This window comes from Sorghum bicolor, chromosome 4, assembly GCF_000003195.3.
Source record: "Sorghum bicolor cultivar BTx623 chromosome 4, Sorghum_bicolor_NCBIv3, whole genome shotgun sequence".
Lineage (NCBI taxonomy): Eukaryota > Viridiplantae > Streptophyta > Magnoliopsida > Poales > Poaceae > Sorghum > Sorghum bicolor.
In genome coordinates this window covers 58,797,397-58,922,085 of record NC_012873.2, presented here as the reverse complement: position 1 = coordinate 58,922,085, position 124,689 = coordinate 58,797,397, and the positions used below count along the sequence as shown (strand labels likewise).

At 44.6% G+C, this 124,689-nt stretch overlaps 8 protein-coding genes and 1 long non-coding RNA gene across 13 annotated transcripts; 6 read left to right on the top strand and 3 right to left on the bottom strand.

Moving 5' to 3' along the window:
* On the top strand, positions 6,673-9,718 carry LOC110434839 (zinc finger BED domain-containing protein RICESLEEPER 1-like). The gene is made up of 3 exons (XM_021459587.1): positions 6,673-6,893; positions 7,381-9,351; positions 9,514-9,718. The coding sequence occupies exons 1-3, from the start codon at positions 6,673-6,675 to the stop codon at positions 9,716-9,718; spliced, it is 2,397 nt and encodes a 798-aa protein (XP_021315262.1).
* On the bottom strand, positions 15,414-18,912 carry LOC110434954 (auxin efflux carrier component 1a). Its single transcript, XM_021460044.1, has 6 exons — positions 17,431-18,912; positions 17,039-17,324; positions 16,807-16,892; positions 16,509-16,666; positions 16,136-16,212; positions 15,414-15,975 (listed from the first exon to the last, which is right to left on the bottom strand). The coding sequence occupies exons 1-6, from the start codon at positions 18,572-18,574 to the stop codon at positions 15,909-15,911; spliced, it is 1,818 nt and encodes a 605-aa protein (XP_021315719.1). The 5' UTR covers positions 18,575-18,912; the 3' UTR covers positions 15,414-15,908.
* LOC8068590 (serine/threonine-protein kinase EDR1) lies at positions 31,295-45,540 on the top strand. 2 transcript variants are annotated; one of them, XM_002454253.2, is made up of 13 exons: positions 31,298-32,174; positions 37,055-37,489; positions 37,774-37,877; positions 38,167-39,539; positions 39,690-39,730; positions 40,355-40,423; positions 40,865-40,965; positions 41,489-41,567; positions 41,670-41,768; positions 41,855-41,923; positions 44,625-44,674; positions 44,754-44,930; positions 45,013-45,540. In XM_002454253.2, the coding sequence occupies exons 1-13, from the start codon at positions 31,509-31,511 to the stop codon at positions 45,122-45,124; spliced, it is 3,375 nt and encodes a 1,124-aa protein (XP_002454298.1). In that variant the 5' UTR covers positions 31,298-31,508; the 3' UTR covers positions 45,125-45,540. The 2 variants fall into 2 exon arrangements, with proteins under 2 accessions (XP_021314202.1, XP_002454298.1); XM_021458527.1 differs by lacking the exon at positions 37,055-37,489 and having other exon boundaries at positions 31,295-32,174.
* On the top strand, positions 45,722-47,883 carry LOC8075718 (uncharacterized protein At5g39570). The gene is made up of 2 exons (XM_002454252.2): positions 45,722-47,390; positions 47,470-47,883. The coding sequence occupies exons 1-2, from the start codon at positions 46,887-46,889 to the stop codon at positions 47,608-47,610; spliced, it is 645 nt and encodes a 214-aa protein (XP_002454297.1). The 5' UTR covers positions 45,722-46,886; the 3' UTR covers positions 47,611-47,883.
* LOC8068589 (tyrosine--tRNA ligase 2, cytoplasmic) lies at positions 52,130-59,082 on the bottom strand. The gene is made up of 9 exons (XM_021459586.1): positions 59,045-59,082; positions 58,800-58,959; positions 58,216-58,496; positions 58,001-58,103; positions 56,991-57,102; positions 56,795-56,856; positions 55,981-56,126; positions 55,557-55,662; positions 52,130-52,156 (listed from the first exon to the last, which is right to left on the bottom strand). Exons 1-9 carry the CDS (start codon positions 59,080-59,082, stop codon positions 52,130-52,132), a joined length of 1,035 nt encoding a protein of 344 aa, XP_021315261.1.
* LOC110434838 (serine/threonine-protein phosphatase 7 long form homolog) lies at positions 63,732-65,850 on the top strand. Its single transcript, XM_021459585.1, has 6 exons — positions 63,732-64,205; positions 64,370-64,442; positions 64,523-64,689; positions 64,783-65,168; positions 65,252-65,556; positions 65,638-65,850. The coding sequence occupies exons 2-6, from the start codon at positions 64,371-64,373 to the stop codon at positions 65,848-65,850; spliced, it is 1,143 nt and encodes a 380-aa protein (XP_021315260.1). The 5' UTR covers positions 63,732-64,205; position 64,370.
* LOC110434376 lies at positions 66,164-66,798 on the top strand. Its single transcript, XR_002451810.1, has 3 exons — positions 66,164-66,242; positions 66,337-66,466; positions 66,565-66,798. It is a non-coding gene; the product is annotated as an uncharacterized LOC110434376 (long non-coding RNA).
* LOC110435122 lies at positions 68,377-69,498 on the bottom strand. Of its 2 annotated transcripts, XM_021460498.1 has the most exons (4): positions 69,415-69,498; positions 69,255-69,287; positions 68,941-69,133; positions 68,377-68,855 (listed from the first exon to the last, which is right to left on the bottom strand). In XM_021460498.1, the coding sequence occupies exons 2-4, from the start codon at positions 69,284-69,286 to the stop codon at positions 68,559-68,561; spliced, it is 522 nt and encodes a 173-aa protein (XP_021316173.1). In that variant the 5' UTR covers position 69,287; positions 69,415-69,498; the 3' UTR covers positions 68,377-68,558. The 2 variants fall into 2 exon arrangements, with proteins under 2 accessions (XP_021316173.1, XP_021316174.1); XM_021460499.1 differs by lacking the exon at positions 69,415-69,498 and having other exon boundaries at positions 68,377-68,825; positions 69,255-69,373.
* LOC8068588 (tyrosine--tRNA ligase 1, cytoplasmic) lies at positions 87,534-117,640 on the top strand. 3 transcript variants are annotated; one of them, XR_002452145.1, is made up of 12 exons: positions 87,534-88,301; positions 88,625-88,739; positions 88,828-88,987; positions 90,710-90,993; positions 91,116-91,212; positions 109,480-109,585; positions 109,690-109,772; positions 111,659-111,804; positions 114,729-114,834; positions 115,082-115,277; positions 116,333-116,392; positions 117,246-117,640. XR_002452145.1 is itself a non-coding variant. In XM_021458945.1 (11 exons), exons 2-11 carry the CDS (start codon positions 88,702-88,704, stop codon positions 117,273-117,275), a joined length of 1,110 nt encoding a protein of 369 aa, XP_021314620.1. In that variant the 5' UTR covers positions 87,534-88,301; positions 88,625-88,701; the 3' UTR covers positions 117,276-117,640. The 3 variants fall into 3 exon arrangements, 2 of the variants coding, with proteins under 2 accessions (XP_021314620.1, XP_002454296.2); XM_021458945.1 differs by lacking the exon at positions 115,082-115,277; XM_002454251.2 differs by lacking the exons at positions 109,480-109,585; positions 109,690-109,772; positions 115,082-115,277.

Genomic DNA, 124,689 nt, shown 5'->3' with positions numbered 1-124,689 from the left:
TTTTTTAGACACATGAGCATTAAATACACATTAAAAATAACTATTTACATAATTTGTATCTACTTAAGTCATGATTAGATACAAATGTGCAAGAACTAAACAAGGCCTAAGGCCAGTCTCAATGCATATTTCATGGGAGTGTCATGCACATTAAATAGGGTGCCACATAAGCAAAATTGTTGACTTGGCAGAGTCATTAAATGAAGGAGTTTCATCAGATGAGAGAAGAGTTTCATCCCCATAAAACTCTTATGGCTCGGTTACCTAATTTATAGTCTTTGTAACTGTGTCATGAAACTATGCATTGAGACTGGCCTGAGACTGATACGAGTTCAGCCAGGCATTACTCCGCGGCGTACGTGCGTGGCTCAGGCTATTCTCGTGGGTTCGTGCCCGCGTTCTCATGCATGGTCCCCTGCACGGCATGCTCGCTCGGTTCACCTCACTCATCAGGTCCCCTCCTGCACGCTCGCTCGCTCGCTGTTGCTGTCGACCGTGCGGTGGCACTGACCGGACCGCGCGACGGAGCACCTCGCATGGCGGTACGCCTGGAAGGAGGGGCTCGGCGCTCGCTTTCGCAGCATTAAATCCGCGTGGACGCATGCCGCGCCCGACGACGGCGACGCGGTGCGCACGGACAGCGGGCGGGACAGGCGCCCCGGGCCGGCGCGCCCACTTCCGTTCCGGAACGCGGAAGCCTTCATGGCGCCGGCTTCTACACGCACACGCTCGGTGCGGCGGCGTACAAATACGCTGTCGGGGACGACGGTGGATGCAGACGACTCGCTGGCACCGATCGTCTACCAGCCGGTGCCGGCTGCCGCATGGGGGTTTCCATCGTAACCTCATACGAGTACGTAGCTTAGCCTGCAAGAACCAACTGTTAGCCGGTTTGCTTAAGGACTAATAGCTCAAGTGTATTGATTGCGAGCGGCCGGACGGGTTTAGGGTTAGAGGCCATGGGCCAGCAGCAGGAAGCAGCCAGCGCTCGCGTCGTTGAGCCATCACGCGCGGGGCCGGGGGGGGGGGGGGGCATGGCGGGCGTTAATGCAGGGGCGCAAGTAGCGGCGACAAGAGGCTGGCATGGGAAGCGACGGGTCCTGTACCTGGGGATGGAGATCGGAGGTGAAACTGATGCGGCGTTACTGCAAGTACTCACATTCATGTGGTGTACAACACGAGTTGTACCTTCTGTGGTCAATGTATGCGCCTGTTCGCTTTCACCGTTGCTCTCGCCGCGTCGTGTCGTACTGTCGTGTGAGCCCGAGGGGAGCGAGCAACGGGCCCGGTGTACTGTGGACGTACAAATCGACGGAAAAAGACCTGGAGGAAATGTATACCGCTGGGAACAGATCTACCACTCGTCACCGTCCTGAGGCTATTTTGCATCCCAAAAATGTATTGCGAGATGGCAGTTTTTTTTTCTTACATCGCCAAGAACAAACACAAACACTGCCATCACCAGTCAGTCTGACTGCACGGTGAATTAATCGGTGACTTCGCGCGGCTGAATGCCAAATAGAGTACTCCTATCAAATGCAGTGACCAGAGGAGGACAGCATGACAAAAGTCCATGTGGGGCCACCACCCAGCACTGTTCGGTAGGCCGACGGCCCGAAGCTCCGGGCCCAGGCCCACGTGTCCCTCTCACGTTAGCCCGGGGCCCAGCACTAGGGGGGTCCAGGTCCATATCCCGGTCCAAGTGGACTTGCCCGCCCGTCCTTGTCACGCCCTCCTCCCTCTGCCAGAAGCCGAAACGGAGCAGCAGTAGTGGCATTCGCAAGGCAACGGCCCACGATCCGTGTCGCACAGGCGTTGGTTCCTCCAGCCTGTGTGTGGCGCCTCGCCGTGCGGCGCTCGCTCGCTGTGCTGCAGTGACGGTGGGCGCCACGACAGGGGGCCGGGAGGCAGGCATGTGCATGGGGGAGAGAGGGGCAGGGACCGCGGCCCACGGCAGCTGCTAGCGGCCTGTGCCTTGTCGTCCTGCGACGGCCGGACCCCGACTAACTGACGCCTGCCCGCCGCGACCGCGACGGCGAGACCATGGGGCGGGAGGAGACGACGGAACCGCGCGCGGGCCGCGCTGGAACTGGAACCAATGATCCGGATCGCAAGAGGCCCGGCCGGTGGCGTCCTGATGCCATTTGAAAAAGCATCTGTGTAACGCAATGCGACGACGCGACATTATAGGCTGGCGATGTTGCCGTGCAAACACCCGGATCGAATGATCGATCACGCGTTGCATAATTACTGGGGATCGGATAAACGTCAAGCACGTCTAGACGAACGATCTCGCACTGCTGGATATATACATGAACACAGCAGGTTAGGGGGGACGTTAGGCGACGCCTATTGCTAGAACGAAGTGTTTCAATGAAGATAAGAAGGCAGCAGGCGCACGTCTTTTTCGTCGTCTCTTGTTCACTCACGTCGTCCCCATCCCATGGCTCCACGACGACGACGATCATCCGGCTCCGGCAGGCCCCAGCGATCGGACATCTCAGAAGCCGCCATGCGTGGGGTGCCAGTTCGCTCACTGCTCGCCCACAGTTACGCCTGCCGGCCCCGTGGAAACTGACACGAGGAAACGGGCACGGCGGCATGGCACGGCGCCGAGCCGTGACCGTGACATGTCACTGTGCGCTCCCGCGTCCGTGTCAGGGCCGGCGCCATCATCGTTCAACGCACACCACGGCAGGCACATCCCGTCATCGGATCAGATGCCGGACCGGACCGGCCGGGCTAGCTAGCGCTAGGCCACCCCCACCCCTCGTCCTGGGATAGATAGACAGATGGATCGATGGATCAGGGACCGCGACGAACAGACTCCGCCGCGCGCTGCCGGTGCGTGACATGGCGTGGCACCGGCCGGCCGGCGGGGTTGGCGCGCGCGTCCTCTCGGTCCCCCGGGCCTCCGGCCTCCGCTGACGAGGACTAGCGTAGCGTGAGCCAGCGCAGGACGCGGCCCCGCGTGCCGGCGCCTTTGGTTCGGGCGGGGCACTGACCACCGAGGCCTTTCCGCGGAAAGGGAAGCCGGCCGGGGGCACGAACGCCGGAGGCGAGCCACGAGCCAAAGGAAGCGCGGGCATGTGCCGCCATGCTCGACGCCGGCCGCCGGGCGATCGATCGATCGATCGAGCAAAAGCCTCGTGCCAACTGAACCGCGGTGGCGGCCGTACGAGTACGAGCTGGTCCTTGCGCCCCTGGGGCCCCGGCATCGGCATGGCACGCGCGACGATCGACTTGGCAACTAGCTAGAGACGAGGGGTATAATAACTTACAGAATGGCTTAGTTTAGTAGCAAATATCTCTCATGTCGAACTGGTGGATGCATCAGATTATTTCAGATGGAGTTTAACCAGATCAGGTTTATTCTCTGTCCGGTCCCTGTATCTCCATCTTATAGATACAAATATACCTTTTCGTCATAGAAAGATCTGGAAGATAAAAGTACCTCTAAAAATAAAAATTTTTCTTTGGTTCCTGCAAAGGGGTGTCGTCCTTACCAAAGACAACCTAGCCAGAAAAAATTGGAAAGGGAGTCAGAAGTGTATCTGTTGTAATGGGAATGAATCTATTCAACATTTATTCCTAGACTGTCCCCTTGCCAAAATGATTTGGAGATTTATCTTTTATGCTACTAATCTGACTCAACCTAGATCAATCAGCCACATGTTTGGTAATTGGCTATCTAATCAGAATAAAAAGATTAGAAATTTGATTTGGGTAGGGGTGGCTGCTATGTTTTGGGCTATTTGGAGATGTCGTAATGATGTTGTTTTTAATAGAATAAAATCTAACTCTATTATACAGGTCATTTTCAGGGGAGCGTACTGGTTACGCTTTTGGGCCCAATTGCAGCATGAAGAGCAAGCCAAGGACGCGCTCTCGATGATGAGCAAGAAATTAGAAGTCATTGCGTTAGAGATATCCAATAAAGGATGGAAACATTTATATTGTTTGAAATAGCGTTCTGGTCGTTTTATAAGACTATGGCTTCCTCTTTTTCACTTGATCCAAGTTTCTGTAATTTTGAACTGTGCACATCCTCAGATGTAGAGGCCGAATTGTTATCCACTATTAAAAAAAAGCCAGAGACGAGGGGTGGCATGCACGGGTCCGTCTGCCACTCGGATTCGCCACGCCGTGCAGGGTTGCGTCCACTGGTTTTGTGACTCCCACGCATGCCAGCCGCGTGTAGCTGCTTCCTGCAGCGTTTTGTATGCGTAGTAGCACTAGCAGGTACGTACTCCTATACAGAAGGTCAGGGGTAGCGTCGATCGAGTAGCTGCCTGCTAGCATGCACGGACCGACCCATGGTCGATCGTCTTTCTCGCTGCGTCGCTTTCCTCCCTTTTCGCCATCGAGGATCGTTGCGGCCATGATGAGTGCGCTCACGGGCTACCCATCTCCCCTTGTTCCTCCTTCCAGGCACACCATCATGAGCCTCTGACAGCGGCATCTCCTTCTCGCTGGTTTTCCTTTCCCTGCCCGTGCAAGTCCCCTCCGAGGCTCCGATCCGTGGAGCCAGCAAGCACAATGGTCGCGTTCCCTTTTGTCCGATCACATCCCTTTACTCTCGTCGCCGGAATCGCTGGCATAGCCGGCTGGCTGGCATATGTTTGCAGGAGAACATGTACCCTGCACCCGACGACGCTGGGATGGGAGTCGTGGGATCGTCCTCTTCTTGTTGACTGTTCTTACTGTCTCTATAAAGCAAAAGTTCGTCCGATCGGTCCAATACCTTTGGCTTTTGGCCATTGGGACGACCCATCGAACGTGTCTATTTAATGGATCACCGAGCCTGATATCTTCAGCATCTGATAGGAGACAAGGCAACCTTGAAGTTTGAACGCCATGCATGAATCGTTCATGAGACACATGAATTAGGTCTTGTTTAGTTGGAGAAAAAAAGTTTTAGCTAGTATAGCACTTTCGTTTGTATTTAACAATTATTGTCCAATCATAGACTAACTAGGTTCATAAGATTCATCTCGTAAATTACAGGTAAACTATATAATTAGTTATTTTTATCTATATTTAATGTTTTATGCATACGTATAAAGATTCGATGTGACGGAAAATCTTTAAAAAATTTAGAAACTAAACAAAGCCTTATACTAGCAAATAGCGACAGCCTTTTTAGGGCCTATAAAGCTATAGCGTAGATAAGGCAGGTAGCAGTTTATAAGAAAAACTTCAAAATACATTTACTTGATTATAGAAACATGACAATGACAATCATGAATTTTGGTGATCACAAATTAGAGTATGTTTCGTAAACTCAAGTGTTCATTTCTTTTTCTAAAATATCAACTTCATAAGTAGATAATAACTAGATTGTCACCATTGTAGCTGAAATTAAAATAGCGGCACTATTTTAAGGCTACAGCAATTTAGCAGTGCTATAGTGCAATATAACAATTGCAGTTGACATAGCAGCAGAAATGATAGTAACTTAGCTCGAGCAGCTATATAAGGCTGCTATACCCCGCTATTCAAAACTATACTAAAAATTTTGAACAAAGTTTTTACAGTTGCATCGTAAAATGGAAGATATATACAGATATTGATGATGTGTTTGGACTCCTTCCTCATGCTCGCATCGTCTTGCCAAGCGATAAATTGAAATAAATAGTGTGCTAAGCTTATTTTTCTCACCTACCTCGTCATCCATGCAAGCAAGTTTTGCTACCCTGGGCAAGCCAATTTGGCAGGCGGCGAGGCGAGGGAACGAATCCACTGAGTGACCCAAACAATCTCTCCCGCTCCATGCCACTTCAACGTAATCACACAAGGGCATACGATTCACACTAATTGCATATTTGGACCGTCACTCATGCTCACCTTATCTCGCCGAGCAAGAAACTAAAATCTTTGGTTCCTTTTCTCGCCTTGCTGCTTAGGCCTTGTTTAGTTCCGAAATTATTTCGGATTCCGGTACTGTAGCACTTTCGTTTTTATTTGACAAATATTATCCAATTATGGACTAACTAGGCTTAAAAGATTTATCTCGTAATTTACAGTCAAACTGTGTGATTAGTTTTTGTTTTCGTCTATACTTAATGCTTTATGCATGTGCCGCAAGATTCGATGTGACAGGGAATCTTGAAAACTTTTTGGATTTCGGGGTGAACTAAACAAGGCCTTACTTGTGCAAGTTTTTTTTTTGTTAGCTTAGGCAGCCAAATCTAGCTCATAGCCTCACAGGCGTTGGCAACACTCTGCTTGTTAGGTGAGGCAAGGGAATCGAGTGAGTGAACCGCACAACTAGGGCTATAACAAGTTTGTTAAAATAATTCGATCCCTCAAACTTATTTTTATTTTAAAATAAAATGAGTTAATTTGTGATAGCTTCCAATTTTAACTCAGCTTGTTAAGCTCGGTGCTCAGTTAAAGAAGATTTCGAGTAATACAAGACATACCAATTTTGAAGACAACTCAAAAACAGGTCGAGTCGGCTCATTTTATCCACTCATACAAACTATTGTTCTACTTGATGCATAACCAGTTTCTGGTTAAGGAAAAGGAATGATAGATGAGCAATGCCAAGACGATCAAGCTAGCTACGTTCAGAGAGATGGCGGATGAGGATCAGAGGATGGCTCTATTTGCCATTTGCAAGATGCAAAGCCAGCAGTCCAGCACGTACGGTTACATGCATGCCGCGAGATGGCCGTATATATGGCCATGTGGCCCATGGGCCGGCGACACGGCCCACGGCACGGCCTTTTGGCACGGCCCACGGGCGGCACGGCACGGCAGGCCGCGTGCCCGTGCCGGCACGGCCCGGTGCCCCGTGTAGTGCATGGGCCGCCGGCTTGGCCCATGACACGGCACGGGCACGGCACGCCCAAAACGCCGGCACGGCGCCTCGCGCCCTCGCCCACGCGGCCAGTGGCCACGCCCAGCCGTATATAACCCCCCCACCCAGACGCGGCCACCCACACCCTAACCCTAATCCTCCCACCCTGCCGCCGTCTACTCTTCTTCGACTCTTCGTCTTCGCCTCCCTCCGATCCGATACGCCGCCGTCGGTCGCCTGCTCACCTTGAGCTCGCCGGACCAGCTTTGTTCCGGTGACCTCGCTCTTCTCCCTGACTCCCTCAGTCCCTCTCCTACCTCTCCTTTCACTAGTTCCCTTCCCTACTCCTCCGGTGTACCATGTGAGTCGTTGTCCTGTCTATTCTTCCGCCGCCGCTCACCGTCGGTCTAACGGTGCTCTCTCGTTCGTTCTCTCTCGTACGCTCCTCCGGTGTACCATGCTCGCTCTCCGGCACTGGGCTCCGGTGGCATAGGTCAGTAAACCCTAACCCTAACGCTAAACCCTAACCCTAACCCTCTGATCTGACCCCTTCCTATTCTTCTTTGCATTCACAGGTTGCCGTTGGTGGTGCCTGACGCTGCGTCGTCCTCCTCTGGAGGCGCCATGGCAAGGCCGCCAAAGCGCCCATGTTCACCGTCGAGGGACGGTGCTGGAGGTGCTGGTAGGGGGCGGATCCGGCCTCCCCTCAATCCATCGGGCTTGGTGACGAAGCCAGTTGGCGTGGATGTTCCACCACACCGTGCCGACGGCGACGAGCCGGAGCCCGAGGAGGAGCTGGAGATCGGGAACGACGACGACGTCCGCGAGGACACATCAGTGCTGTTCGGCATCGATATCGGTGACGGCCCGAACCCGATCGGTGTGGTGGACTTGGATCCGTCCGAGGATACTAATGGTAATGCTATCTCATCTGGTAAGCGCTCTGCTTGTTGGGAGGATTTTGTCCCTATCCTTGACGACAATGAGGTTCGAACTCACGCCATCTGTAAACGTTGTGGTAAAAAATTTGCTGCTAGAGCTTCGATTGGCACTGGATCCTTGAATAGGCACATGCTTGCTTGTAGGAAAAAACATGATAATGATCGTAAGGTCCAATCTAGGTTGTCTACGAATGCTGATGGGGTGCATAACTGGATTTATGATGCTTCTCGTGCTCGTGATGAACTGTGTTGGTTGATTGCTAGGCTTGATCTTCCATTAGGCATTGGTGAGACACAGGCCTTTGAAGATTACATTAAGCGTGCTCATAATCCTAGGTTCCAGAAGGTTTCTAGGCAGACCACTACTAGAGACATGTGGAAATTGTTTAATGAACAACGTGCTTTGCTTAAGAATTCTTTGATGCCTGCTTGTTCATCTGTTGCTTTAACATCTGATATCTGGTCTGGTAATGCTAAGGAGGATTATATTTCTGTTGTTGCTCATTATGTTGGTGCTGATTGGGAGTTGCATAAAAAAGTTATTGGGTTTAGGCTCATTGATGCAGCACATACTGTTGAGAACATAGCTGAAAAAATAGACAGTGTAGTTGAGGAGTTTGGTTTGATTGATAAGGTCTTTGTTGTGTCTCTTGATGATGCTTCAGCTAATACTAAGACTTTTGAAATCTTGGAACCTATCTTCTTTGGTTACATGGGATCATATCCTGCACCTACGAGGGATGATCCTCTCAAAGTCAAGTATTTGCTTGTGCATCAGCGTTGTGCATGCCATATTATTAATCTGATTGTTAAGTCTGGCTTAAAGAGGTTTGATCCCTATCTTGATGCTTTCAGAACTGCAATAAACTTTCTGAATTCCTCTAATACCAGAATTGCTTTGTTTAAGAATTACTGTAATGCTCAGGGTATTAGACCTAGAAAATTTGGCTTAGATATGGATGTTAGATGGAATTCTACCTATTTGATGCTTAAGCATTTGCTGCCATATAAAGATGTATTTTCTGTGTGGTGCAACTCTAATTATGGTGAAACATTGTTGACTCCCCTACACTGGTATGTGGCTGAGCAGATCATGAAGTTCCTGCAACTGTTTTATGATGCAACTGTTGTTCTGTCTGGTGTTTACTATCCCACTGCTCCACTTATGTTGCATCATTTGCTTGACTTTGCTGAGCATTTGCATAAAGCTGAACATGATGAGAATTTCAGAAGCATTGCAATTCCTATGAAAAATAAGTTCCTTAAATATTGGAAGACAATCCCTCTGTTGTATTCTTATGCATTCATTCTTGATCCTAGAGCTAAGATGAAAGGGTTCTTTAATGTGCTTGAATTACTTGCTCAATATACTGGTACCTCTTATAGTTATAGTCTATACTATGGTGATGTGAAAGCTCAACTAACCAGATTGTTTAGCAAGTATCAGGAGAAATTTGGTGAAGCTCCTCGGCCTGAGAGGCCTGCAATGCCTACTGCTCATTCAGGTAAAAGCAAGCAGGCATGGGGAAAGATCTATGGAGGTCCTGATGCATCATCTGGCCCCTCCTCTTCATCTACTCAATCTAGTTCTGGTGTTAATGAGCTGTTAGCATACTTGGACAGTGACCCTCTCAATGATTGGGGGGACTCATTTGACATACTGCTATGGTGGCGTGACCACAAGCTAACCTATCCTATCTTATCGATTATGGCTCGCGATATCATGTCTGTTCCTGTATCTACTGTGTCTTCGGAGTCCTGTTTCAGCTGTACAGCCAGGATACTCGAAGACCGACGGCGGCGCTTGTTGCCTGAGCATGTGGAGATGCTCACCTGCCTGAAGGACTGGGACCAAGGGGCCAGAAAAGAACAGCATGCACCTGAGGACAAGGGCCTAGAGGAGTTGTTCGACAGCTTATTCCTGGATGAAGGAGAAGGCAGCGGTGGTGCTGCTGCTGGAGCTGGCGGTTAGAAGAAGTGCACCTGTCACCTCTAGAGGTAGTCATCATCATCTACTTGCCTTGTTTACATTTACATCGATCAAGCAAGTTGACAAGTTTTATTTGCAGGTATTTTTGGAATGGCTGTTGATTGAGTCATAATGAACATGAGGAGACACTTTTGGATTGGCTGTTGATGCAAGTTCCCTATTGGCCTTTTGTAATAGGATAGAAGTCCTGCTTCCTCTTTGTGAACTCAATCTGCCAGTTGTCTTGCCACTGATGTTGGCTATTGTAAATTTGTAATAGGATAGAACAACTAAGACTTGTGATTGTTGTTGTTGAACTTTGACTTTGAGCTGGCTGTACTCTTTTCCTTTCTAGGGTTTCTCACAAGGGTGAGTTTTACCTAGAAAGGTTTTTAATGAGGCAGCATTGCACATCAGCTCATTTTGACATATATGTATCATTTTCTTATAATTCTGTTCTTTGTTGTGTCAAAATGAAAGTGAACACTTTTTTCAACTGACGGACCGTGGGCTGACACGGCACGGCGCAATTGGCCGTGGCCAATGGGCGGCACGGCACGGAAAAGCAGTCCATGTGCCGTGCCGTGGGCCGCAGGCCTGGCCCATAGCACGGGCAGGCACGGCCGCACGGTGCAGCACGACGTGCCGCGTGACGTGTCAGCACGGCACGGTGGCCAACTATAGATGGCCGGTCACGGACTCGCGGTGTCACCTGTGGACCGTGGTCACTGGCAACTTTTCGTACATAGGCAAAGCAGAGACCAAGCGTGTTCCTAAAACAGTGTAGCGAGGGCTTCTTGTCACTCTCTTGGGCCCCAGCTTCCAGGCCAGGAGTCTCCAAAAGTCAGTCGATGTTTTCTGGCGAACATCCCCTGTTATTTTCTTTTTTACTACAACTCTTTTTTGGGTTCATGACTAGAACTGCGCCTGTCACTTGTATATGCCAGGATCATCTTTAAATCCGATACAATACAATGCATTGCGTGTGAAGGTTTTCTGTTATTACTTACACCACGTGACTTTCATATTCCTCACTAGATTCTATCGGATCTCTATGTGTGGGGCATTTGGCATAGATTTCACCACGTGATTTTCATATTCTTCACCGACTCCAGATTTTTTTTTAAGAAAAAAGCTCTACTCTTATTTTTGGTAGCCAAATATTTCCAGCTCCACCAATTCTATATCCACCAAAACATAGATTTCAATCACAGATGCATGAATTTTGTAGAGTTCCTCAAGGATGCTTTGAAAATTTTGGTTCTGTAAAGTTGATAAAAATTAATTCTTCTTCTTTTTTACCCTTTTCACTTCTTTCAAGTGGGAAAACATGAGAGGAAGATCTCCCGCTGATGGATTGCGGCTAGCTAGGTGTTGGACTAGCCCAGCATAGTGAATCCAAATATACAGTGGAGCTGTCCAAAACAGTTTAGAGCTGCTCTATGGCAAATCTAGGTGGAGTAGGTGTTCTCGCTCTGATTTTTCGGAGCTGACCTAGACAGGCCCTTAGTGCTGCCAATTCATCTTATCTTACAATTATTGATCAACAGCATCAACAAAACATGCACAATATATTGCATACGAGATGCGTTAAAAGGAAATACAAATCCTAACAATTTTGACAATAATGAGAAATATTTTGGTCTTTAATTCCATAGGCTATAATCATTATCATTAACAGTAGTCATTAAATATACTCATACAAATTATTTTGTCATTATAAAAAATACATGAAGTTATTTTCTAATTTACATCTAAATTACCCATCTCTATCGATATAAAAGATAATTTAACGCAACCCTTAAATTTCCTAAATTGTCCACCTCTGTCATTATTGCTATTATTAATCATTGTCCTCAATGAAACATCCATGTTATTGCTTACAAGACATGTTAAAAGAAAATTAGATTCTAAAAAATTCTCACAATAATTACAAATATTTTATGTAGACTATAATCATCATGGCCAATAGTAGCCACTGAATATATTTTGTTCATAAAAAGTCACTAATGCTAATATTATGAAACAAATGAAGTAACCTCCTAATTTTGCATTTAAATGACCCACCTCTCACTATAAAAGATAATTAAAAATAACCCTTAATTTTACATCCAAATTATCCACCTTAATCATTATAAAAAATAATCTAAAATAACACCTCAGTTTATATCTAAACTACCAATCTCTCTTACTTGTAAACTTGTATCATTATTAACAACCTCTACCATTATGGAATATGGATATAATTTAAAATAACCCTTAAATTTGTATCTAAGCTATCCACTTATGTACCATTATGAAATATAGTTTAAAGAGACACCTTTAATATTTATCCATGAAATGATTGAGATGTCACCTAGAGGGCATCTACTAAGTGTTTATCTCTCTTATGTCACAAAGGGTCAGGAGACGCACTAATAGTAACCATTCCCCACTCTAAATTAGCTAGCGGGTCTTAAATCAAACACAAAGTTTGAACAAGAACACCAATATTGCAGATACCAACCAGCCATGCGTCTGCCTATGCGCATGTAACGTGACCATGGTAACGAAGGGCAAATCTCTGAATCAGATGTTTAATTGTTCTCTATAGTCTTTGTTAGAAAGTCTGTATACTGGAGCGAGAGAGTAGAAATACGTTCCAGCCCTAATATGGTACTGTATTATCACATCAGCTTATTACCCCCAAACAAATTTGAGTAGAATACATGGGAAACCATTATAATAAAAAATGAGGCGAATTTATAGTTGGAATCAATGTTCAGAGACAAAATGCGTAGAGCATGCAAGTGATTGCAGGTCATGACTGCAACTGCAGCCTAACCAGAGAAGAGATTACTGTATGCAGAAGATTAGCTAAAAGGAGTTGGGGAGCACAAGGACCCAACAAAGCACTTAATGCGACAGCAACCTAGCGGGGCCTGATTGTCGCTGGATATGCTCCACAGGTCCACATCAAATCCCACATTAGCGCATAATGCCCTGCACCGGAAATGACCCCACTAACTTTATTTTAAATTATTTGTCTATCCAAATTACTATTTACTTCCACCTAAAACCTAAATTTTTTCAAGATATCTCGTCACATCAAATCTTTAAATGTATGCATGGAGTATTAAATATAGACGAAATAAAAACTAATTGTATAGTTTGATCAAAATTTACGAGGCAAAACTTTTCAGCCTAGTTAGTCCATGGTTAGACAATAATTACCACAAATAAACAAAAATGTTATACAGAAAGTAAACACGGCCTAACTGCCTACTAGCAACGGGACTGTTATGGAGGAGGAATCCCACGCTATTTTTTTCCCCAAATATAATTCTAGCAAGGGACAGATCAAACGGTGGGGCAGGGGGCTCTAGCCTCCCCTACGGCTGACGGAGTCAGAGCATCTCTAATAGTCTTTCTAAATTTCACTCTTTAAATCATCATTTAAAGAGTCATTTGCATAAAAAATCGCTTTCTATATTTTTTTTACTTTCCAACAGTTTTTGCTAAATCTCATGCGCACTCTACAGAGTCATTCTCGTCTTCTATATTTGGTTAGTGAAAAACCCAGAATAGACAATGACTATATTTAGATGACCATTTAGAGAAGTTGTTAGAGAGTAGTTTTTTACTAAAATTGTTATTCTTAGCATTTAGAAAGAATATACAAAGTCTATTGGAGATGCTCTCATAGAGCCTTGGAAGCCCGTCCTAGAAATTTTTCTGGATATGTTTTTTCCAAGCTATTTTGAAAAGGAAGAAGATTAAAAATTAGGTACTAATAACTAAACTTTTTAATCACCCTTATTTGGTTCTAGTACTAAAGGCCATTAAAGTAGTTAACAAAGACTAAACTATCTCTAATGAATGGACAAATCAGGATGGAGGCCAACAATAACGAGGGGCAAGGTCTGTCCACTGGGCACTTTAGCTACTCGTGAGATACTAATGTGACTAAACTATAATCCGTTTCTAATAAGTTTATTTGACAATTTGGTAGCTAAAGTGACTAAAAGGGGGAAAACCAAACAAACTCTTATACAAAATCACTAAGCAAACTCCGACTTTTCTTTTGAAGAAATAGCCAAGAGTTCTGCACCTTCTCAATCAGTTAGTAATTAAGCACATGTGCAGCAAAGTAGGACTAGATTCGTTTTTAGACAATGAAAGTAGGATTAGAGTAGATTTTACTATAAATAAAGGCTCATGTTTATTGCGAGCGTCCGGCGTGGCGAAGGGACGATGGTGGAAGGAAGTGCATGCTACGACTACGAGGCAGATCATAGGCTTGGACGCTTGGTGACTTGCCACGGCCTACGAACAAGGTTTGGTGGAAATAGGGTTTGAGCTCATGACTCACGAGGACGACAGTCGTGATAGTAGCTCATCTCTCAAAACAGATATATAGTGTCTTAGTGTCTATATATTATAGAGATATATATAGAAGAATTTTTTCTTGTGTAAAGTGGGTAATGAAAAAGTACGGTCCTCGACTGATTGGAGAATGATGATATATATAGATTGTTTATTGAAGAAAGAGTATACCATACCTGACCTGTTTCTGTTTTTGCAAAATAAAGAAAAAAAAACTTGCCTGCTATAATAGATGTGGGACTATGGGAATATGTATGTCCATAATTTTCTAGAGCAGTAACGGAAGCCGTATGTACCTGCCCCAGTCAATAACACGTCCCGATTTAGGTCTTGTTTAGATGTGAAAATTGTTTGAATTTCGCTACTGTAGCACTTTTGTTTGATTGTGGCAAATCTTGTCCAAATATAAACTAATTAGAGTCAAAAGATTCGTCTTACGTACAGTTAAACTGTATAGTTAATTTTTATTTTTATTAAAACTTTTTGGTTTGGGGTGAACTAAACAAGGCCTTGGCTCAAAAAAAAAAAAAAACGCCACGATTACTTTCGGACTCACTCACTCACCAATTTCCAGTACGGTGGCATATGCACGTATATGTGCCTCCACTCGTTCCGATATTATAGGCCGCACACAACTCTACCCGACAAGACCTAGCTAATCAACAACCACATGGTAGTATTTTGTTGGTTTTGACATGCACTGCTCAGCTATATTTGGCGGTTTTTTGACATGCACTAGGCAGCTACTAACCTACTATTGCCGTACCGCGTACTGTATTTTGTTTAGTTTAGGCCACCGTGGAAATGTAAAAATGTTGTTGTACGCTTGTGCAAACGGAGACTAGACATGCACATGCACAATCTATTTCGGGGATTGTGTTGGATCCAGTTGAATCATTACCAATTATCGTCTCATGGTGGGTTTTATCGGTCCCACTGAATATTTTTAAATTCATAATAAAGAATTATCCAAATTTCATAAATAATTTAGCAGAGCTTTCTATGGTGTAATAAATCATAGATCCGAACTACCCAAATTTCATGGTGAGTATTTTTTTTATTCTTTTTATTTCTGTAAGTACCTAGTATGATTATGCATATATCCATCTAACAAGTGAGAAGTCATGAAAGACTTTTTAGGCCTTCTCATAATACTAAAGATTGTAGAAATCCTATAGAAATTTCATGGGAATCGGTCCATTTTTACAGAGCAGAAAACGGAAAAAAAATCTAGCGTTACAAAGGTTCCTCTAAGAAAATGCCCTCAGGAATCCAACGGTTGGAATGAGACAATGAGTCAATGCAAAATTGCAAAGTAGAGTTAGAGATTTAATTTTAGTCACACCAAAATCCACCCTAAATTTCAGCGATATATTGAGGTGAGCCCTTATCTCAAGCAAGATCCATCTCCTGTCAGAATGGCGTTGATTTTACATCGGTCAGCGCGGCCAACCAACAAAATTCCCTAATAAACCCGTTGAAATAGCCCAACCCATCCCGTGACCTGCTAAAACTGGATCTCCTGTTCCCTTCAAGCTTTGTACTTGCACCTGCTTTTGCTCCGTTTTGCCTCACCATTGTCGTCCCTAGCTACCGCGTATTGTCCACCTCCTCACCCTTTCCATCCACCCAATCCCCATACCTACTTCTAGACCAAAAAAAAAAAAAGAAGAGAGAAAAAAAAAACACGCCACTCATTTTGCAAGCGCCAAGCGATGTCGTAGCAGCTCTATCTCCTCCTCTGCCCCCCATGAACGGGATATGGCAGCAGTGGTGGTCTTTACAGCAATGCGGGGGGTGCCATCATCCACAGGTGACGGGTCGGTGATCACAGGCCGAGCAGGATGTAGTAGACGAGCGTGATTGGCAGGGCGATGAGCATGCCAAAAATGACTCTGCAAGCAAAAGCAGCGAGCAGGGAAAAAAAAAGGGTTAGCAACAGGCGCCTGTGTGTCAGCGGCGACTGGAGAGAATCTTTGAACAGATCTGTGTCTGTCCGTGCTGGTGTCGTGTTTTCCGACACGGAGGGGGGGGGGGGGGGGGGGGGGGACTTACGCCGTGCTGAGAATGTCAGGGTGCACGTTGTACTCCTTTGCGAAGACGAAGGGGACAATGCCCTGGGGCAGAGCTGCCTGCTCGTCGTTCCGCCGTTTTGCATTTGCAAAGGAAAAAAAACAAAAGTGAGCACACACAGAGAAAGAGTGAGAAAAAAAGGTAACTTTTGTGCTGTCCGCCGAGGGCAAAAAGGCCACGGCGGCGAGCGAGCACGAGGGGACCGGGAAAAGAAACAGCGCAACGATCATGCTTTGCTGTTGCTGGCCGCGGGGGCGGAGGCGGCCGGCAAGACTTTTCCCGCTGCGTGCGTATGTGTGATATCTATCTATCTATCTATCCGCTCTTCGCCTTTTCCTTGCCCCGCTCAATGTACCTGGACGATGGCGACGTGCAGAAGCGTCCCGCGGAGGCCCACGGCGAAGGACGCGGCCGCCATAACGGCCGGACCGGTCAGGAAGCGCACCGCCATGGCGAACGTCGCCACCTTGTTCCCGCACGCGATGATCCGCGGCTGCAGCGCCATGAACAGCCCTGCACGACACCGAGAACCGGTGATTCTCATTCATTCTACTGTTTGATCATAAGACCCAAAAAAAAAACAGAATGAAACCGATCGAGGTGTATGTAGGGTCTATCTAGGGAGGGAAGTTTAGGCCGCAGCTGGTACCGACCGAGACTGAACATGGCCATTCCGAGCCCCGCGTCCGACAGGATGGAGATGGATTGCAGGACGATGGCCGGCATCTGGAAGTTCCACCTGCAGGACACCAACAGATCCAACAGCGAAGCTATCAATTCGGCTGCCTCGCCAGATCACCCGCCGCCCGCTAGGACGACGCTACTCCGCCGGCCGAGTGCCGATGTGTGCATGCATGCCGCATCGGTTGGTAGTTGCGTACGGACCTGAAGCAGACGAGTGACCAGATGACGCCGATGAGGCTGGAGTAGGTGTTCGGGTTGCGGATGAGCTTGCGCCACACCATGATCAGGATGAGACGGGTCATCACGCTCGTCGGCGGCATCGCCGTCGGCGCGGCTACCGCGTTGGGGTCCCCGCCAGCAACCGCGGTCGCCGCCGCGGCCTTCTCGTCCCCTGCCTCCGCGTCCCTGTCCATCGCGCCCCTGTTCCCGAAGCTGAACTCGTCGCGCTCCACGTAGTCGTCCCTGTCCTTGGCTCCGCCGCCGTCCACTTGGATTGGAATTGGATAAAGAAACAAAGAAAGAAACGCGAGTCAGTCGAGTGAGTACAAATTATTAGCCCGAGAAACACTCGTCGCGGCGGGAAAGATTGCTACTTTTGCGGGGGGACTTGACGGCCGCCGCGGCGTCGTTGTAGTCCGGCGCGCCGCCGCCGAAGACGTCCGACACGGGCGACGCGCTGGAGCTCCAGACGAACATGTGGAGGTCCTCGCCCTTGGCCTGCCCGTTGGTGCCGGCCGCCTTCTTCTTGGGCGCCGCGGCCACCGCCGGGTTGGGCGCGGGGTAGTGTCCCGCCGCCGCCCCGGGAACGGGCGCCGCCGCATTCACCACGGGGAGCGGGTACTTGGCGGGCTTAGCCGCGTCGTCCTCGTAGTTGGACGGGCGCGGCGTGGCGCCCGTGCGGATGCCGAACGCGTCGGCCGCGCCGAAGTTGGAGCTGCGCCCCACCATGGAGTAGAAGTCGTTGTGGTTGAAGCTGGAGCCCCGTGGCGTCGGGTTCCGCGACGACTGCAGCGAGTAGATCTCGGCGTTGGTCAGGTTGCTGGGCCGCGGCGTGGTGCTTGAGAATCCCATGGACCGGCGCGAGTAGATGTCGGAGCGCGACGCGTTGGAGCGGCGCACGGTGACGTGTATCTTGCCGTCCTCCTTCACCTCGGCCTCCGTCTCGATGGCGTCCCTCCGGCCGTCGAGGGAGACGACGTCCGGGTCGACGACGATGGACGCGATGGCGCCCGCGTTGTCCGGGAACTGCTCGGTGATGAGCAAGCGCGCGCCGCGGTACTCGAACATGAAGAGCATGAGCGTGTACCAGATGATGCACTGGAGCACGACGATCTGCACCATGAGGCTCCCGGAGAAGTCGCCGTACATGCCCTTGAGCAGCGGGATGCCCATGACCAGTGTGTTGGGCAGCGTGGAGAGGGAGAAGAGCGTGATGGTCCACTCCAGGCTGCCCCGGCGGCTGAGGTGGCTCCACGCGGTGAGCATGGCCAGCACCATGAGCTTCTGCAGCGTGTCGGCGGCGATGAAGCGCAGGTTCATAGTGTAGGGGTTGTTGGTGGAGATGAAGTGGAAGGACAGCAGCGGCACGGCGAAGAGCGCGACGAAGCGGTTGATCCCGGAGCACTGGTCCGGCGAGAAGATGCGCCACCACCGCACCGACCCGTAGGCCAGGATCATCGCCACGTACAGCGGCACCACGGCCGTCATGACGTGGTAGAAGTCCGTCGCGGTAATCATCTTGGCCCTTCTTCCTCCTCCTCCTCCTTGAAGCTCTCACCTTCCTTCCAAGCGCAGCTCCGCTGGTGGTGAGCTGAGCTGAACGCCGCTCGCTACAGACCCTCCGGCGGCCGGCGCGCTACAACACTACTCCGAGCCTTAGCTTTACAGCTGAGCTTAGCTGAGAGAGGAGCTAGCAATTCACTCAGCTAGAGCGTGAGGAGGGACTGAGCGAGAAACAAGGAAGAGGAGGAGGTGCTCGCTGCTCGGCACGGTGGTGGGTGTGCGTGGGAGTGTGTTTTATTTAGCGGGCGAGGTGGCAGCGCGGCCCAAGCTTTTGTTTGGACCATCCCTTGTTTCCTTGCTTTTTTAAGAATCATGTAAACAAACAACGGTGCGCTGTGAGCGAGTGAAGGGCGATCCGGGTGGTTTGGTGCGTGTAGGGTACAGCGGAGAGAGCTTGCCGGAGTCTGCAGTGCGGAGGGGTGGCCGTATGCGTGCGCCGATCCCATTATATTTTATACGTACTCCCTCCATACCGTAAAAGCTGACGTTTAGACAGGATTGTGCTAACCAAGGAGTGATTAATTAGAAGGTAATCTTCCAACGTTGCCCTTATTAAATAACGTCGCGGGTATCCTATAATTAGGAAACATCCGTAGCTTTGTTGGTGTGTCGTGAGTAGTCTGAGGCAAGTGGGCAGGGTTCGATTCCTGTGGCCCCTAGTTTTTTTTCCTTCACTCACGATTTTGCATGGCCCTGTCAATTTTGCATGGCACTGCACTGAGGGCGGCAGCGTGTTGCCGCGTTTTTTTTTTGGCTTTTGCCCGCTTTTTTCTGAGTCAGTGGCCACGACGTTCTCCGACACCACATCCAAGTCCAGTGCGTCGATGGAGTCCATGGCCACGCCGGAAACGATGGAGTCTTGTGCCTTCGAGTCCATGGACACCATGGCCTTCGAGTCCAGCACGTGGATGGAGTTTGCCTCCGTGGAGTCCGTGGTCTCCAAGTCCAGAGCGCCAACAGAGTGCTGCGCCTTGACGGAGAGGAAGTCCATGGCCTTGAGCGAGCAGGAGAGCGTGGCGCGGCGAACCAGTGGTGCGAGCAGGAAGTAGGCGCGCGAGCGTGGCAGCGCGGCAAACTCTAGAAGCGATGGCGGCGAGGGCGCGAGCAGGAAGGCAAGCGCGTGCCGGCGTGCGTGCTGCGGAGAGGAAGAGCCGAAGAGACGCGCGTGCTGCTTGATTACGCGGCAGCGATGAAGTGCTACGAGGCAGTGCCATTAATACGAGGTGAAGCTGCGCAGTCGCGAGCGCAACGGGCGGCAATAGGTAGGGGCATTCGCGTCCGTATTCCACTCCGCAGCCACTCGACGTCAACTTATACGAAAACGGATATTGAGCCCAAAACGACAACTTTTACGGTATGGAGGGAGTACGCTGGGGTAGCTTTGATCAGATACATGTACGTACGCTTCTGGGGCAGGACAAAAGATTCAGGACTTTGGTCGGCTGATAATGTATTGTACCACCCCATGCTGTGCTTTTAGTACCGCGTTACATGCGAGACTACTAAATTATAGCATACTGCGGTAGTAGTATCATATACTATACAACTATATATACATGCGCCTATGTACGTGCAGAAAGGCGTGGCAGTATATGTAGAATTAGGGCAGTATATTAGTAAACTGAAATCCTGCGTTATACGAGCTGACAATGGAGGTAGTCCCTGGCTCGGAGCCGGTTACTTTTCGTTACCAAGGTTGCTTTGCCAGTGTTCATGGAGCGTGAAAACTGGGATGCGCATATATTTCTTCTCTCTTTTTAGATGTGAGGTCCAGGAACGTTGCTTACTACTGTAGTATAGTACTGCGATTCAAAGGAACGGTGTTCGTCTGGGGAGCAGTTACTGTAGCACTCCCCAAAGTGAAAGCCTGGACGGAAAGGACTGTGCATGTTTGGTGGGTAAAGTTTTCTTTAACTTTGAGGGCATATGCCCTCACTCTCCTACTCATTGGATAAAAAAACTGTGTCCATGTTTGGTGGTCTCGATCCTGGAAAATGGATGGCGGCTGCCCGGACGGAATGGGGTAGGCATAAGTAGTGACGTGTCAGGCCCCGTCCGTCGCCTTCCTTCCTCCGCCAATTATCGTGCCATCCGTAACAGAATCCGGAAAAGTGCCGCCAGAAATTACCACAAATGTGCAGCAATCGTCCCGGGATTAGCTACAACGAACGAAACGAAGAATCTGCTGCTACGGGTAGGCAAAGGCTGCGCGCCGGCGTAGCTATGAATATTCCTGAAACGGCAGCTCTCAGTCACAGGTCGGTATCGCGATCCGTGATTATGAGCCGACCATATCTTTCATCCTCCTCTTTGCGCTACCGCTACCTGGCACGGATATATACAGCGCAGTGGATGGCAAGGTTGAAGTCAACCGAGGTCTTGTTTAGTTTCACAATATTTTGCAAAATCGACACTGTAGCTTTTTTGTTTGTATTTAACAAATATTGTCCAATCATGGACTAACTAGGCTCAAAAGATTCGTCCCGTCAATTTCGACCAAACTGTGCAATTAGTTTTTATTTTTGTCTATATTTAATACTTCATGCATGTGTCTAAAGATTCGATGTGATGGAGAATCTGAAAAATTTTGCAAAATTTTTTTGAACTAAACAAGGCCCGAAAGCTCAAGTGCGTCGAACTGAAACATGCCTAGCCTAGTACTGAGAATATTTCTGCTAGCGGCGGTGTGGCACTGGCAGTGAAGTGAAATGCTAAAATGACCACGAAAAGATGGTGCTCGGATAACATAAAAGCCTGAATTATTCTTAACATTAGGTACCCAGTACCAGTAGTAGATCCTAAGCGAGTTAGTACTGGTACTTATTTCATAATTTTATCATCGGAATGTCTGAGACGACCCACACCACACATGCCGACCTGCCGTTTCCAAGCTCGCAAACGCGAAATTCTTTACATCACACGGCGACCAAACCCCGATCGGGAGGAAGAAAACACGAGTCCAAAGCGACAAATTGCCCACAAACACTCCATTTCGGCGTCGGAATCCGCCCGTTGGACAGCGAGCAGCGCCGTATTTTAACAGCGCCAGCACTAGCTATAGCAGTAGCGCAGCGGATCGTAAAAAATGGCGGGGAACATGAGGATGGATGGGGAGTAGCGTGGATTAGAAAACGAGGGAGCGCGGAGCAGTTTTGTTTCCTGGCCTGCTGCCGGTTTATTGGCCCGGCCGCGCGTGCATCCATCCCCGCGCCATGATCTCTAGATCGCCTCCTGTACTCTCGCACACCAAGCGCACCTAAAGAAAAGCGATCGATTCCTCTTCTTTTCGGCGACGCTGGCTGGCTTTGCATAATGCAAGCATGAATAACGTTCTTTTTATGGCCATTGATTCCGAGTTGCAGATGACGAGAGGACTAGACTGGTACAGAGGCGTAGTACTGTATACGGTATACTCCTATATTGCCATGCTCAGTAGGGCAGGTAGCGTTTCATTTCTCGGTCCGGCTTTGACCACTTGATCGAATCACACACAAAAAAGTTGGGCCCTGTCCAACGCATGCATGGCTGACGGCTCACTTGTTAGTTGTTAGTAGTACAGTACACTTTACGTGGTTCGTCACTGGTCCAGTGGTTCATCAATTACCGATCCTAGCTTCTTAGAGTCTGTTTGCTGTTAAATCTGCTAACTATTCAGTAGTATTTTTTATAATAAATTAGCATATAATATTTTAGCTATATAACTTTTCTACCAAATACGTCTATGTCTGGGTTTAACGGTAGCACGCGAGAAAAAGGATGAGGAGCAAAATGGCGAAGTGTGCCCCTTAACATACCCACAAAAGCTGCTCCTGTGTCAGAAATTTTTATTCAGATACTGTCTATCTAATCTATAAAAATCTCAATTGTGCTACCTTTCACCCTGTCCCTTTGCTGTGCGGGCGAATAACTTTGGAGAAATTCCGCGGCCATGCCCCCACGGCCCACCACACCCGCTTACGTGCCGCTGCAAAAGATGTTTAAGCGTGCGTGTTATCATTTTTCAAGTATCTGTGAGGCTGTGACCCCTACTTACCCAGCTAATCCAAGCACGGCTCCTGTACTATGCTCGCCGGTGAATCGCTGTAAAGTGCCCTCTGACAGTATCGTTTGTTGCATGCTCCTCCCATATGTGAGCCACTATGCGATGGGATAAACAATTGAGAAAGAAAGTGGAGGCAAACCGCAATACTAGAATGCAGGGTTGTAGCTAGGGTGCCACCACTAGTAGCTAGGCTTGTGGCGGCACATCGCCACACCGATCCATGAAACGGGGGATTTGGCTGCCAAGGCAGGGCGAAATTCCTCCAAGATTAGCTCGCACCCTGGCCTGTTTCCCGGAACGAAATTGTGAAACTCGATTAGAATAAATCGATGGACGGAGCCTTCATGGGGGCCTGAGCGAGCTGGATTCTCTATTTTAGGTGGCTGAAGCGGAAAACCGTGGCCTGCGCATTCCTATCCTCTCGTGTCCGCGTCGTCGTGCTGTAGAAGATCCGAGTGGAATGGAGGCGTAGCCGAGTAGCCATATATGCCCGTAGATGATGATAGGGTGCTGTAGCACACTAGCACGAGGGAACGCCAGAACTGGAGCAAGCGACAAGCAAAGAGTCCGTCCACGATGGGGTCAACCGGGCACCGTTTCTGCGGCGAGGCCGCGAAGGGGAGGAGATCCACGGCGTCGGCTTCCCGCCAGACGCTGACCTCTCGAATCGATCAGAGCAGCTCACCGTGTCTCGCGACGACGGAGAGGGGATCCCGTGAGAGGCGTGTAGGCATCCGTGATCCGCCGAGGAGCGGAGGGAGGGCCATACCATACTACCGGACCACGCTGCGCCGGGAGGCCCAGGCACGGAATCGGCCCGAGCGAGCCCCAGGAAGGAAAACCGCGCGCTGGTCCATCCCATGGCAGGGAATCAATGCAGTGTCTGTGGTTCCCAACGGACTCGCATCACATGTGCCGCGCTCCTGAAATTCTGAGTACGTACCAGCGTCCACTCGCTCACCCAGACATCCCAGTACGTCGTGCGTGGCTCTTGGGTTTATCACGGGTTATTAGACCGGTCAAACCTCGTTCGGTTCGTCGCTAACCTAACCGGGGGACCAGCCTCTCGCGCCGGCCCAGCGCTGTACGGCGCCACGGGCACGAGTTCTCTGAACTGAACCGGGCTCCGGGACGTGCGATTCGTTTTGGCCCAGCAGTACGATGGCGTGGCTCTAAAGTCAAGCCGCGCACAGTGCCCTCGGCCAGCCTCGACGTCGCGCCGCTGCGGACCACACGGTCTCGGTGCTCATCGCGCGCCTGGACGGCTGGACCTCTCTCTCTCTGGTCCTGCTGCCGTCCTGGCGGGGGCGAAAAGAAAGGCGTCCGGCGGCACCAAAAGCGGCGCGTATGATTTGCCATTGCCAGCAATTGATCGATCGTCGGTCGGTGATCGCTGTTAGCGCGGCACATGTTGATAGAACGGAGCATATTTTCTTTTCATCAGGACGACAGGACCAGGCGACCGGCGAGCTTCTCCGCATCGGAACTCGATCTTCCGATCGTGTCCTTGCCTCCTTGGGCATCGCCGTTGCTCGCTATCCAGCCGCGCCCACTACTGTTGCTTATATAGTTCTATGATGCGTCACGGTCGTTCCTTCAGCCGCGCCACGGTCGTTTCTTCGCTGTATCACCTTTCACAACTCGCTTCGGTACATGACGCTCCAGAGACCACGAAAGACTGTGAGCCACGAAGGGTGCTGTGAGACTTGAGAGAGCAGTGAGAGCGAACTGTTGACTTGAGCTACCATACGACCATCTGACGAGTCCTTGCTCTTCGGTCAAGTCTTTTCAGAGATAATAAACGTTGCCGGGTGTTGTCGAAGAATTGCCTCTACTGGCTCCGCATGCACATACAGTATTTAGCAGACCCGTGCCGGTCGCTGCGAAGTACGAATCCTGCCAAATTGCCGAATTACTGCTTCTATGGTCTTGTTTAGGGCGTGTTTTAGTTTGTGAAGGTAAAAAATTCGTGACACGGTAGCACTTTTGTTTGTTTATGATAATTATTGTCTAATCATAAACTAATTAGATTCAAAAGATTCGTCTCATAAATTTCGACCAAACTATGCAATTAGTTTTTATTTTTGTCTATATTTAATACTCCATACATACGTCTAAAGATTCGATGTGACAAAAAATCTTAAATTTTTTTGCCTTTTGGGGTGGAAGTAAACAAGGCCTTAGGCCTTATTTAGTTCCCATAAAAAACCAACAACTTTTTAAGATTTTCTGTCACATCGAATCTTACGCCACATGCATAGAACATTAAATATAGATGAAAACAAAAAATAATTGCACAGTTTTGCCTATAAATTGTGAGACGAATCTTTTAAGCCTAGTTACTTCATGATTAGATAATGTTTATCAAATTAAAACGAAAATGCTACAGTACCGAAATAAAAAAAATCACCTCAAAAACCAAAAACATGTGATTTTGGATCTAGATGAGATCATTTAAATACGTTAATGAGTCAGACGTGTGATTTCGTAGTTTGGGGACCTAGAAGGAAACCACGTAATACTTTAAAGACCGGCCGTACAATTTACTCAATATTAAATATAGATAAAAAAATAACTAATTATATAGTTTACCCGTAATTTGCGAGACGAATTTTTTAAACCTACTTAATCTATGATTAGACAATAATATAAAATACAAACACAAGTGCTACAGTACCACAGATAAAAGATTTTCCAAACTAAACAAAGCCTTAGCTAGACTACCATGATGACCAGAAAAGCACAAAGGTGATTTTGGGAGGGGATGCTTTGTACGTACTGGTTTTGTATCAAAATGCGTCGCTAGTTGCCTCTCCCGGCCGAAGTTGAGCGAGCGTGCAGAAAACAACTTGCAAAGCCAACGGACCACAGTCCACAGCAGAGCAAGTTTGTGAAGTGACCACAGCAGAGCTCGTAAGTGTAGTCTGTCAAGTACTGATACAGTCAGGCAGGATGCCTGAATGTACGATGTGCCTGGCCTTGTTTAGTTTGCAATATTTTTTGGATTAGAGTACTATAACATTTTTATTTTTATTTGATAAACATTGTCAAATTATAGAGTAACTAGACTCAAATGATTCATCTCGTGATTTACAAATAAATTATACAATTAGTTTTTATGTTTATCTATATTTAATACTCAATGCATATGCCACAAGATTCGATGTGATGGAGAATCTTTAAAAGTTTTTTGGGTTTTTGGGTGAACTAAACAAAGTTTCCAAAAAATTTCATATTCCTCACCACATCGAATCTTACAGCGCATGCATAAAACATTAAATATAGATAAAAATAATAACTAATTGCACAGTTTATCTATAATTTACAAAACAAATCTTTTAAGTCTAGTTAGTCCATAATTAGATAATATTTATCAAATACAAACGAAAGTGCTACAATATTTATTTTGTAATTTTTTTAAAAAATTAAACAAGGCCTTAAACTCCGGCACTCGTTAAGGCAAAAACAAAAAAAATGAACGCCATGGCCAGCTGATGAGGAATGCAGGATAAGATCAGACGTCAGGTATGGAAAAATCACGCTAGTAGGTGATTACGTCCTGTCCAGGTTCTACCGTGCTAGTGATATGAACGTGTAGTCTTGAACACCTGATCTGTACATTTTCTTCTTCTTTGAGAGTAAACTGTACATTTTCTGATCCCTACAGAGCTGTGCAAAGATACAGACAGAGGCGACCCGGCAAAACAGTTAAACGTCACTTTGATAATACCGGACCGATCGGTTCAGTTCGTCCGTACTGTAATTTAAGTTTTACAGAAAACGGGTACCGATCAGTTTTTTTAAAAAATTAGTACCGAGCTAATTCGATATCGGTTTTTTCGATTCGGTTTTGGTATTTATCAAAATAACCAAATATATTAGAGCAACATATAACATCAGGTTCAATAACCAATTTCAATAAAATTTAGCATGAATTCATATAGAATAACAGTGTCAAAATCATACATATAAAAAGCCACAATATAATAGGAGTAGATTAATATAAATATGTAACATAATTGTCTATGATAGACCCATCAATAATATTACTTATTGCCAGTAGACATATTCGGTACTAGTTCAGTAGATACAGAACCAAATATACCTCGTTAAATTTGCTTCTTGAGAACTAGGTACCGAACATGGAACTAGTTTTTTTTGTTTCGGTAAATCGGTTCAGTTCTTAGTAAATTCGGTTTAGTTCTCGGTTTTTGGTATTTCGTGCTTTGGGTGAGTTAAACGGATCCTATTATCGTCTAGTAGCCCAACAAAACTAACACTTGTATACTTGTAAAAAAAGCTAACACTTCTATGAAGTAAACCTGACAATGGGTTGGAACCAGTTTTTTTATGGTTTGATTTTCTTGTTGGGCCAATTTAATTTGGGTGAAAACGGGCTGAGCAAGCTGGTGGACTGGTTCGGTTTGAGATATTGCTTAGAGTAGTTTAGTTTGGTTTGGTTTTAGACTTAGTGTTTCGGCATGCTAACGGGCTCAACCCATGGTTCCAACCCAACATCACACCACGGTCCAGCAGCAGCCAATTCATGTCTACTAGTATTCCTGTCGTATTACTAGATTTGTTTTTCTATAGGAAAATAGCCATAAAGAATAGCATGATGTCATGCTGATGTCAATAAGCTAATAAACCAGCGAACTACTTTTTCTACCCGCTAATAATATTTTGCTCTCACGATAAATCAGCGAACAGTATTTCCAGTCGTGGCTGTGAACAGGCTCGCAGTAGCGCGAGTCACGCTCACGCGTGTGTGCATGTCACTGCCACACCACCGCCGCCTCCTCGGCATGGCTCAGCGTGTTGGTGAACGGACGCTACATCGACACCGGCGACGAGCAGCCTGCTGCGTATAGCATTGTTGCACGGCCCCATGCCTGGTTTGGATTGACAAATGTATTTCAACGGATTCAACCCACAGATTTCACGTCTGATTTGATTTACTACGGGCTTATGAAAGTTATGGTGCGCTGGTTTGGTTTCTGGGAGGGGATGAGTGGATTGGGGTGGGCTAATTAAACAGCACATGCACATTTTGGTTTGGTGCGGATTTGGTGTGGATCCCAGCCCATGGCTGAAATCGTAAAAAAAAGCCCACAAAGATATGCAGGCCCATATTATGTACCAAAAGAATTTCTTGGATGCCGTTCCCCTCCCGCTCCTGTTTTCTTTGGCGCCCGTTTCTTCATGTGAAGCATGTTTTTTTTACACAGTAAAACGCAGGACGGCCATACGTGCATTTTTTCTTTTCAAACACGAAGGCACTATTTGTAAGTATGCAAATGAGTTCAAATTTCTAATAGTCATGCATTAGTCTGCTACAAATTAAGTCATTTTGTATGATTAAGTTAGACGCATGGGAAAAATTATTTTATAGATAGTTTAAAGTTGAACGGTTATGGCTAGAGATATGTGAGTTTTTTCTTTGCAACGCAAGGACGTATTGGCTGGTCCGCTACACAAGAGCGGAAGAGAAATAGAAAATTTACTTCCTTATCAAACTCGAAAACAGACATTCCAATTGCTAAACTTTTAAAACTACTCAAATATATCCCCACACTGGTTTAGAGTGTGGTTTCAAATACAACTTTGCCTTTTTTTAGTTAAGAAACAACGTCTTTAAACCAAAAAGAAATGTTTATAAGCTACTAATAATTTCTAGGAAAAAACATAGAGATAGATTGTGTACTAAAAATCCAAACAAAATATTTAAGCTTATGAAAAGATCTCTAAAAGTTTCAAAATATTAGATTCAAAATAAGAATAATATATATATATATATATATATATATATATATATATATATATATATAACATACAAAATTCTTAAACATTCTAATTGATGTCTAAACATATTTTTAAAACCTATATAAAATATGTGAATTGCAACCTTCTTTAATTGGGGAATGTTTTGGTGTTCTGCATTCATCTAGTTGCGTATCATGCTTTCTTGTTATGGGAAGTTTTTAAAGGGCTTTTAGATATCTAATGCTATTTAGCTGGTATCATAAATATTATTATTTTATTATATAAATTTGATCAAAGTTGATATAATTTAATTGTCTAAGAAAGTTAGAATAATTTTATAATTTAGGGTAAAGAGAATAAATATTAGGTTTTATTGGAGTTATAAAAGGGGGAAAAACAGACCACAACCTAGTGAAGTAAATCTTTGTTCCGGAATCCAGAGCGATACTCCTAGCCTCCTAGGCCTGTTGATCTGAATAAAAGCTCAGAAATGAGACAGTCCAAAGAGTAAGGCTAATAATATAGCTGACTTGAAGGCTAATAATATAGCTGACTTGAGTTCAGCCTAGTTAGCTCTCTACTTTTAATACATGGGTCTTGTTTAGTTCCGAAAAAATTTCGGATTTCACTACCGTAGCATTTTCGTTTTTATTTGACAAATATTGTCCAATCATGAATTAACTAGGATCAAAAGATTCGTCTCGCGATTTACAGACAAACTGTGTAATTAGTTTTTATTTTTGTCTATATTTAATGTTTCATGCATGTGCCGCAAGATTCGATGTGACGGGAAATCTTGAAAATTTTTTGGATTTCGGGGTGAACTAAACAAGGCCATGATCTATTTGTCTCTCTCACAGTTTCTTGGTTTTTGTGACCTTACGGTCTGTTTCTCCTCTCTCATCCCCTCTCTGTTATACCTAAGTACTCCCTCCATCCCAAATTGTAAGTTATTTTAAGAATCTTGGAGAGTCAAAACATCTCAAGTTTGACCAAAATTATAGAAAAAAATACAAAGTTTTATGGCATCAAATAGATATACTATAAAAATATAATTAATGAAGAATCTAATAATACTTAGTTGATATCATAAATGTTATTATCCTACCGTATAAATTTGGTCAAACTTTAGGTGCTTTGACTCTCCAAGATTCTTGAAATGAGTTACAATGTGGGATGAAGGGAGTAGTACTTAGCTAGCTCACAGTAGCCATGTTCTTGTCTATTTTTGGAACAGGAAAAGAACGAAAACTTAGGTACTCCCTCCGTCACCGAAAGCTTCAACTCTTATAATCCGTGTCAGTCAAACTTTTCTAACTTTGACCAACTTTATAGAGAAGAGTATCAATATCTATGACACAAAATAAGTATCTTACAAAAATATATTCTATAATAAATTTAATGGTATTAATTTGGTACTATAAATCTTAGCATTTTTTTCTATAAATTTGGTCAAAGTTGTAAAAATTTGACTTAGGACAACTCTAGAAATTGCAGGTTTCAGGGACGGAGGGAGTATTATTTTGTAACGTGGAAACAAGAACATTTCTATTTTCAAACTATAGACTTTATTGGAATGTGGAACACACGAATAAGAATGTAAGTCATGTTCTCGCTCCAGGCTGCTAGCCTACAATCTGTTATTATAGACTTCGTTCGTTTACTTTTTTTTTCTATTAATCAACAATATTTTTTCTCTTATAATAAATCAACGAAACAAATCCCGCCAGCAAACAGACTCATGTTGAACTGGCCACCTTGTGGGCCCGCCTTGTTTAGATGAAAAAAGTTTTTGAATTTTGCTACTGTAGTAATTTTGTTTGGTTTTGGTAAATATTGTCTAATCATAAACTAACTAGTGTTAAAAAATTCATCTCGCGATTTACAGAAAAATATGTAATTAGTTTTTATTTTAGTTTATATTTAATACTTCATACATGTGCCGTAAAATTCGATGTGATGAGAATTTTAAAATTTTTTGGATTTTTTTGAAACTAAACAAAGCCTTATCGCACGGTCCGCTGGCGAAGGGTATGCGTTCATCCTTTCACATGGGAAGTGGGGTCCAAGCGCCGCAGAGTTCTCGATCCCACATGACAGTGACTCCATATTACCGGGGGCGGACCTTCGTGGTCTGGCGTGTCAGAAGGGATGGGTTGATGGCACTATGATAAATGCACACTGTCCACTACTACTAGCAGTGCATGGCAAGTGGGCCGCCAGATCAGCGTGTCAGTGGGAGCAACATAAAGTTACCAAGCGGGGTCCACGCGGTAGTGTGAATGTCTCAATGGTGCGCGGGGCCCGCGGAGTGGTGCTCATCCGAGCATCCGACGTTGCTCGTCCCGTGGTCGTCCGACGGCCGCCGCCGCCACCACTTGCCGTGTGGTTCGGGCCCATATGTCATGGGATATTAGGCTGACGTGGGTGAACAAGGTGATCGTGATCCGCGTCCACGCGAGCTAGAGGCGGTGTGTGTAAGCGCGCTTTCTTTCTTTCTTTCTGCTAATCACTTTCTGTTGGGCGAGCAAAACGGTCATCTCACTATCGGCGCAAAAAACATACTAGCGCCGATGACATGCAGGCCCCTTGTTCTTTGTCCCCACATGTCACTCTATGGAAACGCTAAACCCGGATATTTGTGACAACGGAAACTCATGGTCCATGCCTATCCCGTGGTCTCCGAGACATGCTCACACCTTTCCTAATTAATTGCACACACTGTAGCAGACGTAATTTGGCAGCTAAACCAGCTTCATTTGGTAATTAACCGCAAGCTCGGATTTCGTTCTCTTTCGGGTAAAACCCTCGAATTCTCTTCGCCTAATCCTCCCCTGGTCGAGTCATCGCTAGCGAGCTAAGCCGGCAGGTGTAGGCTACTAGTCGCTTGCGATTAGCGATAACGACTAAACTAATGCGGTTTCGGCCACTCCGGGACGAGTCAATCGCTGCCAAAGGCTAATCAGAGACCGACCCTCCGCCTCAGTGGCCATGTCGGATCCACCCACCCACCACCAACGCCAGTAGTAGCAGGCGAGGCGATAGCTGCGACGGCGACCCCCCGGTTTCGGCGGCGGCGGCGGCATGAAGAACTTCCTCAGGAAGCTCCACATCGGCGAGGGCTCGGGCGACGGAGCATCATCGCCTCCCCCTCCGCCCTCTCGTGAAGGCGGTACCGGTACCGGTGGCGGTGCTGGTGGGGTTCATCATCATCAACCGCACCACGATCAAAGGCAACAGACCTCGGCGGTATCCAGTTGGCTCGACTCGGTGCCTACCAGGCCCCCGCCACCGATTCCTGTCGAAGCGGAGGTGCCGACGTCGTCGTCCTCGCCGTCGTCGGTCGGGATTGGGGCAGAGGATAGGAAAGTGAGGCAGTCCGGGGCAGTCGAGAGGCGGCGATCGCAGCAGGAGGAGAGGGAGCGGAGGAGGTCGCAAGAGGAAGAGACGTTGAGGGAGCTGAGGCGGTCGCGGGAGGAGGAGATGGGGCGGGAGCGGGAGCGGAGGCGGTCTCAGGAACAGGACGAGGTGGAGGAGAAGGTGATAAGAGAGTCGTCGGAAGCGGAGGAGAGGAAGCGGGAGAGGGAGAAGGAGGAAGACGACCTGGAGGCGTACCAGATTCAGCTGGTGCTGGAGATGAGCGCGCGGGACAATCCGGAGGAAATGGAGATTGAGGTCGCCAAGCAGCTTAGCCTGGGCTTCTGCCCTCCACAGAGATCCCCTGCCGAGGTCCTCGCAGTCCGATACTGGGTCAGTTTCCAATTCAGTACTTAGCATGTTCAATTCATTTTCCAACAGCAGTAATCCAACTGCAATTGCAAATTGTTATCGTGGAGCATATTGCATGACGTGCGAATGCTGAGGATTTCATATTTTTTTTCCATACCATTTGCTTGGTTGTACTACCAACTGGCTGCATTACAGTGTTCTATCATGTAATTTAGTTTAGTAAGAACGGAAATATAGAATGCATTTGTCTCTCGAGTTTAGAAAAAATTTCAGCTGCATGGATTATTTCATGGAGTTCCCACTGCATAAGTGTCCACTTATATATTTTAAATTTTGTTGTAAGCATGCTCATTAGTCATTACACTAGAAAGTGCTGCGCGACCTTGCCGTGCAGGCCTTAAGCGTATCTTTGCCATTCTTTTCATTCTTGGTGTCTCTCTGGCCGTCGTCTTCCTAAAGCCCTCCTCAAGTGTCAATAGGTTTATGTAATCTAGGCAAAAGTGGCTTTCGATTAGGCCAAAGCTTCCATTTGTTGCAACGAAGGAGATGTAATGTTGGGTGAGGCCTTGAGATCTTGCAAGTATACGTTGCCTCTTACAGAAGGATGACCAAATAGATCAGCCATAGAAGAAGCTATAGTGGCAACCATTTAATTTAACAGTATAACTCCAGGTCGACCAATGCAATTGAATAACCTTTCTTAAATACAAGCTTGCAGTTTTGGACAAATGTTCCATAACTAAAAAAAAATACTGTATTTTCTTATGTTTTTATATTTTAGAATGGGAGCTTGTATTATGAACTTTTCATAGCCAAATGGGAGGTTGTGGCTGCCCCTTTTTTTTTCATCGTATTGCTTAATTAGAAGTACTATGTAGCTATTTTAGTTAAAAGTATTCGTTTGAACCATAGCATTCTGAAAGAGTGCATGGCATGCGTTGAACCTGCAAACAGGAAGCAGATAATCAATTAAAATAATGGACTTCAAATCTGATATAGTTTGGAGGATGTGGGAAAATAGCTGCTCTAGGCTATAATTTACGGAAATGTTGCTTAAGAAACATTCGTATCGAAGTTGATAAATAAGTTTAGGCCTTTTCTGGACAATTAGTACAATTAGCTTATTGTTTAAATGGTCCTCTATCATGTTACATGATGCTGTAAACTAATGGCTTCTATGTGGTTTGATCAGATTGTTTCCTCCAGAAAAAAAATATATGTAAATAGAAGTGTTGTCATAATTCAGCCATCCAGAAAACATGACTGCTTGAGACCAGAAAGCAAAATTTGTATCTAGGGCACACTAAAATAAGATACTTTTCTTGAACGGACAAATCACCAGTTCTCAGAAAACTATTTTTTCTTTTCGTTTTTTTATTTAGGAAAAGATCTAACTACAGGAAGTTGGGTACAGACCAGACTGATGTTGATCACAATAAGGTAGACTTACCAAAATGTTTTGAAGCAAAACTAAATTATTTGGCACATCTTTGCTGCGCCCTACTAGATCGTCCAGTTATTGGAGTCCATCATAATAACGTTTATTCTACATAAAAAAAAAAATTCTGCACATTTGATACCCTAGGGTCAGAACTTGAAGCAAAAGGTTGAGAGGTCATCACTGATAAGCTATGTTCTGCTTGCTCTTCATTGTCAATAATAATAAACAACAGATCCCAAATGGAAATGTGCTGCAAATAAATACAAAACAAAAATATTTTTTATCATAAAAAATCATAGATTTAACAATAAATTGCATGATGGTGCGAAATAGCACACTAATAGAGATTATATTATAATTACCAAAGTAGCTAAACAGAGTAAGATGAAGGATTAGATTTTTCAAAGCAATTCCACTGTTTTTCTAGAACTACCCACTTGACAATCAAGGGTTAAAATGGCACACTTTGTGCAAACGGTGGAATTGCCATACTTGTATTGGAATTACTTATGATTTTGCTGACTGCAGTCAGAAATTTAGACTACCACTAAGCCAAGTTTCAATCTGAATGAGAAAGTAGGAAGATAGAAAAAGAACATTTCAGGCTCCTATACCTGTACCTTCATTGGCTTCTTGGAGGCACCTACAAATTCTATTATATACAAAAACATATGTAGGTGAAACCGTGAAAGTCAATGGAAATTTTGTGATTTACTTTTGTCGTCGATTTTAGCAGGGTAGTGTAGGAAGTCAATAACTCTCAATTCATTGTAAATACTACCTTTACTTCAACTTAATGAAACGACAGACACAAAACACCTGCCATATTCGCTCAAAAAAATGGATAGAAGTATTATGCCGTTCTCAGATAAAGAGTGCTGCATAGAAGTGCATAGTACAAGTGTTTTGAGCACTATATTTTACCCATACACAAGTTTGTTCAGTTTGGATAGTACCTGCGACACCTTCTTGGAGGTAACCTTTTATCTTACGTAATCCATGGTCTTTGCAGGTTTCTCAACCTCTATGAGATCTCCTGAGTTCGGACCACTAAACAATCTAATTGTTGGGTCTGCATGAAACATTTATTTATCAAGATTTACTTATCCAAACAACTAAAATGACAATGCTAGAGAACGTTTACATCAATATTTGGCCTCGTTCTAGAAATGAACAACCCAGTATGCAGATTAAAATAACAAAGAAAATGGTAGAAGTATAATATGATTGAAATGCAATCAAAATATTTTTTTAAAAAAAATTATAAATGATATACAACAGGTTAGGGGGTAATTATACATACAAAGAACTGATTTGTTTAATATACAGCAAGTAGGTGCATAACGAATTGCCTGATGCTCTGACATTTCAGTTTGAATAGTAGGGTCCTAAGAACTTACTGAATATATGAATAGTATAGTAACCAACAAAGAATTTTTTTATTTTGCATATGGAAACTAATCTGCACCTGGTTTCTAGCCATTTGTACAACAAACTGAACTGATGAAGGGATATTTAGCCCACTGATCTAACTGATATAACTAAATAGCTAAGTTGTTTACTTATCTGTTAATGGAAATGCAGATCAAGGAACTATAAAAGGTTTGGGAAATGCTATTTCGTGTATTGCTTCAAAGATCAGTAAGATGAAATCGCCCATTGATCAGACCACTAACATTAGGAACCATAAAATGTAAACACATTTGAGTTTGCAAAGGCCTAAGGGATGAATACAGACCTCTGATGCCATCCTTCTTTACTGTACCCCAAATTACCATAATTTTTTTATTCAGATTTGCACCAACCTAATAAGCTTGCAAAATGAGCGAGCTGCCAAGTTTTGGACATTGCACAGTATGATAGAAGACAAACATCTAAATTCACAGATTGATAACAAAAGGAGACGGAAACATGGCAACGACTGAACCTCGAAGGCTATATGCAAAAAAGATATTAAGAACAACTCATGCTTATGCCCAATCTGAGTACCTGAGGCTTTGTCAGTATCACTAAACATGAATAGTTCTATGCAAGAGGAACCTTCCACAGGAAGGCAAGTATAGAAATCATATGTCCTGAACTATCAACAAAGGATTCATTCTTTGTTTAATTTTTTTTGAAGCTTTAACCTTGGATCATCAGGAATCCTAGTTTAATTACAGATATATGGACTTTCAATCTTTAACCCATTACCTTGCGGCGCAGGAGCTCTATCTTATCATGGGCTTTACTGTTTTTCATGGCGCCACAGGCGGCCCAGTGCTCCGTTGGCTTGCTGAGCTGCACCGGTGGCCATCCGATTTTCCTGTGCCATTCCTTCACGGCGGCCCTGCTCTGTTTTTTTTCTATGGGTTGCAGTGGAGGTTCAGGTCCCATTGGATGGGTGTTGCCGCCACTTCTGTCGCCGGAGCCGTAAGGCCAATGCACCAGCGCTTGCCGCAATTGACGGCACACACAGCGAGGACGGACCTGTGGAGCCAGGCGGTGAGTGGCCAGTGTGGCAAACAGGACGAGGTGGAGCCAAAGCAGCGCATGTCTAGTGCAGTGGTCAGCATGGGCGGGGGCCCCAGCGGCCCCTGCTACCCTTGCGCGTTCGCCGTCGAGGCTCGCGCGGGGACATCGCGTCGCCTGAGGGTGGCCACCGTCGGCACGGCAGGTGGCAGCTACGGCGGACCCGCCCAGGGCCACTGCCAGGACCGTGCCGGGAGATGCGTCCGCGCCCACGGCAGGGGCCAGCCACCACGGGGGGCCATGTCGGGAGAGGGAGGGGGTACGGCCACGCTGATGTGCAGGGGCCGGGGGCGGCCACTGTCGGGGCCCTCCCGCGCCAGTGCAACACCGCGCGTACCGTGGGCGCGCGGGAGAGGAAGCCGGCGGAGGTGTCAATACTGGCCTCGCGGAGGCTACGATTTGCGAGTGCCCGTTTCTCCAGCTTAACGGGCGACGGATGGGTCTGCGCCCGACTCAACCCGCAATCGAACGGTCCAGAACACCTGATTGCTCGATCCGACGGCTCGCGGCTTAGTGGGCGACGTGGCACGATGGTTAGCCCACTTTTGGTGCAGGAATCGTATTTAGAGATATGTGGCTTCTCAACTATGATACAACATATCCTTTATTCTATCAGTAACAATAGGGATTCTTGTGGAGCAAAATCACTATTCTAGTTGCCTTTTTTCTGTAAATTGTTTTCTATTGTTGAATAGTACACCGTCGTTGTGTAAGGTTTGGTAAAAGTTGTGGTGATAGCTTTGGCAAAAGGGACTTCATCTTGACAGGAATGACATCTCTTCCATCTATGATGACTGATCAATCTTAATCTGTACTATAATGATGTCTGATATTCTGGGTGGCACTGATGTTTTGTGAAACCGACCGTATTCCCTAGTTAATTTTTGACTCACCATATATCTGATATGTATGGTACCTCATGGTATATTTTTTTGTTCATTATTGACAGAATTTTAACGCCCTTGGCTATGATGACAAAATATCAGATGGATTTTATGATCTGTTTTATGTTGGAAATGGGCCGGCATCAGTTACTATGCCCTCTTTTTCTGAACTACGAGCCCAGCCATTTTCACATAAAGTCGACTGGGAAGCTGTGTTGGTCCACAGAGGTGAAGACCCTGAGCTCATGAAACTTCAGCAGGAGGCCTTAATCATGAATCTTGAACTTCAGTCGAGAACTTCAGAATCTGTGGGCAATGCTTTGGTTAAGAGACTTGCAAATCTAGTTGCTAGACACATGGGTGGAGTGTTTGATCCTGAGAGCATGTTAGTGAAATACCAGAATATGCTTAGCAACTTAAGAAGTGGTACTGGAAGTGTAATTGTGCGACTTGGCCAGCTAAAAATTGGTCTAGCTCGTCATCGTGCACTGCTGTTTAAGGTCAGTAACTTTATAGACATGTTTAGGCTGACCTAACCTCCGATCTTGTAATTCTTGCACCAGCTGTGAACTTTATTTACCAACAATGAACATTGAGAATCATATTCTGTAATTTGTTGCATGCTGTCCTATATTTCAAATTGAATATGTAGTTCTCTACACACCAAATTTTCTTGTTGTTCTATAAACTCCCTGAACACATGGCATAACATTGCCAATGATGTCTGTTTAAATGGCAATCCATAAGTATGCTAACAATTAGTTCTCATCATGCTTGCATGTAGGTTTTGGCTGATGACCTTGATGTACCTTGCCGTCTGCTGAAAGGAAGGCAATACACTGGATCAGATGATGGAGCTTTGAACATTGTGAAATTTAAAGACGGAAGGTATATTGCACCCTTTGCATATGGGATCTTGTAGGATGGAACAATAAAGGGCAGACAGAGGAGGCTATGGCACCAGAAGGGAACGCAGACAGTCCTAGGTGCTGGTCTCGCACCTAGGGCAGTGACTTGTTCCCATTTGGTGCTGTCCCCGTCTCTCCTTATTGGAATTGGACAACATAGCACACTTTCATTATGTGTAGACCATCAAACTTGTTCATCCTAATGCTGTCACTAAGAAATGAGTTTCTGCATTAAATACAGTAACCACCTATACTTGCATGTTTTGCAGGGAGTTTATTGTTGATCTTGTAGCTGATCCCGGTACACTTATTCCTTCAGATGTTACTGTTTTATCCACAGAACTAGACAGAAATTTCGTCTCTGATAATCATCACTTTGGCCAAGATGATAGTACCAATCTATTGGGATCTTCTCTTAGTGGTGTATCGAGCTCAGGATATGGTTCTTTTGAGTATGAGTTACTTGACCGAAGATCCACTTCAAGCAATGTTGGTCCTTCTGATACTGATGGACCTACAACTAATCAGACAAGCAATCAACAAAGTGTGTTATCAAATTCATTCGAGAAACTATCAGTTAACACATTCACAAGTGAAAACAGGCCTGTCAGTAATGAATCTACAAATACAGACTACATTATTGTTGGAAAAAACAAAGAAAAATATACTGCGGCCATTGATTCTTCGTCAACTTCACCCTCTACGCCAGATATGGGGAGCACTCCAGCTGTCCGGAGAATGAAAGTGAAGGACATTTCAGAGTACATGATTAATGCTGCCAAGGAAAATCCACAATTAGTTCAGAAAATCCATGAGGTTTTACTTGAAAATGGTGTTATGGCACCACTTGACTTGTTTTCAGAAGATTCAATGGAAGAGCCAAAGGACCTCATCGTGTATGACACCACCCTGTTTCAAAGCAAGGATGAAATGAAAAGGAGGATGAACGAGCTTGGGTCAAGGGAATACACAGATCGTGGTCATGGTCCATTGTTGCCTCATCATCCTGGACATGAACTCCAACCAAAAGTTGCTCCTCACCGAGCACCTATGGAGTCACTTAAGCCTGTCGATGGTTTGGGCATTTACCATCCCCATGATATCAGAGATATAGCATCTCCATTTGTTTCTCAGTACGAACCTTCTGCACCTCCTCAGGAAGTTCCATCCCAACTTACAAAGCAATTGCCTGTCACAGCTGCTGCTGTTGCAACTGCTGCAGTGGTGGCATCCTCTATGGTTGCTGCTGCCACTAAATCTAACAATGACGTAAACTTTGATGTGCCTGTTGCTGCTGCAGCCACTGTCACCGCAGCTGCAGTTGTTGCGACAACTGCTGCTGTTAGCAAGCAATATGAGCTCTTGGAGCCTGGTAATCAGCTGCTTAGCTTACCAAGTACCTCTCAAGGAAATGAATCAGTTGAGAAAGCTGGAGATGACCTTTGGGACAAACACCACCTTGAAACTGATTATGGCCAGGATAATTCTCTGGACCAAGAAGTTCCTCAGGAAGCTGAACGGACCTCTGATAAATCAAATAAATCAAGTGGGACAGAGAGTGCGAAATCTGATCTTTTGGAAGATGTTGCAGAGTTTGAGATCCAGTGGGAAGAAATTGCTATTGGTGAACGGATTGGCCTTGGTAAAGTGGATTTATTATTTAATTATTTATGAAAATGATTTCCTAATCATACTACTATTTCATTGACTCTGGGAAATGATTTCTTTGATCCTTTTTCTTTAAAAACATATTTCCTGTTTTTTAAATTCAATTCAACCTGTTATATTCCAGGATCGTTTGGAGAAGTTTATAGAGGAGAATGGCATGGAACAGTAAGTTTTTCAGTCAAAAATTCCTTGCTTATCTTTTGAGTCAGCAACTTCTAAATGTGCTATGGAAAAAATATGAAGTAAAGCAAACCCTTTTGGTATACTGATCTAATGATGTGAAGAAATGTTAATTTAGATAATATCACAAACATTATCTGTGCCAACACTGAAATACCATACCTCTTTACTTGCCAATTTTACAGACATCTAGTAATGAGAAAAACCAGTTAATAAAAGGCAATGGTCCAATGAAATACTTCATAGTCATGGTGGCTTTTCTTCATTTATACCATGAAACGGTTAATCTTGTAATGAAAAGGAGAATATTTATTTGTAAACTTGAACTGCACCTACATTTTCTGTCTGCTGCTTTATGTTTTCCCTACAACTTTAGGTGACTTCATATATCTTAGTGACAGGCCTTAGCATCATTTGGACTAACAGGTTTTAGAAATCTTTTGGCGTCAGTAGTTCTTATTTTTGAAAAAAAACAAAGATCCATCCATTGTTGCATTCTGTCTTCTTTAGTTCTAGCTATTCCATTTGTTATTGTCACTGTATTTTTTTCTTTTGCTTTGTTCACTGCTACCAAGTTGTTTACAGAATCAAAATTTTGTTTGTCTATAGGAAGTTGCAGTCAAGAAGTTTTTGCAACAGGATATTTCGAGTGATGCTCTGGAAGAGTTTAGAACTGAGGTATACTCCTCTCTCTATGCCAAGCCATACACTGACATAAATGGACTGAAATACAGAAATTTGGCTTTGTTAATTGTGCATTCTTTGTATTTTCCTGCAACACTTGAAAATTACTGTAAAATTTGTTAGAAAACTTAGTGCTGCATTTTTTTCTTGAAAACACATGAGAACTGTGGCTTGTACCTGATAGATAAGTGGTATGAAATACACAATAGGTGGTTTGAAATACTCAATCCTTTCTGATGCGTCATTTTGACTACTGTTTCTTAATTGACATGCAAATTCTAGTTTTATGTATCAAGGTTTTAGTGATTATACCAGCAGCCCCAACAATCATTTCATAATTTGAAAACTTTACTCCCTTTCTTAGGGATTAGAGACAGTTCGAGTTCTTTCTAAGATGTTCTCGCACCACCTGATAATGCATTACTTCATGTCTAGGTGCGAATAATGAAGAGGTTGCGCCATCCTAATGTTGTTCTCTTCATGGGTGCCATCACTCGTGTGCCTAATCTTTCTATTGTAACTGAATTTCTTCCAAGGTGGGATTTCTTGATTTAGATTGTTTACTTCATATACTAGCATCTAGGCATCTAGCACAATGGTCACCACATAATTTACCTAGTGATTTAGAATGCAATGTGTCCCCAGCACAAGCTTTTGTCTAATATCTTCCATGTTGCACAAATTTTCTTGAATATCTAGGAATGACTAAGTTGCATGAATATAGGAAGATCCCTTTTACAGATAATGATTATATTTAAGAAATGTGCATTAAGTTAGTAGGAAGTGACATATTACCAAGTTTACCACATGTGGTGTTCATAGATTTAAGAAATATGAAAAGGTATGCTTGGGACAATGATATAAACAGTAGTATTCAACACATCACACATGCATGACGTGCATTTAGCTATGTAGGATCCACACACTCTTTTAAGCATAGTTCACACATACCCATTTGAATACCTCATTCAACTCTCCGTGCACGACATGTAGCTGCAGCTTCCGGCACTTGCTAAATATTTGTGTTATTTACTGAAAGTTGTGCTATTGGTATTGCAGAGGCAGTTTGTTCCGTTTGATTCACCGACCCAACAACCAGTTAGATGAAAGGAAGGGATTAAGAATGGCACTTGATGTGGTATTATTAATGAAAATTTTGAATATCTCTATTGCTAGATGCTGATGTATGGAGAAGTATATGTGAGATATTATCAGTAAACTTTCTTTCAATTGTCTCTAGGCTCGTGGTATGAATTATCTGCATAATTGCTCACCAGTTATAGTCCATAGAGATCTGAAATCCCCGAATCTACTGGTGGACAAGAATTGGGTTGTGAAGGTAACATACAAATTCCTTAATAACAGTGACATTTTGCATTTCTTGCACTCTATATCACTAGTTGCCACATAACTTTTTGTTATTAGGTTTGCGATTTTGGTTTGTCAAGAATGAAGAACAATACCTTCCTGTCATCAAGATCAACAGCTGGAACAGTAAGCTTGCATAACTTGCAATCGTATTGTTTTTTCTAAAATGCTTCTGCACTCTCCCAAAGAATATTTTGCATACTCCTAAAGCATTTGTGGATTGTGGTTTAACAGCAGGTGTAACCAAATTGCTTGAAGTGTGTCTAACTTTTTGTTTTTGGGAGAGTGTAGAGGCACTTGCATCACTATGATTATATTTTGTTCCAATGTTGAGTCCTGTAACCATATAAACCGTAAATTGTCTTCATTTGTTTGTTCTAAGAAAAATTTGCAAGAGTATGGTTTGTCTGTTGGCTGAGCTCTTATATATTTAGAGTTTACCTGCCAGTGAATACACTTTTCTGATGTGTAGTTAAATTAATACAATTGCATCAGGTATTAATAAACTTACTCCATCGTGCTCCTTGAATATGGAAAAGGAATGAAATATTTGAAGGTATAATTTTAACTGCCCTAGTACGGAAGGAAGATTGTTGATCATAGTTACAGGGTTTAGATGAATGGCAAAGGTCCGAAGTACATCCTCACTGCAGTTTATTAAAATTCTCCGTACAATCGTGTGTTACTTTCAATTTCTTGCGGAGATGCTATAGTCATCAAATATGCAAACAGTCCTTTTGGTAATCAAGTGAAGGAAAAATATTATTTATGGAATACACTGTGTTTGAAGAATGCTACTCAGCATGCAAAATACCACTTTATGCTTTAATCTGATTTCCTTTCCAGTTTCCTTTTTGGCCTAGGTGGTTGGACTTATTGTCATCCTATAAGTTGGTTGATTACACTGATAGCACCTAAGAACAACAATTGTTTATAAGGTAGGCCTAAATTACAATAAACCCCACTAGAAGGCCTCTGCAAGCTTTTATGGACTATGAGGCTGCATGGCCATGCACGTACACACAAGGGGTAGCAGAAGCAGTACGTGAGGGCTTCAAGGGAAACATACAATTTGGTAGTTTGAGTTGTTACCTACGGATAAATAATAAGCTAGATTTAAGGATGCCCCCCCCCCCCCCCCCCCCCCAGTCTACAAAGGCATCCTCTTGTGCTAGGATTTACTGCCTCCAATCCCAGATATAAGTCCATTGGGACTTGACTACTTGAGCACAGCACAGGAATCATTACTAGAGTTAAGATGGGTGCTTAGTGCATGACATTGATTAGCATCCATTTAAGTAGGGACATGGAAGAATGAATCAAAAAGGTGCATTGAAGTTATCATAGACTTGTGGTGCATAGGGAAGAAGATTCGATGGACTTTATTCGTAAGTCAACAACAGTAAGCTCCATAAATTGGACTGAGACCGAAAAGCCATCAGCATAGGGGCTTGCTGAATTGGCACCTAATTGATGCAAGTTGATCTCCCGTAGAATTGTCAAGAGAAGGACAATGGCTCAGGCTCTAAATAATTGGGATTGGGTGGCTGATGTAAGAGGGGTTCTTACAGTGCAAGTATTGGCTGAGTACCTTCAAATTTGGGACTTAGTAGAGGTCCTGGTCCTTCAGCAAGATATCCCAGATCAATACCGATTGAAACTCTCCTCTTCTGGTTCCTACAGCAGCAAGTTGGCCTATCAAGCTTTTTTTTCTTGGGGACTAACAAATTTGCCCCATGGAAAAGAATTTGGAAAAGTTGGGCTCCACTTAAATGCAAATTTTTCTTTTGGTTGGCCATCAATAATCAGTGTTGGACGGCTGAATGTCTTGCCAAACGTGGGATGCCTCACCCGCAGCTTAACATGTCTGCAGTGGCGCCACAAAATCTCTACAACCTGTTTCTCTCAATGGCGGGGCAGTGCTGTTAGAGGTCTCCTTAAGGAGATGTGCAAATTGCAAAGGCCTTAACTCTCTAATCATCCTTGTCACCTGGTTTGATTTGGAAACATAGGAATACCATTGTTTTGAAGATGCTAGACCAAATATTCATATTCTCTTTCTCACAGTGGCTAATGAAGGCAGCTTGTGTTGTTTGGCTGGCACCCTGGCCCTCCATGAGCTCCTCTTTAGGTTGCTAGGCCCCAACCCTTGAGGTTGGAGGTGGGCTGGTTGTGGTTGTAGTCGTGTTTATGTCCCTTAGCTTGGCATGTCTTTTGTAGTCTTGTGTGTGACACACAACTTTCCTGCGTTGTTCCAGAAAAATAACAGCGGTAAGCAAGAAATATACCAAGGTTCCTAGTATCTCTGCCCTTGTGGTGCGGTCATCATTCACTGCCCTGCCATGGTATCCTGCTTGGATTTAAAGCCATCTAAGGCCTTGTTTAGATCTGAAAAAATTTCGGATTTTGACACTGTAGCACTTTCGTTTTTATTTGACAAACATTGTCCAATCATAGAGTAACTAGGTTTAAAAGATTCATCTCATGATTTATAGATAAACTGTGTAGTTAGTTTTTGTTTTCGTCTATATTTAATGTTCCATGCATGTGCCGCAAGATTTGATGTGACGGAGAATCTTGAAAAGTTTTTGGTTTTCGGGGTGAACTAAACAAGGCCTAAATTATGTTCACAAGATAAACATTAGCTGTTTAGAAACTAGTGTGACTCTGGTGATAAGATTATTAGATTAAACAGTGCAAAATAGGGCTATCTTTTTAGGTTGACTTGTGCTAATCCATTCATATCATTTTAAATCTTTGTCACACTGGTTTGGTGCAAATGCTACCTTAGTCGCTAATTCTACTGAATACTTTGGCTGATGTGCAGGCGGAGTGGATGGCACCAGAAGTACTTCGTAATGAACCATCGGACGAAAAGTAAGTGGTTAAAGACTCGGTAAAAATAACCCTATCAGAGATTATTTTTTGCATGCTGAAATCTTGCATGGGCTGGCAGATGCGATGTTTTTAGCTACGGAGTCATATTATGGGAACTTTGTACACTACTACAGCCTTGGGAAGGAATGAATGCCATGCAAGTGGTCGGTGCAGTAGGATTTCAGAATCGTCGCCTTGACATCCCAGATAACATCGATCCTGCTATAGCAGAGATAATAGTGCAATGCTGGCATACGTTAGTAATCTTAACTTTCTTGACGCAATACAAAATATTGCACCGGTTTTGTTTGCTGAATTCACTTTGCTATATGCCCCAGGGACCCAAAGTTGCGGCCATCATTTGCAGATATCATGGCTAAACTAAAACCACTGTTGAAGAACTTGGCTAGTAATCTAGCCCCGAAGACAGAGAGTACAACAAACAGATGAGTGAGACAAGGAGATTGGCAACTGCACAACGTCCATAACTTGTAGGATTATTTCTGTACAGTAACAGCAAGCATGTGTTCAAAGATGAAAAAAGATGTGATGTTGGTCTGTTTGCTACTCTATCCAACTAGAGGCGCAACACTTCAGAGTGTCAACGGAACGGTAAGCTTAAGGCCGCTTGCCATTGGTCCACATTTGAAGATCAGTGCTGGTATACCCGTGAAAGAAGACGGAAGGCTGTGATCTATGCAAGGATGTGGAACGCTTGAACCAGGGACTGATATGGGTGGCAGAACAGGGGCCATCCCTCCTTTTTCTTTCGTTGTGCCTCACCAAACGGTGGCTATTTATGTGTAAATGTCAACAGATGTAACGTGCTGTCAACCTGAAAAGGGAAAGGGAAAGGTTGCTCAGCTTGTGCTGCGAGTTTGGACTCACCTCATGGCTGACGTGTTTCCACTTTGCTCGGCCTGTTCAAGTGGGCCGTAGTTCGTCGTTGCACACCATGTCTGGTGTTCCTCACTGACTGCTCACCAGCTGGAAGCACGGAACGCTGGACCTGGATGGTTCATGGCGCTCGCATCAAGTTGATCTCGATCTGCTGTACGACTGTAGCTCTTTTCCGATTTTGAGCGAGTGCTGTTGATTGATTCGGTCATTTGGAAGTACGGCAGGTCACGATGTGGGTGGTTCCTGGTCGGTCGTCGGAACGTATTTAGAGATGTGGCCTATGCTTCTCTTTTCTGACTGTATGCAGTATGCACCCCCTTCTATCCACAGTGAGGAAAAAAATCTCGGCCGCTTGGTTTGGTTGCCTTCGCGGCTTCCTGTCAAGATGGCAATGGGGAATTCCTCGTCGGGGATTGACCCACCATCTCCGTCCCCGCGGGGGGGAAATTTCCCCGTCCCCGTCCCCGCGAAGGCCATTGAGGAACATTTTTCTCCCATCCTCGTTCCCCGCGGGGAATTGGTCCCCGATGGGGATCCCCGTACCCGACACTAAACAAGATAAAGGCAATAGAACAATAAGCATGACTAAGACATGGTTATCAATTGTGATCTAAAGTTCATACACACATCATAATCATAACATACAACTAGTCACATTCTTAATTTCTCAATCATAGTTCCTCTGCATCCATATTCTATATATTTGTATTTATTAATTAACGGGGCGGGTACGCGGGTTTCGGGTACGGGGAAATAGAGAACATCCCCGAACCCGCCAGACCCGATGGGGAGAGAATTTTCACCATTAGTCTCTCCGTGGGGAGTAAATCTCTCACATCTCCGATCCCCAGTAGAGGAATTCCCTACGGGGAATCGGATTTCGGGTCCCCATTGCCATCTTGAGCTTCCTGTCCTCCACACTCGGCAGGAAAAACCGTGACGTCCATCCGGCTTCCTGTCCTCCACACTCGGCCGCTTGGTTTGGTTGCCTTCGCGGCTTCGCCTGTCACCATCCGTCGTGATTGAACAGTGGAGCCCGAGCGCGCACGCCCGCACGTCGATCGGCACCATGCAAGCGCGCGCTGCCAGCGCTCCCGCTCCCGCTCCCATCTGACCAATTCCCAGCCACGAAAACTCCGCAAACGTCGCACGCACGTACGCCGTCTCCGTGCCAAGCATGGACACCGCGCTAATTAACCCGAGATCGATCGGGCCCCAACCCGACCACGCACAGACACCACCTCCGCACGGGGATTAGCAGACGGCGCCGATCGACGGTGAGCAGGCAGCAGAATTAGCGGAGCGCGCGACGATGGCGGCGGCGGGCGTGTTCTGGGGAGGCGGGAGGGCGGACGAGGTGGCTGACTTCGACGAGTACGACCCCACCCCCTACGGCGGCGGCTACGACATCGCGCTCACCTTCGGTCGCCCGCTGCCGCCCTCCGAGGAGACATGCTACCCGATCTCCACCGCAACCTCCTCCGCCTCCTCGTACGACCGTCCCCAGCAGGCGCAGCACGGAGGCCGGAGGCCCGGCGGCGCCGAGGAGTCCCACGGGTCAGCTGCAGGGTACGGTGGAGGCGGCGGCGGCGGGTACGCGGTGTCCGGGCGGCCTCATCAGCCTCATAAGGAGGAGACCCACGGCTACGGGAGGAAGGGACACGACGACGATGACGAGCAGCAGGCGTACCGGAAGCCGAAGCCGGCGTACGGGGACGACCACGACCACGAGCAGCAGGCGTACCGGAAGCCGAAGCCGGCGTACGGAGACGACGACGACGACGACAGGAAGCCCGGCTACGGCCGGAAGAAGAAAGTGAGCGTAGGCCGATGGGCCTTAAAACTCGTAATCTGGGCCGTTTTATACGTGGGCCGTTTTAAACGTGAAATTACAGGGACACGACGACGAGTCGGATGACGACGACGACAAGAGAAAACCACGTTACAAGAAGAAGGACGACGACGACTCCGATGACGATGACAAGAAGAAGCGTTACGAGAAGAACAACCGCCGCCGCCACGACTACGATGATTGAGCCCTTCAGTCTCATATACATACACTAATCATGCGTTATCATCCCCTCGAGCTGCATCTCCCTTACGGTAGTAAATAAGCAAGGCTGGGATAGATTGAACATACAGTCTTGCTTTTCAAGTGACGCCTACTACTTTTTTTTTCTTGTTTTTGTTCTTCAGCTTTTTACTGCTCCGATAACCTGTATACTCGGTTACTTGTGACGACGATTGTTCTTTGAACAAAATAATACTGTTGATTTTCAGGTTCACAGTAAAAAAAACGTCATAAATGACATGCTGCAGCTGCACAGGTGCTGTTCTTCGATCATAGCTGCTATAGATCAACTTGCATTCTTCGCTAACATACATCAATTTTCCAATCCTAATTTCCTGTTCCTTTCGCTGAAATTTGCCTGATGCTGAAATATTATGAGAAAAAAATATTGTTTGAAAAATACTATTGAAGTAGTTTAATTTTATACCGAGGACAGCTACTGTGTGAACCTGAAGCTCCCCGTGGTAAGTCGTTGTACCGTATTGGCAATGCTGCCTAGTTACGTAGAGACGGTACGGGGAATTTAAGTTGCTCATCCTAGCTTGTTTTGAGCTGGAAAGCATTGGGTGGGCGTGGTTTTTCGTTTGGCCGATAAGCAATGACAGAAAGCACTGCCAACTATTTAGTAGTGTTTTTATCTCACAACAACCAAACAGACAGTACTTAGGGCACTCACAATGCAAAACTCTATCACAGAGTCCAAGACAATTAACTACATATTATTTATGGTATTTTGCTGATGTGGCAGCATATTTATTGAAGAAAGAGGTAGAAAAAATAAGACTCCAAGTCTTATTTAGACTCCAAGTCCACATTGTTCGAGGTAATAAATAACTTTAGACTCTATGATAGAGTCTGCATTGTGAGTGCCCTTAGAGCTAGCTGTGCCCGCCACGGTGCTCATTTACAAGTGGAAAGAGAGAGGATACAGAGTAGGAGAGCGCAAGCCGAATCGGAGCCGCATATGATGAGCAGTGCTGACTGCCGATGGCCACCATGCAATGTCCAGCGCGTGACGTCGCCATCAGGGTATCATACGACAATGCTCTGCGGCGCGCCGCCGGCCTATACTCCATGCATGCCTCGGACCGCACCCGCGCGCGGGCGCGGTCGTGCTCGCAATGTGGCAGAGGGCACAATGTGCATGCAGAGTATGGTGATCAGATGTGAGCTGAGGACACTTGAGGTTGTTTGCTTCTACGTATGCGCCTTTTGTGAGCATGCCCTGAGGGCGAAGGCACATACATGCGCATAAGAGAAAGCGAGGGATTATATAACTTTAGAAGAGAAGAGAACCTTTAATTTAGCAGTAAAGTTTTTTCTGCCCTAAAGGGGACATGCTCTCACTCTCTCATCCATTGGATTTACATTGAAAAGCGTGAGCAGTCCGGTCTAAAAACTATGGGATGATTTTATTCAATGTCTTCTCTCTCTCTCTCCTATCATATCATTCATCTATCATGCTTTTTATATCTCAGTTCTTGTGTAGACAGTTTCTTGTATAAGAAACTATTTTCTTCTCACTTTTCCTTCAAATGGCACATCATCATTTTGTTTAGTTGGTATCCTAATTAGTGCCAATAGAAACCACCTTGTTTCTGGGTTGGAACTCCCCCCTGCATGCACCCCTAATGTGTGAGGAAATGTATGTAACCCATCCCGCGTATGTCGTGAAGCTTGATATGCATGGGAAACAAAGGGTACACTTTGTTATTCACATCAGTATTACATTGCATTAGAGGTTGTGCATCATAGTCTTAATTCAATCTAAACAAAGGCAATGCAATTTTTGTTTGGTTTGTCTTGATAGAGAGTTGTATAGTGTGGTGTAGGCTAGCTTTGCTTTGAGGATAGTAATAGCTTACATATGAGCCCTAACCAAATAGGGAAGACCTACCCTACCGAAGCCTAGCCTGGATAAGGCCTTGTTTGGATACCCGAAGCTCACTTGTAAAAGATGGATTATTACAAGCTAGATTATAGAAGTTAAGTTAGCGGTTATTTGGATCAATAGGTTACATAAGTTGGGGTATATAACTTTTAGAGTAAAATTATCATAATGTGTGCCCCTGAGTTTGTGGATGGAGGCCTTAAAAACCGCCATTCATATTCTCAACAGAGTTCCAAGCAAGTCTGTACTTAAAACACCGTATGAGTTGTGGACCGGTAGGAAACCCTCAGTCAACCATCTGTGTGTCTGGGGGAGCCCTACTGAAGCAAAAGTATTTAACCCAAACATAGGAAAGCTAGACCCCAAAACAGTAAGTTGTCATTTTATTGGCTATCCAGAAAAGTTGAAAGGTTATCGTTTCTACTGCCCTGGTAGACATACCAAGTTTGTGGAAACGAGACACGCCAGTTTTCTAGAAGATCAGATGATCAGGGGGAGCAAGGCAGCGCCAGAAATTACCCTTGAAGAGAAGCGGGTGTTCATGCCCATTCCCATGGTGCAAGAACCCTACTTCACGATACCTGTTGTTGTTGGATCTACACCAGTAGTGACAACACCTGCTTGCTTTTTCGCCTATGGCTAATTCGGAACCTGTCCTTCAGGAGCCGAATGAACCCATAGTCGAAGAACAGCAGTCTCAACAAGAGCAACCTCAAGGAGAAATGCCAGTAGCAGAAACTTCTGGCAGACCTCAAAGAGCGAGAAAGTCTCCTATTCCAGATGACTATATAGTCTATGAATGCGAAGAAGTTCAGATGGAGGATGAACCCACTTCATTTGAAGAAGCCATGAGGAGCACTGAAGCATCTAAGTGGCAAGAAGCCATGAAAGATGAATTAAAGTCTATGAGTACCAATAAAGTTTGGGACCTAGAGGAAATTCCTGAAGGAGCCAAAACAGTAGGCTACAAATGGGTCTACAAGGTGAAACGTGACTCCAAAGGGAACATAGAAAGGTACAAAGCAAGACTGGTAGCCAAGGGTTTTACTTAGGGAGAAGGGATAGATTATAATGAAACATTCTCTCCCGTCTCGAGCAAGGACTCTTTTAGAATCATAATGGCCCTAGTGGCACATTTTGATCTAGAATTGCATCAAATGGATGTAAAAACTGCATTCCTCAATGGGGATCTTGAAGAAAGAGTGTACATGGCACAACCAAAAGGTTTTGTTGTGACAGACAAAGAAAGAATGGGTTGTCGCCTAAAGAAATCCATTTATGGATTGAAGCAAGCATCCAGACAGTGGTATTTGAAGTTTGATAAGACAATTAGAAAGTTTGGGTTTAAAGAGAACGTTGAGGACAATTGAGTATATGCAAAGTTTAAGAATGGGAAATACATTTTCCTAGTACTGTATGTAGATGACATTCTACTAGCCAGTAGTGATGTCACTCTGCAGCAGGAAACCAAGAGATTTTTGTCCTCAAATTTTGATATGAAAGATTTAGGTGAAGCTTCTTTTGTTTTGGGCGTAAAGATTCACCGAGATAGAAGTCGAGGGGTATTTTGATTATCCCAAGAGGCATATATAGAGAAAATATTGAAGAAATTCAATATGCATAAGTGTAGACCTTCACCTGCTCCCTATAGTAAAAGGTGACAAGTATGGGGAACATCAATGTCCCAAGAGCAAGTTCGAGCGCGATCGCATCCAAGCCGTTCCATATGCTTCAGCTATCGGAAGCTTACAGTATGCCCAAGTGTGCACACGCCAAGACCTGGCTTTTGTGACCGGGCTGCTTGGCAGATATCAAAGAAATCTAGGTATGGAACACTGAAATCTAGTAAAGAGAGTCTTAAGATACTTGAGCACGAAGTTGATCTCATCAAAGACAGAACTGCTCCCGCGCCTGACGGGAACCATTCCCGCTCCCGCTACGCTCCTACATTCCAAACGAACCGTCAGCACCATGGGCGGTTTGCCTGCGAGCACTTCCCATGGCATCCGTACGGATGTATAAATGTGAATGTTTACATCACAGATCAATGAAATAACTTGGTTCATTGCCATTCTCGTTTCCATTACATTCCAACGCAAAAACAGAATTTGATTCTAAAGTGGATCTAACGGATAAGAATTATGATGGGTAGGAGAGATAAGGGTGATGGACTATTCTCAATTTGTTCGCTCATAGATTATTTACAGTATAGATATAGATAGATAAGACAACACTACTACACATAATTATCCACTACAGAAAAAATGAGTCATAGACCCCATGGTTCAGCTGATAACTATTTATACCAGTGGTTACTAAAACCGCTAATACCACTAAACAAAATGTAGCTTTTTAGCTTCTAATAAAAGAGGCTCCCGCAAAATGTCTTGGCCCGCAATAAAACCTTCATGCATGCGGTTACACAAATATTAGTGCAATGTTACAAAATAAAATTAGTAGACAGTATTTTTTTATCAGGTACAATTAGTAGACTGTTACACAGCTTTGCACTGGCTTTAGAAGACAGCCCCGAAACGTGCGCAACCAGAAGATGGCGACGTGCCACACTAACCAGCAGCTCTTATGTGCAACATTAAATAGTCTCACGTTTGTCCTGAACCTGCAGATAACAATCAGAAGATCAACAGCTCATCCACACGAAATTATACGAGTGCAGGCTCAAACAGAACAAAATATTTTTATGTATCGGTCATCATCTACTGATTGTAGATCACATGCTGTTTTTAGCAACATATACACAGTGCATGTTCCAAAACAGATGGTCTAGCAACATTTGTGTGACCAAATGGTTTCAGCATCATACATGCCACATCTGTTCCAGCAGCATCTGCGTGACTAAATAGGATAGCACTAGATTCGGCGTCATATATGTGATGTGCTTTCTTTGGCCATACAGAAAAACATGAAGCACACAAGTGATGAACTGAAATATGATGCACTGAAAAATTATGCAAGCTAGTCACCATCTCTGATTCAAAAGAAATAATAATATGAGTTAGTACACAGTTTAGTATCTTGTCTACATTGAGATACACACATCCTGCAATTCAGTAACCGTTTGCTTCGATTAATATCAGAAATTCATGTCTACCATGACACTGCATCTCTTGGAAACCTAATCCAGTGCAAGAAATTTTGTTGTATGTTTCTAGAGCATGAGTCTATGGCAGGGAGATCAGCACCATGTCACAGGCTGCTCATTCTCCTTAGCTGCAGCTGCAGCCTCCGGAGACAGAACTTGGAGTTCTGCTCCCATCAGTGCTGAACAGCAGTGGACATTATCATGTTGGATGAGGCAGCACCACCAGGAACAGCACGTTGGATGGGACAGCATGACACTGGACGCCGATTGATCCACCCAGTCCAAGGGAGAATGCAAGGTCGAACTGCTGCCCATCAGTTGATTTTTGGGTCCAACCAATGAGACATGATCCAATGAACATGGTCTTATGGATTGTATTAACACAATGGGAAAAACCACTACCCATTCTTATAAGGAAAAAGTTCAAATTACTCCCTCCAAGTTTATGCAATGTCCAGATAACCCCCAAAATAACCCCCTAAACTAACTTTTGGTTTGATTTAGCCACCTCAATTATTCCAATTGGTCCAATTTACCGCCTAAGAAGATTTGTCCTTTCATTCTCCACATACAAGTTGAAGTTTTATCTCAAAATTTGAGGTGATAGAGGACATCATGATTTATATTTTAAAAAATAGTACATTATCATTTTCTCATCATTATTTTCATACGATTTTGTATTTCTAGTGTCTATTTTTATTTAATGTCATAACAGGTCAACATACTAACGAAAATTTTTTATGTATTTTCCTAGTATAAATCAAGATGTTCATTATCACCTAACAAAATTTAAACTCAATGTATTTTCATTATCAAGATGTATTTTCCTAGTATAAACTTGAGGAGAGTAATTTGGACTTTTTCCAAATAGTTTTCAACAAAATTGATAAAATACAGATGCATAACTAAAAATTCAGGTGTTTTATCCTTCTGAGCACGCATCTGAATTTTTTTGTTTTGCATTGTCTCAAACATAGTTCTTACGGCGTAAAGGCGAGGCACGGCGATGGGGGGGCGCCTGGACGCCTAGGCGCCCGCCTTGCCCGCCTAGGCGCCCATTCTGCAAGGCGATGGGGGGGGCGCCTGGACGCCTAGGCGTCGCCTAGGCGACGCCTTGAGAACTATGGTCTCAAATGACAAGTTTGGACTTAACATAGGACCACAAGAGAACCTCCTAATGCAGTTTTTCAAGATTATAAAAACTTTCTATGTATGATCTCTAAGAATATTTGAAGTTTCCAACAATTTACTAGTTTTCACAACCATGAAATTTGAGGAGATTGTTTTACTGAAGACTGGGAAGATGCCCTCTGAACATGAGTAGCCCTTAGTTACCTTCTAGACCATGGTCCCCTATTTTCATGTACCAGTGATAGTGTCCTCCACCAGGTGATCTAGGAAAGGACTGGTTCAACCAGTCAGCACTAGGGGGAGTTATCCAGTAACCAATAAGTCATATTTGGTCTCTTAACTGTTTCTCTGTGGTTTTATATACACCTTGAACGCTTTGGTGACCACAACTTTTTTATGTTAGGTTTATTTATGTTATTCAAGTCCAGTTCTGGACCCTTTTGGAATACAGTTACAGTACGAACAAGAAACTTAAAAGCAGTATCAGCATTGCATAGTGCAAGAATATTCTAGCATTACAAATATTACTCTGCTTTACCATCTAAATTTAAACTTGACTCATCAATAGTAACTTTTCAACCACCAATACAGATGTACATTATTGTTGAAACAAAATATACCTCGGCAGTGATAATTAAAGCCCTGGCTTCATTGTTGCTGCTGAAGTGATCATGGACCGGCTTGAAACAAGTGATAGATCATCAGAGTACGGTTATTGTGAGTAAAACAAAGAGTTCAATGCACAAGTGGTCCTGAACTTGTCAAGGGGTGCCACTAGGTCCACGAACTTTGAAACGCGGTTCTAGATCCCTAAACTTGTTAAGTGGTGCACCACAGTGGTCGGTATGGTCCAAAAAATGGACCTCGAGTGAACCATTTTATATGTTTACAGATGTACGGTGTACCATTTAACAAGTTTAGGGACCCAAAAGTATGTTTCCAAAGTCCGTGGACCTAATGGCACACCCCTTGACAAGTTCAGGGGCTGCTGATGCATTTAACTCTAAAAAAATAAAATAGCAGCTTGAAAGTAAAATCTGTTTTTAGACTTTTGATTACCTACCATACACCTCAAAAGAAAACATATATACCTACATTGCTAGTCCAACAATCCAAATTTGGATTTCCATGTGTCAGCTTTCACAATAAAGTAGCTTTAAGCAAAATCCACCATTGATTTAGTTTCCAGAATTAACATTCAACACTAGATCAAGTAGCAACCTATCACAACATATACATATATCCTACTCCTAAGTTGATTGGAACATACCAGCGAAAACCAATGGATGCTATTGTATATATTAACGCATGCCCTGAATAGCTCTTGTAGACAGAGTTAGATTTTATATTGAGAACATGTATTGTGTGCTGTGTAAAGGCATAATTATAGAAAACAAAAGGGAAAGAAGTCCACTTTACAAACTTGAAATCATGTTTGAGCTCATAACGCCCTAAACTGTTTTTTCTTTTTCTTTTTTGTCTACTTAAACCCTGGGCTTGTAATTTCATATCGCTTCACTCCCTAAAGGCCTAAACCAATTTGGCATAGTGCTGATGGCATAGACAGTGTACTGCCACATCAGTTCACGGTGTTACGTAAATATACATGATAACTGGATGGATAAAGTGGACTTTCTCCAAATAAAAACACCAGCAGCATGAAATGACTTCATCGTTTGTCAACTTTGTTTGGTCAAAAATCATTTTTTATGTTTTATATTCACAGATCTCCACTGATTATCCCAACATGTGAGACTGATACAAAATAATCCTTCAAAAAGTTTACCTGCAAAATCTTGTTCAATGCCCTCCCAAAAGCTAGTTTTACATTTGCAGAATCAATCACACCATTTTCATAACTGAAAATAAGTTCTTCCATACTTGAAAATGTCCTGTATGAAGAAAACAAACATGGAATATAACATATTTGTCACAAGATTGCTGAACAGTGAGTTTGACGGTACAAAAAAAAAGTGTGGCAATATTGAGTGCATATTCTTGTCTAATGCTGAATCATATAACTCTTTATAAGATATTTGTCACAAGATTGCTGAACAGTGAGTTTGACAGTACAAAAAAAAAGTGTGGCAATATTGAGTGCATATTCTTGTCTAATGCTGAATCATATACGACATTGCTGAATTACAAAATTAAACTTTCACAGGAAACAGAAAAGAAGCTTTTGGTTAATCCTAGAGTGAGAGACTTACTTGCTTCCACCATCCCCTTCCTTCAGAACTACCTCAAATGTTCCAAACCAAGGGAGGATTACATATCTGATATACTCCAAACAAGGGTTGACTGATGCTACATTCAGAGGGCAGAAAACTCTCCTCATTTTAAAACTTAAAGTATCCTGCAACCAAAAAAATTCAAATGAAAGAGAAGTCAAATATCACCTCTAAAACTACAAAATTTGAAGGTCTACTATTGGATGCATCTCTATGTTCATTTACAGTGATAAGAATCTATATGATAGAATAGGTCGAGTTTGAAATGGAAGGATAGAATATCCTGTGGCTTGAACTCAAATCCCCAAAATATGTCACCAATCCTGCATCAGTTCTCATAGGAAAAATAAGGTTGTTAATATCGTTGTTTCATACATTCAATAATTTTATGGTAAAATGGTTTCCATGTAGAGCATAGTGAATAAAAAATGCAAGATGATTGCTAAAAGGTAACTAGTCTATAAGACAGCACAAACAGTGAAGTAAAACACACAAAGGTAGCTAGTTGTAACATTCTTTTTCACAAATATATTTTATGTGCAATTTGCCATCCCCTCTTTCAGTTAGACTATGCAAACTACATGGATAACTAAATCTTGTACAAACTTAGAAAGTACTAAAATTCTCATTTCGTCAGAGTTAAACAGTTCTAGTGCATTATAGCTGATAATAATCAGATGTTGCAAAGAACATGAGCATTCAGAATTCAGAAACATATCCTGAATGTTTAGCTTTCAAAAGAGATAGCATGAGAAGCCAACTATCTGCCATGTTGAGATAAGACACTACATACCACTTCATCTTCCATGAGTATATTCTGTGCCAAACCTCCCTTGTCATGCAACTCAGGGTATCCTATTAAACCAGGCAGCATGTCTGTATATCAAGTTAAGGATAAATTGTCTCTCTCTGATAGGATTGGTGCACAAGTATAAGCCAAATTGAGCGATAATAATATGGAACAGAACAAACGGTCTGAATCAAGATACTGTGGAACAAAATAGTTAGATTGTTTTCCCTATTTGCTCTCTTTGCATACAATTTAGCCAACTTGCCCACATCTCGATCATCAATACTTAAGAGCCACATATCCACCTGTAACTACAAAAATAACACATAATGCAAGGTCAAAATTGTACACATTTAGGCTTCTCACAAAACAAAACATATTTTTCAGGTCAAACATACTTTTCTTTAGTAATGTTTGAAAAATAGAACTCCAGATAAATTGACAAAACTATCTCAAAATGTATTTAAAAACTACAGTCTATTGATAATACCAAATCTTTATAGTTCTCAGATGCAATTCATTACATTTGTATAAATAATTTTACCAACTTGCCAGGACTGTTCGGAAATTTACTTTCCCTCTACAACATATCTGTCCACATTTCCATCAGCTACTCATTTTTAAAATCCCTGGTGCATCTCATTCTAAATAACTAATTATGAAAGCACTTGCCACATATCAACAAGAATAAAGTAGCACGCGGCACATGAGTCCTTTTACTTAAGGTAATAAAAACAGGCATGCTAGCCTTAGCCTTGCACCCCTTGTCTCACAGACGCGCTGGAGATAGAAGAGGAGCACAGAGCACACAAAAAACAAGCATAAATAAATGGTGCTTGCTGAACTAAGGCAACAGCCAGCCTCTCCTACTCCATATATTGAAGTCAAAGCAATGTGTATTATGTCACTACCAACTAAAAGGCCATACTAGCTACAATCTAGTGTTACTACATGCTACAGTCACGCATGGTGGAGCTACTACTTCTGTACTGCAATGACAAATAGAGTGGAGAGCAGCTGATTATCTAACAGGGTATATGGTTCCTATATATTCTGATTTCATAAGTTTTGAATCGTTAACCTTGTTAAAAGCACAGCAAAATATCCAATATTGAATAAGCTATGTGTAAATCACTAAAATTACAGGGAAGTACAACTATTATTTATGTATTATCATAATATATGAATGTGCTATAAAGAAACAACAACCTTCTGGCTTAATAAGGCAGCAACCTGTATGCAAGGGTAAAATATCTCAGCCACAGGAAAAATTTCTAGTTCATGCGGTTCCATGTCCATGTTCTTGCGACACCTGCACAGTAAACAATAATAAATTGACCTGCTTGATAAATAAAAAAAAATCCAACTGTTCAGTTCCAAATTGAAGTATTTGCAAATGAAGAAACCAAAAAAACAGGGACTACCTTGATAACTGATCCACATCATTTTTCCTGGAGACATCCAGTGCAAGTAGCCAATAATCAGCTGGATGGTGATTTAATTCATCTGATAACCACATAAACCCCACTTTACCAAGATCCATGCCAAGTGCTTTCCACAACTCAATATTGTAGCAACCGATGGCTCGTGCTCGATCTAGATTGTATGCAATCTTCTTGTTTCGGGCAAACAGATCGGCCATCAAAACTTTAACTGTGCAACCAGCTTTGACCATCTTATTGACATACATTGTCTTCATGATTCCCTGCATGACAACAAATTTACAAATTGTACCACAAATTCTGAGGTAGAAAATTGAACAGACAGAACAATAATAAGCAGTCTTACACTGAAATACCATGAAACTAATAGCATGAATAATGCATGAATGGAAGGTGCAGTGCCATATTACCGTAACTAACAAGTCCCCCTCCTAAAATATAACTATAGAAGAGTTTCAACACAATAGTTTATTTATGAAAGATATTGTAAAGCTGGCCAAAATGCCACTGCTAAATACTGCAAGTTCAATAAGAAAGAACAAGGGAACATAAACGATTTTGCATACCTCAGCTATTGTCATCTCGGAAGATGGTTCAAACCAAACATAACAAACAGGTGTTGCCTTTCCTTTCAGCAAGACCTGAATTTCAACTTCCTTTATGCATTCATCCCCTATGCTTGCCAGGACTGCAAACCTATCAACAGAATCCATCTTCATGCTATTGCTACGAATAAACATCAAATTCCCATAAAGTCAGAATAACTCTTGGAACAGCATCAATCAAGGGTTTGAAACAGGTATGTAGTTACCTATTAGCAACCATGCTGGAAGCAGACTGATCATCCATTATTGAAATTCTGTATTGCTGTCAGTTTGGTTCAAACAAAATAGTGTGCCTGAAAGAAACAGGTTTTGAGTAGTGAGATCAGTGCTTAGATTGCAAGTTGAAACATAATCACATTGCAGAACAATGCTTATAGCTTAATAAGACTGCGATTTGAATCAGGATAGCTAAAGCACCAGTGAATATAAGAGTCAAACCTGAAATAGAAAAAAGTATGGCATGGTATTTGGGCCCATCTGGATATGTGAATCGGCTACAATTCCCTTCAGAATCACTAGGAAGTAGAAACCCTGACTACAGTCAAAGACAGTACTGATTCTAGGTAGAAACGTTTCTAGTGGTTCTATCTTTCTTTTTACCAGAGATCAGAATCACCTCCTGGGTAGTTTCTCCTAATTCTGATTCTTGCGAAATAAATATACGCCCTAAATCTAGAGATATACACATGGGAGTAACTACTACCGGGAGTATAATCTAGAAATATTTCTAGTGGTCCACTTCAAATGAAACCAATTAAAATGGGTCGCTTTTGAATTGTTCTAAACCTAAAAATTAAACTATCTTTGTAAAATATTATCTATTTTTATGATTTTTTCATGTAGAGCAATGATTTTTGTCACCCTTCAAAAATCAGAATCTGACCAGCTAGCCAATCGATTTGGGGAAGTGATTCTGATTCACTAGAAAACACTAAATTCCAAACGTTTATGATAGAAATAGATTTAGGAGTGTGTAGTGTAGCAGATATATCAGCTTCATATACATAGGTAAGAAAAAAATGATTTCTTTCTTTTTACCAGTCGTGACCAGGGAACAGATGCAAGCAAAAACCCAACACTCATCCCTACACATATAATAATAATACAAAATTGTGACGATTTTACTTACGTTTTTTGCGAGATAAAGAGCGAGGAAGGCTGTAGTTTTAGGGCAGTCTATAAAGTCAAACCAAACTTTTCGGGAGCAGGAAAAATTCCCTTAAATATGTATCTTCCACGGAAAAGCAGCTAACCAACGAGTTCACAAAGAACTCCGACGGCAATCTCCGAGTCCTACAAGCAAGCCCTGACAATATTGCCCGCCCTGAAGCCGACATCCCTGAGTCCTAATCCTAAATAAATAGACAAAAAAAAGGTTAGATTTTTTAACTCATCATCATCAAAACGCATCGAACTCTCGGAACAAGGATTATATAGATTACTCATTACTCATACACCAACAAAAAGGAACTCGAGGAGAGAGAGAGCGCACGGCTGCGGGAGACGGAGAGGCCCAATTTTTTACAATTTGGTCCTTTTTTTGAAAAAAGTTCACAATTAGACCCCTGGAAAACTTAAGTGCAGAAATGGACCCAGGGCTCGGCGCCATGCATCATGGCGTCGAGGTATCACGTCTCGGCGCCATGGATCACGGCGCCGAGCTCCCTGGGCCAAGCCAGCGTGGATTTTGCGTGGCGGCTTGTGTGGCAAAAAAAAAAAAAAAAAAACCAGTCGGCGCCAGAGATCACGGCGCCGAGCTCGGCGCCACGGATCTCGGCGCCGAGCTCGGCGCCACAGATCTCGGCGCCGAGGTCCTTTCCAAAACGGCCGACCTCTTTCTCTCTGCTTCCTCTCTCCTCGCGCAGCGCTCTGCTCCTGCTCCCGCACAACTCGCCTCGCCGCGCGCCCCGCGCTGCTCCTCCTCCGCCGCGCGCCTCGCCGCGCGTGCCCCGGCCGGCCGCCCCGCGCAGCGCTGCGCGCCCCGCAGACCCCGCGCAGCTCGCCACGCCGCCCCGCGCACCGCGTGGCCCGCGGCGCCTCCTCAACCGCGGCGTGGCCGGCTCGTGCCGTGGTCCTGTGCGGCCGCCGGCGGGCGGACAGCCGGCGCCCACCCGAGGTAAATTTTTTTTTAATTTTCAGTTTGTAGTTGGCATTTTTTTATTATTTAGGTTGTTTTGTAATGTTTAATTTAGTTATCAGTTAATAATAATTTAGTTAGTTATTAGTTTTATTAGTTTTATAATTTAGTTATCACTAAATAATAATTTAGTTAGTTATTAGTTTTATTAGTGTTATAATTTAGTTAGGTATTTCATCTAGCAATTTTTTAGTTAGTAAAGTTTTGGTGTCAATTAAGTTAGATAGGTAGTACTTGTAATAAACGTAGTTACCAAAGATACTTAGGATATGTAATAATATTATGTATTTTCATGTCGTATGTTCTTATTAACATAGTTATGTAGTTAGCAAATTTAGTTATATAGTTGGGTAGGTAGATTATTATTAAAATAGATACACATATACATAATAATTCGTATGTGTACTATAGTTGTAGTTGTATTAGTTATATGCCTAGTAACATGGTTGTTTTGTGTATCAATTAGATGGACAATTTAGTAACCTTATATCATGGAGGAAGTGTGGAGAAAGATCAGTTTGGCAATGTTGATTTTGTTGGAATGGAAACGGTCCCTTTGATGTTTGATGAGCGGCCCTTGTTTTCTGAATTGATGGGTAGTGCTCGTGATGAGCTTAAATGTAATTCGAATGAAGAAGAAATCTTAGTTGAGGGGGTCATTCACCATGGCGGGTCAGGAACAATTTTTAGGCGGTTGGTCCCAATTGTATCCGAGGTTCAATGGGACAAATATGTCAAAACTGTCATGAAGAGTGAGTTTAAATGTTTGGATTTGGTTGTGCGCAACTTGTCCAAGGAGCCAGGCCCTCTAGTGGATTCTCCTCTTAATTGGCAACCACCCATTGGCCCTCTAGTGGACAATCCGGCACCCTCAGCTTCTCTGATACCCATTCAGAACGTGGGTGTGGAAGATGTGGTTGCCGTTCCTGATGCTCAATCCGGTCCCAATGAGGTTGGCTGCGTACATACCCCTATGACCCAGACAATTCCATGTAAGTGGCGTAGTTGCATTATTCATTTTGTTAGCATTCCTTCGTTCGATTTAGTTGTCTCAATTGTATGCATATTTGTGGTTTTGTTGTAGGTGACAATCCAAGTAATGATTGTTGTCATCCTGTGCCTCCAACATTTAATGTTGACGCAGCTTTTATAGCATCTAATAGTTTGGATGTTAATATTGAGGATGATGAGGAGCCCTATGGCACAGCTAGAGCTGTTGATTCCGATGATGACGGCCAGTTGCACCTTTAAGTGAACAAGAAATGGAGCTTATCAGACGTTTTTGTCCTGATCGTGATCCACTAGTTCACGAGTTTAGTGACCTCAGTCATTCTCAAAATGCTTATGCAGAGGGAAGAGATGATGAGCTGCTGGAGGCTCCTGAGCCTGGTGAGAGTGTGCAAATTCAGAAGGGCATGATCTTTAATGATTTGCCCAGCTTAAGAAGGTGGTTGCAACAATATTCTGTAATACGTAAAAGACCCTTCAAGGTGATGCACTCCCATGTTGAGCGCCGCTACACGGTTGTGTGTGAGATGTCAGATTGCAACTGGAGGGTCTGTGCTCGTAAACAGAAGGCCACCGGGAAGTTTAAGATCACAAAAATTGTAGGTCCACACACTTGTGCCCAGACTGACCTTCAACAGAAGCATCGACAGTTGACCTCTACACTTATTGCTAGTACGTTATGCACAACTTTAAAGGGTCAGCCCAACTTGAAGGTCAGAACAATTATGGACATGGCTCAGAAGATATTTAAATATGACATAAAGTATGGCAAAGCATGGAGGGCAAAGCAAAGGGCCTGGAAGATGATATATGGGGACTGGGAGGAGGGGTACGAGCAGCTGCCAGCAATGTTCAATGCAATGAAAGCAGCTAATCCAGGCATGCATTACGAGTACATTCCGAAGCCTAATGAATGGAGGAATGGGAGGCAGATATTCTTTCGTGCATTCTGGTGTTTTCCACAGTGTGTCCAGGCCTTTAGGCACTGCCGTCCAGTGTTATCAATTGATGGTACTTTTCTGCTTGGCAAGTACATGGGCACTCTTTTGGTAGCCATTTCCTGTGACGCTGACAACGCATTGGTTCCTTTGGCTTTTGCTTTGGTGGAGAGAGAGAACAAAGACAGCTGGGGTTGGTTCATGCGCCTTGTTCGTATACATGTCATTGGCCCACATAGGGAGGTTGGTGTCATATCTGATAGGCACCAGGGCATACTCAGTGCCGTACAGGAGCAGATTCCTGGTTATGCACCTTTGCACCATCGTTGGTGTACTAGACACCTTGCAGAGAATTTACTTCGGAAAGATGGTACGAAGGACAACTTTCCTCTATTCGAGGAGGTTGCTCGAATGCTTGAGGTGCCGTTTTTTGAGGAGAAGTTGGAGCAGTTAAAAACCGCAACAAATGCAGAAGGTAGGCAGTGGCTGCTAGGTTTGATGAGGGAACCTGAGAAATGGACAAGAGCCCATGATAATGGTGGATGGAGGTACGAGTTTCAGACTAGCAACATGGCAGAGTCATTTAACAGTGTGCTCAAGGGTATACGTGCCATGCCAGTCAATGCCATTGTATCTTTTACCTTTTATAGACTAGTGGCCTGGTTCAACGATAGACATGCTCAAGCATTGCAATTACAGAGTAATAATATGAAATGGGCACCTAGAGCTAAGAAGCACCTTGACAAGGCAAAGGAAAGGGCTAGAACACATGACATTGAGTGTTTTGACCATGCCACTGGCAAGTACCAGGTCACTGAAAGGGGTGGTACAACGTCAGATGGTGAGATCCGACCATCAAGGAGTTATATTGTTGTCCTGACTGATTTTTCATGTGGATGTGGGAGACCAAGACAGTACCACTCTCCTTGTTCTCACTATATTGCAGCAGCTAGGCATCGCAACTTTGACTACGAGACCAAGATACCATGGGAGTTGAGTGTTGATAGCCTTGTGCTAACTTGGTCGCCCCGTTTTGAGCCTTTCCTAGATGAGGGGCAGTGGCCAGAATACATTGGCCCAAGGTACATTGCAGATCCAGGTGCTCGCTGGAACAAACGTGGAACCAGAAAGCGTACGAGGCATAAGATGGTCATGGACCAGATTTCAGGTAGAACGAGGCGAGGGAGAGCAACCCCGTTTGTTACTGACCCCGAGCAAAATCAATGTGGCAAATGTGGTAGACTTGGACACAACTCGCGTACTTGCCATTGGCCGCTAAGTCAGGTGCACTTAATATTCTATGTACTTTAGTTGTTAAATACTTTCATATGCAACTTACTTTTTGGCAGACATACATGTTCTAGTGCTCCTTTGTTTAATATAATGACATTGTAATGTATTATTTTTTTCTGCTTAATTACTAACTAATGGATCAAATTTGTTTATAGGATGGAGCAGTTCCACCTCCTGGATCCATACTACGAGGTGAAGCACCGAGGACGACTCACTGCCGAGGGGGCGGTACTTACTTTGATCTTTGCTTTTCATTTATTATTAATTTGTGTACTTATGAATTAAATAACTTGATTGTATGGTTGCAGGAACTACCCCCGCTTCGACCTCGAACGCATGACAAGTTCGAGGAGATGCGGTATGACGACAGGTACACACCTCTGCTGCAGAGGGCTGGCCTAGATGTCATATCGTATCAGGTTCGTCGTGGGTTGCCTCCAATTAACCCCGCGGCGATCACAGCTTTGGTTGACAGGTGCACCATTTATCTATAGTAATCGTATGTTTTTTTGAACAAACTTTATCTATCTTTATGAAAACCCTAACAACAATGTTCTTTAAATTGTAGGTGGAGGCCAGAAACTCATAGTTTCCACCTACCTTGTGGAGAGATGACTGTTACACTCCAGGACACTCAGAAGATCCTGGGTTTGAGTGTTAGAGGTCGTCCAGTTATCGGACACTGCAGGCCCGATGGTTGGAGGGCCAGAGTTGAGGCCTTCCTTGGAAGACCACTTCCTCCGGAGGCACCGACGCAGCGCACCACTGGGGTACCAATTGCTTGGCTTAGGCAGAGCTTTGGTAATTGTCCGGCACATGCGGACCAGGAGACAGTTGCCTACTACTGTAGAGCTTGGATCTTGCACCTATTTGGGTGTGTTCTTTTCCCTGACGCGACAGGGGACACTGCATCGTGGATGTACCTCCCGTGCCTCACTGACTGGGACACCACAGGTACTTTTCCCTTACACAGTTATTATTAATTTGGTTTCTTATGTTCACGTATGCATTGATTAAATTGATTGCAACGGTTTCAGGTACTTACAGCTGGGCTTCGGGAGTGCTGGCTTACCTATACCGTAGCCTTTGTGAGGCGTGTCGTCGGACCGCAAGTAGTTCTTCCGTTGGTGGTTGTGTTTACCTACTGCAGCTTTGGATGTGGGCTCGTCTTCCAGTTGGACGGCCCATAGTTGACGCTCCTCGGGAATGGTTTGCAGTGGGCAACCCTCGTCACCGTCCGACGTTTGCCCATCTTTGGGACCAGGCGAAAGTCGCCTTCAGCAGGACTTCACGTGCGTACGTACAGTATGCCAATGAGCTCGACACGCTTAGGCCCTCCATGGTGAGTAAAATGCAGTAGTTCTTGTTTATTGTATGCTCGATAGTTTATCTAACTTGCCATATACATGTCTTATGTTTGCAGGTTAATTGGGAGCCGTACACGGCGAATGATGCGCTACATCTTGGAGTAAGCAGCATGTGTAGCGAGGATGAAGACTTGTACTTGATGATCTGCCCTCTGATTTGCTTCTATGCTGTTGAGTGGCACCTTCCAAATCGAGTAGCCCGCCAATTTGGCTTGTGCCAGCAATGGCCTGTCCCTCCATTTGATACTTCCGTGGAGCTGCACAAGTAAGTTATTTTGGTAATTTATTCCATGCATTTGATAGATATGTTGACTGCAATTTATTCAAAGTTCAATATTTATTCAAAGTTCAATACCTTAAATTCAGTGGACCCAAGCAGATTATGCGTACCTTGAATCATCTGAGGATGAGGACACTTCCTATGACCTAGCAGCACGACAAGGGACACTTATCGAGGCAGCACCTGTCTTGGACCGAGTGGTACATGTCCTTTCCACTATACAATTGTACGATTGTTGTCCTTTCCACTTTATAAATTGCACTTATATAAACTAATACGTGTCTTATCTTATAGGGCAACGTAATAAAGCAATCTGTACTTGACATCGAACGGTTTCCAAGAACAGGTGTGGACGAGCACACACTAAACAACTTTCTTGGAGTAAGTACTTGACATCGAATTTATCTAAGAACAAGTATTACGACCCTCATTTATCATATATCTAACAATATGAATTTTAATCTTTGCATAATAGAGACTAGCACGTAGGCTTAGGCGTGCTGCAGCTCGGTGCGGTTGCGGTACTAGTGCTGCGATGAATGTGCATGTGCCACAGGAACGACAATGCAACACACCTGTTGTGCATGGTACATCTTCTTTGGGAGGTATAATTTTATTAAATTTGTTGTTTATTTGAACTGAGCAATTTTCATGGTATGAGATAATGAATTAAGTGCACACATAATTTGAACAATGTTTATAGGATCTGGAGGACAGAGCTCGTCTCGGCCAACTATGGACACTTTTCAAAGCGATGATGATGAGGACGAAGAGGGGGTGGCCGAGGAGCGTGACTATGACGAGCTTGGGTTATCTCAGCTTCCTGATGCTCCTTCTACTCAGCCTACGCAGGTTGCAAGAAGGCGACGTCGTTCGCCTTCTAGGTACACTCCAGGCACCGATGCTCTTGGCCACAAGGGTAAGGGTAAGACTAGGAGGCAGTGAGGATGACTTCTGTGCTAACACCATGGTAGCAACTTACAATTTATGGCATAACTTCTGTTATTTTGCATGTATCGACACTGTGAACTTTGTGGACTATTTGTACTATATGAGACTGTATGGTCTCTGTGGACTATCTGAACTATCATTCCTGATGGCATACGTGCTAGTGTTGTGATATTTGGATGAATCAATGTTCCTATTGTACTGTGATGTCTATTTATAACTGTGGATGTACCAAAAACAGGGGAAACTCTTGCAAATTTTTTCCATGAATTATTCAATGTAGTGCACATATTCTGTGGTCCATTCCTATTGGTTTTGGCAGTGTAGGCTTTTCAGAAACAGTGAACCAATATGGCTTTTCATTGAATCATCACATCCGAAACAGTGAACGAATCTAAATAGACTTTTCAGTTTTCAACTAGCCTTTTCAGTAATCGAATCTAGGCTTTTCAAATGACAATCCAAATAGACTTTTCAGTTTTCAACTAGGCTTTTCATTAATCGAATCTAGGCTTTTCAGGTGCATTTATTATATACTACAACGGCTACCAACTATTGGGTTCCTATATATATACGCAGTGGTGAGAGCGTTGCTACTCACTTGAGATTGTTCAGTTCAAGTAAAAATGTCTGGAGGGTCGTCTAGAGGGAAGGGAAAGGGAAAGGCGGCGATGAAGGGTAATCCCTTTCTTTGGGAGGGTCCTCTTGGTCCTAAAGACTTTGAGGAAGCAATTTATGATAGGTTCCCCCTTGAGAGCAAACATGATTTTACTAAAGAGGCACCACTGAGGGCATATGATGACCGAAAAGAAGAGTGACCAAAATGTATGCATGGTGAGGATTGTTTGGTGCAGATGTACACAGAGGGGATAGATGGAGGGCGTCGTTTCTTCAAATGTCCACGAGCATGGGTAAGTCATATTACTAATTCAACCTTCAATAAGATACTCTCTTGTGCTAAAGCTACATACTTATTGCAGTCATCCTTGTCAAAAGAGAACTGTGGCTTCACCAGATGGGTCGATCCTAGACCTATTCATCCCCATGCAGAGTACATCTACTACCTGCAGGACCGTATCTTTGATTTAGAAACGGAAGTTAGCTGTGGTTACAATGACGACGAAGAGGGCGACAACAGCAATGGTACTGGCTCCCAAAACACAATATGCAATGATCCATACTGCACATGCCCTAATCACAAGAACAAGGGCCCTCCTTCACCACCACCCCCACCACCACCACCAACAACGGGAGGATACTATGGAGAAGGGGCAACACAGTTTGCTATGTGGCCACACTACTAGGTAGAACTGAACTAATTCACAGGCCACATCCATATGTTTGTTGTTTGGTTTAATCACCTAAGGCATGTTAGGGTTAGTCGAAAGAACTATGTACCTTTGTGTGGTATATGTTCTCACATGCCATTTCCTGTGCTTGTTAATTGCTTGAATTACCTAAGGCATGTTAGGTTTAGTCTCAGACCTCTGCACCCTTGTTTGGTGCATGTTTTGACATGCCATTCAATGTGATGTGTGCTACTAGTTATGCAATATACTAGTTCGTTAACTTCTATTTCAACTAATTATCCTCATTTCATTGCCTATGCAATACTCAAATAAAAATATTGTCTACTAATAATGAAACCAAATTAAAATTGTTAAAGTGCATTACATAACAACAAATTGAAAAGTCCAACACAAGACAATATTATCCATGAACCAAACAAAGAACAAGAAGGTAATGTAACTACTGAGTGCAACGAGGCCACTTTCCCTTCCTCTGGGCATCTGGATTCTCATCCATCGCTGCCTTCGCTCGGCGCACACGCTCAAGCTTCTTTTCCCTCTCCTCCCGAGCCGCAGCAACACGTCTTCTTTTCTCCTCTTCCTTGTGCTCCCGCTTTTGAGCCTCCTCTCTACGTCTCTTCTCTAATATCTCTGCACGCTCTGCATCCCACTCCTTTAGGCCTTGTAGAAGCCGCTTGTCGGACTCCTTAATCTCAGTGTCGATCCACTGCTCAAAATCACACAATGGTGGAGGGGTCTGCAACAAATATATTTGTTCAAAAAATTAAATCATGCTGCATAGGACACAAATTAATAAGTGCACAATAGAAAAAATAACTTACAATAAAGTTACTGCGGCGTTGTTTTGGCGTAGGCTCCCAGGCAAAATTCGAACACAACCAATACCTCTGCCGATAGGTTTCCTCGTCTTCCGAAATTTCTACCTTGCAAGGATCACCACAAAAGCACATAGGTACTGGAACACCGCTAGGAAGCGGCTTGTGGATGTACGGACTCCCGGTCGTCCGGCCATAGCTACAGTTCAAAGAATTCAATTCTAAGAAATCATAGCAAATAACGATTGAACCGAAAACTACAATTTACCAAATGATAAATAATAACGAATGAAATTTATCGAAACATGTCGAAAGGTTACCTTGGTTTGCTACTTTTTCCACGACGTGGCATTCTACGATTGCATAAGAAAAATATTAATCATCCATTCAAAAAACTATAAATGGTTTATCTAAGTCTACAACATACGTGTAATATAGGTCATATGAATGAGTCAAAAACTAATATTTGAAAGAGTATACCTGGCTCTTCAAGATCTATGGAACAAATCAAACTTTTGATGGTCCAAATATTGAATCCAAATTCGTGCTCGGTTTTTGGAGAGAAAAAGCCGAGAGGGGAGATGAAAATATGAACTGCGTCCACAGGTAGCGAAGGGCGTCGGCCAATTTGTAGCAGGGAGCTCGGCGCCGTGATCTGTGGCGCCGAGCTCCCTGCCACGTCAGATCCACGTCAGAAGGCAGCCAGGTACCTCGGCGCCGTGATCCATGGCGCCGAGACGTGAAACCTCGGCGCCATGATGCATGGCGCCGACCCCCTGGGTCCATTTCTGCATTTAAGTTTTCCAAGGGTCCAATAGTGAACTTTTTTCAAAAAAAGGACAAAAATTGGGACGGAGAGGAGGGAGACGGGAGCGCTCGGGAGACGGAGACGCCACGGCACCACCGCTCCACTCCAGGTTTCGGCTAATCCGCTTCTCACGCCGTGCCGCTCCTGCCCTGGGTTGGGGCGTTGGGCCCCAGTCGGACACAACACCAAGACCGAGATTCAGTAACTTTCCTTTAGAAGTCAGAACGTAACTTCCTCCCCATCTTAGGCCTTGTTTAGTTCGCAAAATTTTGGCTTTTTGGCTACTGTAGCACTTTCGTTTTTATTTGATAAACATTGTCCAATTACGGAGTAACTAGGTTCAAAAGATTCATCTCACAAATTTCAGATAAACTGTGTAATTAGTTTTTATTTTTATCTTTGTTTAATGCTCCATGCATACGACCAAAGATTCGATGTGACGGGAAATCTTGAAAATTTTTGCGAACTAAACAAGGCCTTAGCCCTCCACAACTAAAAAGAACAAGTGGGTCGATACCTCGAAGAGATGGAAGGATGAAAATTGAAATAAAAAACAGAAAAGGATTCCTGTTGCAAATTTACGTTAGAAAATAATATATAATCAGGGATGCGGAAGGGTGCGAAATGAAATAAGGAAAAATAAAAGATTCCTGATATAAAATTTTCAATCCTACGTACCTGCGATACCTCTAAGAAGTAGAAGGGTGAAAATTAAAATAAAAAACAGGAAAGGATTCCTGTTGCAAATTTACGATAGAGAATAATATATAATCAGAGATATGGAAGGGTGCGAAATGAAATAAGAAACAATAAAGAATTCCTAATATAAAATTTTCATTAACGTAACAACAAAAATTTCGGGCACTTTCCAATCCTGCGTTGGCAGATCCTTGTACGTAGCAAAAATTTTGGTCACAGGTAAGGAAACAAAATACAATCTCGATCCGTCCTCGCCGACCGGAACCTCAGCTCCGGCCGCGTCGTTGGCGTCATGCTCATGTCCGACGGGCAGCAGAACCATGGCGGGAACGCCGCCGACGTCAAGATCGGCAACGCGCCGGTGTACACCTTCGGGTTCGGCACCGACTACGACCCCACGGTGCTCAACGCCGTCGTCGGAATAGCATGGGAGGGACTTTCTTCGTCGTCAACGACGTCGACAAGCTGACCATGGCCTTCTCCCAGTGCCTCGTCGGCCTTCTCACCGTGTTGGTGCAGGACCTCACCGTTACGGTGACACCCGTCGAGGACGAGTCCACGGTGGCCGTCGGAAACTACCGGCAGACACAGGACGCCGAGTCGGTCACTGTCGCCTTCGGCGACCTCTACAGCAAGGAGGCGCGGAAGCTGATCGTGGACCTCCTCCTCCCGGCCATCGACACCGAGCGCGGCGTCAACATCCTGGAGGTGACCTACGCGTACAAGACGGCGGGGAAGCTGTTCGACGGTCACCGTGCGGCGGAGCGGCAGTGCGTTCCCAGCGGATGACCCACCGGTGGACGTGGTGAAGAAGGAGACCCGGCTACAGACGGCGACGATGATCAAGCAGGTGAGGACAATGGTGGACGGCAAGAAGCTTGACGACGCGCTGGACAAGCTGGTGGAGGCGCAGAACGCGCTGGGGGATGATCAACCACATTAGCATTATTTACCTTGGTATCACCTTGTGACATTGAAAGGACCAAGGATGCGCCTAGAGGGGAGTGAATAGGCGTTTCTGAAAATTTACAACTTAAAATGCGGAAACGATTAGAACTGGAGTTTTCCACGCAAATGAAAAACTCCACACAAAGAAAATCAGAGAAATAGTTGTAAACAGTATTAAATAAGTTTAACACCTGCACCACAGAGATTAGATCGCATAAAGAAATATTCTTGACAACTCGCAAATACCGAACGCGTCCGGTATCAACTCGGACACGTCCGAGATACACGAGCACACAGCACCTAGTTGTTTCCGTTCACCAGCTTCTCTAAAACCTACACACAGCTTATATGATGAAGTATAGATATACAATACCCTGCAAAAAGGTATCCAACACAGATAATACAAATTAAATATATTCTGCTGTGCTGGCACAACTCGGACACGTCCGGCTTAATCTCGGACGCGTCCGGAATTCACGAGCAGAGGATATTCAATCCTTGTGCTGTGAAACTTCTTCCTCTACCTGCAAGAACCTCAATCACAGTATATATGATACTAGAACCCTGCAGAGTAGCTCACACAAAGGATAAGACACAAATTTCAAATGTAATGTAAAGGGAGACACAAAATTTGTTTTACCGAAGTTCCGTCTCCGTAGAGACCTAATCTCCGTTGAGGAGGCTACGGGTAAGGCACTCGATGACCTAGAGGATACCACTAAGGTCACTCTAGCTCAAAGGTCCTCCCTAGAGGATACCGCAAAGGTAACTCTAGCCGGAGTCTCTTCCAACTCCAACTCCTCCTTCCACTAGGTGATTTCTTCCCTTGCGGAGGTGAAATCCGACCTGCACAAACAATCCGAGGCAACCACAAATATGGGTGCTCTCCGGCGACGCCTAACCGTCTAGGACCGAAGAGTCCAAGAGTAACAAATGCAAATCACGAAATAGACAATATGCTCAAGTGCTCAAGTGGTGGCTTGCTCTCAAATCCGAAGATCTTTCAACCTACAAGTTGGATTTGTCAATGTAGATCAAACACTCACAGAGAGAGGGTTGGGGAGAGTTAGCAAAGCTCAGCAATGTGTCACAAAACCAGTAGAATCAGCAGCCCCAAAAGAAGAGGGCTGAGGGGTATATAAAGACAGTTTTGAAAACTAGCCGTTAACTAGCCGTTGGCCATACCGGACGCGTCCGGTATCATACCGGACACGTCCGATATGGTTGAGGCCAAAAGGCTTACCCCTAAGGGCTTGTTATTCCCTACCATGGAGAAGCCTACGTCGGAACTCCCGACGTATGTCGGAACTTCCGATGTGTCAGCACTACTGACGAGCACCGGAAGTGCTGACACGCGCCAGAACAACTCCCTGGTCATCGCAACTCAAAAAGTCAGTATGCGCAACAGTACTCATACCGGACGCGTCCGGTATGCACGGCCTGTGCACAAAGAGTTCAGCTCTCAGGTTAGTCTCTCTAAGACCTCACATGGGTTGACTTGAGCACTAGAGAGTATTAATCTATGATCATGATGCATCCCTCTTAATAGTACGGCTTTCCTATCAACTCAAGATCAAAAGATAAATAAAAAATGAAACCACTTGAGAAGCTTCCATCAAACCAAAGCCTTTCTTTCAATTCTTGATAAGCGGAGGATGTCATCATGTCAAACTTGTTTTCATCTTGAGCATAGCCATCTTGAGCACATGACTTGGTTCCATTCAATAGATAGATTTGACTCCAAATGTACCAAGTCATTTCCATTAACTACTTCAATAGTAGATTTGATCCTCCACATCAACATGACCCTTAGAGCTTGATTAGTACCTCAACTAAATGCAAGTAATTCCTTCTTCACCCGAGCTAGGTTTTTCGGTCGTCAAGCCGTCGCTTGCCCTTCACCCTTGCTTAGTACCTCGAAGCCTTTCCTTGCTATCTTCACCATCTCAAGTCTTCAAGTCATATGTTGCTTTGAATCATCCAATCAATTTTATACTTTTCATTTTTGCTTTCATATGAGTGTTAGCTATCTTCACAATAAATAAGCCTCTTTCAATAATTCCATTTGCATTGTTGTTTTGTGCTTGAACTAGATTGCTTCATACAACAATACATAATTTTGGCTTTTGTAAACTTGGATCACATAACTGTGAGATAGCTTTTCCCTGTTTCACACTTAGCAAGATCATTAGTTCCTTTAATCATGGTTATCATTCAATCATCCAAAACACATTAAGTGGCTTAATGCACTTACAGACATAAAGCTATGTGGTGTAGTGGATGAGCTTGTAGTAGCATCACAATTATGGCTTGAGCATGAATCATCATCTTCACCATCAAGTGTGCTAGGAGTAGCATCATCATTTGCATCGCTTGTGGCATCATCATCAATCTTATCAAGTGAGCTTGTGATAGACCGATCGTCATCATCACTTGACCATGAGGTGGAGCAATCCTCCACCACCACCATGTCATGGTCATGCTCAACATCCTCATGTGCCTCTACCTTTTGCACATCATCAACATCATTGGAGATTGTCTCATATTTCTCATTGATAAATACCCAAATCTCATGGGCAGTCTTCATGTTAATAATCTCTCCGAATATGTAATCGTCCAAATATCTATACATGATGTCAGTAGCTTGGATGTCAAGATCTAGGCATTTCTCTTGTGCTTGAGTTAGATCATCTTCATCTAACACATGAGAAAAGCCTACATCTACCATCTACCACATTTGAGGAGAAATAAACATAAAATGGCATTGCATCCAATTTCACCACTGTGCAAAGTGTGTGCCATAAAAAAAGTATGGACACTCAATATCTAGCCCATAAGCCACCATCCTCTCGGGTCGGTGAAGGCCACAGATGAGAGACCTAGCTCTGATACCAATTAAAAGATCGAGATGGTGGACTAGAGGGAGGGTGAATAGTCTTTTCTAAGACTTATTGTGTCGGCTAACCAAAACAAATATGGAATTAAAACTATCTATCTAGCCAAGACTACACCCCTCTATCTAAGTTCTCTAGCACCTTGTAAAAGATCCTAAACAAGAAAACAAGGTGCTATCTTAGCAAGAGCTCACCTAACCAATTCTAGGAGCAAGTTCACACAAACCTATGCCACTAGTACTTTGCAAACCGGGGAGCTCCTTATTGACGGTAGATAAGTACTCTTTTTAACCGTCAACATAGCATGAGAAAGGATTAAAATCATAATATTATTTAGCTATAGGGTTTGTTACTAACAGAATTCCACAAGTTTTGGTGTTTATCTATTTCTGTAGGGGGTTATCAGCATAAGAACAAAAGGAGGTCCACATGTTAGATTTACATAGAGAGAACATATGAAATGTCAACTCAGGAATACTCCAGAAGGCTCGGGAAGACACCACCTGAAAGGTGGGTCCCACCTACCATAGGGTAGGGGCGGCCGCCCGGAGGGCTCAGCCAATCATGGTGAACCTCGCGGATCCTGCTTCCACCGACTTTGAGGATTAATCTTAAGCGCACGTTTAAGTCGTTTTGGTCCAAGGGCTGTGGTGATTCCTAGGGGCTATAAATAAAGACCCTGACCCCTCTGGGAGGAGTTCATTATTCTCTGAGAAGATTAAGAGAAGAAGAATTAGACAAAGAGGGGCCCCTCGAATGGATCTATCTCTATAGGATTCTTAGCCACCATCTCAATTAGATCTCCATAGTTCTTTAGCATAGCTACATAAGATTAGATCTAGCTGGAGTCAAGTTAATCTTAGAGTCTGGATTAATCTTCCGGTCTTGGTAAACTCTTATTCTCTTTGTTATATTTACATTAGTTCTTGCTACTATGAATATGTCTTTGATCTATTTGAATATATTAGAATTGACGTTATTCTGTTTGCTTATGTTCTCAATTATATTGTTCTTAGTCTACTTTGATTATATGCTTAGCGTAGTTAGATTAGAATTATATTTATGCATAGGATCATATAGTGCTTACTCATTACGCCGATGGGTAAGTGATAGATATTGTGTAGGCGAGGTGCCTAGACTGTATTTATCTGCGATTACCCCTTATAGTCCAGAGCTTGAGGTAGATCGCGGAAGTGACAGTCCTGTTGAGTCATTTGTATTCCTTCTCCCGATTATAAGGATCGTAGAGCACCATTATTATAGGGAAGTGATTGCTTTGTTCATGATCTTTCTTGCTAATATCACTATGCATAGATATAACCTTTTCTAGTGATGATGCTAGGTGTACTTGCACTAATCAATGTATGCTTTGATAGTATAGTTAGAATACTTAAGATTTATTCTTGTAGACTGTCCTAATACCATGCTAGTGCTATAGACTTAGAGTACTCTAATTGAGATGATTATTATGTTTATCTTATGGCTATGAATTCTTATTTATCATCTGTCACTTATTATTCCTATTCATATATTTATCTTATGTGACACTTACCCAACATGAGAGATAGATAAAGACATGGTTAAGGTGGTTGATTACATGTAGTGCTCATTGCTCATTATCCATTGCAAGTCCCTTCCTAGTGGTAAAAATATAAATAACGATACCTAGAATACTTCTGGTTAAAATGCTACATTGGTATTATCTGTGCGCTTACGGGTCTTTATTTATTTATTTATTTATTTATTTATTCCTAGAAAAGCATATAGATTTAATACCAGCACTTCTACATCATGTTAGGGATGACAACCTAGCTTAAGTGATGTTAAGTAACTTTGACGTCGTTGCTAGGGATAGGTTTAAAAGTCTATTTTTAGTAATTGTGTTAAGAAGTGTCAACAAGCATTTTTGGCGTTGTTGCCGGGGAAGGTGAAAGCATCAAAGGATAATGAGCATCACTACATCCGTTCATGGATTGAGCACCATCCACCCATCTCACTCATGCAGCTTTACCCTTGTCTTTTTGTCTATTTTTATCATATGTAGGGTAATGTATGAATAGGTTTGATCTCCCAGATAACTTCGTTGATAATCTAGAGACATTGATCAGGAAGACGAAGGCTAAGTTGAGAAGGAATCAATTAACATCATCAACATCTTAGCTTGCCAATCCTCCTGAGTCAGAAGATCAACCTACTCAAAGTTTGACACTAGAGTTTGAAGCCATGGCTGACAAGTCACTTCATGAGTTCTCAACTCCCACTACGGCCAACATCTGTACTGGGCTAGCTATGGACATTAATGGATCATTTGAGCTTAAGCCAGTGCTAATCAACATGGTGCAAGCAAGCCAGTTCTGCAGGAAGGCCCATGAAGATGCTAGTGCTCATCTCCAACACTTTCTAGAGATCTGCAACACTTTCACTATCAAGGACGTCCCTAGAGATGCTATACTACTTCGCCATTTCCCATTCTCACTCTTGGGGAAAGTGAAGCAGTGGTTCTATGCCAACAAGGAGAAGAATACTACGTGGGCACTATGTTCCACCAAATTCCTAAAGAAGTTCTTTCCCACAGGCAAGACCAATGCTCTCCGTGGGAAGATAACGAGCTTTTAGCAACAATATGATGAGACAGTCCCAGAAGCTTGGCAACGCTTTCAAGACTACATACTTGAGTGTCCTCATCATGGGATGGAGAATTAGCTGCTCATGTAGACATTCTATGACGGGCTCAACAACAGTACTCATGAAACCATGGATGCTGTCGCTAGAGGAGCATTCTTATCACTTAATATCTCTCAAGCCACTGCTATTGTGGAAAAGATGGCCTCCAATCAAGGTTTGAGTGAAGAAAGAACTCAGACCCGCAAGAGAGGTGGAGGAAACACCAGCTCAAGGAGGTAGACATGCTAGCTGCCAAGATGGACCTGCTAATGAAGAGGCTTGATGAAAGAGCTCGACAGGAGGGAGAGAGGAACCCAAACCCCTCTCTACCTCTTCAACCACAACCCCCTTTGAAAAAGTGCTAACACCACCTAGTGTACACCACCATGTGCAAGTGTGTTAGTATTTCATAAATATTTTCCCAAATGAGTTAGCCTCTCAACTTGCCACGCTACTTGATCCTAACACGTATGCAAAGTTAGATCGCTCAAGTGGCACTAGATGACCGATATGCAAACAAGTTTCCCCTCTTGATAGTATGGCCATCTATCCTAAATCCGGTCATAAACTTCTCTACTCACCTATGACCAGTGAAAAGGAAATGCCCAAGGTTATACCTTTGCCTTGCGCATTCTATTTTATCTATTCCGATGTTGATGCAACACATGCACCAACCAATCACCAAATGATATGATCCACTTCATATCATCACATGACCGTATTGATTCATCGATCTTGACCTCACTTGCTCTTCATCGTTGCCTTGGTCCATCAATGCCAAGTCTTGCTCAAGCTTCATCATCACACGCAGTCCCTCGCTTCAAAGCCTCCGACTTGCCCTTCACACTTGCAACCAGTCTATCAAGCCAAGCCTCATCTTGATATTCTCCACCTTGGTCATATGACTCCATGTCATGTCTCATATGCAATGAGCTCCTCCATTATCACATATTCACCTGTGGACTAATCTCCTATGTGTCTCACATTAACACTATTAGTCCACCTAAGTTGTCATCTAATTACCAAAACCAAATAAGGACCTTTTACAAGATCAAACAACTATGTCAACACTCAGCTTGGGGAAAAGCACCCCCATGTATCTGAAAGGACCTAATTGGCCTAGAGGGGGGGTGAATAGGCCTTTTGAAGGAATCTGAAACTCACAAACTTGAACTTGCGAAAGTTAGTAACCAGACCGGAAGTTCCGGTAGTCTGGATCAGAAGTTCCGGTCGGCTTGACCAGAACTTCTGGTGCAGACTTCCTGAGCTTCCGGTTACCTAAAGTTACTGCAAAAACTGAGAGAAGGCAAGGAGAAGTTCAGATCCAGTATCACCACACACTCCTGGAGATTGTTGAAGTTGGTGTTGAATTCACCGACTCCCTTTTTACTCCTAGTTGCGGATCCAAGAGTATCACCCTGTGAAGTAAGAGGAGAAAAGAAAAGACAACAGCTCACAAGACAAGAGGGTGGTCGAAGCCACCACCACAGAAAGACAAGAGATTTAATCCGAGGTTCGGCAATCTCCACAAAGGAGTTCCTACGTCCTCGTTGTTGAGGTGACCACTAAGGTCTGACCACGAAGGTCTCCTCTCTCAAGCAACCACACAGGTTAACTTAAGATATCCACTAAGAGTAGAGAGTAGTTACAAACGCTTCGGAGTGCCCTCACAAGTGAGTCAACACGGGCTGTCCCGAAGAACGCCTAGCCGGCTAGGGTTCAAAGAACCCAAGAGTAATAAACACAAAACCAGCCTGCAAGAAGGGGAAACCAAGTGCTCAAGTCGTAGATCTATGCTCCCACTCTCTAATCTCACTTCCCTAGCTCAAACAGTCTGGATTGAGATTCTGAGACACAGGGGGAGAGAGAGTAGGTGAGTCACAGCCTAAACAAGATGGAAGGCTCAGCTAGAGAGTTGTTCTGATTTTTTTTTTCTCAATGGTTAGAAAGGAGATAAGGATATATACAGAGGAGGGCACCGGAACTTCCGGTTCACTCAAGACTAACGGAAAGTGCCAGCACAGGCACACCGGAACTTCCGCTCACTGACCGGAAGTGAAAAACGAAACGCGAGACGCTCCGCAGAAAACTTACAGCGCAGACTTTCGGTCCTGAACCGGAACTTCCGGTCCGTACCAGAACTTCCGGTGAGCCACCAGAAGTGAAGGCTCAAACGCGAGACGGTCCGCAGAAACTCTCCAGCGGGGACTTCCGGTCCTGGACCGGAACTTCCGATCCGTACCAGGACTTCCGGTGAGCCACCGGAAGTGAAGGCTGAAACGCGAGACGGTCACCCGGCAGCTAACGGAACTTCCGGTCTGGATGACCAGAACTTCCGGTGTGCTAACTTCGCGAAGAAAGACACCAGCAACGAGAGCACTTTTATCCCCACTTTGCCAACCAGTTTCATGTCTCTCTTGATAGTGCGGCGTTTCCTAAAACTCAAACAAGAAATAAAACTAGATAGCTTCTTGAGTTGAAACGTCGCTCAAAAGAAGAAATTTTGGGGGTGCTGTGATTCACCAAATGTGTTTGTTTGATTCCATCAATAAACTAACACCTGTAGATTACACTTGATAGACATGTTAGTTCCCAATTTGATTGTCATTAATTATCAAAACCCACACCGGGGGCGAATGCACTTACAGTATCCAAGTAAGTATCCTTACCCTCTGAAAGTTTTCTTCTTATAAACAAATTCAAAAAGGAAAAAATAGTGAGCACATGAAGGTTCACACTTATATAATTTATGGTCATGAGACATATATATATTGTGTCTACTTTATTGACTTGAGTATTTGTTCTCTATTGTGTTTGTGTTAGTTAGAGTGTATCTAGTTTTCTTAAATCAGTTTGTAAATAAAGAGCACTCAGGATAAATTTTGGTATGGAAATGATGAATAGTTGCTCTGCTATAATTCCTTTTTAAGTACCTAGTTTTTAACCTTGAAATCTCCTAAGTTTTAGAAATGATTGTTTTGACCTAGGATTTTCTTTGAACCTAAAACTTGTGGGTTGTAAATGCTTGATCTAAGTCTAGGTGATTGACGAATATGATATGAGAAGGTCTGATCTACTATTTATATTGTTCCTAGTGACACTAGAGTTCTAGAGATTTATCTTTTGAAAAACTTAAAATTTGCTACATGATGAGTTCCTGTATGACGAGAGGTTTAATTTCTACCACAGCCATATATACATGCTTGCTAGAATAGGAAAACCAGCTCATAAGCTGCTTGTTTTGTAGTGAGTTTGGTCAACCCATGAGACCCTTGTTGAGAGGATGGTCATGCTCCCAAGATCAAGATCACTTACACCCACATATATCCTGCTGCTCCTACCATGGGCGTACGTAAAAACATGCCTTTCCACCACAAAATCTATCTCCTACACTAGGAGAAGATCCAAAAAGATTGTTAGGTTTCCAAATAAATGCTCCAAGATTGTGATTTATCTTTTCTCCAAGTTCACTAAATCCTAAGTAAGAGGCAGGAGATCATTTGTCAAAAAAATAGAAAAAAAGAAGAGAAGTCTATAATCTCTATGTCTAGAAGTTCATCATTGTCACCAAAGAAAGGAGGAAGAAGATATCCTAAAACCTCCACAACAAAGTTCTTCATAAATTCTTCAGTTCGAGGCAGTCTCTCTAGGAGCAAAGTAGAATTAGGTTAGTGTTGACACCATTTTTGGTATGTGTCAAAATGATCAGAGTGGGCTAATCGGCAGAAGGAAAGTTATTGTATAACGCTGATAAGAAGGTGCCGATGAAGATCAGCCTATGAGGATTGTTGCTGATGAGTGGTGGTGACCGATGGAAAGGTTGTCGTTTGACTTAAGACTTAGAGGCGTTGCTGACTAGATCGGAGATGTCATTGTTGATGTCGACAAAGGAAGATTTGAAGAATACAACCAATGAAGCTTATGATAACGGGAAGCATGCTGATGGAGCGGAAGCCGATGAAAGTTTCATCGTAATTAAGGTGGGCAAGGAAGTAGATAGGTGTCATTTTCCTTTTCTATATTTGTTGGAGTATGACTCATGTAAGAGTTATGTTTTTTCCTTAGATATGGACTCGGTGTTCTAGTTGTGTCTGGTTATGTTTCTTCGGATCAGGGTATAAATATGGGCCGAGGGACAATGTAAAAAATATATACATCAATTAATATCAAACCAATTTTTACTCCTATTTGCATCTACTTACTTTTTCGATGACTTCATCAATTTTCATATTTTTCATTGTACGAGTTCTCATCGATTCGACGAGCTGCATCGCTTCAATGTGACCTTCGACGATCCTCGAGTACTGTGTGAGTACCTCTTGGCCATGGCTTCCGAGCGTATCTCTGTTGTCACGACCAAAGTACTCGAGTTATCATCCTTGTCGATTAACGGGTCAAATCGACTGGCACACTTTGGATATAGGGTATTAGCCTTTTGTGTTTGCAGATCCACTTTTGCATCAACACATCTTTTGGCACGCCTAGTGGGACATATCAACACGATCAACATGCTGAATCTTGAGATCGACACAGAGAATGTCATCATGATATCAGAAGTAGATCTCAAGGAAGAGTAGAGGTAGGCTATGGAAAAGGCTATGGAGGATTACAAGCAGCTCTGCCTGAAATCATTCAGCTTGAATAGGAGCAGAGAAGTTATCCAGAAGCAAGATGTGTTGTTGCCTCGGCATATTACCTTTGACTCCAATCCTTGTAAACTTCAAGAGATGGTTAATTCTACAATAAATCATGCTTTGATTAACCACTCCAATGTGTTGTCCAATACTGTTTACAATGTTGTGGTTCAAACTTTCAAAGAAAGACAAGCACCACCACTTTACGTTGGGCCAGTTTATCACCAACCAGGACTGGCATCGGTCAATGCTCCATCGGCTCCTTCAGCCATTGTGGGTACAGAAGTTACTTCTCCTCCTGTTTCGGTAGGTTCACCTAATGATCAATCTATGCCAATAAGATCAGATCCAACGCTTTCAGGAGGACAAGTTCAACTAAATATAGATCTATCAGCATCAGCTATGTCAGGACCTGTGTCTTAGAACAACTAGATTTCTACTAATTGGTAGGGATACTGTATGCCTCTGGAGTTGTCTGCCATCAGCTCTGGGTTGCCTCAAGTGTTTGATGCAGTAGGAAAAGCTCCTGTATCATCGGCTGCTCTAGTTTCACCAATGACTCAGGTACCTCAATATGCTACATCGAATACTGTGCAACCAATTTCAGAAGGTTTTAGGTGCCTTTGTTTCAAGCACCCAATACAAGTTCATCATCAAGCCTGTTGTCGATGCAACAGAAAGCTCCTACTATGAGTCAACCTATAATGCAGTTCATGCCTCAAGCTGGTTATGCTAATTGTTACCCAATAACGTCAGCAAGTTACAAACCATCGGCAAGCTTTGTGCAGATGAATTCTAATAATGGTTGGTCAGGACAGTTACCTGTTCAGCATATAGTTCAGCAGAACTATCAAGTTGCAAGAACTCAACAAGGTCATATACAAGCTGGCTTCCAAAATTAGGCATCTGCAACTCAGCCGATGAACCCTGTCCAGCAGGTTGGAGGGCCACAAGCAGTGGCGAATATGGTGATTGCTGGAGATCATGTGCCACAAAGACACGTGGAAGCATATCAGTAGGTGCCTCCTATAGAAATTCAGCCAGTTCATCGGCAGGAGGCTGATGCTTATTAGGCTGATAAGATAGCAGAAATCATGAGAGATCAGTTCGGGATAAAACCCAAATTTAATACTTATTCTTATTGGACGCCATACCCTCCAGCATATGATTTCATTCCTCTCTCAAATCGATACAAGGTACTAGATTTCACTAATTTCTCTGGATAAGATGATACATCGACAATGGAGCACGTTAATCGCTTCATTATTCAATGTAGAGAGGTAGCTAGCAGAGATGAATTAAGAGTTCAATGATTTTCATCATCTTTATCTGGATCAGCATTCATATGGTTCATATCATTGCCACCAAATTCTATTATTACTTGGACCGATCTAGAGAAACAATTTCATAAGTACTTCTTTGCTGGAGTCCATGAAAAGAAGCTTATCGATTTGGTAAAATTGAGGCAATGTAATGATGAATCGGTAGAAAGCTTTGTGCAAAGGCTACGAGATGTGAAGAACAAGTGCTACACCCTGGTGGTGGATGATCGGCAGCTTGCCGATCTGGCTTTTCAAGGGTTATTGCCACATCTCAAGAACAAGTATGCTTCTCAGGAGTTTGAAAGCCTGAGTCATCTTGTACAAAGAATCTCTGATCAGGACACTAGGGTTTTTGAGCCTAGAAAGAATTGGGGCAAAAAGGTGTCATTCATTGATGAGGTAGAAGACTCTGATTATGATGAAGAACCAGTTATCGGTTTGGCTGAGTGGGTTAAGAATAAAAAGCCGATATCTTATCCTTTTGGTCAGAGAGAACCAGAGAAGTTCACCTTTGACATTACCAAAGCCGATAGGATATTTGATATTTTGCTTCAAGCCTAGAAGGATCATTATTACATATCACTACTATTATGAAGTAAAGCATGCATGAACATGCTAAATGTCAAGCATAGAAGCTAAGACATGCAAGAATGGGTAATGAATTTTTAAGGTTTCTCTAGAAGAAGAACTTAAATTATATGCCTATATATTTGTTTTGTCTTTGAAATTACTATCCAGAAGTATTAGTGGTGAGAGTGCTTTAAGTTTTAATTCCTGTTGAATTGAGTGGATTATATAAACTCGTAGAAGAGTTAATGGTTATTTTATTAGCTTGAAGACTAATATCAAGCATTTAATATTCTTAGTTGCAATTCTTACTTGCAGTAATATATGTGTCAATCTTACACGGAATGAATTAAAATTATATGTTTCACATATAAACAATTGCTTATTTTGCCTATGTAAATAAGTTTTGCATTATTTTTATCCACAAATATGCCTTATTAACCACGAAGGTTATCGTTCTTTGTGCAATACTACCATGTAGGTAGAAGGGAGATTGAATTTCCTAGAAGCACATGAATGATTGGACTATATTGGCATATGAACTGATCTCGGAAGGATCAATCTAGCCAAGAAATTGTATAATCCATAAACTAAGTATCCAATACTTTAGTTCAAAAAAAACTAGAAGTTTATGTCCTACCCCAAATATGTTGCTCTACATTGAATAGTACACGCGACATGTGTATTTCATGCCACAACCATTGAATACTAGAAGTATGATTAAATTCTATGGAACATTTGAAATGATTAATCATAGATGATGCATAAAGCATATTACTACTTGAAGTAATTATGGCATGAAAAGGGGGAGGAATTTCAAGTAAAGGCATAAGAAAATATGGATAATATATATTTAGTAGGCATAGCCTTCCTAAATCTATCTTTTAGTGCATGTATAAGGACTTGAAGTTCTAGTCGTGACTTTTCCAGCCATGTTAATTTTCTCTACATTGCACTAATTGTATGTAAGCCTATAGCTTTGCATTTTGTTGTTATCTATTATGTTGGATTGAATATCAACATTCCACGTTACACTTGGATGTGTATTACTATGTTGTGCTCCCGTCGAGCTGCAAGTATCTCCACTCCTGCATGGATATTAGCATAGAAGAAGCTAAATTTGTAGCTAGTAGCTACCTTGCACTCTTCCCATAATTAGATTGGCTAGCTAGTACGCTATGTCTATATAGTTCCCTTTGAACTAAGAAATATTTTGCTTTTCATGTGTTGCATACATAGGCAATATTTTGGTCTATGGCTATGCGGCTTAAGGTCAGGGGAGTGAGTTAATCTGAAATTAGCTAAATGGAGAAGTAACCCAATTTGAAGGGATGAATTATTGTGGAATTAATATGGTGGATAACACGCTTAAACGATTTGGGATTTATTAAGAAAAGGCATTTGAGGATATTGCATTAATGGCAATTAGAAAATTCTTGAAGAAATTCTATGTAAATTCGAATGTTGCGTATTTTATACATTTAAAATGTATGGTCCATTTTTTATGTATGAGTACTTGGATCAATTTTTTAGGCTAAAGAATAAAGAAGCTAGATAATAAAATAGTTTTATAAACTATGATATGTGCAAATCAGGGGGAGAACATCCTTGATTTCGTAGGAATATGAACATTCTTAAGTGCACTTTATGAATTCTAGCTCGCTGCATATAATGCATAATAACCCCCATATTTAAATATGTGCGTGAATATTTCATATAAAATTTTATCATAGCATATATGAATGGGCCTCCACTTGTAGTTGGAGATACATGAATTTGAATTATTTTAAACCCATCATAGGGGATTTCTTTTGAAGTATGCTATTAAAGATCTAATATTGGCATTAGGGGGAGAGAAAGCCTATGTTGAATGCAAAATATTATTTTCATGGAAGAAAAATGATCTTAAGAGAGCTTGAAGCAGGAATAGTATCACACACTAAATCAAACAATAGTTTGACTAATGCTCTTGTGAAGCATGAAGCAGAGCATATGCCAGATATTTTTGATAATAAGAGGAGTAATTTGAGGTTATAAACAAGAAGTTATGTTTACTTGTAGTAAACTAAATGTGTATACTATGAAGCTAAAATCTACGGGGACGCCTGTGGGTTCTAGTTTAGTCTATACTTGTTAAATGAAATAAGAATAAACTCCTTCATCCTCCATTCTCATGAAGAGGACACCTCATGAAGAAGGTTAGGCACCTCATGAAGATGAAATCCAACACACTAAGCGCGTGCATCATAGTGTTGGTATGCGGAACAATAAATTATCTCTTGTTTAGAAAATGACAAAGAGATAGGATAATCTCACATTGTGAGAGTATTGAGAGAAAATAATAGTTGTCGACAACGCTACCTCTATAATTGCAAATGTTTCTCTTATGAGAACTCAGATCCAGAAAATAAAGTCCATGGCAAAGTCGCTTGAAGCGATTATATTGGGTCAATAAAGCAAGCAATTGAGGTTGAATCTCCTACTAAGAAATAAATGTTCTGCATTATCTCTGGCAAATAAAATGAATAAATATGAAATATGCAGTTAGTAAGTGGATTCAGAAAATCCATATAGTTCCTGAAGAAAAGAAATCGCAACATATAAAAATTAATCTCATACTAAGTATTAAGAAATCTAAGAATACATATTCCTGTATGAATATTGAAGTCTCAAGAAGAGCATATCCTAGAAGGAAAAGAGTCATTGAATGACCTTGTAATGAATATCACTATTTCATTGTGTATATCACGTAATAATCTCTCATGTAGTAGAGAATATATATCATAGAAGAGAAATATTATTCGCTAAGAATGAGAACATCCTTGAAAGATTTAATCCATGAAGGATTTACTAGTTGATTCTTAATAAGCACCATTAATCCCCGAAGTGAATGTAGACCCGAGAAGAAATAAAATGAGGAATTATAAATATCATGAAGATATCATACAAACACTCAGAAAGTGTATATTGTAAAGCTAGCAATAAAGTTTTGATATCTTCTAAATACCATAGAAGGTATAAGAATAATGGTGATTTTGGTAATTGAATTATCCCCTAAATACCAAATGCAAGACTGGATTTTATTGTTTAGTGGTATAATCAAAATCCCAAAGATTTGTAGAATATTTATTTAAAATCTACTAAACAAGAATTACAAGTTTGATGTAATATCTAGAAGATATTGGATATTGTAAGTTATTTACCCCATAACCCTTTGAAAGGATTTATTACCCTGAAGGATAATTTATGTTTGTTTTACACAACTAATATGTGTATTGCTCTTGTTTATACCCATATAATTCATAGAAGAATTATGAGCCAACTTTTTGAAAGATATAGTATTGTGGTACTGCATACCATTAATTAAGCACACATTTGTGAACAGTGTGATTTAAACAATAAAGTTCAATTTGGCATTATGAGGGGGAGCATATTTTCATTGAATATATCTTAAAGGTAAACCACTAGAATTACAAAGATCTAGTAGATCATATTTGCTAAAACATTGAAGTTTATGCATAGATCATGAACATAAATATCTATTCATGAAGAATACAATATTGTGAAGAATATATAACCACGAAGGTTAAATGTTGTACTCTTTTTTTCCTACAACATGTGCAATACAATTAACGGATGCGATGTACTCTTTTCTCCAAGAACCGTTTTTTCCCATTGGGTTTTCGGATGGAGTTTTTAATGAGACATGTGCATATTGTGGTAATCGCCCAAGGGGGAGTGTTGTAAAATATATGGACTTGATCCTAGAAGGAAAGGAGAAGGAGGAATTCTAATCCTAGTCTGTTTGTATGTGGCTCTTACCAAAACTCTTAGGCCTTGGCAAGACTATATATATGTAGGAGCTCTATGTTGTAATCACCAATATTCAGAGGAATAAAGAATAGTCTTCCTATCTTGTGTCTACTTATTCTTCTACTTTCATCTACTATATTGATCATGAGAGACAGAGAGGGAAAGGTCCCAACCGCTGGCAACATGTTTTGTAACAGAATTTACTTCAATCTATATATGTTGGAGTGAATTGAGATGAAATTTAGTTCAAGTTTCTCCAACCCACCCAACACATGTGGATTGCAATCCTTATGCATGGGCCGTTCGGCCGGCGTCGCGGCCCACCAAAGGCGCCGTCCGATGGATTAAAATCCCATCACACGGCGTAACCCCAGCATTTCCGTTTTTCCAATATTTAGTCCCCAATCAGGCAAATAACGCAATAGCCCCCATTCTCTACCGTAGCCCCTCCTCCACCGGCGCCGTGCATCCTCTCCCCTACCGGCACCCCGCCTCTCCTCCTCCTCTCCCGAAGAGGACGCAATAGCCGGCGGCTCGCGTTGGAGGACGACGTCCAGAGCCACCGCTGCCATCTCCTCAACTATCTCTCTCAGCCAGATCCGCCTTCGCCGAAAACGGCCGGCTGGGTATCGAAGGAGTGCTGGTTTTCTCATCCTTGAGGGTGTGGTCTTGAGGGTGTGGTTTGAGGGAGCTAGAGTATTGGGGGCTGAAAAAATATTCTTATTCGTGATGGGATTGGAGGAGCATCCAAATCACTCAAATGACATGTTTTTAGAGAGGGGACTCTAGTAGGACTCTAGTACTTGTATATGATTCGGACTGTAATTACCAGCCGAGTCCTTGATCCCATAAATTTAATTCCTTTTTCACCGGGAGCCACATATATTAGAAGGTTTGTCTCCTCCCATCGGGAGGGGATTAACCGAACAAGCCCGGATTTTTCCAGCTCGTGAACTTGAAGTTTGGTTTGGCTTTTTAACCACGCGAAACGACTGCCTCGTTGTTCTTCATCTTTCATGTAATATTTGAATTCATCACCATTGTCTGTGGTTTCAATTTCAAACTATGGTCTGCTTTAGTTATTTCTGTTAAATGTACCATTGTTTGGTCGTGTGATTATGTTTCAAATTGCAATCTCTGTCTTATAAAAAAAATTGCATCTTTGTAGGTTTATCTATCCCAAACTCAGATCCTGCTATTGTTTGTAGTTTGAACTGAGCTACACAGATCAATAAAGAAATAGGCATAGCTTTACCTATTCTGTTAACTGTAGCATGGTTGGTCATGTGACTATGTTTCAAATTGCAATCTTTGTCTTATAAAAAATTGCATCTTTTGTAGGTTTATGTTTCCCAAACCCAGATCCTGCTATTTTTTGTAGCTTGAACTGATCTACACAGATCAATAAAAAAATAGGCATGGATAATTCAGCTGTTTCTGCCATGGACCTTTACAGGTAACCATATGCCTGGTTCAAACGCTTGATGTTGTTCCAAGAGTTACTGTGGTATTATGTCAACCTGATCTTTGTTCTTATTAATTAGGCATACAAGGGGGATGAGTTTGGTTGATAGGTTCACAGTCCTGACAAACACTGGGGACGAATGTATCCGTGAGGTTGAACTTTGGTTTCTTCTGAAGAGGAAGACCACCCCTGTTTGTTATGTTTGGTTTGAGCCATCCCCCAAGATGAGCATAGATGAGGTATGGCAAAGCTATTGCTGTCGTGTTCTCAGTTTTTCCTATTGAACATGTAGTAATTGATAAGTAATATTTTGGGTCACCATAGTTTCTTAAATAAATTTCAACCTATGCGTTGAAGACCTTTTCTTCTTTTACTTAAAACCACAGGGCCATCCTTTGATTTTTCTTTTTAAATCTCAAACACAGATTTCTTGTGTGTCCTTATATAAGGGTATAGAAGATGTTCTGAACGTCTGATTACAAACCCATCCCAACACCCTTCCTTTTCACAAGATTACATTCGTGCCACACAGATATAGAGAATGATCAACAGCCAACGCAAGGGTCATCCTTTGTGCAATCTGCAGTCCAAGTGCCAACTTGATGCAACTTTGGCTGTTGAAATTTGATGAGCCAAACAAGTTTTGGGGGCAAAATCGGATGGATTTTACAGAAATACTAGTAAGACTAAAAAAGTTCCACTCTAATATGATTGCTTTAATGAGTTCTGGTCGAGCTGGACTCAGATAAGTATTGAAAAACTAACCATATGGGTGCCCAGTTTTTGGGCCTGCTTGGATGGGTTCCAAACCTTGGCCAACCAAAATTAAGGTATGCCTAAAAATTTTGGCTACCAATTGGTTTGTTGCCAAAAAATTGGCACAACAACGTTTATGGCTAAAATCATGGCAAATCTCTAAAATTTCCTTAATCTCACATGAGAGAAAAGTGCTCGTTGAAGTGCATGCCGACCTTTTTTGCCCTAATTTTGGCAAGTTTTGCTATTGACAAGCCTAAGTCTTGGCTTACCATGATTTTGGTTGGGGCTATCAATTGGCTTGCTGCCGAAAAATTGGCACACCAAATTTTATGGCCAAAATCATGGCAAATCTCTAGAAATTTCTTTAATCTCACATGAGTGGAAAGTGCTTGTTGAAATGCATGCCAACCATTTTTGCCCTATTTTTGGCAAGTTTTGTTATTGACAAGCCTAAGTTTTGGCTTACCATGATTTTGGTTGGGCATGTTTTGGAACCCAATGAAACAGGCTCTTTGTTGACCTTGTCAAAAAAAACCAGGCTCTTTGTTATTAGTTTTCCAAGAGGAAATGATTCTTGAACTGATGGTACAGTTCATGGATGAGAAAGTTTCTATTGGTACTGCATCTTCCATGTATGGCCCTGTTCAGCCCATTATGCTGGTGTCAATGTAGCTTTTTACTAGTGTTGGATTGTTATAGTGGTATACGGTACACTGCTGCTGCTGCACTACTTGTGAGTGACAATGAAGGAGGCTAGTTTTGGGCTGCTATGAGCTGCAGCTAGCTGGTGCCTTCACCTCTTATTTATGGCTGAAAAGGGGCTATAGTTAACAGCTATAGTGGCTTTCTTACAACCCAAGAATTTTCTTTGACTTCACTTGAACTACTTGCTAGCTAATAAAATTTATTGACCAAACTAAGGAAACTTGCTGGCCAAGGAGAAAAAGGGTCAGCTGACCAGGCCTATTTTGAGTTTCTGACTCTCGTTTGGCTGATAAACCATGGTAGAAAGTACTGCTGGCTGATTTGTTGTGAGAGAAAAACACTGCTGAATGGCTGACAGATTCAGCTGATAAGCTCAAGCGAACAAGGATAATAATATTCTAACATAACAATTAGTGCTTTTGTCCAGTATGTTCCAGCCTTGTTATACAATATCTGCAATTGCTAATGATTTTATGCCTCAATTTCTCATCTTGCAGGGAATCATGAAGACAATCTATGTAAATAAGATTGTCAAAGCTGGGTGCACAGTTAAAATTTTGATGGCTGATTTATTTGCTGTATGCTATAAGTCTGGATCGTACAATCTTGATCAGGTGCGGACCATTGGTTCCTACAATATTGAGATGTGGAGAGCAGCTGGTATGGACCTTGAGAGAGTTCAGCCTGTGTGGTTATCAGATGAATTGAATCATCATCCATCTGATTACTGGCCACTTGCCTTGGATATCTCGACAAAAAGCACAGTGGATCAAATGGCAAGGTATTCTCCTTGTTTATAATCTTCTGAATGAGTAATCATTGAACTTGACCATTGCATAGATACATTCACTGTTTTTCTATGTTAGCAAGTCACTTCATACTTCATTCTTGTATACTGAGCAGGTGTCGTGTGGATCTGGAATCATTTGGACCAGAAATATTGTCTGGTGCAGAATTGTTTTATCCTTGCTTACAAATTGCGGTCATCTTAGTCCAGAAGGTTGTTTCTTGTGCTATAATCACGATTTGATGCTACATAATGAATATCTATTCTTAGCTTTAAATTCAGCTAATTTATAATAGCTCTATCAACCTTATACTCCCTCCAGTTTGGTAAAAGAAGTCGTTTTGGACAATGACACGGTCTCCAAAGCATAGCTTTGACTTCATATTTCTATAAAAATATTTATTAAAAACTGATATATGTATACTTTTATGAAAGTATATTTCAAGACAAATCTATTCATATGGTTTTCACATTTCCAAACTCAACAACTAAAAAGTTATTCATGATTTATATTCCCAATGTTTGACCCAAATCTTGTCCAAAACGACTTTTTTACCAACCTTGAGGGAGTATGCTTTTGTTCTGCTTCCAATAATGTAAAAGTACCCTTTATACAAAAAAAAGTTGGCTGGGTAAACACAAGTAGACCAGTTTTTTGGGGGCTGCCAGAGGGCAGCTTGGCACTAGGCCGCTTGGATTGAATCTGAAAGTGCAAAACTTGGGATACAAGGTCCTCACACCACTCTACTTATAGAGCTGGTGGTCATACCTGCTCCATCATATTCTAACCACTACTAGTATATTGCCTGTGCTAATGCTACGGTGACATCTAGAAAAAAGAAATTATAAAACTAAAAATAAACCAAAGCTTATGCTAACACTACAGTAAAATACAAAAAAAGTAAAATTTGTATAACCAAAATTTTTAATTATATCAAAATGAACAGTGCTCCTCCATAATAAATATGCAGGGAAATATTTATGGGAGCAAGTGAAAATTCAGGATAGCAAATAAGTGCACCTGATTTTTTTTTATGAAAATCTGCTCCTCTATGTCATTGTTCCCCTCACCTATCATAATCAGATCCTCTTTATCAAGTGCTCCATGTACCTGTGCTAAGGCAACAGGTTAAGTCCAAAGCTATTTGACTATATGGAACATATTTTAACAAAGTTATATAACTTAAAAACAAAAAAATATCACAAGCACACAGTGGGACCGCACATGCTTACATAAATGATTTTTTTATAACAAAGGAATAAAAAGAAAAACTCAAACTTTAGTTTGTTTTCTACACCAAAGCTTCCAAGAAATCAAATCACAACAGGTATCAAGGAATGCAATAATGCGGCAAATCTTCTGTTTATACATGATTAACAAATTGGTTCTATCACATACAGTAAAATGATAATTCTCATTAATTAATGGTCTTAGCAAGCAGCAACATTGGGTTTACGTTTGGAATCCAGAAAATAAATAGACTGTACATATGCATCATGCTCCTGAATAAAATGCAGTCAGACAAGTTGCCACCCAGAAGGCTATTGAGACTGTTCTCTAAAACATCATACTATACTGAGAAGTGGACGTGCCAAAACCAGTTGTCATTGATCAGAAAGCTACGCTTCAGCCTGTCCATGAGTTGCTAAGTATCCTTGCTCCCTTGCTGTTGCAATGGCAAAGAAAGTGAAAAAAGAAGCAGATATGTTTATCAGCAAGAACAGCATGTTTCACGTATGTGGATAGGAGTCGAATCAGAATTACCACCATTATATATGGCAATCCCAGGCCCTAGTATTTTCCTCTTCTTCAAGGCTTCAAGCAGAAGGAGCTGCATCACCCCAGGTTACGAGTGAGCGATGGTAAACTAAATTGCACATGATTAACACTATCGCGTCCTGATTTCCATGTACTGTAAATTGCACAATTAACACTCCCCTGTTGTTCTTGATGATGATCCGGATCCACGTGCTGACAAATCCCAGGCGGACCACGTCCCAGGTCCCAGCTCGATCACTCCCACGTGGTCCAGGTCCCCGGCTGCGTTCGCCCCGCGAGCAGCTTGGAGCTCGGAGGTCGGAGGTCAGACGAAGCGATGTGCGCATCAGGTGCTGCTACCTTTATCGTCCTTTGCACTCCCGAACACCTTTGCCGTCGTAGTCGCTCGGCTGCACACTGGATCCAGGTGATGCTACCTGGAGGGGCCAGGCCGCGTCCGATCTCGTCGCGCACGCGGTCATGGGTGTCGGGGCTGCGGCAGCCGCCGCGGGTGCCGATGACATGCCACCGTCGTGCGGTGGCCGGTGGGTCGAGGACACCTTGGAACTCTCGCGTCCGCCCCGTACTACTGCGAGGAGCTCGAAGCGTCTCCATCGAACGCGACGAATGCAAGGGACCACAGCCTGCAAGGCCACATCTGCTGCCGCCCATGCAACCATGGCGATAATCGACGTGCGCGGATGAGGGCAAGTAGTTGGCCGGCCGCGTGGCATCGGCTAGCAGAGGCGCCCCTCATCGGCTTTGCCGTGTCCTCAACCTGCCACGCCTCAGCTACGGCCTCGCCTTGCCCGACGGCGGCCCGCACCACCGACGGTCGAATTAGGCTGGCGGTGGCTAGGAAACGCTTCGAATTAGGCGCGGTCGTTTGAGCGAAAAGAGACGGAAAAAAGAAAGACAGGCAAGGAATCGAACCGTGGCCGCAAGGCATGGGCTTAGGGATCTGGGCGCGGCGTGCGAGACCGGAGTGACGAGGAGGACGATACACAAAATCGTGATCGTTGGATTTGAGTGAGTAAGGAGAGAGAAGGTTCAAATTAAATCTGGACGCTTCATTTTGAAGATGTTATTTTTCTGTGTATACTTTTGGGGTGGATGAAGGAAGGGCTTCTCAGCGGGGGACGTTTTCTAAGTGGATCTAGGAAAGAAAAACTTGGTGAATTAATAGGGTAGAAAGTGCATGCTGAGCATATTCCTCCAAATCCTCTGCTTCATCTCTTGGAACTTGGTCTTGCCTAGCGACTTGGTGAGGATGTCTGCCAGCTGATTAGTAGTGGCGATCTGGTTGGCCTTGATGCTTCCTTTTTTCCATGCAATCCCTCATGAAATGGTACTTGATTTGAATGTGCTTGCTCCTGTCATGGAAGACTGGACTCTTGGCTAGAGCTAGAGCAGACTTGTTGTCCACCTTCAGCTCCACCACATCGACCTTTCTGCTAAGGAATTCTCCCAGCAACCTTTACAGCCACAGAGCTTGTGCTGTTGCGTGGTGGTTGCAATGTACTCAGCGTCGCAGCTTGACAGGGCCACCAACTTTTGCTTGAGAGATTGCCAGTTGACAAAGTAGTTGCCGAGGAAGAACATGGTTCTGCTCGTGCCCCTGCTTGTGTCATTGTCGTCGGCGAGGTCGCTGTCATAGTAGCCGACGAAGCGTGGCGCGGGCCAGGGCCCTTGCGTAGTGCAGACCATAGTTAAGGGTGCCCACCACGCACTAGAGTATGTGACCGTGGGCTGCTCCATGAACTAGCTCACAAACCCAGCCGTGAATGCCAAGTCTGGCTGGGTGTGCACAGAGGCTACCGATGAGCAGCCGGTAGTGCGTGGAGTTGACCTCCGCGGTGCTGTGACGGTTGAGCCCGAGCTTCTCCTCCATCGTGGTGTGCGTTGGGTTACAACCAGCCATGCCGCCGAGCTCGAGGACGTGCTTGGCGTAGTTGGTTTGACGGAGGGTGATGCTGCTGGCATCCTGGTGCACCTCGATGCCGAGTCGCTCATGTCGAACATCTTCATCTATGCCTTGAACTTCTCCACTTTTCCTTCAGCGCTGGTGATGATCGAGGTCGTCGACGTAGACACCGACGAGCAGGATAGTATGCTCGTTGCCCCGTCGGTACACCGCCGCCTCGTGCGCGCTCTGTTGGAAGCCTATCTCCTTGAGCGTGGCATCTAGCTTCGCGTTCTAGCAGCGCAGAGCTTGTCGCAGGCTGTAGAGTGCCTTGTGGAGGCGGCACACCTTGCTCTCTTCGACGATGGTGAAGCCTGGTGGCTGGCGCACCTACACCTCTTCCTTGAGGTCGCCGTTGAGGAAAGTGGGCTTAACGTCCTTGTGGTGGAGTCGCCATCCCTCTTGAATAGCCAACGCGAGGAATACCTGTTAGTCCCTGGGATTCCTGCACAGGTAAGCAGTAAGCTTACCAGGACACCCACACACTCACTCACTATGGCTAGAGGTAGAAGAAGGGGTTGAGCTCAAGCACACACACACATAGCACAAGCACCAACGCTGGCCAGAGCTCTGCTCTTTGGTTTGTGGCAACTGAACTGAAAAATACATTACTAGGGCTGCACTTATATACACAAAGGGGTAGGTTCAGTTTGTGTATGAACTGAAGCTACTGAAGGTGGGCTGCTGTACTGCAGTCAAAGTCTACTATCCTAGTTGCAGGATAAGCCTGCAATACTTATTAGCTAAGGACACAATGGCCTACCAAAAATCTGTGTCCTCACTACTCCTAGTCAAGTGTTCCCACTACAGCTTGACTGCTGTTCAACCTTTCAAAGCTGGTCTTTAGTTTCACATTTCTAGTCACCAAGCTGCAGCCTTGACTGAAGATTGGTCTACAGTTGCAGACTTCTTTGCAAGTCCAGCAGCAAATTATTCAACAATTCCTCCCCTAATCTTGCTGCTCTTGCTTGATTTTCACCATTCCAATCTTGGTCCTCAGCTCCATAAACCGAAGACGGCCGAGTGGCTTGGTGAGGATGTCTGCGAGCTGTCGTCCGGTTTCGACAAACTCCAGAACAATCTGTCCTCCATCGACACAATCACGGATGAAGTGAAAACGAGTGTCGATGTGCTTGCTGCGGTCGTGGAGGACTGGGTTTTTTGCAAGGGCGATGGCGGGCTGATTGTCCACCATCAGGGCTGGCGGGTGAGCTTCCTTGCCAGTCAGCTCGCCCAACAGCCGGCGCAGCCAGACAGCCTGGCATGCCGCCGTGGCTGCTGCGACATACTCCGCCTCACATGTCGATAGCGCCACGATTTTTTGCTTCAGCGACTGCCAAGCAATGGGCGCTGCTCCAAGGAAGACGAGCACACCATAGGTGCTCCGTCGACCATCAATGTCGCCTGCCATGTCTGCATCGCTGAAAACAGTAAGCTCCGGCTCACCTTCGGTCTTGGGGGGTGTCTCGCTGAAGATCGTGAGCCTTAGCCCACCTTTGCCGCCACGCTTGGGGAAGATGATCGCTTGATCAAGCGACCCTTTGACGTAGCGCAGCAGCCTCTTGACCGCCATCCAATGATCTTCTCGCGGGTCCTCCATGAAACGGCTGACGTACCCAACCGCGAACGCAACGTCCGTCCGGGTATGAGTGAGGTAGCGCAGCCCACCGACGATGCTCCGGTAGCGCGTCGCGTCGACCTTCGCAGCGGTGCTGTGCTTGCTTAGCTTCAACCGCTCCTCCATTGGAGTCGCGCACGGCTTGCACTCTGCCATGCCGCCGCGCTCCAGCAGCTTCTTCGCATAGGCACGCTGGCCCAGGGAGATGTGCTCCTTCCCCTGCCTCACCTCAATGCCGAGGTAGTAGGAGAGCATGCCGAGATCGCTCATCTTGAATCGAGCTGCCATCTCGCGCTTGAAACGATCAATGTCCTCCGCTCGCGCTCCAGTGACGATCAAATCGTCCACATACACGCCGACGACGAGCTCCTCCTTCCCCCGTCGCCGCGTCTAGAGCGCGTGCTCTGTGGCGCAGCGAGCGAACCCAAGCTCGCCTAAGGTAGCATCGAGCTTGGCGTTCCACGCTCGAGGGGCCTGCCGCAGCCCGTAGAGCGCCTTGCGCAGCTTGAGCACCTTGTGCTCAGCACCCTTGAGGCGAAGCCTGGAGCTTGCTTGACGAAGACCGTCTCCGCAAGCTCGCCGTTGAGGAACGCAGACTTGACGTCGAGGTGGTGGACACGCCAATCCTTTCGCTGCTGCCATAGCCAACAGCAAGCGAATGGACTCCATGCGCGCCACCAGAGCAAAGACTTCCTCGAAGTCGATGCCCTCACGCTGCACAAAACCGCGGGCAACAAGCCGAGCCTTGTACTTGACAATGGCACCGCACTCATCCCGCTTCACCTTGTAGACCCACTTTAGCCCAATTGGCCTGCAGCCCGCTGGTGGATCCACCAGCTCCCATGTCCCATTGTCCTCGATCGCCCTCATCTCCTCCAACATTGCCCGACGCCAACTGGCGTCCCGTTCAGCCACTGTGAACGTTGGCGGCTCCTCTGCGCTAACAAGGAGTAGCTCTGGGTCATCTAGAAGCCGACTAGCCAACCCAGGAGCTCGTCCTTCGCCGACAATGTTGTCCACGCGTCTGAACCGGACCTCCTCGCCGTCGTGGAAAGCATCCACGTACTCATCGATGTTGGTGGGTGGAGAAGCGAATTCCAGTGGTGGTGTCCCCTGTCCTGCTGTCGCAGGGGACTGTGGTGGAGGTAAATGCGCTGCTGCTGGTGGAGACTGCTCTCCAGCAGCAGTCTGTTCTGTAGCAGCTGCAGCCTGCTCTCCAACATCTGCAGCAGTAGCAGCCTGCTCTGTAGCAGCTGCAGCCTGCTCTCCAACATCTGCAGCAGCCTGCTCTCCAACAGTAGCAGCAGCAGCCTGCGCTCCAGCGCCGCCTCCTTGCATCACCAAGTGCTCGATGGTGAAGGTGCTGCTGACGCCACCAGCTTCCCCGGCGCCTTGCTGCACCCAATCCCAAGCAGCCATCTCATCGAACACCACATCCCTAGAGATCACCACCTTGCCTCTCTTGGGATCATAGAGCCGATAGGCCTTGCTGCCCTCCTCGTAGCCCAACAGCACCATGGGGGTGCTTCTGTCTTCCAGCTTGCCGAGGTGGGGCTTTGTGTTCTTGACATGGCCAATGCAACCAAATGTCCTGAGGAAGGAGACATTAGGCTTGCGTCCATGCCAAGCTTCGAACGGCGTCTTGCCTTTCAAGGCCTTGGTGGGCGCACGATTGAGGATGAACACCGTTGTGGTCACCGCCTCGCCCCAGAACTCCGCCGACATCTTCTTGGCCTTCATCATCGACCTCGCCATGCCGACCACGGTCTGGTTGCGCCTCTCCACCACGCCATTGTGTTGTGGTGTGTATGGTGCGGTGTGGTGGCGCACCACACCTTCCTCCGCACAGTACGCAGCGAACTCCATAGAAGTGAATTCGCCTCCACGATCAGTCCGCAGCACGCGCAACTTCTTGCTGCTCTCCGCCTCCGCGCGTGCCTTGAACTTCTTGATTGCTTCCGCCGCTTCGCTCTTGCTGGTCAAAAGCTGCAGCCACATGAACCGGCTGCAGTCATCTACCAGCAAGATGAAATACTTGCGGCCTCCATGTGTCACCGGCGTGATTGGCCCACAGAGGTCACCGTGGACCAGCTCCAGGGCCCCAGCCGCGCGATACTTCGCCATCTTCGGGAACGACAGCCTCCTTTGCTTCCCGGCTAGGCAGCTGTCACACAGCTCGCTTGCGTGCTCAATGTGAGGCAGCCCCCGGACCATCTTCTCCAGCTTGCCGAGGGCGTCGAAGCTGAGATGGCCATAGCGGGCGTGCCACAGCCATGGCTCCTCCATGCACTGTGCCGCCAGGTAGATGGGCTGCTCCACCTTCAAGTCGAGAAGGTACAGCTGGTTTCAGGACCTCTTCACCTTGGCAAGAAGTCGCTGCTCCCGGTCCCTGATCTTGAGGACGCCGTCCTTGATCAGCACCTCGCTGCCGCGCTCATCTAGCTGGCCAATGCTGATGATGCTTGAACACAGCTGCGGGATGTAATACACATCCGTCAGTGCGCGGTGCTCGCCGTTCTGGCACCTGAAGATGATGGTGCCACGCCCTTGGATCGCCACCCTTGAGCCGTCACCAAACTTCACCGTGCCGGTCACGTTCCCGTCGAGCTCGGAGAAGGCCTCCTTGGAACCCGTCATGTGGTTGCTGGCGCCGGAGTCCAGGTACCACTGCTGCTCCTGCTCGCTGCCCACACGTCCGAGGTGGACTTGGGCACGCGGCTCGTCGAGGTTGACGACCTTCAGAGCCTTCCCGTGCTCCTGTACCACCATCACCTCTCCCTTCTCCTTGGCCTCAACGTTGTGCAGTGCACAGAACGTCGCCATCATGAGAGTGGCCTCATCATCATCATCAGCCTGCGCCAAATGAGCTTCGGTCTTCTTCTCCTGCTTGCGATTTGGGCACTCCTTTGCCCAATGGCCTGTCTTCCCGCAGCGCCTGCAAGCGTTGGGGTCGATCTTCTTCTTCTTCTCCGAAGAAGCCTTGCCACGGCGCTTGCCATCGCCACCGCGGCTGGAGGAGGCATCCCCGGACTTCTTCTCCTTCAACCGGGCAGCCCACTCCTCCTCTGTCAGCAGTAGCTTGCCGCTGTCCGTCGTTGCTGTGGCCTACTCCATGCGCTCGTCCACCGCCCGCAGACGGCCGGTCACATCCTCAATAGTGAGGGTGGACAAGTCCAACATTGTCTCTACGGAGAGAGCAATTTGGATGTACTTCGGTGGCACGGAGTGGAGGTACTTGGAGACTGCCTCTTCTTCGTTGATGGTGACGCTGTAGCTCCCCAGCTTGCTGATGAGCGACGACAGGCGGAGGGAGAACTCCTCCACCGACTCTCCATCCTTGAACTTGAGGTTGGCGTACTCCTGCTTCAGCAGCTGGGCCGTTGCCTTCTCCCACGCCTCCTTAGCAGTCTTCTTCGCCCCTAACGGCTCCCTGTACTCCGTCGGCACAGCAGCGAGGATAGCCTCCATCGCTGACATGTCGTCTTCTTCATTGTCGGTGCCCTTGTCAATGGCATTCCACAGCCGTCGGGCTCTGAGCTTGACCTTCATGGTCACCGCCCACTCGCCATAGTTGGTGCGAGTCAGCATCGGCCAACTTGTGCCGCTGACCTCCCGCACGGTGCGCACAACGACCTCCTGTCGTGGCTAGGCAGCCCCAGCAGCACTGCTGCTGTCAGCCGTCTCTGAGCCAGGTGCCATCGCCGGCGGTTAGTCCGGCGACACAGCTATACGACTCTGATACCACTTGTTAGTCCCTGGGATTCCTGCACAGGTAAGCAGTAAGCTTACCAGCACACCCACACACTCACTCACTATGGCTAGAGGTAGAAGAAGGGGTTGAGCTCAAGCACACATACACATAGCACAAGCACCAGCGCTGGCCAGAGCTCTGCTCTTTGGTTTGTGGCAACTGAACTGAAAAATACATTACTAGGGCTGCACTTATATACACAAAGGGGTAGGTTCAGTTTGTGTATGAACTGAAGCTACTGAAGGTGGGCTGCTGTACTGCAGTCAGAGTCTACTATCCTAGCTGCAGGATAAGCCTGCAATACTTATTAGCTAAGGACACAATGGCCTACCAAAAATCTGTGTCCTCACTACTCCTAGTCAAGTGTTCCCACTACAGCTTGACTGCTGTTCAACCTTTCAAAGCTGGTCTTTAGTTTCACATTTCTAGTCACCAAGCTGCAGCCTTGACTGAAGATTGGTCTGCAGTTGCAGACTTCTTTGCAAGTCCAGCAGCAAATTATTCAACAATACCTGGACCGATTCTATGTGCGCCACCGGGGTGAACACGTCTTCATAGTCAATCCCCCTGTTGGACGAAGCCGCACACCACCAGCCGCACCTTATGCTTGGTCATCTCGCCCTTTTCGTCCTTCTTGAGCTTGAACACCCATTTCAGGGCGATGGGGTGGTGTCCATCGGGCAGATCAACCAACTCCCATGTCCGATTCTTCTCAACGGATTTCAGCTCTTGCTCCTACTCTGCATCGAGACGTTCGTCGCGCCACCACGCCCTCGTTGATGGAAAGGGCAATCCTTGGCCCAGTGGCCAGCCCGGTTGCAGTTGAGGCAAGTGTCGTCGCAGTTCGCCTTGCATTCTCTGCCAGCCACATCTTCCTTCTCTGCTTGACCACCGCTGCCTCCACGATCACCCTTGGGCTTGTTGTTCTTGCCACCACGGGGACGCCGACGGCGCTCCTTCGACAATTTGGAGCCCTCCTCTGCCTAGCTCTCGATCTTTCACCGCCTTCAGCCTCTCAATGGAGTGATCCTCAAAGTCGAGGACTGTCTCTATCGCGAGCACGATCTGAGAGTACTTCTTCAGCATACAGTGCAAGAGCTTCTCCACCGTGTGTGTGCCTCCGTGAGGTCTGTGTCGCCGTTGCGCTCTATCTATTGCATCAGGTTGAAAAGACGGAGAGCAAAGTCCTCAACTTGCTCACCGGGGTCAAAGACAAGGGCTTCCTAGTCCTGGCAGAGTCGTTGTAGCGTCACACGGTGGACGTGATTGTCACCGATGCCTTCGTGGCGAGGGAAGCTCCAAGCTCTGGAGTCACGACGGCGCACAATGCCTCAAGTGCCTGCCAGTCGTCGTGGAAGTCGACACCTCTAACCTCAACGGTCTCCCAGAGCTGCCGAGCTTGCATCTTTACCTTCATCAGAAGGCTCCACTCGTGGTAGTTCGTCTTGGTGAGCATCGGCCTTGGCGAGCCCACCCCAGACTCTCGGTACACCACGTGGACGACCGGAGACCTAGTGACAGGGTTAGCCTAGTGTTAGCCTAGTTATCTTTACTTGCTGTAATTTACTTTGCTGTAATTGTTAATTACTTAATAGGTTCCTTGGCAGCTAAGTTGAATATGGTGCCTTGGCAACCAAGTCGCTGGTGGACAGCATCTGTAGTTTGTTAGAAGCTGTCAGGGTATGTTGGGGTGCTGTCTGCCCTCTAGGCTATATATGCAGCAGCCCCCCTCACCCTTGAATCCGTGTAGTTCTGGATTTGCAATTCAATACAATCCAAGCGGCCTCTCTTGGCCAAGCTGCCCTCTGGCAGTTCAATCCTATGTTTGCAATCCAGTTCTTGCCAACAATTGGTATCAAGAGCGAGGTTTAGAGATCCTAGGGGCCATGTCTACCTCAAGCCAGAGAGCCAGAATTGCCCAAGCTGCAGCCGCCGCCGCCGCCGCCGCGGGCGCCTACGCAGAGAGTGGCGCCGTGGTGAACCCGGGGGGTGATCGCGCCAGGCGCTTGGCAGCGGCAGAGGCCGCAGCCGCGCAGGGCGCACAGGCTTCGCGAGAGGCAGCAGCAGCAGCTCAGGAGGCGGCCGCCACGGCCGCGGCTCTCCGCGCGGAGGTGGACCGGGAGCCGCGCGTGTACGGGCGGAGGAGCCCCGATCCGCGCCGCGGGAGCCCGTCGCGGAGCCCTGAGCGGCATCGCCGGGCTCAATCTCCGTCGCCCGCTCGCCGTCGAGGACGCGGAGGCCGTCGCGGATCTCCGGTGGTCCAGACGGTGTACAAGGACGGCGGCGCGGGGACTCCATGGCCGATGCTGACGAAGTCGAACTACCATGAGTGGAGCACGCTCATGCGACTCAAGATGCAGGCCCGCCAGCTCTGGGACGCCGTCGAGTATGGCGATCTCCCGTACCACGACGACCGGCGCGCGCTGGAGGCCATCATCGCGGGAGTTCCGCAGGAGATGCAGGTGTCGCTCGCGGACAAGCTCACCGCCAAGGACGCCTAGGACTCCATCGCTGCAGCGCGCATCGGCGTCGATCGCGTCCGCCGCGCCATGCTACAACGACTACGCAAAGAGTGGGAGAACCTCTCCTTCCACCCAGGGGAGCACATCGAGGACTTCGCTCTCCGCCTCGCCACGCTGAAGCAGCAGATGATCCTCCACGGCGAGAGGAACATGGACGAGGAGCGAGCGGTGGAGAAGCTTCTTCGTGCTACGCCTAGGAAGTACGCGCAGCTCAAGATCGCCATCGAGACCCTGCTCGACTTCCAGGACCTCACCATCGAGGAAGTCATCGGGAGGTTGAAGACGGTGGACGACCTCGACGACGATCCTGTGCACGAGCCCGCGTCCGTCGGCGGCAAGCTTATGCTCACAGAGGAGCAGTGGCTGGCGCGCCAGAAGAAGAAGAAGGACGCGGGTGGCGCGGGCTCCTCCAACGGCGAAGCACGTCGACGGCCGCGTGGCGGAAGGAAGCAGAAGGGCAAGACCGCCAAGGGAGGAGAACGTGATGGTGGCGGGCAAGGTGCGAAGGCAGGAGGCGCCGGCGGCGACCACAAGGCCAACCGCGACGACCTCTGCCTCAACTGCCGTCGCCCTGTCACTGGGCAAAGGACTGCCCCGAGCCTCGGCGCGACCCGAGCCTCGGCGCGAGCGTGGCGGAGCAGCCCACGTCGCGCAGGCCGATGACGGCGACGCGGCCCTCTTCCTCGCCCACGGCTTCATCGAGCTGGACGCGGACCGCGGTTTCTGCTCCAAGGCCGACGTCGACATCAGCGAGCCCAGAGCATGCGCGTTCCTCAACAACGGCGGCGAAGATATGCTCAACGGCTGGTACCTCGACAGCGGCGCCACCCACCACATGACCGGACGTCGCGAGCTGTTCTCCGACCTCGACACATCGGTGCGCGGGACGGTGCGGTTTGGCGACGCGTCAAGGGTGGAGATTCAAGGCGTCGGCTCCATTGTGTTCTAGGCGAAGAATGGTGAGCATCGCGTGCTGCAGGGCGTCTACTTCATCCCGGCGCTGCGCAACTCCATCATGAGCCTGGGCCAGCTGGATGAAGGAGGATCCAAGGTGGAGATCAACCATGGCGTGCTGCGCATCTGGGATCCACGCGGGCGTCTTCTGGTCAAGGTGAACCGCGGACCCAGCCGCCTCTACGTCCTCCACCTCGACGCCGCGCAGCCGGTCTGCCTCGCCGCAAGGAAGGACGACACCGACTGGCTTTGGCACGAGCGGTTCGGCCACCTCAACTTCGAGGCGCTGCACCAGCTCGGCCAGCACTCCATGGCGCGCGGGCTCCCTCTCATCAAGCATGCAGAGCAGGTCTGCGACACGTGCCTCGTCACCAAGCAGCGCCGGCGGCCGTTCCCACAGAAGGCCCAGTACCGCGCCGAGGACCCGCTGGAGCTTGTCCACGCCGATCTGTGCGGCCCGGTGACGCCAGCAACTCCTGGCGGGCGCCGGTACTTCCTCCTGATGGTTGATGACTCTTCGCGATTCATGTGGGTCGCCCTTCTCTCCACCAAGGATGCTGCAGCAGATGCAGTGAAGAAGATCAAGGCGGAAGCAGAGAAGGAGAGCGGACACGCGCTGAAGGTTCTGCGCACCGACAACGGCGGGGAGTTCACCGTCGCCGAGTTCGCGGACTACTGCGCCGGCGAAGGTGTTCGACGCCACTTCAGCGCACCTCACTCGCCGCAGCAGAACGGAGTGGTTGAGCGCCGCAATCAGACTGTGGTTGCCACCGCCCGTGCGCTGCTGAAGCAGAGGAGGTTGCCGGCCAAGTATTGGGGAGAAGCGGTCGTGACGGCGGTACATCTGCTCAACCGATCGCCGACCAAGAGCTTGCTGGGCAAGACCCCGTACGAGGCCTGGTACGGGCGCGCGCCGTCGGTGAGCCACCTCAAGGTCTTCGGCTGCGTCGCCTACGTCAAGGACTTGGGCCAGCTGCGCAAGCTCGACGACCGCGGGAAGCCAGGCGTCTTCATCGGCTACGCAGAAGGGGCAAAAGCTTACCGGATCCTTGATCCGGCCACGCAGCGGGTCAAGGTAAGCCGTGACGTGATCTTTGATGAAGGTCGCGGCTGGGATTGGTCCACTCCGGGCGCAGGATGCTCAGCAGCGGCAGGGAGCGAGTTCACCGTCGAGCTCTGGACGCCGGGAGATCAAGGAGGGGCTCCTGAAGATTCCTCACCGGCAAGTCAAGCTCCGGGGGAGTTCGAGCAGAGAGAGCCAACTCCAATTGGGCCCTCTGCTCGGACACCGTCGCCATCACCAACGGCGCCACCACGCCCTGCTTCCCCTGCGCCACCATCGTCGGGCTCTGCTTCGTCTTCGACACCGGCGGCTTCACCAGGTCCAGCTGAGGACGGTGGCCGCGTGGAGTTCGCCACTCCGCTTGAAGAGGATGAGGACCGCCTCGACGCCTTCCACGACGACGATGAGCCACTGCGATACCGCACGGTGGGCAACATCTTGGGCGACGCGCCTACACCAGAGCCTCCCCCGCGCCTCTTCGCCGAGCTCCACCTGACGCACGCCGGAGAACCGGCCAGCTACGCTAAGGCCAAGGAAGACCCTGCCTGGCGAGCGGCAATGGAGCAGGAGCTTGCGTCGGTGGAACAGAACTCCACCTGGGAGCTGGTCAATCTCCCTGCCGGTCATCGTCCCATTTCTCTGAAGTGGGTGTTCAAGCTCAAGAAGAACGAGCTGGGCGCGGTGATCAAGCACAAGGCCAGGCTTGTGGCGCGCGGCATCGTCCAGCAAGAAGGGATCGACTTCGACGATGCGTTTGCTCCAGTGGCACGCATGGAGTCTGTTCGGGTCCTCGCGCTGGCGGCTCAAGAAGGGTGGCGTGTCCACCACATGGACGTCAAGTCCGCCTTCCTCAATGGCGACCTCAAGGAGGAGGTGTACGTGAAGCAGCCGCCAGGCTACACCGTCGCCGGAGAAGAAGGGAAGGTCTACAGGCTGCACAAGGCTCTCTACGGCCTGCGGCAAGCTCCGCGCGCGTGGAACGCAAAGCTGGACGGCACCTTGAAGGCCATGGGCTTCCAGCAGAGCGCCCACGAAGCGGCGATGTACAGGCGGGGCAGTGGGCGCACTGTCCTGCTTGTCGGCGTCTACGTCGACGACTTGATCATCACCGGCGCCGAAGAAGGTGAAGTAGAGGCGTTCAAGGCTCAGATGAAGAAGACCTTCGACATGAGCGACCTCGGCGCACTCAGCTTCTACCTCGGCGTCGAGGTGCACCAGGATGCCACCGGGATCACTCTGAGGCAAACTCACTATGCCAAGAGGATTCTTGAGTTGGGGGGCATGGATGGCTGCAATCCTGCCAACACTCCGATGGAGGAGCGCCTTCGACTGAGCAAGAATAGCACAGCTGCTCCGGTCGACCCCACTCACTACCGGCGCCTCATTGGAAGCCTGCGCTACCTGGTGCACACTCGCCCTGATCTGGCTTACGCCGTCGGCTATGTGAGTCGGTTCATGGAGCGGCCAACCGTTGAGCATCAAGGGGCAGTCAAGCGAATCCTGCGCTATCTCGCTGGTACACTTGATTTCGGCCTCCACTACACCAAGGCTTCAGGCGGCACTCGCTTCATCGGCTACACCGACAGTGATCTTGCCGGCGACGTTGATACGAGCAAGAGTACGAGTGGATCACTCTTCTTCCTCGGCAGTTGCCTGGTCAGTTGGCATTCCATCAAGCAGAAGGTGGTGGCTCTCTCAAGCTGCGAAGCTGAATACATTGCTGCTTCCACTGCTGCTACTCAAGCATTGTGGCTGTCACGGCTGCTGGCTGAGCTCCTTGGCAGAGGTGTCGAGGTGGTGGAACTGAAGATGGATAGCAAATCAGCACTTGCTCTGGCCAAGAATCCAGTCTTCCATGAGAAGAGCAAGCACATCAGGATCAAGTATCATTTCCTTAGAAGCTGCCTGGAAGATGGAACCATCAAAGCTGAGCATGTGTCTACTACTGATCAGCTCGCTGACATTCTAACCAAGTCTCTGGGCAAGGCTAAATTCCAGGAGATGAGGGGAAGAATTGGCTTGAGGCAGATCATCCCCAAGGCACACAAGGCTAAGGGGGAGAATTGACAGGGTTAGCCTAGTTATCTTTACTTGCTGTAATTTACTTTGCTGTAATTGTTAATTACCTAATAGGTTCCTTGGCAGCCAAGTTGAATATGGTGCCTTGGCAACCAAGTCGTTGGTGGACAGCATCTGTAGTTTGTTAGAAGCTGTCAGGGTATGTTGGGGTGTTATCTGCCCTCTAGGCTATATATGCAGCAGCCCCCCTCACCCTTGAATCCGTGTAGTTCTGGATTTGCAATTCAATACAATCCAAGCGGCCTCTCTTGGCCAAGCTGCCCTCTGGCAGTTCAATCCTATGTTTGCAATCCAGTTCTTGCCAACACCTAGGACGCTGGGGGTCCCTCCATCTCCGCGCGCAGCGCTGCGGCGGTGGCTGCTGTGGCTTTGACTGCATCAGCCGCCTGTGGGCCTGCCTGGCCATCTCGGCTGCTGCGCAGCTGCTGCCTTTGCGGCAGCAGGGCGCTCAGCACGGTCGTCGACCTCGTCTCCCACCGCGCCGAGGTTGTCACCGCCGGCAGCAGCAGCACAACGCGCTCACTCGCTGGAGGTGGACATGGCTGCTCTCTCAAGAACCTAGGGCTCTGATACCAATTGTTGGCTAGGTAAACACAAGTAGATCAGATTTTTGGGGGCTGCCAGAGGGCAGCTTGGCACTAGGCCACTTGGATTGAATCTGAAAGTGCAAACTTGGGATAGAAGAAGGTCCTCACACCACTGCTACTTATAGAGCCAGTGGTCATACCTGCTCCAGCATATTCTAACCACTAAAGTGGATGCTGAGCATATTCCTAATCCAAGACTTAGAAGCCTGAAAAGTAAATGGCATGAAATAGTAAGATACATAGCACTAGGCTTAACTATCAATACCAAGATTTAGATAAATCAGTAGATTCATAGAAAGGTTCAAATGCTCAAATATCTGAAGCAAAAGGACCATATGCCATTCTTGATATTCTACACCGTGCGATATCTTGTGTTGTGGAGAGGAAGCTCTATGAGTGCAATTCAGATGTTTCTCTATTACCACTGTCTATTTTAGCAGCAGAGGTGTCAAAGGTTGATCATTGTTGTTATCCTGTGTTTGGGACAAGGTTCGGCTAGGCGTCGACTAGGCGGCGATTAGGCGCTAGGCGAAGCCCGTCGCCTCAACTATGGCCATAGTCGCGCTCCCAGGCGCTGGGCGGCGCTAGGCGGCGCGGAGTCGGCGCTGGGCAGCGCGGAGGCGGGCGCGAGCGCGAGCGCGGCCAATTTAGCGCGCCAAATCGGAGAGCGGGAGAATTTCCCGCGCGGCCACGAAACGGAGGCGCGGGAGAATAGAAGGGAGCGCGGCGACCTCCCTGCTCCTCCAATCTCTTCCCCTGCTCATCCCCGAGGCGCCCCCCGCTGGTCCTGCTCCTCCTCCCGCCGGTCCTGCTCCTCCCCTGCTCCTCCAAGTTCGTCCCCTGCTCTTCCCCTACATGCCGCCGCTGCCCTGCTCGTCCTCGACTGGAACACCTCCCCGCCGGCCACCCCAAGTCCCCAAGGTGAGCTCCCTTCCCTCCCAGCTCCTCCCCTGCTCATCTCCCCTCTTTGCTCTTTGCTCTTTGTTCAGTAGCATGCACTAGGAACAGGCAGGAGTAGGACTCAGGTATGGACCGAGTACTCCCGACTAGGCGCTAGGCAATGGGTCAGCGCCCCGATTACGCCTAGCGCCTAGCTGAACCTTGGTTTGGGAAATGAGAAATGGCCATAAGCCGAACCAGCAGCTGTTCTGTTTCTCTATTCAGTTTTTGGCCAGTTCTTGTGCAGTAAAAATGAATATGGGTATTTCCTTCAATCAAAACATGGCTGCATCAAGGAATAATTTTGAGCCCTTAGTTAGGGGGTCTTTGCTCACCTTAGGCAAGTTTGACCGAGTTGCCAAGTGTTTGGTTGGCAATTAAACTTAGAATTCTTTTGGGCTCCACATATCATAGAGTAAAGTGTGGCAAGATTCCTTTAGGAATGCTCTGAAATTTCTAGCCACAACTTTTGTGGCTTGCCACACTTGCCTAGTCATGGCAAATTGTGGCTGGGAACCAAACAGCCCCTTATTTGCTTTGGTGATGTATGAGTTTACAAAGGACATACGACAGGATATCTCTGGGTGAATAATGCTCTTTGTTGACAATGTGGTGCTAGTGAGGTGATTAGGATATAGGGGGTTAATAGGGCATTGTAGCTATGGAAACAGACATTTCAATTTTAAGTGGTATATATGCTTATATTTGACTACATGCTTATTCCACCATAAATGGTATTGAAGCTACTGTTGTTAAATTCCCATGGTGTCTTAATAAATAAGGTAAAATGTTGGAAGAGACATGTTCTGTTCTTGGAGGAACCAGTCCTGTTATTAAAGGAACACAAATATGTACTTGCTAGAACTAGAAAAATATGCAGTGTGTTAATTTTTCTGTTAGCCGCAAGACATTTGCTTTGAGTTAGCTTTTTCATATTTCTACAACATTGACAATAACTATCATCAATTTGGTCTCCAGTGAAATTAATACCCATATTTTTTCCTCAAGTAATAGCCTTCTAGCTCAAGTTTAGACCACATGTTTATTTGTGAACTAGAGTACTAGACTTCTTTTTGTACAGTTTTTTAGGAATAATTTTGTGATTGTACTCCAGAGTATTTTTAATGAACAGAAAAGGAGGAACTGTTTCACATGATACAAAATGACTGGTGTGTTATGAGTAGTCTGTGCATATAATATTGACCCTGAAAAATATTCACAACCGTTTTCTTTTTATGTTTGCAGGCGGACATGTGGCTCTTCAGTATTGATCAGCGAAATGCTTGTATGATAGCTAGAAGTTACTCTGAGAACTTAAAAAGGAAAAACAAACCAATTATTCTGTTGCACAGTATCTTGATTCGAATTTTGTCTTTTCATTCAATTTATTATTACTTTTTGTATTATGCGTGCATCACAATCGTTCTCAAAATTCACCCTTAACTCGAAGTACAGACATTCTCCCTAGTTTACTAGAAGACCCTGAGTTCCAGGACATTGCAGATCCAGGACATACCATATTCATGGAAGATGACGTGGTGTGTAGTTCCCATCTCTATTAGCTAGTCTTTTAAATTACCTTCTAGCAATATGTATATATCCATCAACCTTTTGCATTGCAAAACTAAATCTAAAAGGAACTGTCTCTGTGTTTTATCTTTTGAGGGCATAAGCACTTATGCAAACAACTTACCGATTATTGTCATCTACATAGTAAACTTGCCTACCTCCCAGTAATAACAAGCTAACAGAAGCATTTGATACTACCTAAGGCTGTCCATGAGTTTGTTCCTAGCTATAGTTTGCATATTGGACCAATAGTGAATTGAAGATAATTTTTTCCCTGAAAATAATGATGCAACCAATGTTAATCAGATCGTATAATCCAAGACTAATTGTAAGACCACCAATCAGGTGACTAACCATGATTAGTCATCGATAGGGGGGGAGGGTGGGGGTGAATTAGTCGTTACCTAGTCAAGAAAGCAGTTTGCAGAGACCTTCCTGAATGCTGATTGTGGTTGACCTTCCTACATGAGTAATCAGGGCTATCGACATGAAAGGCCGGGGGTTTCTGTAGAAAGGACAGGATAAAGCTAATGGAGGTAATTGCCTAATAGCATGGGAGAAGGTTCAGAGACCTTTAGAATACGGAGGGCTGGGCATTCATGATCTGGAGCATTGTACATGGCCAAACCACCTGAACCGATGTTGGACAAGCTTTTCTTCAATTGGTGCTACCCCTAGATGATCACGTATATCATCGTTCCAAACTTGGTCCATCCTTGTGTGACCACAAATCCAGCACAACATATGCATTTCTGCAACACTCAGTTGTTGGACATGCCTTCTTTTTGTAGGCCAACATTCAGCTCCATACAACATAGCAGGTCTGATCGCCGTTCTACAAAACTTGCCTTTGAGCTTTTGTGGTACCCTCTTGTCAGAGAGAATGACAGATGCTTGACGCCACTTCATTCACCTTGCTTTGATTCTATGGCTAACGTCTACATCAATATCTCCATCCTTCTGAAGCATCGATCCTAGATAACAGAAGGCATCTTTCTTAGGCACCACTTGACCATCCAAACTCACCTCTCCTTCCTCATGCATTGCCAAAGTCGCATCTCATGTATTCTGTTTTAGTTCTCGCTTACTCTAAAACCTTTGAACTCAAGGGTCTGCCGCCATAACTCCAGTTTCCTATTTACTCCTGCCTGACTTCCATCAATTAACACAACATTGTCTGCAAAAAGCATACACCAAGGGATACCTCTTGAATGCTCCTTGTCACCTCATCCATTACCAAGGCAAAGAGATATGGACTCAAGGCTGAACCTTGATGAAGTCCTATTTTAATCGGGAAGTAATCTGTGTTACAAGTGAGAGCAATTAGCCTCGGGATTAGATAATTGATCAAGGGGGTACAGGGGTACATATATAGGCAAGGATCCCTAAGGGTTTATAGAAACACCCAATCAACGGTGATCCTTGCCTTATCAATCTATCTTAATCCCTACGGTGCTTAACCGCACCGGCCCATACAGCCCATTAGGGCGCCTATTGCTAACAACAAGGGTTTGTTAGCCTTATTGCTTCTTTAAAATAAGTTCAAATTGTAATAAATATCATTAATTCCCAAGGGTTTGTCAGCTTTAACTGTTTACAGTGTTTAATGTTATTTCATTTCTTTGGTTGGAAGTTTCAGAGGTTGGGTCTCCTATATGGATGAGTAGGATCTTTTGGATTTTCTGTACTTGCCCCTTCACTGTAAATATTTTGGGTGTATCCCTACATATAAATGTGGAATGTTCGACATTGTATATTGGATTATCAAATTTACTGCCCCTCCTGTTTCTTCAAAAAAGTACTGTTTGTTTTAATTTAATCTAATGGTCTCTTTTAAAATGCATGTTTGTTGCAGACTGCTTTAAGTTATAAAATGAAGAGAGTTTTCTGCCCTCCGAACCTGACATTAGGCAACCCATGTTTGGACTATATCAAACATGTAATCTTCCCTTGGTTTGGAAAGTTGGAGGTGGTTCATACTGAAGGGAAAGATGGTAACAGGTAAATCACTTTCACTCTAGGATTCACCAAATGTTGGTGTTGTGCCTCATGAATGTGAAAAATCATGTAATTCACCCATAGAAAGTAATATGATCCAGTCTACTACAAGACATGTTGCGTTCAATTGTTATAGCTTTGTGCAGCAGCAAGGTCTGATGTGGGTCATGGAGCTCTTTATTTTTTTTTGAAAGCTGGGGCTCTGTAATGGATCCATGTATAAGTGGAATGGTGCTGGGATTTAAAATGCCAACGCCTTCACTGAATTGGCTACGGATGAAACGAAACTGATTTTCCTTCTTTCTTCCTCCCATTTTCTTCCTATCCCAGCCTACTAGTTCTGTTCCTATCAGTGTTGTAGCTACTGATTCCGATAACTCTTCCATGGCATATTATAAAGCAAAAATAGCAATACCTCTCTACACAAGGTTGAGAATTTACGCACCCATGCCATGGAATGAGGGACTTTGATGCCAAGCCCAAACAGAGAGATGTGTAAATTTTGAGAAGGCAGGAAGATGAGGAATGGCCAAGGTGGAGCAGTGAGATACATTATCTAACCTGTCCAGCTACTGATCCTTTTACATGCAAAATGACATCACCCAAGAGGGGCAATTGATGTTATCTGGTGGTTGGTAAATTGCCACCAGGAGAACATGGAAAGTTCCAAGCGTTTCTGTTTCATGAATATCTCATGGCAGGTTTGCCACTGATCACGTTGACAAACTATTGTTCTACAAGGGAAGTGCAATGTGTAGCCAAAGGTGGCCCTGTAGTTTCTTGCTTGTGTGCATTAGCCGACCTGGTGTGTATGGCCAAGCATCACACTATTCGTGGCTAATGACAACATTGTTAGTCCTGCACTTGTTGACTATTTTGATGCAGTACCTGGACATCGCAGCACATGACCAGGACACTCAGTGTAGTGATGGCAAAGGAGAGTTGCTGTAGATTGATGATTCAGTGACGGTTGCAAGGCTTTGAAGAGATGCCATCCTGGAAATGTGAGGGCTCAGTGCTTTACAATGGAAATAGTGTCAATGATGAAGTGGGCTCAGTGCTGGAACTTTTTTTTTCTCGAACACGCAGGGGAGCTGTGTATCATTGTATTAATAGAAGAAAAAGAGTCATACATAGACCCCCCCCCCCCCCCCCACACACACACACCACTATGAAGACACTGGATCACCGGTTAAGAAAGAGAAAAAGACGACCCTACAGCAGTCCATTAGACTGATCCTCCAGCAGTGAGCAGGGAAACTCCCTTGGCTCCTGCCAGGCTCCACCAATGAGCCTCTTCCCTAGCCAGAGCCAAGTAAACATTTGGGGTTGCCCCATTGAAAACACAATCATTTCTATGCCACCATATGCTCCAGGCTCCCAGAATGACTAGGGAATTCAGACCCAACCTAAAATCTCCACTAGCAGCACTTTCATCTTTTCTCCACCAAGTATCAAAGGATTGGTCAGAAGGCTCAGGAGCAAATCTCCACTAGCAGCACTTTCATCTTTGCTCCACCAATTATCAAAGGATTGGTCAGAAGGCTCAGGAGCAAGTGCTGCAAAACCAAAGCGCGACAGGAGGGAGAACCAAAAGTCTCTTGAGAATACACAGCCCACAAGAAGATCTTGAATGTCCTCCTCTTGATCACATAGAAGGCACTGTCCTGGATGAAGGAGCCCCCTCTTTGCCAATCTGTCCGCTGTCCAGCATCTATTTTGAGCGACCAGCCACATGGAAAATTTGCATTTGGGAATTTCCAGATTCTCTCATAAGGTTCAAAGAAGATTGCACCCTGAAAAAGCGTATGATAGGTGCTCTTTGCTGTATATTTTCCCGAAGCAAATAGCCTCAAGATGTGCTTATCAGGAATTTCCTCATTTAGCTCCACACCATTCAGAATATCCCAAAGGTCAAGATACTGAATCAAGGCAGAAGAACAGAGGGATGGGATTGTTGTTCTATTTAAACAAAGGTTGCAGTCCTTGCTGTGAAGGTGGCTTCATTTTGCCTTAACTCGATTAACGAGAACTGTCTTTTCCCTGGCATTTGGAAGTGCCATGTTTGTGTCCAAACCAATGGTACAGTATGTAGCTGTGAGAACAATGTGGCTGGTCAATTAAAGTGTGGCAAGCTTTATTTGTGGTAGTAATCCAGGCGCTCTACTTGAACTGTGGCATGCCTAATGTTTGGACTGGCAATGTTTGGTAACCACAACCATACAAGCCCTATTTAGTGTGGACCTCTGAAACATCAAAATCTTTGTTTTGGTGGTTCTCTGGGCAGTGGACAGATTTCTGTTTTTATTGATTGCCTATGTTGCAAAGGCTGCAAGGTGAGTGACAGTAATGCAGACTGCTATGGAATGACCTCGTGGGTGTCCTGTACTCCTGTGAGGCTGTGATCAATTACAAGCCAACTGTGCTATTATTTTTAGTTACAGATAGCCATGAGCAATTATGAAGATTTTTGAGATGGTAGGGTGCAAATGCTTTTGCTGCTATTGTTGTAAACTTTTTGCAGCTTGCAATTAGATAGAGTGCAAAATTATTTCTGAATACCTTGGGGACTACCTATTTCTCGCGAGTCATGACAGGGTGTAATGTCGAAGCTGTGCAGCAGTGTGCAACATGTGAGATTATGGATCTCTGGAATAGGGTCATATGTAAATGAAATAACGATGAGCTTGCTGCTCTGCTGATCTCTTCCCTGATTTTTTCCCTTTCCTAGTCTAGTAGTGCTGATTCTGTCCATGGATTTCATAGTTCCCAACTCTATCTGGCAGCAGCTAGGCACAATATCCATAGCCAGCACACCTAAATTAACTTAATACTATCGAAGAATTATTATGGCAATGAAGTTTACTATGCAGCAAATCTAATAATATAATGGTTGTTGTATTTCACTCTTTGTTTTCTTTTAACAGGACATTTGCAAGTATGGAAGAGCTTATCCTTGGTTATGAAAGTGGTGTGGTTGATTCTGCTAATGTTAAGCTAGCTTTTGAAATGGCATTAAACAAGATATTACAGGTAACTGTTTCTTAAGGGGTCAGATTCCATGTTTGTTTACATTTCTATATAGGTAAACAGTGGAAACTATAAAATTTTGAATTGACCAAACAGTGATACACACTGGACAATCAAATGAGTATGTTCCTGGTGTTATGTTCTATGAGTATGCATCCACTCCAGCATTCTTGTCATGTAAAAAAAAGGTGACTCAAATCCTATTCAAATTAGTATTTGAGGGATATGTGATACTAAGTTTTCCTTCTAGGACAAGAACCTCTATTCTGCCTGGATGCAACAACTACTGACATTTAGGAATCTGTGAGAGCTTGAGAGGCCTATAAGCAAACCTGTGAGGTCATATGAACTAACAAATCAACACAAGCTGAGACTCATTTAGGTAGGAGCAATTAAGGACTTGAGCCTTCGGAATATATAGCGCAGGAATCCAAAGGTCTTAAAAGGTTAGACCTTGTACTCTTGTGAGGCTTAAAACAATTCGCAGTCAGTTCATCAGTCTTGTCCCCATGTCATGGTTAATTCATCCCACTGCTTTTGTACATGATTCACAGTATTCTTCATACCATGCCCTCTCATACCATATCTCACAATATTTGGTCCAGATATGTGGGCTATTGTGCATAAAAGGGGTATCAGTGTATGTTTCAAAATAAATCTATGCATGGTAGTTTCCTCTGTTTATATGACATAATTGTTCACATAGCAGTGCCCTAAATGGATGTTTGTACAGAAGTGCATGTTGTATTAGTTCATTGGGACTAAATGGGCAAAACTTTGCATGTCTGGACAGTTACTAACAGTACTGATAGCAGTTCTCTTTACAGTTCATCAAACACATTACAGTTATTTCTAGTGGACAACCAAATTTTCCAAATGCACTACCTCTGTCCCGAAAGGAATGCAATTCTAATTTTGTCCTGAGTCTAACCATCTTAAATTTGACCAAATTTGTACAAAAAAGTACGAACATTTATGAATTATGATACCAAATAAGTATCATTAGTTTCGTTATAGAACGGATTTTCTGTAGTGTACCTATCTGGTGTCATATACTCCGTAGTATAAATTTGATCAAACTTAATATAGTTTCACATGAAGGGCAGGCCTGGTGCAGTGGTGAGAGCTGTCTCACTGAGTCACCAGTTCGTGGGTTCGAAGCAGCCTCTCTGCAGAGGGCTTGCCTCAGTTTTTCCCTTCCCAGACCCCACTCATGTGGGAGCCTCCAGCAGTGGGTTTGCCCTTTAATGTTTCACATAGGACAAACTAGAGTTGCATTCTTTTCGGGATGGAGAACTAGGACTTGTTTGGGAACAGGATTGCTTTAAAAAACTCAAATCCCTAGGGATTTGGATCCAAAACAACCTTTCCAAATAGCTCATAAATGAGGTGTTATTCTTACAAAGTAGATTTTAGAATTGTTTCATTTTATTATTATTATTTGAAGCTTCTCTGATATCCTGCTGTGGTAATTTATTCTGACCATTGCATCTTTTTGAAGCCTGTCCATGACCACTTCAGGGATAACAGTAGAGCCATGGCACTGTTTTCCTCCCTCAAGGTATTTTTTTTCCCCATAAGCCTCATGCAAAAATCATGTACATCTTCGTTAGTTGAACTCCTATCAGGAGGAAAGGATTGTCTCGTGTACAACTTTACATTGCACAATCATGTCTCAGTGGTGTGGTGATACAATCATAACTAACTAGGTTTACTAAGCTAGCTAGTTTGTTCGATATAGTTGGTCTCTCTACGACCAACTAGTCAAGAGACATTACCTCACACATGATGGGCCATGATTCAAAAGGTAACTAGGGATGGTCTCGTCAACAGATAAAAAAAGGGTCTATTTAGTTGCCGTTATTAGCTAGTTGCATGTACAAGCCTTTACTCATTTGGTTGCCACTAGAAGCTTGCCATGTTTGATCGTATAAGGTAATGCGGATCTGCACAAGCCGATAGGGCATGTGAAAATGAAATTTTCTCATCTCCACCTCTACGAGATGATTATACCAGGTACTGTGGATCTGCACAAGCTAAGGCTAATGCAAGCAACCAAACACACGTGTCCAGATCCCATTGTTGAACATGGGTAGATTGGTAGCATATGATTTCGTATGACAGTATGGGTTATATTTGGCCTTATGTTTGGATGGGATGAATGTGGCTCATATTCTTCTGGCATTATTATGATATAACATGCAACTAGCTATTTTTAACCTCTTCGAATTCAGACTTTGGAGATATTGAATTGCATTGAAAATAAGGTGAGGTGATATTTTACCAGGATGGCCCTTGGTTTACCGCACAATATGCACATAGATGCACATACTTGTGTTGAGCTTGTTTATGCTTCGCATTCAAACTTTTAGTGGATCTGTTGTTAACCACCCTCCTTCCTCGTCTTGTTTCAGAAATACAAGCGGGGGAGAAGACAAGCTTGAAGGCAACTGTCATGCATAGACAGGCTTGAAGACAACTGTCATGCATAGATAAGTTTGAAGACAACTATCATGCATGCAACCCAGGTGGTGAAATTTTCTGTTTCAGAAATATAAGTGGGATATACAAGCTGGAATTAGAATGCTAATTCTTAATATTTGCTAGCAACCACAACATTGCACAGATTTGGTTTGGTCCAATCTACTTCTGGTAATGTCTATACCGGTTTATTTTTGGAAGGCTTGTTTCACTATCAGTTGCTTGGCGGGTCAAGCAGCTCCTCATCGAGGAAGAATTAATTTCTTGTTGAGGCTGGGAATTGTTAATGAACTAAAATTATTGTTTTGGGCCACGTGCTTTCTTTCCAGTTTGATTCTTTCACTTTTGAGGTGCCAACCAAACAAGAGAAACAAAATTTCTGACATCAGTAACGTCTTTTCGTGTGTCCTAATAAACAGTAAAAAGAGAATTACTAAGTGGGAGAAATCCTTCAAAATCCCAAATATCAAAGGAATTCACGTAGGTGGGGTTATATTTCAAAAGATGTGCGAATTCGATGTCAAATATGGCATGAGAGGCAAAATGATTTATTTGAGACTCGATTAATTAGCTTTGGTGGGCAAGCAAAAAGACTGAAAGATGTAGCTGCTAGGAAGAGTTTTTTAGAAGGTTGGTAAGATGGAGCCAATTACCAATTCCGAGCGCGTCTAGAGGATAAAGCCGATGCTTTTCTTTTTCTTTCTACGATATATTAGTTTAAAGCGCACGTCATCACGCGCAAGTCTATCATAGATACAAAATATATGTTTGGTTCATGGTCTAGAGATGAGGACATTAGGTGAAAGTGGTACCCAAATATATACATAGGCATAGATTCAACACAATACATAAGAGATGGTGTCTTAACATTCGCATAGAATCATACATATGCCATACAACAAAGTAGGCAGTTTCTAAGCAAAATAGAGGTAACGACATGATATATAGATACAGATGAGCCTTGCTGAAATGATAAAAGCCAAGTGCTCAACACATCTAAAATAGCTATGAACCTGCAAAAAAAATACAGTCAAATTAAATAAATGGGTGCATTGCTAAAACAGAAGTATCTTTGCCTGAAAAAAGCACACACAAACATTGAACACTGGATATCTATTTTTGCAAAGATGTCATAATCCAAAAAAGTACCTAGAAGCAGCAAGTATTAACTGGGCTATGGAAAGTAAATTTAGTGGAGCAACTGATCGTGGTGGCTTGATACATCCAGCACAGCGACGATGACGCAACTGTAAGAAATCAGCAGGATACATGGTTATTTTTGCATAGAGGTGGACACATCGACATGTGACTTCGAGTAGCCAAATTTGACTTATAAATTGATTTGATGACTGATGCTTCAGTTTGATTAAATCGGCTACATATAAGGCCCTGTTGGTTCTTCTAGATTTTTTTTATCACTCATCACATCGAATGTTTGAATATATATATATATATATATATATATATATATATATATATATATATATATATATATATATATATATATATATATATATATATATAGCGCTATTCTACACCCTAGGTGTAGGATATTATTCTACACCGCAAGTCAAAATTGAGTAGAAAAAATACTGAGCAGTACTGGAGAGTGTTCACTATAAACTTGTCCAACACTCAGGACTACGAAATACTGAACAATACTGAAACATGAATACTGAATGATACTGAATTTTGCTCAATACAACAGTTCGGTGTAGAATAGTATTCTACACCTAGAATAGCACTTTTATATATATATGACCTTACTATTTATGGGCTATGATTACTAATCATCACACCGGCGGCCGGAGTCAGCATTCCGGCGAGGCAGACTGCAATAAAAAACTGAGTAAATAATAAAGTCTTAATTTATGACTCCAAATAACTGTGTGGTATGATTAAATGGGAGACGATTGCGGCATCAATAAAGTGCTGGTTGGTGCATGCATACGGATGATTCAACAGAGACCCTGTTTAATTAGGAAAATTTTTTACAAAATGGTTACGGACTTACGGTAGAACTTTTGCTTATATTTACTAATTATTCTTCAATCATTGACTAACTAGACTTAAAAGATTTTGTCTCACATTATAGATAAATTATACAATTAATTATTTTTTATCTATAATAAATATACAGTCTTCATTTAGTGCCGTATGATTTTTTGGTAACAAAATAACTCCTTCCTTTCCTGAACCGGGTCGTCCGGTCACTGGTTGGGATATTAATTTAGGCCTTGTTTAGTTAGCGAAAATTTTTGGCTTTCGCTACTGTAGTATTTTCATTTGTATTTGACAATTATTATCCAATCATAGATTAACTAGGTTCAAAAGTTTTGTCTCACAAATTATAGGTACACTGTATAATTAGTTTATATTTTTGTCTATACATGCGTCCAAAGATTTTTGTCTATTTATGAGTAATTCCTTCATTTCCCTTGATAGGTAAATTTGTCATATCTAGTAAATAATATCCGGGTCGTCTGGTCACTGATCAGGCTATTAGTTTATTACTATTAGTGTCATTTACTCAAGAAAGTTATTCCCTTCATGCTAAATTCACCATGTGCCAATCACCGTGGCATTCAGACACCGCTCGTGCTATTTTTATTACAGTTAGTATGATTTTTGGTAACAAAATAATTCCTTCCTTTCCCATGAGCGGTGAAATGGCCATGTGCGATAAATAATCTTTGGGGCATCCAGTTACCGATCGAGTTATGAATTTATTACTAGTAGTATCATTTCGATGAGAAAATTATTACATCATATACTGCGAGCACTAAATCCGCCATTTGTCAATCACCGTGCCGTGTTCGTGCTATTTTTATCACCATTAGTATGATTTTTTGGTAACAAAATAATTCAGTTTTTCAGTGAGGAGTAAGTTTTTAATTACCGGACAGGCTATTTTATTACCGTCTTGACTGTGAGTGGAAATTTTATTTTGTGCTAGTAACCAGCATGTTCGGTCGATGTTCAGATCATTTTTTTACTAATAATATATTTTTGTTAAGCAAATATTTGCCTCCTGGCTAGTGAGCGTTTAAATTTCCATGGTACGCTATTTCTTATTTACTAAGTGGCATCAAATTGTAAATCTATTTTTCTATTACTAGTATTATTAAGCTCTTAAGCAAATAATTCCCTCATGTCCCGTGAGCGCTAAATTTACCGTGTGCCAATCATCGTGGTGTCCAGACATAGCTCGTGCTATTTTTATCACCGTTAGTATGATTTGTTTGGTAACAAAATAATTCTTTCCTTTCCCGTGAGCGGTAAATTAGCCTTGTGCAGTAAATAATCTCTAGGACATCGGGTCACCGATCGGGCTATTATTTTATTACTAAAAGTGTCATTTACTTGATAAAGATTATTCTCTTATATCCTGTGAACACTAAATTTGCCATGTGCCTATCACCGCGGTATTCAGACACCGCTCATGCTATTTTTATTACTGTTAGTATGATTTTTTGGTTACAAAATAATTCGATGAGTAGTAAATTAGCCATGTCCGGTAAATAATCTCTAGGTCGTTCGGGCACCGGTTGGGCTATTAATTTATTGCTAAAAGTGTCATTTACTCGATTCCCTCGTGTCCCGTGAACGCTAAATCCATTGTGTGCCGATCAGCGTGGCGTACAGACACCGCTCATGCTATTTTTATTAGACGAGTCTCAATGCATGTTTCATGGAAGTGTTATGTATATTAAATAAAACTCCTGTGTCTCGACTCAGTTACCGAGTATCATTTTTTGGTAACAAAAAGTTTTCTTCCTTTCCCATGAGCAGTAAATTAGCCATGTACGGTAAATAATCTTTGGGTCGTCCGGTCACCTGTCGAGCTATTAATTTATTACTAAAAGTTTCATTTAATCGATAAAATTATTCTCTCATGTTCCTTGAGCGCTAAATTCGTTATGTGCCAATCACGTGGTGTCCGGACTCCACTTGTGCTATTTTTTAGTATGATTTTTTGGTAACAAAATAATTCATTTGTTTTCTGTGAGCAGTAAATTAGCCATGTGTGGTAAATTATCTCCGATCGTGCGGTCAGACTATTAATTTATTACTTAATATGTCATTTACTTATTATTGCTATTATTGTCATTTGCGTACGTAAAATAATTCCATCTAGCTTTGTAACTAGTAAAGTTTGCTGTGATAACTATTGAATCATCCGGTTCTAATTAAATTTTTATTACTCTCCATATTTAACTAGACCGTATTAGGCTATTTTTTATTACTAATAGTCACCGTTGTCTCCGGTCTCTAGTGAGAATATTTTTTTATTACTCATATTATCGTTTAGGTCTATAAATAAATCCACTAATATTATCATTAAATTTGTCTGTGATAATCAACGAGGCATCCAACACCCGAGCGAGGAAATTTTATTTCTAATACTATCATTTGGATCCATAAATAATTCAATCTGATCCTACACGTAGTAAAATTTATTGTAATACATGTTCAGTCTTTGATTAGACTTTTTAATTACCATGAGATTCATTTTTAGTCTATAAATAATTCCATCTAATTTGTGAGAAGTCAATTTGGTTCTCTAGCAACCCTGTCATCCGAATTTTGTTCGGGCTGTTTTTACTACTAATATTATCAATTGGACTTATAAATAATTCCATCTGGACCTATGGGTAGTAAAGTTGTATGTGATAATCAACATGCCATCCGGTATCCAGACGAGGTGATTTTTATTACTAACTAGCAAAAATGCCCGTGCGTTGCAACGGGAGAAAAAACTATCAAATCTATATCTATATATCTCTCTCTCTCTCTCTCTCTCTCTCTATATATATATATATATATATATATATATATATATACTAATAATAATAAAGAGACAAAATTTTAAGCTCTTTTTTTCGTCCATCCATTTTTTTGTCTCTCTCCCTCTAACTACCGAACGATGGAGAGCTTTTTTTATCTGAACTTATATATATAATACGTGCTCATACGAATTAGAATAACTTGCGTCTAAACCAATATAGAGTATGAGTCCTAATATAGGTGAGACCCACACCCACTTCATGCGCGTACCTCCACTTCGTGCAAGCGCGGCACGGTGTCGTCGAGCCGACAGCGAGTCTGGCAGCCACCGCCGGTGGCGCGAGCAAAGACTTCAACGAGTCAGACATCTGGGGGCGTTCGAGCCTCCCGAGCCGGCGGGCGGGCCAGTTTCTAGCCGCACGGAAGGCGTCGCCGGTGAAGCTGTCGCCGAACGACAGGGCCGCGCACGTGTCGCCACCGGTGAAAAACCCGGACTGGTCCAAGATCCTGGGCAGCGAGTACCGACTTGGCTACCACTATGGCAGAGGAGGCGGGGGGTGACTGGTCAGAGCTCGACGACGACGAGGACTCCGTGGAGCTGGTGGTAGGGCGCCGCCGCGCCACGTCGCTATCGCTAAATGGGGTCGTCAACGGGACGCTCAAGGTCCGAGACGTGGTGTGGAAGCAGACCACCAGGTAAACAAAAAAAATAGACAAAAAAGGACATATAACAACACTATATGGAGACAGTAAAAAAAAGATCTATCTAGATGACATTCAGTTGTTTTAGCCTCTCTTGTCAACTGAATTTTTTTCATACACTTAAACTATCTTTTAGCTATATTTACACTGACTTATTATTGTATTTATAATGACTTTTTTGGTGTAATTTATTGGACATAGTGGTGTAATTTGAGGATAATACAAATATATACCAAATCTTTCTTTACAAATTATTTCTATGGATTTCAGATACCATAGAAATATATGTCAAAATATTTACAAATTATGCACAAATTTCAGAAAAAAAATCAGACATCAGAGGAAGAGGAGAACTGAGGGCAGAGCTCCATCGTTGGTGTGTGGCAGCACGAGGCCTCTGGTCACCGTTGGAGCTGGGCATTACATGCTCATATGCACCACGTCGGGCAGCCGCACTTGCCTGCAAACGTCTTTTTTTTTGACAAGGAGAACGAGTTGTGCCATCGTCACATTCGCATCCGCGTGCAAGTGTACCCACCCTCGAGGAGGAGCAGGGCGCCTAGTGCCAGACTGCTAGCTATATCGTTGTCCGCACATGGTTGTGCCGCGGCAGAGTCCCGTCGACAGCCGGTCGGGCACGCGTACGTGCGTGTTGTCAATCAGCTGAGCGTCGAACCGTGTCCAAATCAGACAGCCGACAATCAGCTCAGCGACCAATCAAGCCCAAAATCGAAAGGCCCAAAAATCGGATGACCCAAACCATGGAAACAACCGGTCGGTGGCGGACAGAAAAATAGTAGGCAACTGAAATTTTTACAATTAAATATTAGGGATAGAAATATATGTCAAAATATTTACAAATTATGCACAAATTTCAGAAAAAAAATCAGACATCACAGGAAGAGAAGAACTGAGGGTAGAGCTCCATCGTTGGTGTGTGGCAGCACGAGGCCTCTGGTTACCGGTTGGAGCTGGGCATTACATGCTCATATGCACCACGTCGGCCGCACTTGCCTGGGAACGTCTTTTTTTTTACAAGGAGCCTGCGAAGGTCGAGCTCCTGCAGCTGCATCCGTGAACGAGTTGTGCCATCGTCACATTCGCATCCGCGTGCAAGTGTACCCACCCTCGAGGAGGAGCAGGGCGCCCAGTGCCAGACTGCTAGCTATCTCGTTGTCCGCACATGGTTGTGCCGCGGCAGAGTTCCGTCGACAGCCGGTCGGGCACGCGTACGTGCGTGTTGTCAATCACCTGAGCGTCGAACCGTGTCCAAATCAGACGGCCGACAATCAGCTCAGCGCCCAATCAAGCCTAAAATCGAAAGGCCTAAAAATCGGATGACCCAAACCATGGAAACAATCGGTCGGTGGCGGACAGAGAAATAGTAGGCAGACTGAAATTTTTACAATTAAGTATTAGGGATAAATAATAATATTTTGGTCTATAAGTAATTTCATCATGACATGTCATAGATACTCAGGCGTCCGGTCTCCATGGAAGGTATTTTTTATTACATGTATTAACATTTGAGCCTATAAATAGTTCAATCTAGACCTATGAGTAGTAATTTTACTTATAATAATTAAGTGGGGGCGTTTAGTATCCTATAGAGGTGATTTTTATTACTAATAGTATGTTTTTGTGCCAATACATAGTTATATGTAGTCATGTGAGCAATAAATTGTACAATGGTAGTCAACGCGGCATTTTGGTATCCAAATGAGGTAACTTTTATTACAAATAGTATCAAAAGAGTCTCTAAATAATTTTATCTCTGTACCTATATGCGTAGTAATTTTTGCTATAATAGTGGCTGCATAGTAAATTTTGCTATAATAGTGGCATGTCCGGTCTCAGGAAGATATTTTTTTACTATTAATATTACCG

Bases quoted from the DNA above. Each gene is read 5' to 3' on its own strand.
- LOC110434839 (XM_021459587.1), top strand. From the start codon at position 6,673: ATGGCCGTATATATGGCCATGTGGCCCATGGGCCGGCGACACGGCCCA. The intron at 6,894-7,380 runs GCCAGTGGCCAC...TTGCATTCACAG, and splicing joins CTCGCGCCCTCGCCCACGCG to GTTGCCGTTGGTGGTGCCTG. The intron at 9,352-9,513 runs GTTAGCATACTT...GTCCTGTTTCAG, and splicing joins AGTTCTGGTGTTAATGAGCT to CTGTACAGCCAGGATACTCG.
- LOC110434954 (XM_021460044.1), bottom strand. From the start codon at position 18,574: ATGATTACCGCGACGGACTTCTACCACGTCATGACGGCCGTGGTGCCG. The intron at 16,893-17,038 runs GTCCGTACGCAA...GGTGTCCTGCAG, and splicing joins TGGTCACTCGTCTGCTTCAG to GTGGAACTTCCAGATGCCGG. The intron at 16,213-16,508 runs GTACATTGAGCG...AACGACGAGCAG, and splicing joins TGCACGTCGCCATCGTCCAG to GCAGCTCTGCCCCAGGGCAT.
- LOC8068590 (XM_002454253.2), top strand. From the start codon at position 31,509: ATGAAGAACTTCCTCAGGAAGCTCCACATCGGCGAGGGCTCGGGCGAC. The intron at 32,175-37,054 runs GTCAGTTTCCAA...CATTATTGACAG, and splicing joins TCCTCGCAGTCCGATACTGG to AATTTTAACGCCCTTGGCTA. The intron at 37,490-37,773 runs GTCAGTAACTTT...GCTTGCATGTAG, and splicing joins ATCGTGCACTGCTGTTTAAG to GTTTTGGCTGATGACCTTGA.
- LOC8075718 (XM_002454252.2), top strand. From the start codon at position 46,887: ATGGCGGCGGCGGGCGTGTTCTGGGGAGGCGGGAGGGCGGACGAGGTG. The intron at 47,391-47,469 runs GTGAGCGTAGGC...GTGAAATTACAG, and splicing joins GCTACGGCCGGAAGAAGAAA to GGACACGACGACGAGTCGGA.
- LOC8068589 (XM_021459586.1), bottom strand. From the start codon at position 59,082: ATGGATGATCAGTCTGCTTCCAGCATGGTTGCTAATAG. The intron at 58,497-58,799 runs GTATGCAAAATC...GTTGTCATGCAG, and splicing joins CCGAGATGACAATAGCTGAG to GGAATCATGAAGACAATGTA. The intron at 57,103-58,000 runs GTTGTTGTTTCT...TTATTTTTGTAG, and splicing joins CTGCCTTATTAAGCCAGAAG to TTACAGGTGGATATGTGGCT.
- LOC110434838 (XM_021459585.1), top strand. From the start codon at position 64,371: ATGGAGCAGTTCCACCTCCTGGATCCATACTACGAGGTGAAGCACCGA. The intron at 64,690-64,782 runs GTGCACCATTTA...TTTAAATTGTAG, and splicing joins ATCACAGCTTTGGTTGACAG to GTGGAGGCCAGAAACTCATA. The intron at 65,169-65,251 runs GTACTTTTCCCT...CAACGGTTTCAG, and splicing joins CACTGACTGGGACACCACAG to GTACTTACAGCTGGGCTTCG.
- LOC110435122 (XM_021460498.1), bottom strand. From the start codon at position 69,286: ATGCCACGTCGTGGAAAAAGTAGCAAACCAAG. The intron at 69,134-69,254 runs GTAACCTTTCGA...TTTGAACTGTAG, and splicing joins GGAAAAAGTAGCAAACCAAG to CTATGGCCGGACGACCGGGA. The intron at 68,856-68,940 runs GTAAGTTATTTT...TATTTGTTGCAG, and splicing joins AACGCCGCAGTAACTTTATT to ACCCCTCCACCATTGTGTGA.
- LOC8068588 (XM_021458945.1), top strand. From the start codon at position 88,702: ATGGATAATTCAGCTGTTTCTGCCATGGACCTTTACAG. The intron at 109,586-109,689 runs GTATCTTGATTC...CTCGAAGTACAG, and splicing joins ACCAATTATTCTGTTGCACA to ACATTCTCCCTAGTTTACTA. The intron at 109,773-111,658 runs GTGTGTAGTTCC...TGTTTGTTGCAG, and splicing joins TATTCATGGAAGATGACGTG to ACTGCTTTAAGTTATAAAAT.